At 34.9% G+C, this 144,179-nt stretch overlaps 12 protein-coding genes and 5 pseudogenes across 17 annotated transcripts in view; 12 read left to right on the top strand and 5 right to left on the bottom strand.

The window, feature by feature from the left end:
* Window positions 1-2,920, bottom strand: part of CIP7 (COP1-interacting protein 7) — an 8,913-nt gene extending 5,993 nt beyond the window's left edge. Inside the window, exons 1-6 of one of the 2 annotated variants that reach the window (XM_059585327.2) lie at window positions 2,335-2,920; window positions 2,050-2,226; window positions 1,624-1,736; window positions 987-1,027; window positions 846-898; window positions 600-752 (exon numbers count right to left, since the gene is read on the bottom strand). In XM_059585327.2, the coding sequence (XP_059441310.2) occupies window positions 600-752; window positions 846-898; window positions 987-1,027; window positions 1,624-1,736; window positions 2,050-2,226; window positions 2,335-2,393 (596 nt within the window). In that variant the 5' untranslated portion in view covers window positions 2,394-2,920. Of the gene's footprint in view, window positions 1-599; window positions 770-845; window positions 899-986; window positions 1,028-1,623; window positions 1,737-2,049; window positions 2,227-2,334 lie in introns of those variants that run through there. The other variant, XM_059585328.2, reaches the window with a different exon arrangement.
* Window positions 2,921-12,238: 9,318 nt separating this feature from the next.
* LOC132174483 (putative 2' cyclic ADP-D-ribose synthase BdTIR) lies at window positions 12,239-12,992 on the top strand. Its single transcript, XM_059586133.2, has 2 exons — window positions 12,239-12,735; window positions 12,884-12,992. The coding sequence occupies exons 1-2, from the start codon at window positions 12,239-12,241 to the stop codon at window positions 12,990-12,992; spliced, it is 606 nt and encodes a 201-aa protein (XP_059442116.2).
* A 5,542-nt stretch (window positions 12,993-18,534) lies between these two features.
* On the bottom strand, window positions 18,535-31,808 carry LOC132174484 (beta-glucosidase 18-like; annotated as a pseudogene). Its single transcript, XR_015911705.1, has 13 exons — window positions 31,615-31,808; window positions 31,470-31,536; window positions 31,309-31,367; window positions 31,134-31,209; window positions 30,977-31,051; window positions 30,804-30,888; window positions 30,422-30,678; window positions 29,649-29,756; window positions 29,294-29,301; window positions 19,698-19,950; window positions 19,507-19,609; window positions 19,095-19,194; window positions 18,535-18,951 (listed from the first exon to the last, which is right to left on the bottom strand). The product of XR_015911705.1 is annotated as a beta-glucosidase 18-like (transcript).
* Window positions 31,809-35,174: 3,366 nt separating this feature from the next.
* On the top strand, window positions 35,175-38,625 carry LOC132174486 (ABC transporter G family member 9-like). Its single transcript, XM_059586135.2, has 4 exons — window positions 35,175-35,437; window positions 35,511-36,300; window positions 36,756-37,081; window positions 37,954-38,625. The coding sequence occupies exons 1-4, from the start codon at window positions 35,321-35,323 to the stop codon at window positions 38,623-38,625; spliced, it is 1,905 nt and encodes a 634-aa protein (XP_059442118.2). The 5' UTR covers window positions 35,175-35,320.
* Window positions 38,626-43,467: 4,842 nt separating this feature from the next.
* On the top strand, window positions 43,468-46,691 carry LOC132174487 (ABC transporter G family member 9-like). Its single transcript, XM_059586136.2, has 4 exons — window positions 43,468-43,572; window positions 43,671-44,460; window positions 45,097-45,419; window positions 46,014-46,691. Exons 1-4 carry the CDS (start codon window positions 43,468-43,470, stop codon window positions 46,689-46,691), a joined length of 1,896 nt encoding a protein of 631 aa, XP_059442119.2.
* A 7,218-nt stretch (window positions 46,692-53,909) lies between these two features.
* LOC132175791 (NAC domain-containing protein JA2L) lies at window positions 53,910-55,583 on the top strand. The gene is made up of 3 exons (XM_059587844.2): window positions 53,910-54,182; window positions 54,284-54,552; window positions 54,675-55,583. The coding sequence occupies exons 1-3, from the start codon at window positions 54,002-54,004 to the stop codon at window positions 55,245-55,247; spliced, it is 1,023 nt and encodes a 340-aa protein (XP_059443827.1). The 5' UTR covers window positions 53,910-54,001; the 3' UTR covers window positions 55,248-55,583.
* Window positions 55,584-76,248: 20,665 nt separating this feature from the next.
* On the top strand, window positions 76,249-77,898 carry LOC132176636 (NAC domain containing protein 2). The gene is made up of 3 exons (XM_059588900.2): window positions 76,249-76,551; window positions 76,651-76,961; window positions 77,039-77,898. Exons 1-3 carry the CDS (start codon window positions 76,368-76,370, stop codon window positions 77,585-77,587), a joined length of 1,044 nt encoding a protein of 347 aa, XP_059444883.1. The 5' UTR covers window positions 76,249-76,367; the 3' UTR covers window positions 77,588-77,898.
* Window positions 77,899-83,564: 5,666 nt separating this feature from the next.
* Window positions 83,565-84,211, top strand: LOC148586706 (uncharacterized). Its single transcript, XM_088514967.1, has one exon. The coding sequence runs from the start codon at window positions 83,752-83,754 to the stop codon at window positions 84,100-84,102; it is 351 nt and encodes a 116-aa protein (XP_088371093.1). The 5' UTR covers window positions 83,565-83,751; the 3' UTR covers window positions 84,103-84,211.
* Window positions 84,212-85,535: 1,324 nt separating this feature from the next.
* Window positions 85,536-93,653, top strand: LOC132175983 (uncharacterized; annotated as a pseudogene). Its single transcript, XR_015911743.1, has 3 exons — window positions 85,536-85,676; window positions 91,371-92,259; window positions 93,342-93,653. The product of XR_015911743.1 is annotated as an uncharacterized LOC132175983 (transcript).
* On the top strand, window positions 86,746-87,927 carry LOC132174488 (uncharacterized). Its single transcript, XM_059586137.1, has 3 exons — window positions 86,746-87,113; window positions 87,160-87,408; window positions 87,513-87,927. The coding sequence occupies exons 1-3, from the start codon at window positions 86,746-86,748 to the stop codon at window positions 87,925-87,927; spliced, it is 1,032 nt and encodes a 343-aa protein (XP_059442120.1).
* Window positions 93,654-94,485: 832 nt separating the features above from the next.
* Window positions 94,486-97,232, bottom strand: LOC132174489 (putative disease resistance RPP13-like protein 3). The gene has a single exon (XM_059586138.2). It carries the CDS (start codon window positions 97,123-97,125, stop codon window positions 94,486-94,488), a length of 2,640 nt encoding a protein of 879 aa, XP_059442121.2. The 5' UTR covers window positions 97,126-97,232.
* A 2,236-nt stretch (window positions 97,233-99,468) lies between these two features.
* On the top strand, window positions 99,469-100,793 carry LOC132175849 (uncharacterized; annotated as a pseudogene).
* A 203-nt stretch (window positions 100,794-100,996) lies between these two features.
* On the bottom strand, window positions 100,997-105,064 carry LOC132175848 (putative disease resistance RPP13-like protein 3; annotated as a pseudogene). The gene is made up of 4 exons (XR_015911792.1): window positions 104,857-105,064; window positions 104,544-104,637; window positions 101,469-104,202; window positions 100,997-101,349 (listed from the first exon to the last, which is right to left on the bottom strand). The product of XR_015911792.1 is annotated as a putative disease resistance RPP13-like protein 3 (transcript).
* A 12,807-nt stretch (window positions 105,065-117,871) lies between these two features.
* LOC132174494 (F-box/kelch-repeat protein At2g43270-like) lies at window positions 117,872-119,010 on the top strand. Its single transcript, XM_059586143.1, has 2 exons — window positions 117,872-118,190; window positions 118,298-119,010. Exons 1-2 carry the CDS (start codon window positions 117,872-117,874, stop codon window positions 119,008-119,010), a joined length of 1,032 nt encoding a protein of 343 aa, XP_059442126.1.
* A 3,519-nt stretch (window positions 119,011-122,529) lies between these two features.
* LOC132175723 (putative disease resistance RPP13-like protein 3) lies at window positions 122,530-126,420 on the bottom strand (annotated as a pseudogene). Its single transcript, XR_015911733.1, has 4 exons — window positions 126,237-126,420; window positions 125,980-126,066; window positions 122,916-125,606; window positions 122,530-122,800 (listed from the first exon to the last, which is right to left on the bottom strand). The product of XR_015911733.1 is annotated as a putative disease resistance RPP13-like protein 3 (transcript).
* Window positions 126,421-130,780: 4,360 nt separating this feature from the next.
* Window positions 130,781-131,932, top strand: LOC132174490 (F-box/kelch-repeat protein At3g06240-like). The gene has a single exon (XM_059586139.2). It carries the CDS (start codon window positions 130,781-130,783, stop codon window positions 131,930-131,932), a length of 1,152 nt encoding a protein of 383 aa, XP_059442122.2.
* A 3,260-nt stretch (window positions 131,933-135,192) lies between these two features.
* LOC132174491 (F-box/kelch-repeat protein At3g23880-like) lies at window positions 135,193-136,347 on the top strand. Its single transcript, XM_059586140.2, has one exon. It carries the CDS (start codon window positions 135,193-135,195, stop codon window positions 136,345-136,347), a length of 1,155 nt encoding a protein of 384 aa, XP_059442123.2.
* The last annotated feature ends 7,832 nt before the right edge of the window (window positions 136,348-144,179 follow it).

Raw genomic sequence — 144,179 nt, 5'->3', positions numbered from 1 at the left:
GACACCAAAGGTTGTAGTACCAAAGTGAAAATTCAATCTAGTGCTTAAACTGTATAGGAGCATTAAGTTAGTGGTTCTCTTCAATTTCCTCTTGCTTTCCATTATGTATTTGAAATAATTTACTTATCAAAAAAAATATATTTGAAATAATTTATACTTTCGTGTCATGATTCTGTTCCTACCAATAAAACCAATAAAGCTATATTGGTGAAGCAGGGATCTCTAAAATGTAAAACCAAGAATGCAACAAAAGCCTATATCTTATATGGTAAAACAGTATCACCAAAATTCTTCTGTTTCCAAAAGGAAATGTATAAGGTTTTTTTTTTAAATAACCTTGAATGCAAAGGCCCTTTTACAGGTGTCAGTGGCACACAGAGAATTTTATCAACAATAATAAAGAAAAACTTGAAAGTTAATTCAATATCTAATGTAAAAATCATTCTAACAAAACAAAATAGGCATCTAGTTGGAAGATTTTCCATTCAAAGAAGGTTAATTACTAAGACGTCTTTTTATATATGTTAATGAAGCAAAGTTTCTTCTGCTTAATCTCTGGATGTTTACTTGATTCAGTCACCTATTGGCATCCTTCATACCTTAAACGTGAAGCTCCAAAAGCATCAGCAAAAGAAATAAGATCATCTATATAGTCCAGCTCAAATCCAGCAACAAGAGCACGGGCATAAGCCATTGCTTGCTCTTTATGGAGCACTGCCTTCCGAGTTTCCAGAACACGCTGAAGACGAATCCTGTTCATTACCAGCAGCTGAACAATGAATGCATGAGAATATAGATGTGCTGTATGTAATTACATGTAATCAATAGAAAACCAGATAAATTACTTGGAGTTTTCTTCTGGTATAGCATCGCCTGTTCCATTTGATTCACCTTTTGACTAAGATGCACCATCAAAATAAAAGGTCAATACTTTGTAAGCATTACTAAACATTTTAATTCACACGAATTTACAAATGATGACATACATCCAAGGAGGCACTTGACCTTTTCGAATTCCCATCAGCACCTGAAACATTTCCTGTCAGTTCCAGGTACTAGGTAAAATCATTTAACAAAGTGCATCAATCTACAGGACAAAAGGAGCATATTCCAAGTTCCATATTTTGTTTGCAGGTTTTGTATTTACTGTTAGATTAAAGTGCATCCCTCCAACATTATGAATTCTCTACATTCTGTCACCTAAAAACAAAAGCATGCCTAAAGAAGAAGAAAACTGAGATGTCCATAATGGTTATCAGTAAGATTTTCCAAATTAACATGCCAAATGGAAGTTAAATCTCAATTTTTTTTAATGAAAATATCTAAGTTATAAGAGACCCAAGTTTAATCACATATTGTTATAGAGCTTCTCAGAAAATATCCCAAGCATCAAATGTACTTCCTAATGATTGTTGGATAAAAAAAAAAAAGAAAATTTTAATTTTAAAATTTTAAAATTTTTTTTAAAAAAAACACAGAGCCAGACTCAATTGAAGTTCGACATTTGCCTTCGACATAAAAAAGGCTGAACAAATTGGGAATGCAATTGATTTGTTGGATGTATAGACATCCAAAGAATTATTTTTACAAGAGATCTATACATATGAATATCTCTAACCATACCATCTGCCTCTAATGATTCACTTGATTGAATTGAATTCTCAATCTGCACGATCTCTCTCTCTATAGTCACAAATCTCTCAAGAACCTCCGGTGTGCTAACAAATCTCACAAACCTGTTTCAAACAAAAAAATAAAAGTTAAAAGAATCAATGAAATAAAGAGGCAATAACTATACAAATTATCAATGATAAGCAACTATTTGGCATAACGGATACCACAGCACCAAATCTTCACAGCCAACCAACTAACAAGAACAAATCATGGGATTTACTCATAGGAACTATCAAAAGCGAAAATTTGTCCAAATTTCGAAACTTCCATCCGAATTCAAACAGTCCGCATCCATATCAATCAACCTATCACCAGTATTTTCAGCGTGAAGACACAAACTAAGTAGCCAAAATGCTTAAACTTTTGAATTTATACCTTTGCAGAGTTGCTTTGGTGAACCAGGAGGCAACTGAGCCCGCCGGACGCAGAGTGATCGAGTACCCACCTCTTGAAATCTGATCTTTGGCGCTTTTCAGGTGCAATAGGAACGGTTCCAGAAGCCCCGACGCCAACTTCTCGGTCAAACCACCGGCGAAAATCACCAAATCGCATCTTCATTTCAACAAATGAAACCCAAGAACAAACATTTAGAAAGTTCAATTCAATCACAACGTTAATCGACATAAATGAATGGAAGAAGAAGAAGAAGAAGAGGAGCACCTGGTTCTGGTTGGAGTGAGTTGGAAAAGAACATGATCAAGATGAGTTCTTGGGTCCATTGAGAGAGAACGAGAGAGAGAGAGAGATGGGTTCAGAGGGTGATGATCTTAGTTCATACCAGACATTTTTGGAGCACCGAGTTTGTGTTTACAAAGTTTGTCTCAGGGAGAGCGCCAGAGAGAGCCAGCCAGAAGGTGAAGAAGCAGAGCACATGGCAGTGAGTGCGCAGAGTGAGGAACGAGGAACAAAGAAAGAGATTTTTTTATTAGTTCTTGTCAGATGGGGGTCCCAATCGAACATGCCGACAGACACCTCTCTCTCTGATCTCCATCTCTTGCACACACTGACTGAGACAGACACGCTTTTTTTGGGAGTTTTTTTTTTCTTCTTTCTAGAACTGAAATGAAAATGTAAGAAGAAAAAGAATATGATGATGCGGAAGATGGGGTGTGGTTGAGAGGTCGTCTTGTTGCTCCTTTTCTCTCTGCCACTGCAAGCTTGTTATCCAAGAGAACAGAAAGCAACCCCCCTCTCCCTTTGCCTTTCCCATCGCTGTCACATTGGAAGAGTGAAGGAACGGGCAAAGAATAATTAACTGTCTCTCTCACCCAACCACAAAAGCCACTCCACTGTTTGATTCCTCCAAGCTGTAACCACTGTTTCCAGCTTCAATACTCACAAATGCATACTTTTTACACTATAAAGCAAAATCACAATTAAATTTTGAAGATTTTGAATCTAATAATAATTTTTAAACTTAAATACTCTTTTGCCCTTTAGGTTTCATTGCTTTATTTTTTTTCCTGATTAAGATAGTACCTCCGTTAAAATTTCATCTAAAACTTAACGGAACGTCACGTCAGCATCAATCAAATGTCGCCACGTATCATAAAATCACCTTCTCATCCCACTTGTCGATGTATAAGTGTTTATTAGTCTTTAGATCAGTTATTAGTAAAAAATAATCCAATGACTAATGAATACTGCTACATTAGCTCGGTATAATGATGTAGTATACAACATTTTTTTAGAAAAAAATGAGTTAAAAGACATTAAGATATGTGTCACATACACACATGTGATTACAAGTGACACGATTTTGTAGTAGATGATGTAGCCACGCGTACACATGGCAAAAGGTTGTCAATATTTTTTACAGTGCACTGATAGAGATATAAAAAGAAAAATTTGTAAAGAGAAATGCTATATACTACACATTCATCTTATTTGGTTGATACAATAGTACTAATCAACACGTGCTTAAAAAAAATTTTAAAAAAAAATCAAGAGCGGATGGGCATTACTGCGTTAGTCCAATGAGATGTGAGAGTGATGAAGGTTAACATAAATGATACTTTTAAAAATTCGAGTAGCTATTTAATAAGAATAATGCTAGAAACTACATTTTTATTTCACAATTATCCTATAGTATTGATGTGTCAGTCTCAACGGATAAAGATTTTCTCCAAATTGGGTTAGAGAAAGTTTCTCTAACACAGTCTATAAAAATGTCATGTGTCCTTTTATATGTGAAATGCACATCGTTAAAAAAAATAATAATAATACAAAAAAAAAAGGTTAAGACTACCAAATCAACTTGCTTATAAGATAAAATTATAATTTACTCTTGATTCATTTGAAAAACCTACAAAACACCCATCAAAAACGATATTTAACCCTTACAACAAATTTGAATGATTTGATTTAGAAGGAGATCTTAGAATTTTCAAACTTTGTTAATAATCTGTTACTCAAATTAGATGGAGAGAAAGGTTGTGAGTCAATTGAAAAAAAAGGAAAAAAGGAAATTGATAAATTGACTCGATAGATATCATAATAGTCATATACATGAATAATTTATCTAATACAAAAAGAGTAGATCCGTGTGATTTTCTAATTTTGCAACGTAAAATGGTAGTTGCAATCATAGCTTGATCCTTTCCTAATAAGCTTTGACACATCCACTTAAACTGTCGGTTCATACATATTATATAGTTATCCATTGGGAAATCGAACCATTATTAGAGGGCTCCACCCACATTATGAACATCCTTAATTATTGTTCTTAATTTTGTTAGCAGAACCACACCCACACACACACACGCTCCAATCTCACCCAAATATGAGGCAATTAATCATTAGGAATTTCCTCCTGTTTTCTTTTCTTTTTCTTTTTTCTTTTTCAATGATTCGATTATTATTATTAGTAATATGTATTTGTCACAACCCTCTCTAAATTTATGATAATTATTTTTTATATTTGTTAAATGATTTGAATATTGACTAACAAAATAATAAGAAATATCAAATATGTATACCTTACCAATTGAGACGACCCATTAATTTGCTTAACGAAAAAATTAATTTTCTTTGAATGAAGGTCCCACAAAGTCTGGAAAGTTGAGTGTGACAGAGAGCATGCACATTAACAGGAACAGGTGTAATACAGCTAACAATTATCTCAAATTATTATGCTACTTTTTTTATTTTTTATTTTTATTTTTTGTTCTTATTCGACAACAATAATTACACAATAATTCGTGTTTGTTTGTTTTTAGTCACCATGTTATAAATACTATAAAACAGGGCACTATGTGTTTAATTATATTCCATCATATAGAAACAAAATTAATGATAAATTGATGTATCACATTATATTAAACACATTAGGATCTCAAAAGCTAGGATTAGCAATTTGTGATCAAGTATTAAATTTAAGTAATGTCGAGATATGAGTTTAAAATTGTATAGATTAATCTTAAGCCGATTCATTTAATTAAACTGGTCATACCTCTTGACTCTAATCCACTAATTTTGTGTTGAGTTTGCAAGTCGTGTCAAAAATTGTTAAGTTTTATATTGCGTGTAGGGACATAAGTATAAGATTATATTAATTAATTAAAATCAAATCAATTTAATTGAACAAGTCAGACCCATTAATCACAATTCGCTAATTTTATATTAAATTGGTGACAGATTCATGAATCATTAAAAAAAAAAAAATGGCAACCCTATCAAAAGCTACTCCTACATGAGTAAGTGAGTGCTACACTAGGCATGGGTTTCAGGAAGCAATAGCTTCACAAAAACAAGTAAAGAAAACCTCCCATTTTTTCTTAGTAAATTAAGGCAAATAAGTCATGTGGGTCGATATATATATATATTAAACATCATATTATTAAACAAGAAGCTACCTTTACCATACCTTACCTTACCTTACCTTAGCTGGATATATTATGACATTTTGTCTTTGATGATAATGACCAAACACCCATCCCACTATATAGACTTTACTGGGTCCACGTGTCTATTTTATCTTTATATACAACAATTAAACATTGATATGAAAGTTTAACCACCACCCACCCCAGGACAAACAAATCCTCCATCTTAGATCCAGATATTCTTTATAATCTATAGGTCATGTCATTGCACCCATCAACCAATCATTCTGTAGTAACAGGAACACCTCAATTCCGTATTGAGATGATGGTTAGCTCATATAGATTGAATGGATTATAAAAGAACTTATTGAATGGATTATAAAAAAGTTTATAAGTACTAAATTTTATATTGGTTTCTTATTAGATGAAACTAAGCCTTATAAGCAAAGCCACATAAGAGAGGTCTAGACAGTGGGAACTGCAAACGCTTTTTCAAGTCTAATTGAGTCATAGCCTAACCCAACACTATTAAGGCATCAATAGGAACCAAGTAAGGTTATTATTCATAAGATTAACTTTTAGAATTACTCATAGGAACCAATGTGGTTTATATTAATCAGGCATGAAGATTCTCATTGTAGAATTCGAACTCATGCTTTAGTGTTTATCTAACCACTTCGGAAATTTTTTTGGGCAATTGAACCGCCGCCCTTAATGGTACTCCAATTAGAGCTTGACTAGTCTTTTGAAGTGAAAGTGATCAATTTACGCATTAATTTGTAAAGTTGAACTAGTTGTTTTTGTAGAGAGTAATGTTATATACTATATTTTTATCATACAATTATTTTACAATGTTGTTGTGACAATTCCAACTAATCTTTAATTTTTTTTTTTTAATAAAACATTGTCTAAAGATTACCTTAACATTATAAAATAATTATATAATAAAAATATAATTTATATTCTTTTGTAGAGCATGGCTGCACGAAGATAACAGATCATAATTATTTTGAATGATTCAACCCTCGTTGACTTATAAATAGCACGAAGAAATATTACAATTGGCCATGTGCTGCATGCAACCACCTTTAAATAATCAATTTGCATTTATTTATTTATTTGACTTTCTTAAACGACATTTCATGTGTTTTGCTTTCTTTGTTTAGCATGGCGGCAAATCTGGGAATGGGAAGTAGCTTGCCATTGGAGTAAATTGAAAGCAGCTGTTCATAAAGACAAAAGAATGAAAGGTTTCACGTCTTAGGATTTGCATGGTGTAGTAATATATATATATATAGAGTAGTGAAAAAGAGAGAAAGCAAAGAAAGAGAAATAGAAAAGAGCATAATTATGACCAAAGATATATATATATATATATATATATATATATATATATGAAGTAGTGAAAGAGAGCGAAAACATGGAAAGAAAAATAAAGGGAAAACTTTACTTTGGCCCCTTGAAATTCCACTCGATTTTACAAACTCTTTTTGAACTTTCAAATCTCTCATTTTAAACTTCTGAACTTTCAATTACTATCAATGTGGATCCATCTGTTAGATTTTAAACACTACATGATGTTTATACCCCTTACTTTTGTATAAAATTTCAACTTTCAAAACATTTTTTTATTTAAAAAAATGAAAATCAAGAACATTTTGGTCTTTTTTTATATTTTTAACTGCTAAAATTTACGGAAGGGTTCTAATTGAGAGTAATTGAAAGTTCAGGGGTCCAAAATAAGAGATTTGAAAGTTCAGAGAGGGGTTTGTAAAATCTGGTGGAAGTTCAGAGAGTCAAAGTAAAGTTTTCCAAAAAAAAAAGAAAAAAAAAATCATAATTAGAACTACATATTTAGTATTGAAGCCTTAAATTGTATTACATTGTACTAGGGGTGACAATTCGTGTTTGCGAGCCGGGGTTTAGGTTGTGTTAAGATATGAATATAAGATTATATAAGTTAACCATAACTCAATCCATTTAATTAAGCGAGTCAAACCCCTCAACCCTAACCTTTTAATTTTGTATTAGGTTTATGTCGAGTTTGCGAGTCATGTCAAAATTGCTAGTAATTTTGACATATAGGTCAACCTTAATATGACTTATTTAATTAAACGAGTCAGACTCTTTAATTCTAACCCTATAATTTTATGTTGGATTCGTATTTGGTTCACGGGTCATATCCAAAATTGTTAGCCCTACATTGTATTATAGTTATAGAGGAATTAGGGAGTGGTAAACAAGGTAAGGTGACCAAATAAGATAAGGAAATTGAATAAAGGCCTAACATAAAAGATAATTCTAAAATATTCTGATGGGCCAAAACTGAAAGTGTTTGATTTTTTATTTTATTTTATTTTTTTGTGTATTATGGAATTAGCAAGAGCATTATATTATAATAGTAGAATATTCTTCAACATTAATTGGCATGCACCGAAAGTGTTTGGTAGGAAAAGAAAATACATACTATATTATGATGGGCTCATTGGGCTTCAGCCCATTTGGGTTATCCGTGGTAGCTTTCATAAGATAAATGAAGGGTTTATTGGACTTGCCCAAAGTCCAACCTGAAACGTTTGCCCCAAGCTACCCAACTACTTTTTTTTTTTTTGGTCAAGTAGTCTTGGGCAACATCTTGACGAGGACCAAACTCTTGCACTCCACACAATACATTGAAGTCCAGTCGAGCTGTAACTTTTCAGAGATTTTCTTGTCTCGCTCTTTCTTTGTATTTTTAGCTCTGCCCCTAAGTACAATAAAGATACATGCATTTACAAAAGAATCAAGGGTTTTTATATAATTCAATATGTCAATTATAACACTTTCTTTTATATGCAAAATTTCCCTTAAATTTTTTTTATTATTATTATTACTTATTGAAAATAGAATAACTTATCACTTGATTTAAGAGCATGAGATAATAAGAATTTTTTTTTTTTTTTTTTTTTTTTGACATGTCTACACAAGGGGAAGGAAATGGGAGAGATGAATTCAAACTAGTGACCTATACTCCAAGAACGTGATCCCCAACCGATTGAGTTACCCATTGGGAACTGAGATAATAAGACTTAAAAGAAAAAAGTGTTGAGAAAAATAGAAAACTACAAAGTAATTTAGTGGAATATGATATGAAAAAAAATTGAACGTTGAAAAGTTACTGATGTCGTAATTCTATTTGTTATGCACAATGCAAACAATTGGAGTTTTATGCACTTCGAAAAATTTTCACATTCTTCTAATTCAAATGGACGTCGGAGAAAAATTATGCATGTTGGAGAAAATTATGCACATTGGACTTTCAAAAAAATTAAAAATGAAAGACTTTCCAAAAATTTATGAATGTTGAGAATTTCTATGAATATGAATTCAGTAATTACTATTACAGAATTAGGGGCCTTAATTAGATATTATTTATTAACTTTTTACCATATTAGATCCTTAAAATATTTTTTAAAAAAAGAATCTCTATCGTACAATTATTAATTGGGGCCTTAATTAGAGCGGTGGTGATTAGGGCTGTAATTGAGCCGAGCCAAGCATAGTACTAAATTTTCAAGTTCAGTTCATTTAATTTTGTTTTGAACACGAGTTGAGCTTAATTGATCTAAATAATCTATTCAAGCTATGTTCATTTATATTTTAAATGTGGTCAAGCTCATTTACAAGCCACATATCTAGTGTTGTTGTGCAGATCTAAGTAAGTTGGTTCATTAGTTTGAGGCTTTGAATTAATGGGAGAATCTGCATGTGCCATAAAAGATAGTTTTTCGAGCTGAGTTTCACGGAAACTACTTAATTGATGAGATTATCGAAGTTGAAGGCAGAGAGAGTGAGGGATGTTGATGATCCAACCATTTGTTTATGTGTATCGATAGCTTTAGGCCTTGATACATAACAATAAGGTTTAGGAAGAGAGAAAGAACTTTCTCAAAAACATGAGAAGCTACCAACATTGTGAATCTTCTATAAATCGAAAGGAAATACAAATGGTAAGTTGCACTACAAGGTAAGAGTGTTTTGTAAAAGGAAAAATACAATATATATATTGATAACGATGCTTCTTCTCTATTCATTTCATAAAAGTATAAAATATTGTTCTAACAAAACAATATCATAGATACAATAAGAAATTTATTCTATCTAAATTTGATCTATGATTTGTTTAATTCTTTAAATGTTACAGTCCCAATCAGTTTTCAGATCTGCAGCATATTCTTGCGAATCACGTTTTTGGCCGCTGCCCAGTCCATTGCAACTTTCTCAACTAGAAAGTGATTTCCTAGCTTTTCCATCTCAGCTACAAGTGCATTCCCAACGCAATTTCCTTCGCTGCCTCTATATCATTAGTGACAATTCTTCCATATGCCTAATAATTCCTTAGTTATCGGTCAATTATTTGCTCCCGAAAAATAACCAGAGAGAAAACAAAAGACATATCGAAGATCCAAGAACGTTACTTTTAAAGTTTCGTATAAACAAATCCTTAGAAAATGACTAAAGGAAATCAAAGCCCAAAAAATAAGAAGAAACTTTACTTCGTAAATCGTTGCTAAAGGCAAATATAGAGATAAGGCAAACATGAACTACAGCAGAGACTGAGCATCAATAGACTTACCACTATATTATTCCGAAAAATGAAGAGATAGGGAGGAGGGGAAAAAAAATACATAACATATTCCTAAAGCATTCACAATTTTTTAAAACAAGCCAATTTTTCTAAATCAATCTTCTCCCATGAATTGCGGTTAACAAGGGCGGAACCATGATTTTGTGGTTGGGGTCTGAACCTACATAAATAAATAAATAAATACATAGATACATATGGTCACTGATCTATGTGTGTGTTACAGTGTGTACACACACATTTATGTAAAATAAAAGTAGTCAAGTCTTAAACTTAATTTAATACTAAGTCATAACTCATAACAATATACAAAAGTTTCATATCTATGAAGTTATCTTTAAAAATAAATTTCCTTTCAAATATGAAAGTTTTATAGTTTGTTATAGAAATATGCCAATAATAATAATTATTATAATTACAAAAGAACTTGGCATCTCTTTCGAATTATGCTTGATGACGATCTTTCATGGAATAAAAATCATCCATTATCATCTCTGTAATGAAATCTTAGCAATTACTTTCCCAATCTTTAGCAATTTCTTTCGAAAGCTACATTTAGGGATGTGATAAAGTCATTGTCAGAGCCATAATATAGAAAATCATATTTTTGTAAGTACTTAAAATTTTTTGGGTTTGCCAAGGACCCCTCCCCCCACCCACAAAGATTAAGGTAGGTTTGCCCCTAGCGGTCATGAAGCTCTCACTTGGGCTGCTTTGCTCTATCATTAGCGACAACTAAAAAAATGCCGTTTTGCATGTAGTATTAGCAACCATTTTTGTCGTTGTTAAACTCTGTTTTTCTTGCAGGAAAAAAATGTAGTTTCAGAAAAGAAAAAAGGATGAGTTGATTGATGATGGTTTTCTTTTTCTTCAAGTTAGTCTAAATTGAATTTGAGCCATTAAATTAATTATTAGCAATGTGAACACATTCTGCACCATGCATTGGAGCAAACGAGATGAAATTCAAATGTGGTATTAAGCTGTAGAAAAAGGGGTATTCAACATTTTGATATGCAACAAAATACCAAGTAGAAACTATTCGTTATTTTGTGGTGAGAATCAAGAAAAAAGGTAATGCAGTCCAAGGAAATTACTTTGAATTTACGCTTGAAATTCAAAAGGAGATCATCGATAGCATTGAGTTGAGGTGGCCGGCAAAATGCATGTTCTGCTCATGATCATGTCTTCCACAACGTTTAATAGTCTACTATACATCTCTCTTAATTAATGTCTTGGCGGTAGTCATAGCACACCAGAGACATAATAAGAAAACATTAGAGTTGAAGAAGTTAATGAAGATCGACGAACTTGTGTTTCTATCAATGATGTTACTGGAGGCATTTCTCACCTGCTGCCAGGAAACTATTTTGTTTTTGTGAAAATAGAATATTATTGGTATCTAAACAGTCAAAGAAACCCTTTTAGGTGGTATTAAGCTACAGAAAAAGAGGTATATTGAACATTGATATCCTTGTAAATTCGGTATTCTTTGTTTTGTATTAAAAAAAAGGGAAAAAGAAAGAAAAAAAAAAATCAGGTAAGCAGACTAAGGAAATTACTTTGAATTTATGCTTCTATTCAAAAAGGGCATGTGCTTTTTATATATTTCTTCCACAATATTGTTAAATATATTTTCGACCCTCGACAAGAAGTTTGAAAAAGGTGGAATTTTTGTCGCTTGATTAATGTAGTCCATGCACATATGTAGCAATAGAGGCGGGAAAGGACAGTGATATAGAGAGAGAGAGAGAGAGAGATAGAAGAGAAAGAGTCAGATTGACGTGTTTGAAGGTACACTTGCTTAGAGGTGGTCAAAACGATTGTTTAGTTTTTCCATCGTGCCCTAACAAACAAAAAACACGGTGATATGTTGATTTCTAACCACCCATAAATATTCTTCTTGAAAATCAACTCAAAAAGGTCGAAAGTTCAATTGAAATTGAAGATTCCCAAGACCAATATATAAAATTCTTTAAAAAAAGAGAAAATTACAGGAAATTAATAAGGGTAAATTTCCAGATATTTAAAGGCAACGCAAACCCTCCATATTCCCATAACAATTCTCATTCTCATTATTTCTCATAAAAACACAACACCACCCAAGAGAATTATAACCATGAATCGCTTATCATCATCAGCAGCCATGAACTTCCACCGCCAATTACTCGCCCATCACAGCCGAACCCAGCTGATCAAACGAGCGATCAAGCCCTGTGAAGTGTTCATAAACCATAGAGGGATTGACACGAAGAAAACAATAGCCACCTTGCTGTACGATTATCTTCACCGTTTCAACCTACGTCCTTTTCTAGACAACAAGACAATGAAGCCGGGAGACAAACTTTTCGAAAAGATCGATGGTGCAATACAAGGATGCAAAATCGGCGTTGCCGTTTTTTCTCCCAATTATTGTAAATCATATTTTTGTCTGCACGAGCTGGCTCTTTTCATGGAGTCAAAGAAGAAGGTCATCCCTATTTTTTGCGACATTAAGCCTTCCCAGCTTTCTGTTCCGAGTAATGGCGTTTTCTCAGAGAATGAGCTCCGGCGGTTTCGCTGGGCTCTTGAGGAGGCTAAGCACACCGTTGGGCTCACGTTCGACTCCTTCAAGGGGTAAGATATATATATATATATATATATCAATCTCACTCAATTAATTGCATTTCTTACAACATGTTAAAACATCTTGGATCGACATTTCACATGATGTTTTTGTTGCTTATAAATATTGATTTTGTGCTGTGTTTATATATATTTATAGGAACATGGCAGATGTTGTGACAAGTGCTTCAGAAATTGTGATCGAGAGCTTGATAGAGCTTGAGAATGAAGAACATATGAAGCGTAGGAAATCTCCTCTCTCACAGTAAAACAACATTTATATACGGATAACGAAGGAGAATCCAGAATGATCCTAATTCCCTCTTCATTAACTTAATTTCTTACTTCTGCAGGATTTCCATATTTGTTCATTACTTTAATTATTCCGGTAAATTGTTGTTCAAGTTTCTCATTTTATTTTTTTATTTTTGTTTTCAAGCGTAAGTAGTTGTTAATATTACAGTTGTTGCATTACTCAATACAAGTATATTAAACAGTAATTAACAAGCTGCTATTCATTTCCTGAATTTTCTTTTCCTTGTAATATTCTGGAATCGGCAAAAGGGTGATGCTATATATTAAGTGAATTAATTAAAATAATTATGTTTCTTGACTACTGGACGAGAAAACATTAAACATATCAGTTCAGAGTAATGCTATTTAGTAGACTCTCATACTACTGTTATACAACTATAATAATATGGCAATGAAAATCAATATTTGGATTAACAAAAGCTTTTAAAAATAAAAATCAATGCCTGATATTCAGTGTTACATCATTGATCATAGTTGTATGGCAATAGATCGAATAAGAGTCTATTAAATATAATTGCTCATCAATTCAACAAGGAAACTACTATTTTTCCTTCTCCTGTGCTTCGCTGGTCCAATTCCATCCATATTTATTTTTCAAATTTATCATTAAATCTAGCTAGGACAAGAAATAGATCGACCAAAGTCGGAGGAAAAGCAAGTGTTATTCAACAAATAATTAAATTGCCACATTTAATTGTAGGGAAAAATGTAACATTAGTCTTTGTAGTTTACCTGATTAATAATTAGTTCTCTGTAGTATCAAAATGAACTTAATGATCACTGAGGTACGCCAACAAAATAATTCAGTCCCTACAGTTAAATTTCTTCCACTAATTTAACAGATTTCGTTAATATGACACTGACTTAAATTGGACAACTATCATAATTTTATTAACTTTAATGTTTTACGCTATCAGAATCTATTAAGTTAGTGAACGAAATTTGACTGTAAGGACAAAAATTTTTTTTTTTTTTTTTTGGCATATCTCAAAGACTTTTGAGTTTATTTTAATATCACGGAGAATTAATTGCAAATCAGATAAACTACATGAACTGATTTTGTATTTTTCCCTTAATTGTACCCACAAGGTTTGAATATTCACTTTAGAAAGAAGTAAATAATAATGGACTACTTTAAACTTATGGGTCAGCAACTCATTAATTAAAAACCGTACACCTATCAATTCTACCAAAGAAATGCTATTTTTTCTTCCATGGTCCATCTCCCGTCTAACTCCACTCAATATTTTTTTATTTATTTTTTAATCTACTAGTGAATCTATAAGATCTACAGGTAAGTCTTACAAAATTAGTAATAGATTTGAAAAGGAGTTGGACAGGAAATAGACAAGATGGAGTTGAAGGAATAGCAGGTCTTATTCAATAAATAATTAAATCGCCGCATTTAATTGTTTTTTTTTTTTTTTTTAACAAATTTGAATATTATTCAAGCACTGTTAAAATATTCACTTTGAAAAAACCAAGAGTTCATTGATTAAAAAACCATAAAGGCTATACAATGGCCTACTTCCCTTTCCAAAACCCCCAAATCCCCAATCCATAGCCTTTTCTCTATGCTGAAACGACACTTTTTTTTTTTTTTTCTTTTTCTTTTTTTCTAATTAAAAAGGTGGGAAGGGGCGACTAGTGTAGTTTTTCCCTTTGGGCGTTACCATCGGGGTTTTCACCCGCTGCTTAGTACTTCCCTATTGAAAAACTTCGAAGTTTTTACTTTGATTTTTTCTTTTAGCTTAGATGCCATAAAAAAAAAAAAAAAAAAAAAAAAAAAAACCTGTATTGTAGATTTTTATAGGTCAAAATTTAATTTTACATTTCTCTTTCTCATGAAAAATATGAAATTAAATCTAAAGTCCCAAAAGAACGTCTACTCAACTACATCATATGCATGTAATTAAGCCAAATCTTTTTTTTTTTTTTTTCTTTCATGAAATTCACACTAAGTACAAATTTTAAACGCTCAAAATATCCGTAACTACATTAATTTTTGAAATTAAAATTCAGATTTGAGTTGAGTCGACTTCCTAACAAAGTTGGATACCTTCACACATCAGGTTTAAGGTTTAAATATCCTTGAATTCAAATAATTGCTTGGGGCCACCTTCACGGGGAAGTCAAAATCTTACCTGATTCATACGTGTGAAGAGAAACTTTGTATGAACCCAAAACTTAGCTAATAAAAGTAGGTAAACGAAGTGACCTACCTTAAAAAGATTTCTCAACATAAAAATAAGTACATAATTTAAAACCTACCGAAAAGAATGCATACATCGATGTTAGGCCAATTATAAGGTAAGCGTAGTACAGCGCTTGAAATAGTAATCGACTAAAATACAAGAGGAGTAATGATGAGCTTAATTGGGAATTAACCCTAAAATATCGTATTTTAATTATATATAAAAATAGGTTTGGACCCTCATATATATGCCACATTAATTATAAAATTTAGGCTAAATATAACTTTCGTTTCTTGAAATATTATTTAAAGTTAAGTTTACTTGTCCTAATTTAATCACTTTAATTAGTAGTCTTCTAAGACTGCAACATTAATTATTAGACAACAATAAAAAAATAAAATTAGGCTAGCTAGCACTAGTACTTGCTTTCCCCACTTGAGATTTATCCCCCCAGATGGGCCCAAATCATGGACATAAAACCACTATTTAAATCAAAAGTACTTCTTTATTCAATTAACACGAAGCAATAACCCAAAAAACAATTATCTCATATCATGTACGTACGTACCCAGAACAAAAAAACAAAAAAGGGAAAGAAAATTATCCCAGAGAATAATTTATATTAATCGAGGTAGCTGATGAGAATATCTAGATAGCTTTAGCTTGTTGGCTCCTCATCTTGTACGTCATGAACTCCAGCGCCACCGGCGAGCAGACAGCCACCTGGCACCGGTCGGCGGCGGTTGTGTAATTGTAATTGGTGTTGTATATACATGTGTATTTTTTATATATATAGATAGAGGTTAATTAATTAATAGCGCCAGTAAAGAAAAGAAGAGGAGTAGGGGAGATAAGTAGAGAAAGCGAAAGAAGGCCTGCCTCTCATAATCCGGTGAATGGCGTAGCCCATCACTTCCGCCATCTCTCCGGCGTATCTCATCACCATTGGCCGCAAATAAAGCGCCCACAGCCCCACGACTGCCATCAATATCTCTGCTCCCAAGCTCATTATTTATGCTTCTTTATTTTCCTCTCTTCTCTTACATTTCATGCCGTATATATTCGTCTGATCTAGTACTCAAAAAACTCGATCTCTTGGTGGATTACATTTTGGTTGATTATTGGGTGATTGAGGTAGCTAGGGATGGTGGTTTCTTGATCGTAGGAGATGGGAAGGTTGATCCTGGGGAAGGTGGTGGTGTTATCTCCCTTCTTAAAGGTTGTCCACACCATTTCTTCAACTACCATTCCCACCTAACAGTCTTGTACGGAGGCTAGCATGCACAGTTACTCTAATTTGTTCACTTCCTACGATTAATATCTTGTTTTTTCATTTTCATTATTGGCTCGCTGTCTGATTTATATATATATGTTCTCTCCGCAAACTATTACTACTATACATTGTTAAAGTTTCATTGAAATTACCAATTGTGTCAATATATCACTTAAACAACTGCTAAAAAAAATTGTCTCTATCTATCGATCCCCTGATATGATGATAAAAATACCGTTCGTGAAATTATAAAAATTCTTAAAAAAATTTTATAAGAATAATTTTCTCAAAAATTTGTACATTTATGCATTTTTAACTGGCTTTGAAAGGATATATATTGACATTATTTTAATAATATAAGAAAAATATGGACACAATTAATAGTATTTTGAGGGATATTAACAATATGGTCGTTTGAGGAGATATTTATAGGTTTCCTCTTGGTTTTTTTTTCTCTCTCTTTACTTAGGGAAAAAAGGAACACCAAATTGTACTATCACTTAAAAAAGTATGTCGGAAATTTATGCAAAAGAAAGAAAGTGTCGCATAAATACTATGAGTCATTATTATGCGACACTATTACCAATCATTTCTCTGAGTGCTATTACCAAAAAAAAAAAAAAAACAAGGAAGAATTAGGAGAAACTTCAGAAAACTTTCTTGAATTTCCAGCCAATTTGAAAAACCCCTCATGAATTTTCAAAACTCTCATTTAGGCCATCTGAACTTTGGTTTTCTTTCACTTTGAACCCTTTTAACATTAAACTACGTCGTTTTGGATGTTTTATACCCATTTTACCATTTTCCAAAACTACGTCGTTTTGTGTCATAAAATTACAACACTTACCCAGCCCAAAACGACGTCGTTTTAGGCATTAATTTTTATTTAAAAAAAAAAAAGAAAAAAACCGGGGTGGCCGGACCACCCCCTTGGCCATGGGGGTGGTCCGACAACCCCCAAAAGGCCAAAAAAAAAAAAGGGGGGGGGGGGGGGGGATGGGGTGCATTTGAGGTGGCCAGACCACCCTCAAGGGGCTGTGGTGGTTTCGGCCACCCCATACCGGCCCAAATGCACCCCATCCCTTTTTTTTTTTTTTGGCCAAAGGGGTGGCCGGACCACCCCCTTGGCCATGGGGGTGGTTCGACCACCCCCAGATTCGCCAGGGGGTGGCTGGGCCAAAAATGGGGTGGTCCGGCCACCCCATTTTGGCCAAGGGATTCCCCTCTCCCCCCCCCCCCCCCCCCCTTTTTTTTATTATTATTTTTTAATTTTTTAATTTTGCTTTTTTTTTTTTAAAAAAAAAAAATTAATGCCTAAAACGACGTCGTTTTGGGCTTGGTAGGTGTTACAATTTTAGGACACAAAACGTCGTAGTTTTAGGGAAGGGCAAAATGGGTATAAAATGTCAAATTGTTTGACTTTAACTTTAAAAGGGTCCAAAGTGAGAGAAAACCAAAATTCAGGGGGCCTAAATGAGAGTTTTGGAAATTCATGAGGATTTTTCAAAACGGCTGAAAGTTCAGGGGGGGTTTCTGAAGTTTCCCCGAAGAATTATTTATATTATCCATAAATGATGAAGGGGCAAAGTTTGTACATGTGGCTTTGCCTAACGCTTTTAGGTTGGGCTTAACGTTCCTAATCGTTTGCCTTGTCATTTCAAAAACTTACTGAAAAAGATGGATGGTGAAAGGCCTCAACTCTTAACTCGTGGGTCCATTAATTTTCAACTAGTTTTGACGGTCCAAATTAATTCCGGAATAATAATAGGATCGGAATCAGAAATTTTAGTGCGAAAGAAGATAACTTTTTACAAAGATTTTAGAAGAGAGAAAATTAATTTTTTAGAATTTACCTCATAATCACTGAAATCTGTCTCGCATAATAATTCAGAAACCAAAATCGTCTTCGAGACCAAATCAGAAATATCTAATTGTGAAAGAAAAATCAAGAAAGAGAGACAAAAGAACTAATAATTAATATGTCCGCTAGTTTTGGGAAACGTTAATAAAACAAATGTTTTTTGGGGTATCATAGAAATTCTGATTTTTGATTATCAGCTTCAGGGACGGATTTAAGGGGGACCGATAGTGGCCTTGGTCCCCCTCTCAAATTACAAGGAAAAAAAAAATTAAGGCAAAAAAAAGAAGAAAAATTTAGGTATTTTTTGCCAATTAATCCCTCCCCAAATTTTTTTTGGCCCTAGCTTGGTCCCCCCCAAACTCAAAGCTGGCTCCGTCCCTGAGATTTAGCTTCCCGACCAGATCTTCTTTGTTGGGGAGGAAATCTGTAAACCATGCAGCAGAAAGCTTGGGTGTGCGCTTCATCGTTTGGCGATCGGCGTAGTATAGCCCGAACGTTACAGTACTGTAAGTCTGTAACCACTTGCCCATTCAAAGTTGTCCATCAAAGACCATATGAAATATCCCCGAACATCGGCTCCATTCCTGTCGATATATATATATAATTCTTTCATGTTGTTTTCTTGTAACCCTTTTTCAATTTGCTTTAAAAATAATAATAATAATAACAATAATTTTTTTTTAAAAAAAAAAAAAAAAAAAAAAAAAACTGGAAATATGGCCCTCACCTTATTGCTCTGGCCAAACCCGAAAGGTAGTCCTTGTGAAGCTTGATTCTGTTTGTATCTTCAAGAACTTGTTCACTTCGTTGCGGTGGTGGACAAAATCCTGAACACACAGTTGAAGAGTTAACTTATATATAACTGGTCTCACTACAAAACCCAAACACATCTAATTCACATTGCATAATGTTTTGTTGGTTTGAAGTCCGTAACAAGATAAATTTGGCCGGGTAGGTTCTTAGAGGGAACACATAAAAGAGACTTACATCTAACGATAAGACTTTTACGGTGTAATATAATAGGTGCTTCAAAAAAGTACATTTTGAATAAAATCTTATATTTTGGGAAGAAAAACGCTATATGCAATTCTAAGTGCTTATTCTGTCGGTGAAAATCATCATTGAATTTTAGTACTCACTGTTTTCGGTGACAAACATGGGCTTATTATTGTATCTTTTCTTAATGTAGTCGATGATTTTCTCCATGCCTCTTGGAACCACAAAGAATAGGGGCATTGCAGTCTGTCAAGAAACAATTAAGCAATCTTAAAAAAAGGAAAAATTTAGACAACTAGGGCAAAACAATGTTAGCATTTATGATTTAGCATACCGGTTCTCCTACAGGAACGCCGTCGCGATATGGAGTTGAGCTTAAAAAGCCTAGGATTGGTCGATCTCCGCCTAAGGGGCAAGCAGAATGGGTGCAATCCTTCACATATTCAGTTGAATAGTGATTGATGCCAATAAAGTCCACACTGCCTTCTACAAGTTCTCTTTCTCTTAGGGAGAATCTTGGCAATTCACTTCCAAGAATTTGGCGCATTTCCGGAGGGTAATCACCAAATATCAAGGGATCTAACGTCCTGCTTGTAAGAGAAAACACCAGTTGTCTACTAAATAGAATAGTTTAAATTTTATTTCTTTGCTCTACCCCTCTCAATCACGTAAAATGATGTAGTTTCTGTTGTATTTATTCCTTTTAGGTGGACTAACATAGTCATTTGCTTTGTTTTGGGCTTATAATGGGATGGGCCAATTTTGTGGACATATGAGGAAGCTATTTACTTTCACCCTATATATAGGTAAAGTTTGCCTATTATGCTTCACTAGGTGATCATTATGTGAAAATTAGAGTTGAGAGTAATAGTCCCCCGCCACACACAAAACACGGTTTTCTTTTACATGTTTGGGTATCTACATGAGATTCATGAAAGACATTGTTAGATTTATTTATACATGCTATGGAGAAAGAATAGATTTATTATTGATTTATTTTAACAATTGATATTAGAGCCTCTGTTTATTTTCTTCATGGTTATAATAAATCTCGTTTTAGACTGATTTTTTTTTATTTGAAAAATATTGTGAATAAATGAGATTTGATTTCGAGTGGAGGCAGTAGTGGATCTGAATTTCTTGCTGCCACCACTGCTATGGGTAATCTAAGCGTACCGTCCCCATCTCGCATTGTCGCCGTGCAATGCCATTAACAGTGTTTTCTGGTTTGTGATTCTATTTTTCTTTCATTGTTATGTGGCTTTTAACGCGTAAAAGACGGTTGTCAATTTGTTTAGCGTGTTATTGCAGCCTATTTTAAAATAATATGTATATCATATTTTTGAAAATTGCATGGTTTAGACACCTCAATTTTTCTTAATAGTGTCTCAGATGCTATAGGATTTGGGGTCTATTTTTTTTAATGTTCTACACGGTTTTTTGCTTCTACACTATGAGTCTCATTTTTAATCCTTTTTTTGGGGGGTTAATTTGCTTTGTGTATTGAATTAAAAAGGATTTTTCTTTTTCGTTAACGAAGCAAAGGTGAAGACATATATTTTGTCCTTCATATATGTTTGCTTCATATATACGAAGCACAAGGACTTAAATTTTTATTAAAAAATAAAAAAATGGTTAAAGCTGGATATGTGATAGAGCTATATATGTGTGAACTTCAAAAGTGTGTGCATATGTGATGGAGTGATGAGACTTTTGCATTGACATTAATTTACATATTTATCAAACAAAGCGGTTAAAGATTAAATCTGTGTGAATTTATCATAGATTCATATCATTTTATGTCTAACTATGAGTTGTTTATATTTTTTTATAAACTTGGATTTATTGGATACGAGGATTTGGGCGGAAAAGAGATTGGTCTCAATTGCGGTATTTATTTTGCGATTGATAAGTTTTTTATGCAATATTTATTTTAACAATGTGTTTTATTTTATTTTATTTTTTGACATATCCGCACAAGAGGGGGGAGGGAGATTCGAACTAGTGACCTCCACTTCATTAAGTGTAGTCCTAGCCGATTGAGCTACCTCTTGGAGACACAATGTGTTTTATTTTTGTGAATATATATACTATTTTGTTTTATGTATACATATGATTTTAAGTATGCATATTGTTTTTTATCCCTAAAATGAGGGCTTTGACAACTCCATTGATATTTATTTCAATCATATGTGATGTTTATTTTGATTGAAATATTTTTTGTGGAGCATAAATTGTTAATATGTTAAACAGTATATTTATGTTCAACATAAAGATGTAAGCTTTATGATTCACAAATTGATAATTTCCTGCATGCGTGTTAAATGTGGAACATAGAATCCAAAATTTTTTATTTCCTTTGTCATAGACAACAAGTGTTTTTGACCCAAGAGATTTTAAGTATTATTTCTTTGAGATATGTCATTTTATGGGAGTAGTACACTACAAAAAACAGGGTATTTTTTGACTTAGCAAACAGTAACACACTTTTTGCCACGTCAATAAAAACTTTATTGACGTGGTGCATGTCCGCACGTCAATAATTATTGACGTGTCAAAATGGCACGTCAATAAATAGTGACGAGTCATTTTGACATGTCAATAATTATTGACGTGCCATTATTTCACACGTCAAAAATTAATTAATTAATAATATTAATTATTTGTACCTATATTAAGTAACAAAATTTAATTAATTGGTTAACAAAATTAGATAACAATATTAATTGGTACCTATATTAAGTAACAAAATTTAATTGGTATATGTTGTCATATATTAAGAGATATATTCAAACCCATTAAAATTTTATAAAACTAGTTAATGCTCTCGTCTCTTATATGCAATGCTTTCACTATATATGGTTATTATATGTGCTTTGCATTCTTTAATTTATGGTTATTAATTAATACTAGGTAACAAAATATATATGGCTATTAATTAATAATAAAAATTATGCAATGCTTTCACTATATATGGTTATTATATATATGTGCTTTATATTCTTTAATTTAGGGCTATTGATTAATAGTAGGTAACAAAATATATATGGTTATTAATTAAAATGATATAGTATTAATACATATCACGTTTTCAATATTGTAGGAATATTAATACATATATGTATTATCTTAGTTTTAAGTATATAGTATTTTTTTTAAAATAAGTGATCATATAATTTTTTTTCTCTTATTATTTTCAATATACTTTCTTGACATGTCACATTTTGACACGTCAATAATTATTGACGTGGCATTTTAACTGGTATATGGTTATTAATTAATATAGTATATGGTTATTAATTAATATTAGGTAACAAAATATATATGGCTACTAATTAATAATAAAAATTATGCAATGCTTTCACTCTATATGGTTATTATATATATGTGCTTTATATTCTTTAATTTATGGTTATTAATTAATAATAAAAATTATACAATGCTTTCACTATATATGGTTATTATATATGTACTTAATTTATATTCTTTAATTTATTTGGAAATAATTAATATTAGGTAACAATATATATATATGGTTATTAATTAGTAATAAAAATTATGCAATGTTTTCATTATATGATGAATTTCTTGACGTGCCACATGTGACACGTTAATAATTTATTGACGTGTCTACTGTAGACATGTCAAGAAACCTCATCGAGAAGGCACGAGCTAGCCTAGTTGGACCCCTTTTTCTTTTTCTTTTTTTTTTCTATCCTTTTCCCTCCTCTTTTTCTTTTTCTTTTTTCTATCCTTTTCCCTCCTCTTTTTCTTTTTCCTTCCGCGTGTGCCCATATCCTTCCTTTTCAAATAAGTTTGATGGGGTTTGTTTTGTCTTCTTTTTTTTTTTTCTTTCTTTTTCTTTTCCTCTTCTAGAAGAGATCTTTTCCTTATTTTCTTTCCTTTCTCCTTCTCCTTTCAACTAATTTTTTCTCCCAAATTCCTTCTTTATGCTTGTCTTTCGGTTCTCACTTATATATATTCTTTTTTCTTCTTCTTCTTCTTCTCACACCCACCTCCCTTGTTTGTAGCTTAAACAAAAGAAAAGAAAAGAAAAGAAGGAACCTGCGAGAGAAGAGGAGAAAAGGTGAAGAAGAAAGAGAAATGGAGGGAGAAGGGAAGGGGTTTGAATATTTGGTGATTTTAAGGTATAAATGCTTGAATTTTAGTTATTCTAGATCTATTAGTCTCTTATATAGAAGTTTTTTTTTTTTTTTTTTTTTTTGGTTAAATTTGCTAACCCACTTTTAGATTTGTTCTTCCACATTATTTGGGGGTTTGAAGTATTTTAGGAATTTCTACTGAATGTTTAGAGATCGGAGTACTTGTGTAGTGAATTCATGATGAGATTTTGAGAATTTTCCTTCAATAGTTAGATATATATGGGTGTTCAACACTTGTAGGGATTTATATAGGTTTTAAGTTGCAACTGGATTTTTGATGAAAAATTAAACATGAAGTAAATTTAAATTAAAAAAACTTCCAGAAGTTATTATTTAAATTTTAGTGACGTGCCACTTTTTGACACAACAATAAATTATTGACGTGGTAAAACTGCCACGTCAAAAAAATAATTTTGATGTGCCAATTTTTGACACGTGTGTCAAAATTGGCACGTCAAAAAATTGAAATTTTTGACACCCGCCTTATTAACCTTTGACACACGTCAGAAACTATTGGTCAACAAAAACCTTTTTTTTTTTGTAGTGGTAAGTTATATATTTTCTGATAAAACTTTGGTTCTAGCCCGTCAGTTTGATAAAATGCTATTGGTATATCTCTTGTATACTTGACACTCGATGATTTGTAAAATGACTCACATATAAGAGAGACAAAATGACTCACATATAAGAGAGAGTTGAGTCAATGTAAAAGAAACTCACACGTGAAGGAGAGATTTGTTGTAAATGCATGTGTGAGTGTTATGTCTCATATATATTGAGAAATGAAATGAAAGGGGTAAGTATTATATTGAAGAAAACAAATATTAATATCAGCTTATTTTGTATACATGTATTGTTTTGTATACATTGTTCATCATATTTGTGATTCTCAAATATTTGGTTATGAACAAATATTGATTTTAAGGCATGTGCTATAGTAAATAAATAAATGGTGCATGTATTGTTGTTTGTGAAATTTTATGCATTCATTTCGAGATTTATATGTAAATTTATATACATTCCTATTGAGATTAAGGAATTTTGTGCAATATGAATAATTTTGTTGTGTATAAAATCAATGATTTTGACCAGTTATGTTCCCACCTATCGTGGGACAAACTGTGATAAATTATTGGATTTTATCGTAAATTCAATAAATGGTTTTTTGTGAACGAATAATTATGTTACGAATAAAATTGATGATTTTGACCAGTTATGCTCTCACCTATCGTGGGACTAACTGCAATAAATTGTTGGATTTTATCGTAAATTCAATAAATGGTTTTTTGTGAACGAATAATTATGTTACGAATAAAATTGATGATTTTGACCAGTTATGCTCTCACGTATCGTGGGACTAACTGCAATAAATTGTTGGATTTTATCGTTACTTCAATAAAGGGTTTTGCGAACTTTGAGAGCATCGGCATGTTTAATACATGATGCATCATTACCCTTATTGTAATTCAATGATGCCGTGCATGTGGTGTAATTTGGTGGTTGCTACGGTTTTGTGTTATTTTGATTGAATATTATTTTGTGTCAATTAGTTAAATCTTTAGCTTGTTTGAAAGATATCTTGGTGTCAATCTAAAGATTATTTGCGAATATAAAATTTTTATTTAAATGAAAAAAATTAATTTTTGTCAAGAATATTTTATAATGATGATCAAGTAATTATTTAATATGTTGTGTTTTGATCATTGTAAAGGTGCACTTGGTAATCATTTTAAATGAGTTATATAAAAATGTTTGTGGACTAAGTAAGACAAATAAATGGAATTCATTTTCACCTTTACCTAAGATAAGGGGTTTTTTTTTTTTTTTAAAAAAAAAAAAAATTAAATGAGATATACAATTTATGATTAATGTTCATTTTTATTATGATTTGAAGTAATATTTATAGTTTTTTGCTATCTTCCAATTGAAGTTGAGCTATGTGCATTTATTATGATATCTATTTTGAGATAAATGAACCTTCAGGGGGAAACTTCAGTAAGCCCTCCCTCCCCCCCCCCCCCCCCCCCCCTCCCCCGCGAACTTTTAGCCGATTTGACAAACACCCAATGTACTTCAAACTCTTTTACTTTACTCCCCTGAACTTTCAATTTCTATCATTTTTTCCCCATCTATTAGTTTTAACCGTTAAACCGACATTTTGTGCCCATTATACCCTTAACCAAAACTACGTTGTTTTGGGCTCCAAAACTACATCGTTTTGGGCTTCAAAACTACATCACTACCTAGCCAAAATGTGGTGGCCGGACCACCCCATTTTTGGCCAAGGGGGTGGTTGAAGCCACCCTCTGGCCGGTTTGGGGGTGGTCAAACCACCCCATGGCCAAGGGGGTGATCCGACCATCCCCAAAAGGCCAAAAAAAAAAAAAAAAAAAAAAAAAAAAAAAAAGGAGATGGGGTGTTTTGGGGGCGGCCGGACCACCCCCTTGGCCATGGGGGTGATCCCCAGACAGGCCAGGGGGTGGCCCCAGCCACTCCCTTGGCCAAAAATGGGGTGGTCCGGCCTCTCCATTTTGGCCAAGGGGGTGGCTCCAGATTTGGTCTTTTTTTTTTTTTTTTTAATATTATACTCAAAATGACGTCGTTTTGGGATAGGTGAGTGTTGTAGTTTTAGAGCACAAAACGGTGTAGTTTTGGGGTGAGGGTATAATGGGCATAAAAAGTCAAAATGTTTGACTTTAATGTTGAAATTTAACATAAGGGTTCAAAGTGAGAGCAAACCAAAGTTCAGGGGGCCTGAGTGAGAGTTTTGTTAGTTCAGAGGGTGTTTGTCAAATCGGCTGGAAGTTCGGAGGGGAGGGGGGGTCTTAGTGAAGTTTCCCCAACCTTCAGTTTAATGTAGATATTATTGTTGTAGACCAAACCAATGATTTTGAGTGTTTATGTACCTGCCTTTCATGGGACTAATCATGATAAATTATTGAGGTTTTTTGTTGTTGTTCAACATGGATGATGTTATACATCGAAATAAATGATTTTAAGTGGTTACGTGCTTACTTATCGTGAAACTGACCATGATAAATTATTGGGTTTTATTGGATATTATTCAAAATAAATAAATAAATATATGTTGGATTATTATTTTGTGAACTATTATACTAAGGTCCATACAGATAATTATTTTGCCATATCGGTAAATTATTATTTGGTATGATGCTTTGGACGGTGAAGAAAATGGTTAAATACTTTGCACTTGGTTTCCTAGTCCTATCTTTTCGATAGCAGGTCATTTTAAGTCTTTGTATTTAATTGTTTTGCTTTATCATGCGTAGTAGTCCATTTTGTATTGCAGACTCTAGCATAGAATTCTGACAAAAATAGTGTAAGAGTCCATTGTGTATTATGACTCTGGCATGGAGTCGAGATAAAAATAATGCGTAAGATTCAATTATGTGTTGCAAACTCTAGCATGAATATGAGATAAAAAATAGTGCGTAAGAGTTCATTATGTGTTAGAGACTCTAGCATAAATTTGAGATGAAAATAATGTGTAAGAGTGCAATGTGTGTTGCGAATTCTAGCATATGTGTAAGATAAAAATCTTACTATTTGGTGAATGAGGATATTTATGAGTGCATATTTCTGTTTCACATGCATCATAAATTTACTGTGACATCTTCAATCATTGGTGATCCTGACATGTCTCTCTTGCAAAGACACATATTGTGAAAATGTGATAACTTCTAAGTCTCAATACTCCCAAACAATCATATTTGCGTTAATTGTGTGTACTTGATGTGCACTTAAGTATGTATATAAAATCATATGATTATATTGTTGGTGTATTTGGTAAATATTTGAGTTACTTGAAAGCTGCAAAGAAGTACTAAGGTACTTGCGGGAGTGCTAGGGATTTTGTGCTAACTTAACGGTAATCCACATTCTTGATGTAGTTAGATATTGTAATGCCGATTATTTTGGTTATCCAGTTAGTGTATTTGTGATGGTGGGAAGAACTATCACGCGGAAATGTGTCATACAAACACTTATAGCTTCATCAACTATTGAGACATGCATAATGTGTAGTTTATTCTGAGGCTACGTGTCAGGATACATAACTACATAATTTTATCTTAGGACTGGGTAATTTAGATGTCATTGTGATGTCATTAGAGATATTTTGAGTTGTATCTGTAACAATTTTCTTTCTTTTCGAATACTAGGAGCTCATTGCGCTACAAGTATATTGACATAAAAGTATTTATTTTTAGAGAGAAGGTTAGTTGAATCTTACATTTGAGCTATGCATACTCCCATAGAACATATGTTGGCGAATCCATTGACCAAGAGTATTTGGCTTCTATAGTGTTTTAAGAGCATGCGACTCATATCGGGTTGTTAGAGTCTTTTGTTCTATTAAGTTAGTGGGAGTTATGTGCCTTGTGTATATCATGAGTATTTTTTGTGTTGCCATTTGTGTGCATTTGTGTTAACTATGGCACTGATGTGATACGAGACATTGTGTGTGAGTCTCGGTGAGACAATGTGTATTAGTCTCAGTAGGCTTCATTTGAAAATATAATGATTACCATTTGTGTTATTTGTGTCTTACACTTGCATTCTATTTTCCTTGGTCACGTGATTGTAAGTACTTGTTATATGTCATGCATCCTATCAGTGTATTCTAACTTGTTACTTGCAAATACATTTTGATCAGGTTGTGCGTTTAGAATGTTTATTTGTGTTTATCTTGTGGTTAAATGACTTATGCAGTCTAAGTGAGAGATTGTTTTATTTATTCCTTTTAGGTGGACTAACATAGTCATTTGTTTTGTTTTGAGCCTATAATGAGATGGGCCAATTTTGTGGACACATGAGAAAGTCATTTACTCTCACCCTATATATAAGTGAAGTTTGCTCATTAGGCTTCACTAGGTCATTATGTGAAAATTAGGGTTGAGAGTAATAGTCTTCCTCCACACACAAAACACAGTTTTCTTCTACATGTTTGGACATCTTCATGAGATTCATGAAGGTAGATATGGAAAGCTTGCCATGAGAATATTGAAGGTATGACATTGTTAGATTTATTTATACATGCTATGGGGAGATAACATATTTATTATTGATTTATTCTAACAGTTTCCTGACCGTTCTGGATCGATAAGGAGTAGATCTAATATTCTCAAGAGCAATCTGTGCTTTTATGGTTGTTTTCTGTTAGGGATGGGTATTTTCTGTTTTTTGTTGTCTGTATTTTTGTTTAAATAATTATTGTCCAAACATTTTGGAGAAAAATGAGCTACCTATGCATTGAGTTGAGTCTGTTTGGAACAGATCTAATGTTACAACTGAAAAGTAATAATACGTTAGCGGATATTGATGTCATAGATAGGTTTTGAATGTTTGATTTTTATGTAAGCATCTATGGTTTATAACCTCGTAATTTCGGCTATGATTTTTTAGATCTTTTTGCTTTGTGATGTAAGAGTATTATGCTCGTGATCCTTCTCCAATAAAACTGAAATTTTTTTTAAAAAAAAATTACGTAAAGTTGGGAACAAAATTTTACCACTATTTTTTTTTTTAACGTAATTACTTGATTAATCATGTTCTCATTTTAGTTTTTTTTTCTTCTTCTTCTTTTCTTGATAGTGGCAAAATAATTACTAGTATTTGTTCTATCATGGATATTAAGACCTTTATGAAATTATTGTAGAAAACGACATAGGAGGTCAAGTGAAGACGTCGTATCCCGGCCCGGCGAAGAAACAATCAAACAAATGAATCATTTTCGAAAGGAGCCCACCAACTGGTCTGTGCCATGTGCATCTTGTCGCCTTCACTCAGGACCTTTCAGAAATTATTGTCGCAATTATTACAATTATAGTCATTATTTGAATAATTTGATGATATTAATTGATATTAATTAAATCTAAGAGAAAATTCCCACATATTTTTTTCATTTTAATTAAATATTTCACATGTTAATATAAATTAAATTATTACATTTATAACTATTTTTTATTAGTTCAAGCCCTCCTTAGATTCAAAAATTCTGCATCTTTGTAATTTTTTTTTTTTTTTATCAATTTTGTTTTTGGTAGGATTTTTGTTTTCCAAATCTACAATTTGAGTGAAATAAGCAGTAGTTACCCGCCCACTTCGAATGCCAATGCCCTGTTAGCAGCTTCCCGATCCAATTCTTCATCGGTAAGCGGTTCATACATATATGCAGTTACAACAATCCCAATAGACCCACCTTGTTTTTGCTGCATCAGAATTCATCTTCCTAATTAAATTAAATTCATCTTCCTAATTTAATTTAATTTAATTCAATTCAATCAATCAATCAATCTGCCTTAACAATATTAGGGGTGTAAAAAAAACCGAAAAATCGGAAAACCGGTTGGGAAAAACCGGTAACCAAGATGCTTGGTTCCGGTTACCAGTTTTAGAATTTTTAAATACCCGGTTATAACCGGGTATATATTGTTTTGCTTTTTTTTTTTTTTTTTTTTTTTTTGTTGCTTAAATTAAACACAAAAAAAAAAAGGTTTACCCGGTCCGGATAACCGGGTACCAACTGGAACTGGTAGGTTAATTGGGTACCCGGTTCCAGTTTTCAAAAATAAAAATTAGGTACCCCAGTCCCAGTTTAGATTTTCAGTTTTGGCCAATAACTGGGACCGAGTTTTCACCCTTACTTAACATGCAACCATCCTCTTCATTTTAAGTGAAAGGGAGAGATACATTTTATAATAGTCTAGATTTTTTTATTTTTTTATTAATGCTATTAAAAAGTATATGAAAAACACATATTATTAAAAGAAAAAATCAAAATGTTCTTTTCATATGCTAAGAGATTTTAAATACCGAATAAAAAAAAATTTCTCAGACCCAGTTTAATTTTTTTTTTGAATCTCCTTTAGATTACCTGAAAATGGTTGCGGTATAAATCAACAGCCATGGCATGAGACAACAACATGTTGTGCATGACAACGATAGGCTCTATGTCGGAATTGCCGACAGAACAGTTTCCAAAAGGCTTTGAACACCGACCCGGTGGGTACTTTCCCCTTAAATAGCCCAAATCCCTGGATAGGTTCGGCTCATTCATGGTCGCCCGGCCAGTACTTAACTCGATCTCCGAAGCTCTTAAAACAAATTTCCCAAAAATATGTAAAATCTTTCCTACAGAAAAACGTTAAACAATTTAACCACGTAACTATAATTAATCTTTACAATTAATATTAGTGTCATAAAAATAATAAACAAGAAAACTTTTAAGATAATTAGTGATTCAATAATTAACTTACTGAATTAGAGGACTGAGCCATCCGCCCCGATCCTCGAGTTCCTGGGGCAGTTCATTGTGGTGTATTGTCACAAATGGCTCAATTCCTTGCATCAAAATCCATGGATTATGGTTTGATTTCTCGAGAGCAGAAGTATGCTTAATTAAAAGCAAACCAAACAATTACCTACGTACCTCTAGACAATAAGTTGTCTATAATTTTGTTATAAAATGTGATTCCTCTTGGATTAATTTCACCAAACCTTCCTCCTGTTAGAGTTGAAGAACTCAAATGAGTTGGTAATTAAACAGATTAAGGTGGGCTAAATGATTAGTGTTAATGCATATATACTGGGAAGGATTCTGGCCCAAGAAATCGAGAACCGATATGCATTAACCCCCAAAGATTGCAGTGTCTCAATGTCTTCCTGTGCAGCAAATAGAACAAATTATTAATGTTGTTTTTCTTCTTCTGATAATTTGAAGGTTGGTGAATTATATTGATGAAAAATGATTCAAATTTTTACCAAGTAGCGATGGTAATGATCAACAGCAACATCCCCATTTTCATTATTAATTATATTTCCTGAAAAATGTGATAAAACTCACACATATATATATATATAAGCCAACATTAATCAAGAAGAGTAATGATAAAATTCCTTCCCCATTATATACAAACTTTTACCTGGGATATGACTAAATATGTCCCAGTTGTTCATACCCTTACCATCTTCAAGATATGCACCTTCAACCTATAACATTGCACCAAAGAAATCTGATCAGACTGAACCAAAATAAGCAATAAAAGAAGAAAGAAGAAGAAGAAGTGCCTAATATGATGAAGTGCTTATTCCAAAGAGGAATCCATCTGGGAAGTGAGATTTTCTTATGTCTTCTTCTTCTTCTTCATATTTATCCGAACTTTGAGCTGAAAAATCAGCAGAAGAAGAAAGAACAACAATAGAAAGCAGAAAGAAAAAGAGCAGTGCTGCCCTGACTGTCATTTTTGAAGTACTTCTAAGGCTTTTTTTTTTTTTTGGTTTGAATTGGTGGGAAAAAGCAGCCCAAGCATATAGAAATGATTCACATGATTCATCTACGGGCAAGGCCAAAGAGTTGGTGGCCTTTGGGGCCACGCACAAGTTGTGGGGTTGTCACTTGTCAAGAATATTATTCAAGATCATCATCATGCATTGGTGTTAATGAATTTGGACAATTGCATTATTGCATATAAATGAGTTAAAAGAGGTAAATTTCTTTTATTATTGTTTTGAACTTCTTGGACAGTGCAGTGGAGAAATTGGGCTCCAGTGTATTTACTCGAATATAAGAAAAATACTTAACTAAAAAAAATTGTAATTATCTATTTTAGTTATTGGTTTTTCTATACACACTTTAATAAATTTTCTATTTTCTTTTTTCAAATATTATTATTTTTAATTATATTCTTTCCAACAACCTACTTCTATCTTCTTATATTTCAACAACTTGGATTAACAATTTTCGGGATGGGTGACGTAATGGCCCGAGAGTGATGAAATCTACAAAATAAGAAAATCAGATAAAAGCTTGATGGGTGTGCCGGCAGAAGATAACTCTAATGTCTAAGTCAGTCAATGTTTTCAGAGAGAGTAGGAAATTCTTTTAATAGTTATCAACCCAAATACTTGGTAGGAATTTCCCTTTTATAGGCGTTGATGGCGGTTTTCTATGGAGTACTACTCCTGAATTTTCAGCACCTGCATTCCCGAGGAGTTAAGTGCACATAATGCTAAGATCGTGGCTGTTGTGGGACCTGTGTGATAGTGGCGCTCTAAGCTCGGCCACGTTCACTCAGCACGTGGCCTTTATCCTTTGGATCACTGGACATCTACTATATCTTCATGCGCTTGTATAAAGGTTTTATATGGCCCTTATCTTCATGGGCCTGCACAAAAATTCCTGTATGGGGGCCCTTTATTGGTATTTGGCTGATCCATTACCCATCAAACACCTTCCACCACCTCCTTCCACTATTAGGAAAAAGAGAGCAATGTTGATTGATGTAATACAGATGTAAAAGGGGTTTTTTATTTTTTATTTTTAGAGAAAAATTAAAAAAAAAAAAAGAAGTTGTTTGTTAATGTGAAAAAAGGAGTTTAAATATTTTGGAAGAAAGAAAAAAAAAAAAAAAAAAAAAAGGTTAACAAATAGGCTCATCAACATTGGGCTCATATTAAGAAAAAGAAAAGAAAGTAAAGTCCACTTAACCTCCTCAAATTACCACCAAAATGATAATCTACCCCTAAAACTATCAATTGTGATAATTTACCTCTAAAACTATCAAAATAATGACAATGTACTCCAAATTTTAACAAAATGACAAAATTATCCTTACTAAAATAAAAACAAAATACTAAAATTTAATTTTTTTTCTTCAAATTTTTAAGGGCATTTTTGTCATATTGAAAATTATATAAGGGTAATTTTATTATTTTGCTAGCATTGGAGGGTATATTGTCATTGTTTTGGTAATTTGAGAGGGTAAATTGTCGTAATCAATAGCTTGGGGGTAAATTGTCATTAGAGTGGTAATTTAAGAGAGTTAAGTAGACTTAAAACAAAAAAAAAACAAAAAAAAAAACACACATTGGGCTCATTTTTTTGGACGGAAGCACTTTTTATTGGTCTGTTAAAATATTTTATCTTCCCTATTTATGAAAGAAATAAACGCAAAACCATATATAATAGAGAGATTTTTGTTTTTTTTAACCGATAAATATGGCAATTTGGATTTATGGGTCACGTTGTGTATTGGAAGAAATTTTTTAAGAAAATACTAGTTACTCTCCTGATGATTTTTTTTTTTGTATTTTTCTCATCTTAGGTATATATTATTTTATAAAAACAAAATGAAAGAAATAAGATCAACTTTTTCTTAAAACATATTTTAACTTAATAAGTTGGATTAATTTTTTTTTTTTTTTTAAATTTAATTTGAAAGAAAACTCTACGAAGGAGGAAAAGTGTGCCTCAACTTTTACAATTGTTGCTCTTTTGTTTTTGTTTTTATTTTTTAAGGATATAACCCCATGTAAAAAAGAAAACAGATTGAGAAAGACAAACTAACTACAATTGGATTTTGGATAGCGATCGACAAGAGATATGCAACCTTTTATCACGTGACTGTGCCCTGACATTTGATTTGGACAACAAATTAAGCTGTCGGCAACCTTTTCCAAAATTAAAGAAAGAATTCAATGAGCAATCCTAAACGTCTATCGCTTCGTGTCTAGCTTTTAAAATTAATTGTAGATTAAAATTAAATAGTAATTTATCATAAATCTAATAATAATTTTTAAAGTTATATCAATTTTGTGAAAAAAAAAAAAAAAAAACCCATTCGGTTGGATTTACTTATACGTATGTTTGAAAATTTCAAATTAGACATGTTATTGAGATTTTTAGCTTGAATTTGTTAGTGGGATCATTTGTTGAGTGTGTTATAACATAATGCAACATTCAATTCATGGTGTTGGGTTCTTCCCTATAACAAATTAATAGCAAGAATTTAGTCCCAGTGGGATTTGGGATTGACATCCCCTAAAATTTTCTTTAAATTTAAGATTTTATGTTTTATTGGGAATGAGATCATCTCCTGTCCATTTTGGACCGGAGGGGATCCAGTTCATGGTCAAGATGTCCTTAAAGAGATCCAACAACCACAAAGAGTATGCCACGTGTCTTACTTATTAATTAAATAATAATAAAAAATATATTATTTAATGTTTTTTTTTTAAATAAATAATAAAACAATATATATATATATATATATATATATATATATATATATATATATATTTAATATGGGCCTTGGGAGTAGCTGGTCACCCCCAAGGGCCATGAGGTTGGCTTCGGCTATCCCAAACCATTTGGCCACTCTCAGGCTAAATGGTGGCCCTTGCCCAAGGGCCATATAAAAAACATTATATATATATATATATATATATATATATATATATATGTATATATATTTTTTTAAAAAACATATTAAATGATATTTTATTATTTTTTAATAAATGAGACAAGTGGCATCTTTGTAGTCGTTGGATCTCTTCAAAGAGATTTTGACCATGAACTAGATTCCTAAATAGACTGGAGAGGATCACATTCTATTTTTTTGAGCGTAACTTCTTTATTAAATACTGAAATGTGACTTATTTTAGATATTTAGATGAAATAAACAATTAAAATTTAAAAATCTTAAATTTAACGCCAATTTTAAGAGATTCCAATCCCCTGAAAGGACTTTACATCTATTGGGAGACACAGCTTATGTTACCCATTCGTCTACAACATCTACATATGTGGAGTCGTACGAAAGAGATGGACAAAGCTGAGAAAGCGGAAATTCAAAAACCAGAAAATTAATTGAAGCCAACCCATCAAGGAGCCCCGAATTATTGGCTCAATATTCGTGATCATGACCAGACCCAAAACACCCATCTCCTTCATCTCTCTTGCATGAGTCCTAACCAGCTGGGAAGTTAAAATAACATGGAGCAAGAGATGGTGCCGGCGCCGGCGCCGGACATAGAGGCTCAAACTAATAACAAGACAGCCACGGAATCCCCCGGCATCTTTCTCAAAGCCAATCGGCCTGTTACGTTGAAGGTACATAATTAATATAGACCATTAATTATGTTGCAAGAACATCTGTTGACTGTTTGTTTGATTGATTGAACAGTTTGAGGAGGTAGTATACAAGATCAAGACTATAAAAAGGGGATTACTTGAGAGAAAAGGCAAGTCTGAGGAGAAAGTGATATTGAAGGGAATCACAGGGATGGTTCAACCGGGGGAAGTGCTGGCCATGCTAGGCCCATCCGGCAGCGGCAAAACGACATTGCTGACGGCGCTGGGAGGCAAACTTGGCGGGCGGCTTGGCGGAAGCATAACCTACAACGGCAGGCCGTTTTCGAACGCAATGAAGCAAAGCACGGGTTTTGTTAGCCAAGACGATCTGCTCCATCCCCACTTGACTGTGACTGAAACACTAATATTCACTTCTCTTCTCCGATTGCCAAATAGTTTCACGAAAGAAGAGAAAGTGCAGCATGCAGAAGCTGTGATAACTCAACTTGGTCTAACAAGCTGCAAGAATAGCATCATTGGAGGAAGCTTCGTGAGGGGGGTTTCTGGGGGGGAGAGAAAGAGGGTTAGTATAGGACAAGAAATGCTCATAAACCCTAGCCTGCTATTTTTGGACGAGCCCACTTCTGGTCTTGACTCGACAACTGCTCAGAGAATTGTATCTACTTTGTGGGAGTTATCAAATGGAGGAAGAACTGTTGTTATGACCATACACCAGCCTTCAAGCAGGCTATTTTACATGTTTCATAAGGTTTTGCTGTTATCTGAAGGAAACACTTTGTATTTTGGGAGAGGATCAGGAGCCATGGAGTATTTTTCGAGTGTCGGATACTCCCCGTTGGTTGCCATGAATCCTGCAGATTTTATCTTAGATCTTGCAAATGGTATGTACATGTGACATAATCAATTTACTGCATGATTCTATCCATTAATTCAGAACCACCTATAATGTGGTGTCCCCCATCACACCTTTCTTTATAACAACACGTTTTAAAGCCGTGATAACCATGAATCTATTAGATGAAGAGCGTAGTTAATAAGAAATGTTATTTAATGGACTGCTAGCTATATAACTGGGATGATGTGAAAGTGAAAATCAACCATTGATTTGTCCTTTTTACAAGTTCTTGTGGATCCAAAAATAGGCAGCTAGGCTTTCTTCTGCAGACTTTTGGCTATAAGTCTTGAATTGATAGAACTATGTAGTGACAGTTTCTTCTTCTGTTTGCATAAATTCCTGCAACCAAAAGAGAAGCATAAAAGAGAACCATGTAGAAAAAATCATGCGCACAACATGTTCCATATACCATGCCTCATTCTCGTACTTCTATGTTTGTAGGTGTGTCATCGGATGATATGCTTCATGAGGATCAAATCCTGGTTAAGGAGAGTTTAGTATCTGCCTATAAAAGCAATCTTGCTGATAAATTGAAAGCTGAGCTTCAAGAGATTAACGACAATCAATTTCAAGATGGATCTGATGCTAAGCAATTTGGGAGGTGGTCCACAACTTGGTGGCAGCAATTCTGTGTGTTGTTTAAAAGAGGGGTCAAAGAAAGAAGACAAGATTCATTCTCTGGCCTCCAGATCGGTGAGGTTGTGGTGGTAGCATGTCTTTCGGGACTACTGTGGTGGCAATCTGATGTTTCCCACCTACAAGATCAGGTAACAATTCTTATCTCTTTGTATTTTGCACAAATAGGAGATTAGAATTTATGGGAGATACTATGATTCTAAAAATCTTCATCTTTTCTTGCAAAATGATTTTGTTCATTATGATATAGATATTAAAATATTAATTAAATGATTAAATCAAGCAAAAGTTTATATACCGCCCTCATGCAATTGACTACCTCATTGTTAATATCCTCCCAAACTCCGTACAATTTGTGTCAATGTCCTCCATAAATTATCAAAAAATATCAATGTTTCCTGATTGACAAAAATACTAGATCTTAATTGTTTTTTTTTTTTTTTTTTTTTTTAAAAAATATAATAAAAAAAAGGTGGCTAAACTACTCCCAAGACCTCGGTGTTCATGACCGAACCACCCCAGGTGTCCAGGGGTGGATTGGCCACCCCTGAAACTAATGGGGGCGGTTTTTCGAACCACATCTTTTTTTTTTCTTCTTCTTCTCTTTGTTGGCCTTAGAGGATACATTGACAATTATTATTATTATTATTTTTTTGATAGTTTAGTGGAACATTTACTAGTAGCTTAACCTTTTAAGATAAATGTTGATTTAATATAGTATCAAAGCAAAAGTAATAAGATCAAATCTTATCTCCATCAATTTAGTTTTAATTTACATGTTGGGTTTCGCTTGTTAATGGAGATGGAAAGTTTAAACTCACATGTGAGGGATAATGTTAAATTATTTAATTAAATGGTTAAATCAATCATTTCATATTAACTTAAACATTTAAAAGTAAGAATTTGGCCTAGCATTTGGAAGATCCAAATTGCATGACATATACTCATATGTTGACTTTGAACATATGACACAAATTTGTGGTTCCTGTTTGATTTCATGCAGATTGGGCTGCTTTTCTTCGTAGCAGGATTTTGGGGCTTCTTCACTCTGTTTCGAGCTATTTTCACCTTCCCGGAGGAGCGTATGATGCTAAAAAAGGAACGCTCTTCAGGCATGTACAGGCTCTCATCATACTTCATCTCAAGGAGCGTTGTTGACCTCCCAATGGAGCTTGCCCTTCCCACCATTTTTGTCACCATTACCTATTGGATGGCAGGCCTCAAGCCCACGCCCGGACACTTTCTCCACACACTGTTTGTCCTGCTTTACAGCGTGCTGGTCTCACAAGGCTTAGGCCTTGCCATTGGTGCCATGGTAATGGACCAAAAGGCTGCAACCACGCTCGGCTCAGTCATCATGTTAACATTTCTTCTAGCCGGAGGATATTATGTTCAGAATGTTCCTCCCTTCATAGCGTGGATCAAATACATCTCCCTTAGCCAATACACTTACAAGCTTTTGATGTCTTCTCAATACAAGCCAGCCGACACATATCCTTGTGCTAGTGCCGGTGGGGGCGGCCATTGTTTGGTTGGGGAGTTTCCTCCTATAAAGAAAGTGGGGCTTGATGGGCAAGCCGTCGGAGTTGTTGCTTTGGCTATCATGCTCGTCGGTTACCGGCTCATCGCTTATATTGCTCTCATGAGGATTGGCGTGACAAATAAAGTATCATAGATTTTTTTTTTTTTTGGCTGTTTAATTAATCAAAATAGTTGGGTAATGTCTCCGAGGAGTAGCTCAATCGGTTGGGGATCACACATCATGAAAAGAATGTCATTAATTCGAATCTCACCTCACCCCTTGTGTGGACGGACATGTTAAAAAAAAAAAAAAAACTGTTGCGGTAATTGTAAAAAATAGTTGCGGCTTCAAGGCTGTAAAGTGTAAATTAAAACAACAGCTAGCATATCTGCCATTAAAACAATGGACGATCAAGATTAAATGGGTGAAATTTAAAACAGATCTCATGGGTGGTGGATACTTGAGAGATGTATCCGATGCAAGCCACTCAACCCTAGCTTTCACCCTTCACTTCCCTTGACCTTCCGGTCCTTCCCACTTACTACACACATCATTCATTACCTTAATGATAGAAACACCTAATATCATAAATATAAGGGTTAAATACTTTATTGTCTCCTGTGGTTTAACTTTTTATTTTTTGTCCCCTAAAATTTACTTTTTATCACATGAGGTACCTAGCTCTGGTTTGCCTAAAGACGGAGATAGTACCTTCATTAAAATGTGACTGAATCCTACGTCAACATCAATAAAGAACTAAGTAACTAACACATGTCCCTATAATTAATTTTTTAAAAAATAATTAACTAAATAAAAAGGAAGTTTGGGGGTGGCCGTAGCCACCCCCTTGGACATTTTGGGGGTGATTGGTCACCCCTTTTGGTCATGGGGTGGCCTGGCCACCTCCATTTCGCCACCCCCTTTGGTTCCATGGGGGTGGCCCCCAAATGGCCGGTTTGGGGGTGGCTCGGCCGGATGGGGATGGCCGAGCCGCCCCAAGGAGGCAAAGGGGGTGGCCGAAACCACCCCCAAAGTTTCGGCCACCCCTTTGGCTCCTTGGCCACCCTCATTCGACAATTTGGGTGTAGCTCTTGGCCATATGGGGGTGGCCAATGGGTTTGGGGGTGGTTTCGGCCACCCCCCAAATGGCTAAGGGTGTGGCTATGGCCACCCACAAACTTTTTTTTTTTAATAAAAAAAATTAATTAAATATAATTTTTAATTAAAAAAATATATTTAAAAAAAATTAATTATAGGGACACGTGTCATTTCCTTATTGGTGCTGACGTTGCGTTCCATCAAATTTTGGATGAAATTTTGGCGGAAGTATCATCTTCATCTTTAAGGCAAACCAAAGGTACCTCATGTGATAAAAAATAAATCCTAGGGGCAAAAAAAAAAGGAAGTTAAACCATATGGGGGCAATAAGGTATTTAACCCTAAATATAAAAGCGTAATAATAATAAATACATAGATAAAGGAAATAGAATAAATATAGAGAAACACATTCAAGCCTTGCTACATATTTCTTTGATTTATAATTTGAGTATACACCTTTATTTATAGAGCTTTACATGTGATATTGTGATTTGAAATATTTCAAATACAATCATCTTAAATTAAGGTTAACAAATATTATCTAAATCCCTTGATTTAGGGAATACAAATCAATATTTATCACCAATAATTTATATAGTTAAGAGCACTCACAATGGATGAACCAAAGGGTACTTTTATCTAAAATGGCTAATGAGATTTGTAAAAAAACCCCCACATTGGATTAGCCAAAAAAAAAAAAAAAAAAATGCAAAATGGATATTTTATTGTATTAGCCAAAAAAAAAAAATGTTACATGTAGCAGCACTTTTCTTGGGAGCCATTTTATTTTTTTTATTGTTTCTCACATGTTCTCTTTTGTCCAAAACTTTCTCCAACTATTTCTCTTCCACAACTCTGTTTTCCCAAAATGTTCTCTTACTATTTCTCTCTACACATCTTTTTTTTCTCAAAAGTTGAAAAATAGGATCTTTAGGAAAAATACAATCTTTATAAAAAATTTTAAAAAAATAATATTTAAATGATATAGATAAAAATATTGCTAATCGAATGTATGAGGCATTTAAAAATTCATTAGTTAAACTAGATAAAGTGAGTATTGAGAAGCCATTTTACATAAAAATTTGGCCAACTATTCCATTGTGAGTGATCTAACAATGATTTGGTTAAGATACATAAAAGGGAGAAACGAAGATTTAAATTTATGTTGAATGCTTTTGTTGGAAGAATTAATTTAACATCGGATTTGTGGACTTCTATAATAACTAATGACTATATGTGCATCATAAGACATTTTCTCATAAGGAATTGGATCTTACGTAAAGGTGTTGAAGTTTTATTTTATGTCGTCGCCCATTTAGTTAAACATGTTATATCATGGTTGAGTTCGACAAGATTAGTTAAATGGACCGTATTATTGTCGACCCATATAATCGAATACTTATGGGAGAACACAATATGACCCATGAACGAACCCAAATTATAGCCTTCCCCATTCCTGGTAAAAGTCCAGTACGTAGGATGAAGACAACATCTTTTCTAGATTTGTCGACAAACATTTTATATGTATGGTTTTGTGTTTGTAAGAATTCTATATATAATTAAATGATAATTGACAATAAAATTAGCAACGGAATGAATAATTATATAAATACCTCTAGCCATGCTTTGCTCAAGCCAATTGAAGAACAACTTGAGAGGTTCTTCTGACCTATGCCTAACAGTGAGTGCCAATTGATGGAATACACATGCCTTATTTATAGGTAGGTCAGGGACCCTCAATTAGAGCTGTTACCTTAATTATTCCTCCCATCAAGGAATAAAAAATAATCAATACAGCTAATTGATTCCACAAAATAAAATCAGTAATGAAATCAAATACTTGTTCCACAAAAATTAAATCAGCAATTTAATTCAGAATATTTGATTGAAATCAAATACTTGTTCCACAAGAATTAAATCAACAATTTAATTCAGAATATTTGATTTCACACAATAAGCTTTAATTGGAATAAATCACTGAACACCGTAATTATATATATTTTATAATTACAATAATATATGTGACATAAGAAACATACTTTAAATAGAATTTCTTACCGTGTTTAATTCTTTCATAAATAGGTACGTAAGATATATAAGATATTTTGCTGGACCAAATAAAACGAGCTGATGACATGTGCAGTTGCAACCTGATTCCTTGTAGGAAATGGCTACCTTGCAATAGGGAAGATGAAGGCACATATAAATCCTATCTTGTAGTGCCACAATATGGAATCTCACTTCATGATGTGAAAAAGGTTAATACAAGAGCATTGCTATTTAGTAGATTATTATATAATCGTCATACAATTTGATGATGTATGTGGCAATAAAAATGAGTCCTTATGTCAGTACTTTCAAAAACAAAATCAAGGGACATATCGTTCCAATTGTATAGCAGTCTATTAAATACTCTTACTAATGGAGTACAAGTTACCCAACATGATTAATGGGAGGTTATTGTTTGTTAGAAATTACATGCCCTAGATTAGGGAATTCTAGACGGAACTTGATGCCCTAAAGATGATTTTCGTATAGACAACTGGCTTGCTCCATTTGAATGCCCTCTTAATAGGGCAGTTTTTGTTTGCTTAAAGATAATCTAGTGATTAGGCTGCCTGATCATAACAATAATCTTTCTACTTACTTGGGTTTTTCTCCATTTCTATTTTGGTATATATATATATATATATATATATATATATCACTTAATTAACAGGTGGGTTTTCACATTATTTGCTTTCAAGGCAATGAAAAGCAAATTATTCACGTGACGAATTGAAGTGATCCAACTAGCTAGGCTGTGCTCTAAAAATAGGGGCTGCACGACAATTGGGATGATTGGAATGTTTAGTTATATATGTTAATTAGTGAGAGGCAAGGGATGACGCGACACATAAAGTGATTTAACTTCCTCTCACGCATTACGCAATCGGTTGGATCTTTTTAGCTTCAATTTGTTGGTGGGATCATTTGTTGAATGTGTCACATTATGTATGCAATATTCTTTGTCTTGAATTTGTTGGTCACACTCTCCGTAATGGAGAATCATTCACTCAAGTTGATTAGTATTAGTCACTTTAGATTCTATTGATATCATAGTGAAGCTAGAGCTTAGATTATGACTCAATTAGTCTTGAGAAAACGCTTGTAGTTTCTATTAAAGTGTTGATTAAATGAATAAATATTTACATCTTTCTATTAGTTTAAACTTTTACGATAACTGATAATTTAACATGGTATTATAGTCAAAGATTCTGAAATCTATCAGCTAATTAAGCTTATAGGACAAGTGGTGATTTAACCGTTTCTACCGTCTAGACTTTTTTTGAGTAGTTCTAGTAGACAAGTGGTATGGTCACGCTCAAGTAGCTATATATAGTTGGTCGCCCTCTCTAACCCGTCTAGAAAAAGGGCAAAAAAAAAAAAAAAATAGAGTACGAATTTCAGTCGTGGTGGGATTAATGTGAAGGACTTCCATGTCATTAAGATAAACTACAATTCTAGTGGGAGAGAAAGATTGAAGTTACCCATTCGTCTAGAATATATCTATATATATATGTGGAGTGGTATGTAACAGAAAGAGATTGAGAAAGCTGAGAAGGCGGAAATCCAAAAATCAGAAACTGAAGCCAACCCATCAAAGGAGCCGCGAATAATTATTGGCTCAATATTCGTGATCATGACCAGACCCAAAACTCTCATCTCCTTCATCTCTCTCGCATGAGTCCCAACATGGTTACCCCTCTCCTTCTGTTTCCAACTTTTTGAACCCTCAACTCTTACATTCATCTATATATATTTATATATATAAGCACCCAGTTGATTGGTTCAAGAAAGAGTGAGTGAGGGAGAGAATTAAAAAAGGTCGGTTGGATGATGGGAAGTGAAAATCACATGGAGCAAGAGATGGCGCCGGACATAGAGGCTCAAACTAATAAGAAGACAGACACGGAATCCCCCGGCATCTTTGTCAAACCCAATCGCCCTGTTACGTTGAAGGTACATAAACAATATCATTATTTTCTATGTTATATATATATATAAACAATATCATAAACAATATCATAAACAATATCTTTGTTTGATTGAATGAACAGTTTGAGAACGTTGTTTACAAGATCAAGACTGAGAAAGGGGGATTACTTCATAGAAGAGGCAAGTCTGAGGAGAAAGTGATATTGAAGGGAGTGACAGGCATGGTTCAACCGGGGGAAGTGCTGGCCATGCTAGGCCCATCAGGCAGCGGCAAAACCACATTGCTGACAGCGCTGGGAGGCCGCCTTGACGGGCGGCTCGACGGAAGCATAACCTACAACGGCACGCCGTTTACGAACGCAATGAAGCGAAACATGGGTTTTGTTACGCAAGATGATCTGCTCCATCCCCACTTGACTGTGACTGAAACACTAGTATTCACTTCTCTTCTCCGACTGCCAAACACTTTCACGAAAGATGAGAAAGTGCAGCATGCTGAAGCTGTGATAACTCAACTTGGTCTAACAAAGTGCAAGGATAGCATCATTGGAGGATGCTTCGTGAGGGGGGTTTCTGGGGGGGAGAGAAAGAGGGTTAGTATAGGACAAGAGATGCTCATAAACCCTAGCCTCCTATTTTTGGACGAGCCCACTTCTGGTCTTGACTCGACTACTGCTCAGAGAATTGTATCTACTTTGTGGGAGTTATCAAATGGAGGAAGAACTGTTGTTATGACCATACACCAGCCTTCCAGCAGGCTATTCTACATGTTTCATAAGGTTTTGCTGTTATCTGAAGGAAGCACTTTGTATTTTGGGAGAGGATCAGGAGCCATGGAGTATTTTTCGAGTGTCGGATATTCCCCATTGGTTGTCATGAATCCTGCAGATTTTCTCTTAGATCTTGCAAATGGTATGTGTGTCACATAATTTACTTATTCCATTCATTTCTAGTGTCTTCCTCCCAGTTTATTTCAGTAAGTTAGTTATATGCGAGGGGACAAAAATTACCTTCAATAGTTTCTGAAGAGGATCTTAATTTTGTCCTCATGATCCTTGGTGAATATTATTTTCTAAAAACTAAGTGAAAGAAATAAGGGTCATTTTCTTTTTAGCCTTTTTAAAAATTAATATTCACGTTAAATCAGAAAGATACTAAAAGAGCACTTAGCATTCTACAACCTCGATTGTTTAATTACAAGGAGACTGCTTGTTAGTGGTCCATATCTTTGAAGTTTGAAGAATGCTTGCATTAAGTCAATTTGATTGGGAGCGTAGTAAGTAGTGTGAAGCTAATTAAATTCTAAAAGCATGTTCCCAAAGCAGGGTTGAAATATTTTGGGAAATTGTAAGGATCTGAAAAGGCCTTGGAAATTAATTAACCTTAATAGCTTTTGGAATTGTTGTTATAAACTTGGGAAACGCTTCAATACTCATCATAAATGCAGTCTTATCTTCCCATTACTTTATTATCTTTGCTTTTTAGTTTGAGCTAGGCAACTACATTAGTTTGATACTGTGCCTCATTCTGGAACTTTAATGTTTGTAGGTGTGTTGTCGGATGATACGCGTGAGAATCAAATCCAGATTAAGGAGCGTTTAGTATCTGCCTATAAAAGCAATCTTGCTGACAAGTTGAAGGCTGAGCTTCAAGAGATTAACAGCAACAAATATGAAGATGAATCTGATGATAAACAATTTGGGAGGTGGTCCACAACTTGGTGGCAGCAATTCTGTGTGTTGTTTAAAAGAGGGGTCATAGAAAGAAGACACGATTCATTCTCTCCCCTCAAGATCGGTCAGGTTGTGGTGGTAGCATTTCTTGCTGGCCTACTATGGTGGCACTCTGATGTTTCCCACCTACAAGATCAGGTAACAAACCGAATCATGATATGACTATTATAGTGTGTTCAGCTTTTCTTGCTTAGAAAAAAAAACAAAAACAAAAACTCAAGTTCAGCTTTTCTTGAAAAATGATTGCATTCATTATCATATAGGAGCCATTTTGTAACCAGAGATAAGACCCTTTTGACTGGATTGACATACTCTAGAATTCTATTTAAATTTGAGATTTTAAACTCATAAATCTAAGTCGTCTATCTCAAGTAAGCATCAATCTCTAAAAAATTTGGACAATTTGCCCTTCTAAATGCACTGACGGGAGGAAATTGAGGGAATTTGAAATAAAAAATGGCCCTTCTAAATGCATTAACCGGAGGAAATTAAGAAAAATGGAGATGATCATTTTTCACAATTTTAGACTTGAGATTGATAGCTGAGATTTATGAATTTGAAATTTCCAAATTTAAAAAGAATTTTAGAGGTCTTTTGACTTGGCCTAGCATTGGAAAATCCAAATTTCAGAACTCATTGAAAACAGGAAGTCGAAATTCTGGAAGCATTGCATGACATATGCTTCCTTTAATGACTTTGAACATATGATCATACAAATTATCTTTCATGCAGATTGGGCTGCTGTTCTTCCTAGCAGGATTCTGGGGCTTCTTTGCTCTGTTTCAAGCAATTTTCACCTTCCCCGAGGAACTTATGATGCTAAAAAAGGAACGCACTTCAGGCATGTACAGGCTCTCATCATACTTCATCTCAAGGAGCGTTGCTGACCTCCCAATGGAGCTTGCCCTTCCCACCATTTTTGTCACCATTACCTATTGGATGGCAGGCCTGAAGCCCACCGCCGGACACTTTCTGCACACCCTGTTTGTCCTGCTTTACAGCGTTCTGGTCTCGCAAGGCTTAGGCCTTGCCATTGGTGCCATGGTAATGGACCAAAAGGCTGCAACCACGCTGGGATCAGTCATCATGTTGACATTTCTTCTAGCCGGAGGATATTATGTTCAGAATGTTCCTCCCTTCATAGCATGGATCAAATACATCTCCCTTAGCCAATACACTTACAAGCTTTTGATGTCTTCTCAATACAAGCCAGCCGACACATACCCTTGTGTTGCTGGCGGTGGCGGCAGCGGCCATTGTTTGGTTGGGGAGTTTCCTCCTATAAAGAAAGTGGGGCTTGATGGGCAAGCCGTCGGAGTTGTTGCTTTGGCTATCATGCTCGTCGGTTACCGGCTCATCGCTTATATTGCTCTCATGAGGATTGGCGTGACAAAGAAATTAGTATCCTAGGCTTTTTTCTTTTTTTTTTTTTCTTAGAGATAGAGGAAATTCACATATAGTGTTTTCATCGGTTTGTATAATTAGGGAGGAGGAAATTTGCAACTTTGTTTTTGCTATTAAAAAAGCATGTGCATCTCACATGTTTAAAAGACACATGTCATTTTTATAAATTAGGTTTGAAGAAGATCCTCCAACCGAGTTTGGAGGAAAACTCTATCCAACTTTCATATTATCCCCCAATATTTTTTCTCCTTATTTTCAGTCTGATATATATATATATATATTAAGAAATTAACTTCGTCTATTCTATTCTTGGTGATTGTGACAATACCGCTAGTTAGGGTGCATCAAGGAGTAATGCTAGAAGTACGATTTTTGTCTTATTTTATCTTTTCAAACGTGATGTAAGTTTTTAAATTATAATTTGATCAAAATTTAGTAGTAATTTTAAAAATCACGTCACTTTTGGGGATGAAAGGAGGGGGAAAACAAAAATCACATCACATTTGGGGTGTGTTTGCCAAAGGACTCAAAAAAAGCCTTATACTATTCATCTCAAATTCAATTCCCAACATTCTTACTTTTTACATCATATCAATCACATTTTACTATTATTCAAATTAAAAAAATCACTACAAAACAAAATTTTTTCACATTTTCATATCAAACATTTTTACTTTTTTCTTATATCAATCAAATCTTACTACAACAGTTTCGGGACACTTTCTTTATTTTTTCAGCCATTGGCAAACAGATCCCATTTGATTCTAGGCCCAAAGGGCTTGTTTGGGAACATCATTTTTACCATTAAGATCTTGAGGAATAACGGGCCGAAATCCCAACCAATATAGGCCTCAGAACATGGTCGCTGAGGTTTCGGGTTAAAGACAGGGTTCATTAATTGTGAAGTCCAATGGGCTATTACAATGATCAATTAAATTTGGAAAAATCATTGTTAGTTATTGAATTTTTTATTTTGAAAATTTGGTTATTAAATTTTACCTCTTTTGAAAAAAAATAAAAAATAAAAATCAGTAACTAAAAATGTTTAATCCCTGCAGGACCCACTGATGGACAATTACTAATTCACAGATCGCCTAAATGAAGTTTTATCCAATTGCATTGCAATAGGACACTATTTGTTTATGTTAAATTATCAATTATCCAAAATATTTGAGTTTACAGGAAAATGTAAATATAATAACTTTTATTATTATTATTATTATTTTGACATGTCCACACAAGGGAAGGGGGAGGGAGGATTCGAACGAGTGACCTCCGCTTCATGAGGCGTGAGCTTAAATATAATCTCTTAATCATTACTTTAATGCTCCCCCTCACGTATAAGCTTAAACGTGGAATATTTTATTTAAATGGGGGTGAATTGAAGGAGTTAAGGTTCGGTTCCAAAACATTTGGTTCCGATATCATGTTAGATTATCAATAATTCCAAAAGTTTAAACTTATACAAAGAGGAAAATTTAATTACTTAATAATTACTTTAACAGTTTCTAGGGTTGTCAATCTGATTCGGGTTAAACTATTTTAGCATTCATAAACTATTTTATAATCCACCCGCTCTATATAAACTAATGAATTTTTTTTTTTTTTTTTTTTCTAATAATTTGGGTATACATATCAAGTCATTATCATATGTGCCTTACAAGTGGATCGCATTTAAATACCCACCGAAAAGAAAATAAACGAGGGGAGTTGTTGAACAAAGGACCACCATCGTTTTCTTTTCTTTTTTAGAGACTGTTCAGTGTGGCCCTCAACAAATTAAAGCTCTTCCACAAAACGTACACACTTTAATTAATAACAAAGCCATGCCAAAATAGTAATTAATAAAAAATAATAAAAAACTTAATTCCCTCATTTTCCATGCCACAAATTGGCAATGGATCTGGTTCTTCGCACATGGCTATGGAAGCCTGTTTTCTTCTTCATGTGATGTCTTTCTTGTTCCTTGTATTTGATTTGACCATGTTTTTGGCATCCGATCCCCAATGGTTCAACATTTCAATTTGTTTTTTACAAGTCAAATTCCTCAATCAGTTTTCCAACTTATTCCGACATTATTTCTAACAAATTGACAACGACAAATTAATCTCACCTAGAATTTATGGTAACACAAAGAACTAATTTGAAATCATTGTAAACAATGAACATAGACGGATTAGGAATATATAAGGTCAATCTTATTAGCACAAAAGAAGCAACAATTTGATCGATTAGTGCTCCACCAATTATGCTTATGGGTCCCTGCCTAACCCCCTCCATGTCTTAATTCACACATGCAAAGCTCAAAATCAGGCTTTTTCAACCTTAAAGGCTACGATTAATTAAATAATGATATAATTATTAATTAAGGTCCTCTCTTATAGTCAAGCTCAAGCTGAAAATTACTTGGGGCTGTTCACACTCACACTATTATAGTATTATATATATGTTCTTGAATCATAATGCGAAGTTGAATAGATTAAAAAAAGAAAAGAAACTAAGAATTTTTATAAAAATCTTGGAATTTTTATTTTAAAAATTAAGGTCAATATGTCGAAAGGTTTACAATTCTGATTTTGAAATGAATGTGTGTAATGTTTTGGACCAAGGAATTAATTGGCGAGTAGTTGAAGAAGCCGCCAGCTGCTTTTGCAATAGCGATCGAGTCAAAATACGCAGCATAGCGCCATGGACGAAGGTTTTCAGAGCGCCGCACAAATACAAAGGAAAAGATAAAAGAGATGCTTTAAAACTTAGTATTGCGGCTTTAGCCACGTTTTAATTTCCTAGCCATGGGTTTTTTATATGGATATATACTGCGGCTTAGCCAGGTTGTTTATGAGTTTATGCGTATCTAGCCGCAATTCTGAGCAATATTTGACTTTCTTTATGACCAAGAAAAGTAAAAAAAAAAGACTATAAGCAAGATTATAGGACGAGCCTTGTTTGGCAATCGACTCTAGTTTTGTGGATTTTTTTATTTGAAAATGGTTGATGCGAGAAAAAAGTGAAAAAAATAAATAAATAATTGTTTTGTAGTTGGGTTTTTGTTTAAATAGTAATAAAAAATAATTAATGTGATATAGAACATAAAACGTTGAAAAATTGAATTTCTTTTTTAAAAAAATTAAGACTTGTGTAAGTCTATTGCCAAACAAGTTATATTCAAAAAAGCCAAAATTATACCATTTTTTTATTTTTTATTTTTTAAGATGAAGATTATATCATTGAGTCATTGACAATAACTTAAACATATCACATGCAACTACATATTAGTTTATTGACATTGAAAAAAAATATATATAAGTATGAACTACATATTAGGCTCCGTTTACTTCGACGTAAAATGGTTTTCAGAAAATGATTTTCCCATTTTACAGTGTTTACTTCGACGTAAAATAGTGGTCAACGCAAAATATTTTCCTTTTGACTGAAAATTCTTCTTTAATTTTTGAAAAATGGTTTACAGTTTCGAAAACCGTAAACCATTTTTTGACTGTGAGCATTTTATTCTTAAATCGATGGACCTTGCTAAGACTCACCCAAAACCTCGCCGAGACTTGACCGGGACTCGCCCAGAGCCCGATCGAGACCGCACTAGGATCTGCTTGGGACCTGACCGGACTTGAACAGGACCCACCTAGACCTGCCCAAACGGGACTTGCCCAGACCTGCCACAGACTCACTCGAGACCCGCCTGGACTTGCTCGGGACCCGCGGGGGACCTGCCAAGCACCCGCCCGAGACCCCCGTCGGGACATGCACAGGACTTGACCGGGACCCCGCTGGGACTTGCCAGGGACTTGACCAGGACCAGCCTGGGACCTAACTTGGACTTGCCCGGGACCCGCTCGGGACTTGATCGAGATCGGACCGGGACCCGCTCTGGACTCGCCTAGGACTTGCCCGGGACCTAACCGGGACTTGACTGGGACTCGCCTAGGACTTGATCGGGAACTGCCCAGGACTTGCCCAGGACCCGCTCGAGACTTGTTCTGAACTTGACCGGGACCTGCTCAAGACCTGCCCGGGACCCGCCTATGACCGGAACTTGCCCGGGATGCCGCCAAGACCTACCCAGGACTTGACCGAGACCCGCCCTGGACTTGCCTTGGACCCGTTCGGAACCTGCATGGGACCCAGACGGGACTTGCTCGGGACTTGACCGGGACCCGCCCGGGACATAATTGGACCTGCCTGAAACTTGCTTGGTCGGGTCCTGGGCAGGTCCCGTCAGGGTCCCGAGCAAGTCCCAGTCAAGTCCCAGCGAGGTCTTGGTCAAGTCCAGGGCGAGTCCTAGTCAAGTCCCGGTGGGGTCCAGGGTAGGTCCCGGGCAAATCCCAGTTAGGTCCCGATCAAGTCCTAGGCGGGTCCCGATCAAGTCCCGGCAAGGTCCCAAACTAGTCTCGGTCAAGTCTCGGCGGGGTCTCGGGCAGGTTCCAGCGGGGTCCAAACAAGTACAGATGGGGACCTTATTGGAAAAAAAAATATTTTCCTTGTGCGCGGTAAACGCAGTAAAATGTTTTCGGCAAAAAATATTTTCAGGGAAAATGGCTTCCCTGAAAATATTTTCCGACGGAAACCATTTTAGGTCGTAGTAAACGGAGCCTAATTTATTGGTTTTGAAAAGAAAAAAAAAAAAAAACATAAGCTTGCATGTTGATCTCGTGTTTCTTCTCCTACTCTTCTTCTTCTTCTTCTTCTTCACGAGTTTATTAATGCTTTTGACATGCCTGAGTATGGATTCTATTTTATTCTTAATGCTAGAGCATCCATTCTTATCATTTTCCGTACTTAAAAAAAAAATTAAAAAAAAAAAAATTCAACCATTAAGTAGATGCGCTAATATTTCTCTTTATACTTTGCCCACTTATTAAGTTGAGTATTTTATAACTTAAATTATTAATTGAGATATCTTGATATTAGGCTATTTAAATTTCACAGTTTAAGAGAGCTTTTCTTTTTTAGGCTATTCAAATTTCTATGAATTTCAAACAACCTAATATAACTAATAATTCTATCTTTTTTAACTAAGAGTCCACGCCGCATCAGCCCTCTTTGAACACCGGTAGGCCAAAAAGAATTACTCTTAATATAGTAATAGTTTTTTTTTTAAAGTATATACAACCTAAGATTCTATTCATAATAGTTCAACATGTTGTAAGGTTAGAAAATTTTATGACATGGTAGAACCAATAAGATACGAAGAAAGAGTAGTTTATTAATGACGATCGGTAGTCGTTAAAAGTAATTAGCGATGACTTTTGGACTTTTAACGACGACTTTTCGTTGTTGCTAATTAAAGACCAAAAATGGTGAGATCAAAAGATACACTAGTCAAAACCACAATCAATGAATTAGTTAAGATTGAAACTAACTTAATTTGGGGTCAACATAATTTATTTAAAGCAACTAAAGCAAATCAAAGATTCCAAAACACTATTTAAAAAAGGTTTTTGCATATATTTAGTCTAACAACACAATTAATCTTTTAAAATTGCGATGGTGTCTTTTACCCATTGATAAGGAATTCATATTTGGAGTTAAAAATTATGCTATTTTATATATTATATTGTTTTGACATAAGATTTTTGAAAATCGGATAATGTTTACAACTAATTCTTACATTAAAAGTTTATAAAATGAATATTTTCGATTATGTGAGCTGTTTTTGAAGTTGACCCCTCAATGTGAGCAAAAGGTTTAGTCAGATGGCGTGGTTTTCAATCAACCTATCTTTGTTCAAAATTCAAGCTCATGACTCATGCAGCATAACAAAAGTAGGTGACCGTATCTTTGTTTTCCATGACACGTGTGTTAGTTATTCTTCTAAGCTATACTCTAAACTTCGATGGAGAACCAATCGGGTGATGACATCTAGCAATAAAATATCTGCACGTGGCGAATATCCAATCTTTAACTTTCAAAGCTAAATTAATTCTCTTACAATTTTCCGATTCTTTGACAAAACAACATCGGCTCTTACTACTCGTCAAAACACCGCCCCCACGAAACCACATGTCACGGTCTACGTAATCCCAATCCCTACAACTCCCATTTTATCCATAAAAGAAATGCTATTTATTTTTTTTATATTCTCTTTAGATATTTTTTTAAAAAAAAAAAATTATGAGAGATAAATGAAATTAAAAAAAAAAAAAAAAACCGAAACAGTCATCTATTTTCAAAAAAAAAAATGCTAGATGTTCCTCTAGTGTTTTTTTAGTGTCCTCTCAACTGTGATGTGCCTTTTAAAATTACCGTTCAGTTTAAAATTATTATTATTGACTTTTAATTTATTAGTAATTTTAAAAGTCACATAACAATTGAGAGAACGTAAAAAAAATACTAAAAGAACACTTAACATTTTTCTTTTCAAAATCCACTTTCTTTTCCATTTTCAAAGACCCACAACATGGTCTAAAATGCCAGCCAAAACATAGCCCTCTCTTTCTGAGTAACCTCGGAATCTCCACGTCCACAAAAGTCTAAAAACCACCTCAATCAACACAAGAACAATCTAGTCCATGAGACCCCTCAAAAACTTTGACCTTAACCAAATCATCACCAATCTTTTTGCTGAAAGCCACCACATGGTCCAAACCGAAGTGTTTATTTTACACTTGTAAGGTTGCCGAGAGAGGTTGATGAGTGAAAGAAACCCCCAACACCCACTCAAAAAGACAAAAAGCGAGAAAAAAACATAGTTTTTGCTAACGTGGCACCAAACCAATGCCTTTGCCACCGTTTGAGCACCTTTTTTTTTTTTTTTTTTTTTTTTTTAGTGCTTTGCTTTTCCTTTCGCGCCTCTTTCCTTTGACGATCCTGCAGCCTAATTCCCTCGCGAGTCGCGACGCTCACACCAGCCCCCAAGTCATATTCCTTGCCGACGTGGTTTTTCACGCGCGTGAAAAACGTCTTTGGAGCTCAAGCTTCTAGAAGATAATGGTGCTTTTATGGACACGTGTCGGTTTTGTGGGGATGACTCAATACAGTTTTTTCGTGACGGTTCATGCACCTAAGCGATGATCGTACTCGAACTAGATAAGGTCGGCTTCACGATAGCGTCAATTACAGCGGACACGTGGTGGATTTTTAAAGGTGATTAACTGAAGTGGGTCCCTTTGTTCTACAGTAGACAGGGACGACCGTACTTATCTCTCTGTCCAGTCTTCTCCATTCATCTATAAATATCACCCATTTACCATCCATTTAGAAAAAGAAAAAAAGAAAGAAATCAAATTCGAAAAAACATTTTAGCTTCTTTCTCTCTCTCTTTGTAATTCTTCAGCTTTGTGAAAAAACTGTTGCCAGAAATGGGTGTGCCGGAGACAGACCTACTTTCTCAGCTCAGCTTGCCGCCGGGATTTCGGTTCTATCCGACGGATGAGGAGCTTTTGGTGCAATATCTGTGTAGAAAAGTAGCTGGGCACCATTTCAATTTGCAAATTATTGCTGAGATTGATCTGTACAAGTTTGATCCATGGGTTTTACCAAGTAAGATTTCATTCCACCCCAAAATTGAAGCTTTAAGTGCACCAATCTTTAACTATAATTCAATCTGGTACTAAAGTTTTTTTATGCTCTGTTTCTTGCAGGCAAAGCAATATTTGGTGAAAAAGAATGGTACTTTTTCAGTCCTAGGGACAGAAAGTATCCAAACGGTTCAAGGCCAAACAGAGTTGCAGGCTCTGGGTATTGGAAGGCCACTGGAACCGACAAGGTGATCACAACGGAAGGTCGTAAGGTTGGGATCAAAAAAGCTCTGGTTTTCTATGTCGGAAAAGCCCCCAAAGGAACCAAAACTAATTGGATCATGCACGAGTACCGCCTCTTAGAACACTCGCGAAAGAACGGAAGCTCTAAGGTAGCAATTTTTGTAAAATATAGTTTAAGATTCATAATCTGAGATTCTCTGAGTCTGGGTTTGTATTTGTGTACGTTAGGTGTTTGTGATTTGTTTTCTGATAAAGAGTTTTTATGTTGCAGTTGGATGATTGGGTTTTGTGTCGGATTTATAAGAAGCACTCGAGCTCTCAGAAGCCCACAACAAGCGTTTCGAGCATAGAACACAGTAATGATTCGTCGTCTTCGTCCCACTTAGACGATGTGTTGGAGTCGCTGCCGGAGATTGAAGACCGATTCTTCACTTTGCCACGCACGAATTCTCTTAGACCCCAGCAACAGGACGACAAGCTCAACTTTCAGAATCTGGGTTCCGGGAGTTTCGACTGGGCGAGTCTTGTAAGCCTCAACTCGGTGCCTGAACTCGGTGATCTGGAAAATCAACCTCAGGCTCAGACTCAGGGACTTGTGAACTATGCCAGTAATGACATGTATGTCCCTTCTATTCCGCCGCTTTGCCACGTGGAATCGCCGCCGGAGAAGTTCCGGAATTTGATGGATGAGGAGGTTCAGAGTGGTCCCAAAACTCAGCGGATCGATAACGCGGGGTTCTTCCGACAGAACTCGAACCTGTTGACGCAGAGTTTTTCTAACTCGCTTGACCCGTACGGGTTTAGGTACCCGAATCAGCCGGGTGGGTTCGGGTTTAGGCAGTGAAAAAGTTCGAAGAAAAAAAGAAACCCAAAAAAAAAAAAAAAAAAATGGTAAGAAAAAAAGAGAAAGGGAGTAGTAGTGCATTGCTTTGAAAACAGTTGGATTGCAGCCAATTTCTGTATATATTTCTGGGATTCTTTGGGCTAACATTTTGGCTTTAGATTCCAAAAGTGCGAGTTTGGAACCTTTACTGTTTTGGTTGTAACGCCAATGGGGCAATGAAAATTTGCCACATTTTTGCTGGGGTAGGAGCATAGAGGGTCAGATCCAAATGTACAAAAGGGAAACAGGAATCTTTGTACAATTTAATCCAGATTAATTAGAATATGATTTCCATCAGAGGTTTGCAGAATCTGCCACGTCATGTTTGGACATCAATAATTGTCTTGCAATTAAATTCGGCTTCTGACTCCAATTATGTGAATTGGATGTGACCCATCAATTTGTTCATAACAAACAATGAATAGCAAGAAGGATGGCGATGGGAGAATGTGGTAGGACATGTTAATGACAATGTTTTAGTATAACAGAAAGATCTTGGAACAAGGGTTCTGGCATGGATATTATGGGGATAATATCATGAGTTATAGGAGTTTTATTTAAAAGTTTTTAAGATATTTTTTTTTTCTAGCTTTGGTGAGAATGTTGTGGACCGAGGATAGATTTGGAAAAATTATTTCAGTTAAATATCTTTGTTTACTAGTGTATGTGGACCACTACTTCTTTGGTTCAATAGAATATGTACTCTTTTTTTCATCATGCAAAAATTCAAGCTTTGGTTACTTACTTATAATGTCACGAATAAAGACCGAAAAATCTTTAATCCATATTTGCTCCTCCATTGATGGCAATTGATTGCCTGTCTTCACTAGACAACGTGCAGCCATATTTGCATTTCTTTAAGTGTGCCGCACATATCATGATTAGAGAATTTAGAGTATTGTCTTTCCATCTTCAACCAGATGTTCATATTGATTCCAAGATTATAACGCATGCATGAACTATATCCAGTGCATTACTCTTTAATACGATAATCTAAATACCCAAACTCCACAATTTTTTCATATCGCATATGATTCTGATACTATTGATAGGTCAATTATATAAAGTTTTAGAGAGACATTTATTCAAGATTGAAAAGAAAGTGCCCCACTACTCAAAATTTGGCTTATTGATGCCTATTGAGTCACTTTACCGCTTAATGCTAAGTATGACACATAGCTAAAGTATAACTTTAAGCATGCTTATTTATGTTCTTGAATACTTTTTTTATTGCAAGTCAATTTTTAAGGGTATGTTTTATCCAAAATTTGTATCACATCATCGTTTTCTTTATTTACTTTTTTCAATTCAAAAAGGTAATCTATCTAATCTGTCCATGATATGACGAGTGATTGTGAGGAATCAAGCCTCCCAATGCTCCATTTATCTAACTCAATCGGTGATGTAAGACGATATGTGTCTATATTTTGGGTAAAAATAAAAATAATGAGAATATCACAAATAATATTGGAGCAGCACAACTTGATCAGAATTTTACCCGTTCTCGCACAATGAAAGTATAAAAGGAAAAATTGTCACAATTCCCACCGATTTTCAATATTAGGATTTTATTTTATTGTATTAGGACTGTATTTTCAATGCTTAATATGGTTAGATATGCTTTAATTATTTTCATTTCCTAATTAGGATTAGATTTGCTTTAATAATTTTATTTTCCTTATTAGGATTATGTTTACTATTACTACAAAGATTATGTTTACTTTCTCTCCAAGTATTTCTCTTTTATAAATAGGCTAGCTTATTACTTTATGGACAAAAATTTCCTCCAAACCAATCTGACGAAAATATTCAACACATTTAAAATAGTGTCAAGTGTCTATAAACATTTAAAAGGCACATTAATTTTTTTTTAATAGGGGAAATCAAATAATTTCATTAATAAATAGTTACGGTTTTAGCCATTACAATATCCCTAATGCAAAGGGGAGTCGTAGTTAGTCATAGCTGACTTGTATTAAGAGCAATTGCCAGTTTTGCAACCTTATGCGCAACTTCATTTGCCGTTCGCCACACATGTTGAATTTTTCATGAATGACAACCTTGAAGCATCTCCTTCGTTTCCTCCAACAAGTTTCCAAATTTTGCCTAGCTCCTCTCCTCCCTTTGTACCACTTGCACTACCTCTAGGGAGTCCCCTTCAAGGATGATGTCCGTGAGTCCCAATTGTCTCATAAGCACCATTAAATTCTTAACATTATTAATAGCAGTTTAGTAACTTAGACTAAATTTAATGTGTCTTTTAAATGTTTAATGATATTTTGTATTATTTTAAATGGATTAGAAGATATTTCCTTAAGACTAGTTTGGACGAAATTTATGTCCTTACTTTATTATGTAAAACTAATTCATTGAATTATTTTAAAATCAAAATTTTTTTTCTCAAATACTCTGCAAAATTTTTTTTTTTTTTTAGCCTACAGGCTTATTTTTTCTTTTGGTTATATGATAAAACCGTTTCTCCTTACGCAATCAAATTCATTATTTTTTGATTAATTACTTTAGTCTTTCTGCTACGTCACTTGGAGATAGAAACCAAAAAATATCCTGGAAAGGAGAGGCTAATGACAATCAATCAACATAAACAAAAAAACTGAAATGAGATATTTTTCTTTTTCTGTTTTCCACAGAGAAAGTTAAAGGATTCTTTATCCTGACAAACAGTACGTAGAACATTTACGGCCACATGGCAAAAAGCTAGAAGATAAGTCCTAGGTTTTTAACGTTACTTGCACGGGTTGGAGACTGTAAAATTTGAAGCTTTTTGTCCGTCAGATCGATACCTCGGAATCATTCTCGTCTGTCAGACGGATAATTCTCAGATGCCATCCATCCATCCAATTAATCATGGTTGGATAGAAAACTTTTCACACTTTCGGATAGATATGCTTTGACCGTTGATTCCAGTGATTCTTTACTTGCACGTGTGGTCAACGTGACAGCTATTTCCACCATTTGACAATTACCTCTCATATTTCTTCCATAATCAAACCCATAAACAATTTGAATCGTATAAGTTATTACATTTACGACGACCACCCTATGCAGCTATGCTTGCGTGTATACAAAGATTTGATCTTTTTTAGCTATAAAAAGGCATGATTATTGAACCAAATGATTGACTAAGCTTTGGAAAGTTTAGCTTATTGGAATACAATTAATTATTCTCTTTGACTTAAAACAAATAGACGCAACACATTTTTAAATAATCATCACAATATATTTCTAAACTATATATATCTTTGGATTAATTTGATTTTTTCAAAAAGGTGTTCACATTTATAGAAAATTAATTGAATAAATACTTTCGTTTCTACTTTCTAAAAGCTGCCATATATTATTATTTTATTTTAAGATAGTAAAAAAAAAAAATACCCTTCTATTTTAGGACAAAGAGACTATATATTATGATTATGTTAATGAAAAGAAAACAATTTTCCAAATGTGAGTAGGGTTTGCGAGTTTAAAGATTGTGTGCTTGACGAATTCAACTTCAAATGTACAACTTAACATGCTGAGAAATTGGCATTGACATAACCATTTTGGGAGAAATTTTTTGTTTGTTTGTAAAATAATATTATTATTAATTAGTAAACGGTTAATTTCTACTATCATGCCATAGATTACATTACTCCTGTATAAATTATAAGGCTAACGCCACATCATTTGATTGTTTTAAATTAAATGATTAAATTTACATTTTCATACCCGCTTAACCTTTTAAGATAAGTGATAGTTTAATATGATATTAGAGCAAATGTCCTAATTCGAACCAGCCGACATGTACTCCCAAAACAAAAACATCCATCACAAATTAATATCTTCTAATCTAATGATAAGACACAAAAAGCACTAGAAAATCGAGACAAGTAGGTTTCAAAGTATTGTATAATAATATAAGTATACTCCAAAAATGGTAGAGCATGATTTTTTTTGCCACTAACCATACCCACCTTCCCAACAAGTAGTGACAAACTATGATGTGTTATTTCTCCCTTGTCCCGAAAAGTGGGCACTAGGGAGCATGTCCTAAAACATTGTTGCTATAATAATAATTTGACTAATTGAATTGAATAGAATATAGGCATTGTTGCTATAATAATAATTTGACTAATTGAATTGAATTGAATAGAATATAGCCCAACACTCCCACTTGCATATGATATTTTGCTCCGTGCCTTCACTCTATTGCTTCTCTTTATGGGAAATCGATCGGGGACAAGAACAATAAAATAAGTGTCTATGGTGGTCGGATTTGAGTTTTCATGTATGCCCTTCAATTATACCGACAGGCTAGTGAGGTGGAGTAATATATATGCTTGTGTTTTCAGCTAGAATTAATCAGTTTAATATTAGTTGAGGCCAGAAAATTAATTTAATTAAAGGGGAGCTCCCATTTGTTCTATATATATGTGTGCGCGCGCGTGTGTGGGGTGTGTGTGTGTGTTGTGTGTGTGGTTTTGAGAGGACAACGATAGGGGTGCAAAGGCGGTTACGGTTAGCGGTTAGTGGCAATAACCGCTAACCGTAACCGCCCTAGCGGTTAGTAAATTTCACTAACCGCAACCGCTAACCGCCTAGCGGTTAGCGGTTAGCGGTTAGTGGCCGGTTAGCGGTTAGTGAAATAAATAACCGCCCGCTAACCGCTTTTTAAAAATTGGGCTTTTTTTTTGGGCTTTTTGGGCTTTTTTTTACCCTCATTTTTTTTCTTGTATTTTTAATATCTTCTTGGGCCCAATTGCTATAAATATTTGAATTGTCATTGGATCATATGATTAAGTGTTAATCTTATAAACTTACAAACAAACAAAAATACTTCAATTGTAGTTATAAGTAACACATTGTTTAATCCAATGTCAATTACTTAATTTGATATTATATGAATCACATTGTCATTGTCATTGTACATGAATAATTTATTAAGTATTGGAATTGTAATTGGATCATATAGTTAAATATTTATCTTATACATTTATATTATTCAATATGCATATAATATAACTATAAGCAATTATATATATATATATATATATATATATATATATATATATATATAATTCAAAATTGTTCAAAATTGTTAATTTTTTTTTTTTTTTCTTTCAAAAAATGGTTAAATTTCTTTTTCTAAAAAATGTTCAAAAAATACATTAATACTTCAATTGTGATTATAAGTAACACATTGTTGAATCTAGTGTCAATTACTTAATTTGATATTATATAATCATATAGTCTCATTAAATTATATCATATGATTCATATGATTAATTATTTAAATTCTTATCATATTTACTTATAATCTTTTTTCTTTGAATTGAACTTAATATCTAATGGTAAATGGTAATGTTCAAACTCCTAAATCCTAAATTCCTAAAGTATCTAATAATGCTTTAATTAAATTGTAGACTTGTAGTTATAAGTAACATATTGTTTAATTCAATTGAATCAATTGTGATTATCATTGTACATGAATCATATGATTAACTTGTAGACTTATGACTTATGAGTTATGTCATATTATATATGTATTATTTATTATTATATAATCATATGATTTAATGATCAAGTCATCATGTGATATAATCATATCAATTATAGTGATAATATATAAATTACTAAAATTATAATGATAATACATTAATACTTAAATTATGTTTATAAGTAACACATTGGTCATTGTTTAATCCAATGTCAATTACTTAATTTGATATTATACGAATCATATCATCATTGTACATTAATAATATGATTCACTTGAAGTCTTGAATAAAGTATTTGAATTGTCATTGAATCATATGATTAACTATTGATATTATACATTTATATTATTCATATACATATGTAGACTTATATAAACTTATAGGTTTATAACATACATTGGAAATAAGTCTCTAGATATTTAATTGTTGTATTAGTATGAATTAGTATATTTATGAGTTATGTCATATTATATATGTATAATTTGTTATTATATAATCAAATGATTTAATAATCAATCTCATGTGATATAATCATATAAATTATAGTGATAATATATTAATACTCAAATTGTGATTTAATTATTTTTTAAAAAAAATTGTGATTTAATGATTAAGTGATTATATGATATAATTATATAAATTATAGTGATAATATATTAATACTCAAATTGTGATTTAATTATTTTTTAAAAAAATTGTGATTTAATGATCAAGTGATTATGTTATATGTATAAATATTTTTATAATTATAATTATAAAAATATATTATATAAAAAGGCGGTTAGCGGTTAGCGGTTACGGTTAGTAGACCCAATAACCGCTAACCGCTAACCGCTAGGCGGTTATGGCGGTTAGGCGGTTAGCGGTTAATGCGGTTAGACGGTTAGGCGGTTAGGCGGTTGGCGGTTATAGCGGTTAGCGGTTAGCGGGCGGTTAAAAACCGCCCGCCTTTGCACCCCTAGACAACGACATGCAATGAGAAGAACATGCAGCAGTCTTCAAGAGATTTTTAGGTAATAATTACTGGGGTTGTCTTTGAGAAAGCAACCCATTCTAGCTATCATGTTCATTACATGGATATATATATAACAGTCGTCTTGCTTGGATTCATGGTGTTTCATAAAATATTTAGCTTATTTTTAGTTTAAAAAATTACTTTTAATCTATTTTAGTTGCCCATTTTTTTAAAACAGTTATACTCGACTCAATATTTTAACCATCTAGTTTTACTATTCCATTTAAATATTTTTTTCTCCAACAACCATTGATTTGATCAGTGTTAGATTGTAATTTGAAATTCCATATATAATCATCAAGTTTATATAATATATATGCATTATTTATATTAAGTTAGTCCTTGTCAAATCATTTTCTACTTTTTGGTGTTACATTACTGTTATTCAAGATTGATACAATTCACACCTACCCTTAATCAAAAAAGAAAAAGAAAGAAGTTCAAGCATAATATTTTGCAATGTTCAATTTAACCCGGTTAAGAGAAATCTTATCGAACTACAGTATTCAGCAAATTTGATAAACATTCAATTCGCTAATCAAAATGCTTGAGATAAGTTTTTTTTTTTTTGCTAATTTTTATTGAAGGGATAATTAAAATAACATTTTAGTTATTATGAATAACCCAATGGCAATGTGAATGCTACTTATTCAAAGTTCAAAATATATATCTCTACTTTTATACTCTTCTCTAGCTAGTCTCTTGAATCTTGACCACAACTGGGGTTACTTTTATAACTTTCCAAAAAGTTATTCCTTTTTCAGGGAAAAACGTGGGTAGCACGACTACTTGTGCATTTTAGCAAAAGTTACGGCTACTTCTCACGCATGCACTTACGTCATACAAAGTACAAACCGTGTTTTGTGTCGATTACCCTTAATTAATTTCATCAACAAAAAACCTTTGCGTTAAGAAATTTGTTTTCCATGTTCATAATATTATATAATAGTGAAAAATAATTTTAAATATTTTGTTATATGACGTGTTTGTTAATATTTTATTTTTTTATTTTATCAAACCAATTAATCCTACGTTGTCATTTACGACGTTACTTCGCGCCCATTAATTTTCCCCAGTTAGAACCTTGTTTTCCGTGATAAAAAGCACGTGACTCATGCACGTTTAATTACATTAATTGAATATAGAATAGTACACATGCAGGAAGTAAAAAAACATTTTCTCTTGGTTTCGAAAATTCAAATCTGTGTGGGAATATAATTACTTTGACATTTTCAATGGATTCATATCAATGGTTTCGAATTTTGATCAGAATTCTTATGTTTTCACACCGTTTCCTCAATTCAACGGTTTGAAAATTGCTATTAATGTAGTTGTTAAATCAACGTGTTGACTAAAATTCACTTTTAATAGGCAATGCTAATACATAAAATATTTAATTTAAATTATAAGTTGTTAAATATATTGGATAATATATTAGAAGCGGAAGAAAGAGTGAGAAGAGAGAGAGAGCGAAAGCACACAATGGACTACATTGTATTGACTCTTATTTTAATAATAATGAATACAGAGATCTCTATTTATAGAGAGGCAAGTAACCTAATAGATTAAGGAAATGTAAACCTAGTAGAATAAGGAAAGGTAAACCTAGTAGAATAAGAAAAAGTAAACCTAGTAGACTAATAATACCTAAAGAAGTAAATAATAAGTAATATTCTTAACATCCCCCCTCAAACTCAATGTGTAAACTTAAGTTTGGATAAACGAAAAGGAAAAGAAAAAGGAATTCGCCGAAAAAGCTGCTTGTGCCGAAATAATTGCCGAAGTAACGCCATAAAAGTTGTTAGAGACCCGTGAATTCTGCCTGGTCAGCTGAGAAAAGTAGGTTCAGTTAAAAGGGGCTTGTTTGGCCCGTAACCCTTGGACTCTCTCGCCTGATCGGCTGAGCTAAAGTCTGACCCAAAAATTCTAGCTAGTAGACCGTCTCGCCTGGTCGGCTGAGATAAGTAGGGCCGGTTTGAAGAGGCTAATCATGTCTGAAACCCTTGGACCGTCTCGCCTAGTCGGCTGAGATAAGTAGGCCCGATTGAAGAGGCTAATCATGTTTGAAACCCTTGGACCGTCTCGCCTTGTCGGCTGAACTAAAGTCTGACTAGTAGACCGTCTCGCCTGGTCGGCTGAGATAAGCAGGGCCGGTTGAAGAGGCTAATCATGCCTGAAACCCTTGGACCGTCTCGCCTTGTCGGCTGAACTAAAGTCTGGCCCATCTAACTAGTAGACCGTCTCGCCTATCCGGCTGAGCTAAGTAAGGAGAAAAATGGGCGGTTGAAATGGGCTTCTTTGGCCCGAAAACCCATGGACCTGAGGAAAGATTGGTCTGACCTGAAAGTGCCTACCGCAAGAAGAATGAACTGGATTGAACTGCGCCAAAGAAAAGACTATGGAACCGAATTGAACAAGCATGAACCAACTTGAACCGCATAAAACAAACGCCTAAATTTGAAGAAGAGTCTTGTTTTCTGCCATATAGAGATGCCAAAAGTAAAAATAGACCACAAATTTGAAATCAGGACGAAAAATTGAGTAGGAAACACCTGGTCAACTTTTTCAGTGGTCAAAGTCAAAGTCAACGGTCAACGATTGAAAAGTCAATGCTGACGTGGCACTAATGACGTGGTAAGGTCTGACTTGATACTGATGACGTGGCACACAGGCTGACGTGGCACTGATGATGTGGCACTGATGGCTGTCGTGGCTATGATGACGTGGCAATTAGGGCTGACGTGGCTCTCTGAAATGATGACACGTGGCTGCAGAAAATAGAAGAAATTCACGGGCGCGTGTGATACACGCGCTTCACTGGCGGCGGAGTTATGGCGCGTGAATCCCACGCGCAAAAGCTTCTACTGGCGCGTGGAGTCGCGTCCAACGTGGTATGGCGGCGTTCTTAGTGGCGATGTGACCGTCGTCGACGGATCTATGGAGCGGTGGGCGAAACCAAGCTGATCCACCTCACCTGGCGGCGCGTGGAGGCACTGCAGCGGCGCGTGGACTGAGAGCAGCACCTTATGGAAGCGCGTGTCGGCGCGTCAGGGTGTCTTTGACAGATATCTCGACAGATATGGACTCGTCTGGTCTTTATCTGGTGATTGACGGTACCGTTGTTGTGATCGGAGCTTTGTAGAGGTCCGTGGCGGAACGGCTGTGGTGGAGCAACCAAAACTTGAGGCGGCCTGTGGAGGCGCGATGGGACTGAGTGAGGCGGCTCTGTGACGGTTGGCTTTCGGGCTTTCAAGCGGTATAGTGATCTGCTGAAAACTTCGAGGAGAAGATAGAGAACCGTGAGGGACAGAGGGATGGATGCGCCGGATAACATTGGCGGCGCCGGAAAACGTCAAGGACGTTTATTGGAGGCCACAGAAAGGTGGCTCTGATACCATGTTAAATATATTGGATAATATATTAGAAGCGGAAGAAAGAGAGAGAAGAGAGAGAGAGCAAAAGCACACAATGGACTACATTGTATTGACTCTTATTTTAATAATAATGAATACAGAGATCTCTATTTATAGAGAGGCAAGTAACCTAATAGATTAAGGAAATGTAAACCTAGTAGAATAAGGAAAAGTAAACCTAGTACAATAAGAAAAGGTAAACCTAGTAGACTAATAATACCTAAAGAAGTAAATAATAAGTAATATTCTTAACATAAGTGATTTGATGAAGTTAAAGTTCAATCACAGTACCTTTAACTATAATATCATGTTGAAAAAAACTATAATACAAAGTGTGAACTATGATATATACCATGGTAATAAAATATACCATGTGAACTATTATAGTTTTTCAAAAAAACTATAATACCATGTTAATAAAATATTGAATAAAGAAATAAAAAAAGAGTTGTTGTTGCCCGATGGCCAAGTTCTTCGGATTGAGATGAGCACAAAGTGTGAACGTACGTGGCGAGTGTGAAAGCCAGCAAATCATCATGTGCTGATATTATCGTTGGTGCACCACCCCCCACATGTCACGGAGTGATGACATGTTTTAATGAGTCGTTTGTTTGACTCGATCAGTGCATGCTGGCAATTGCTGGCAGAACAGAAAACGATCGATCTATTTGTCTCCATCTTCAATTTTCTGTCTTTTATCGCAATCACACCTAATTTCACAATGCCATCTCACTAACTAATTCCAAATCTATCTTATGTCGCTGTTCCATTACCAAATCTTTCATCTTATATTATTGGTTTTCTTTTTTTTAAAAGTTCAAATACAAATATTTCTATAAGTAAATATAGAAGAAGAGAGCACCTTTAACATATAAACAAGGACAGAGCCAGAAAATTTTATGGGAGCGGGCAGCCAAAATTTTTTATTTTAGTTCTTTAGAATTTTTTTATTAAAAAAATTATTTTAGTTGTTTTTTATAAAATAAAGACTATCATAAGGGCCAAAAAAAAAAAAATTTTGAAAGTAAGGGCAAAAAAATGGACATTTGAAAGTAGAGACCAAAAATAAAAAAATAAAAAAATTAATGGATATGGCGCAAAAAAATTAAGAATAGGGCCAAAAGTTTTTATTGAATATGGCCAAAAAATCTAAAAATATGGCCAAATTGTTTTTTTGGAGGTGTCCAAATGACTAAACTTAAAACTTTTTTTTTTTTTCCTTATTTTGGGGGGGGACCATGGCCTATCCCGGTCCCCCCTCCCTCCGTCTACATACAAACCACTTATTTCCTGCTCTTAATGCCTACTAGAGTGATAAATATTAAGGATAGAGCATTCATACTCGATTTTGGTTAGTTGTGTACTAAAAAATTTTCAAAAATAAAATAAAATTATACATCTGGCTTAACAAAATAGTTAAAGATTTGCGAGCTTCGTAACTCAATTTTTTTTTTAACTGTATTAATAGTAATAATAATAATAAATGCAATCTTGTTCTCTATTTTCCTTGAGAATAAGGGAATTATATATATATATATATATATATATATATATATATATATATATATATAATGGAAAAGTGAAAGTGGATAACTAAAATGTTGAGCAACTTTTACTACAAAACGCTTTACAAACTGATGACATGAAATTCTATAAATGGTGAAATCATTAAGCAAAAAAAATGCCTAGAAGTCAATCATAAACTCTTAATTATTTTATTAATTATAAACTGTCACATCAATTTCAAAATAAATTTATTGTAAAAATTACAATAAATTATAATTTATTAATTATAAACTGCCCTAACTATTTTTCTTATAAAAATTACATTTCTTTTCAAATACAGTTAATATATTGCTAAAATTGACTCTAAAACTCACGTCATAAAAGAGCTAAAATGTTAAGCTAGGGTTTGACCCAAGTTGCCAAGGGAAAGATAAGAATGACAGTTAAACCAAGGACTTCTATGTTATAATGAGGTAATATATCATTATCCTAATTATAGTATGTTCTCATGCATGCGGTGTTTAGTCCACGTTCTCCAAAAGAAAAGGAATTAACAAACAAATAAATATTCGGTAAAAAATATTGTAGAGGTCATTGGGATTTATTAATCTTTTTATCAAAGTGTTTTATTAAGTTTAAAACCTATCAAATTACTCTTTGAGGCGGTGGTATGTTATCAAATCACTCCCTTCGAAGTCCTTCTATTACGTTTTTATGAACGATAGACAATAAAATATAGGCTGATGGCCACGTCACGCCAATTAATTTTGCGACACCATTCAAAAAATGCCACAATAAAAAATGAAAATGAAAGAAAAAAAAGAAAATAGACTTGGTTGGGGGGGTGGTTCAGCCACCCTCTTTGACCATTTAGGATTTTTTGACCACCTTTTTTTAGCCACTAGCTAGGGTTGGTTCTACTAATCAACCAACTGATTTTTTTTTTTTTTTTTTTTTTTTTTAAGGTGACATTTTTGAAATTAGGACGCGAAGTTAATTGGTGTTGACTCAATGATATGTTTACGATTCAATTTTTTTTTTTTTTTTTTTTTTTTGGATATAATGTATCGTTCAACCGAAATGTATCGTTCAACCGAAAACCTAACGAAAAGAATATGGAGGAAGTGATTTGATAACTGAATATATTTCAACAAGTAATTTGGTAAGTTTTAAACCCTAAGTAACGATTGGATAAAAATGTTAAACTTCAGAGACAATATTTTTTCCTAAATATATATTATCAAGTTCGGGAGTAAGTTTTAAACTCTAATTTTATGCACTTCATACAATATTGGTTGACTCCTCATAGCTACAAAATTACTTTTAAATTTGCATATATTTGGGGTTTGGCCCAAGGGGGTGGTTCGACCACCCAGCTCTCCTATTTTTTATTATTATTATTATTTTTGGTGTTTTTTTTTTTTTTTTTCTAATTTTTTTGTTTTAAATATGACGTGGCATCCAAAAACTTAGGTATCATGCCACGTGGCGCCTTGAAACCATAGGTACCACGTCACGTGTAAGGGGTGATGTAGCATTCGGTTAAAAAACCTAACATAATCCTGACGGAGGTACCAAGTGAGTTAATTTGCTTACTACATGTACCATTTGTGATATTTTTGAAAACTCAGGTGACTATTTGATTTGGTGCAAACTACAGGTTGGAAAGGTATTTAACCATTATTATTATTATTAGTTTTGTCTCTGAGTATAATATTTTTTTTTATCATAAATAAAATTTTCTTTAACTAGTAATTTTGAACTGCACTAAACACTATATATATAGATATATATATTCAACAATACATCAAAACAAACGAAGAGCATGTGTATAGGCCTTCCCATCGAGGCAGGCTTAGTAGTAGTGATTGGGCCAGTAGTTTTAGGCTCAGTCTCATATATGTTTCCAATCGACCCAACTATTTTGTTACCTTGAAAGTTGAAACCAAGGCCGGTTTGTTAGATTTTGAGCCCAAAAGACGATATTATTATTGTAATTTCCATATAGGTGCATAATTTTAGTAGATATTCATAATTAAAAACATTTACAGATAAAAGAAATAGTATCTATAATATAAGTTCCCAAGAGGTAGCTCAATCGACTGGGACTACGCCTAATGAAGTGAAGGTCACTAGTTCGAATTCTCCTACCTCATCTTGTGTGAATATGTCAGAAAGAAAAAAAAAAAAAAATCTATAATATAAAACTATATCATGACTGGAAGCAAATTAATTTTAAGAAATAAGATAATAGAACTTGATTTATCAAAGGCACTATTTCAACTTTCAACCTGCATAAGCAAATAAAAAGTTCTCTAACATATGATCAATTAGCCAACAATAAATACGTAAATAAAAAAGGATAAATATACGTTGGTTGGCCCCTTGAACTAATAGTCATTTCTTATTTAGTTTCATGAATTGATATGTGTGTCACTTAGATACATCAAACTACCATTTTGTTGCATTTAAACCCCTCCGTTAGAGTCAGCTATTTGCATGTTTGATTGGAAAAGTGGTAGCTGCTTTGCACACTACCACTTTTATGTTAGCCTTCATATAATAGTACCCCTCCTTTATTTACAAGCAAAATAATAAAGTAATAATAAAAAAAAAAACAAAAAAAAAAGAAGAAGAAGAAGGAGAATGGGTGGTTCAACCACCCAAAATCAATGGGTTTTTAATGTTAAAATGTTGATTAAATGATTAAGAGGCATGTTACATATCATTCTTTCAACCATCGTTTTTTGCAAATCCATTAATGGATCCACCATTGAATTTGTGAACTCATGTGGGTCTCACACAAATTCAATGGTGGATTCACCCATTCACTACAAGGAGATTGATGAAAGATGGGATGGATATTGATTAAATATACCATTTCATATATATCAGATTAAACTTTTGTGATAAGTGATGATTTAACATGGTATTAGTGTCAAAAGTCTTGAGTTTGAACTTGTCTTTATCAATTCACCTAATTTAAATTAAATATTTCACATGTTGAGCATCACATATTAAAAGAGAGTTTGAGTCCACGCATGAAAGGGAGTGTTAAAGTATTGATTAAATAAGTAAATGTACCATTCGCAGCTACTCGATCTAGGGGAGAGCCACCACCCATTTTCACTTCTTTTTTTTTTTTAATTAAATTTAGCATTTTTTTATTAATAATTATAAAAGGTAAATTTAGTTTAATTTTCAATGATCAAAACAGTGATAGTTTCAAAATTTTTGGTCAGATATGATTTTTCCATGGATTCTAACCAACCATCAATGCTAATAGAGAGGGCTTAATTGCAATAAAATGGCTTTTAAAGGTGAGTTATACTCAAGTTTTATATAAAATATCAATCACATTGAAACAAAACCCAGCAGTTAAATTGTAATGAAACTCAGTAGTTGAAATGAATAGTAATCCTCATGGAGAAAATCACGTAATTAGTTCGCAACAAATAAGAAAAACATGCCTCCTACTGATCATCACTACAAAAAAACAATTTTTTTCTCACTGGAGTTTTCTGACGTGGCATTTCTGACGCGCGTCGATTGTCAGAAGCATAGGTGACACGAAAAAAATTTTCCTGACGTGCCAGTGACGTTAAATTCTGACGTTCTACTGTCTCACACGTCAGAAAATTTTCTGATGTGGTGGTTCTGATGCGCGTCAGAAAATTAAAACATTAAATAAAAAATTAATTTTTTTTTAAAAAATTTTTCTGGAATTTTTTTTTGAATTAAAAATTTATTTATTTAAATTATTATTATTTTTTTTGGAATTCCTCTGCACGGCAGCTCCCTCATGCTGCCGTGTAGATCTGTGTTTCTCAACATAGCTGCACCATGGTGCAGAGATGGTGCACGTCCATGCTCTTCTTCTTCCTCGATCTTCTTCTTCTTCTCTTATTTTTTTTTTTATTTTTTTTTTCTTATGCTTCTCTTCTCCCTTTCTTTTTCTTCTGGAGCTTCTCTTCTTCTTCTCTTCTCCCTTTCTTTTTCTTCTTCTCTTCTCCTTTTCTTTTTGTTCTCCTTCTTTTGCCTAATTTCTTCGATCTGCCGTGGAGAGAAGGGAGAGGAGAGGGAGAGAGTGTGGAAAAAATAAATGAGGAGAGAAGAATAAAAAGAGAAAAAAAGTGGAGGGAAAATAAGAAGAGGGAAAAATTTCAAAATTTCGGCCTCTTTTTTTTTTTCCTCTTGACACGCAATATTTAGCATATCAGAAAATTTTTGACGCGCCAAACCGGTGTGTCAGAAAATTCTGATGCGCCAAACCGGTGCGTCAGAAAAAATCGGCACGTCAGAAAATTCTGACGCACCAGACTGGTGTGTCAGAAATTTCTGACGCGCCGGTTTGGCGCGTCAGAATTTTCTGACTTGGCAAAAATTATGTACTGTTTGCCACGTCAGAAAATAGCAATTTTTTTGTAGTGCATGTGCTATAATTTTTTATTTTATACATATAGCTTGACACACAGTGGTAGATTCAGGAATTTATCTTAGTAGGGGCAAAAATAAAGTAATAAAATATAATGAAGTTGCTGCTTACGGAAGATGACTCACCGCTCAGACAGGAGAACTTTCGTCACAGGCTTTACAAAACAAAATTATGGCGTAGTAGCAGCCAACAGCAATAAACAAGTGCGCAAAAAAAAAAAAAAAAAAATAAAATAAAATTGTGGTAGCCTAGCAACTAGGTAAAAAGTAATGTAAAACACTCTTTGCTTCAGTTTACTTTGATTTTTGGGTTTGGCTGAGTTTTATAGGAGCTAAAAGTGTCAAAGATATAAAATTTGGATTATTTTATAGGAGCTAGTAGAAACTTCGGGCATAAATTTTTGTAAAAAAAAAACAATTTACCAGGGGTGGCGCCCCTGTGTGTATCCACCGCTGTTAACACAATTTGAACTCGACACGCAAACACAAATTGTCACTCCTATAATTAATGATTAGGTGGTCCTTAACATTTTGGGTTATATATATATATATACTGATCTGGCGTGTAAGAGCCTGAGTTTGCGGCTCCATGCCTGAAAAAGCCTCATATATTCTTTATGCTTTATTGAGTAGGCCATGAAGATTGAAGAATTCTCAAAGATAGTTTTGGTATTACTTCCATGAAACGTATCTTTGACCTTCGGACACTTCCAATGCAATCGCAGGCATTGCATGTGTGTGACAAGTGCAAGAAACCAATAAAGACAAAGACAAGATCCAAATCACGTACACTTGATTATCCTAGGAAACCTACCTAACCGCCACGTACAAAAGAACCGCAGATCAACGGCCCCAATCCATGTCAGCACCGATCGGATTATTTATATATATATATATATGGTACGTTGGTTACAAGTCATTTAGCATTTAGGCCACCAAAATGTGGTGCAGATGATCAAGAATCGTTACGTTTAGGACGAAAGTTGTCATGTTAGAAACGCAACATATATGTGATTGCGACGGTTATTATAAAAGCAAATGGGAATTAAGGGAATTCATTCTAAAGCCTCTTAAAGACGTGGTTGGGAAAATTTGGTTTGGATAAGGATCGATGCCTGTCGACTCACACACGCCCAAATTTGTTAATAACAACATTTGTTTGTGGCATGATGCCCGGATTTGTCTCTCAAACTCCTTCTGCATGTCGTCAAGAACAAGAACCCCTAGCTAGCCGGCAGCCGCTGGAAAAGAAGAAAAGGCAGAAGGCCGGTTTTATGGCAGAAGAAATATATATCTGAACATAAATGGGAAGAAAGGTCATAATTAAAGCATAATATTTATTTAATTACTTGCTCAATGAATAATTGTGAAGATCTTGTAAGATTAATACACAGAGGTTCTATTATTGTCTAAGCATTTTAGAGGAATCATTAAAGAAAAGCGAATAGATATGTAAAGGCATAGAAGAACATGGGTCTACATGTACAAAATATGGCTTATATATATATATAATATATATAGTGCGCGTGCAAATTCAATCTTTATAAAGAGGAAGTTAGGTTTACTAGGAGAGATAGATATATATGGACTGAAACCCTAAAGTCCATAAAATATTATGGCTACCAATTGTGTCAAGGCTTATGCAACCCACATGCTCAGTAAGTCGGTATATTATATATATATACAAAGAATAATAACCACCCACGTTTTGAAAAGCTACTTTTTCCTACATTTATCAATGGAAGTATGGAAGATTTTGATGCTCTATAACAAGCACGTGGAGTACTCCTAAAGGTTAATTAATATATATATATATACATTAATTTCTGCATTCTTGTGGTAAGACAAGTCATAAATTTGGGGGCCATTTTGCATAACTAGAATGTTAATGTGGGTTTCCCAACTAACCCTCGGATATATTAGCCATTTAAAAAAGAAAAAAGAAAAAAATCTAGTGGCTGGTTGAAACTGTTATACATTGTAGGATAGTTTTGTGATAAAAATATGGAATATAACACTTCTTTATCGGATAGACTACTATAACGTACGTAGATAGAGATCGATTCCACCATGTATGGAAAATGCTTGATTTGGATTAAATTTTTGTTCGTATGAGCATTGTACAAGTGTTGATGAGATGCACTAAATCACTAGTTGCATACTTCATCACAATTTTTTCTAAGAACCAAGAATTATCTCTTGATTCTTACATTCAACGCCTCACAAGACATTGATGCCCTGGTGATGCTGAGCTAGGTGCTACTATGGTTATACTCAGCCTACCCTTTTTGACTAGAGAAAAAAAAAGAAAAAAGAAAAAAGAAACGCCTCACAAGATAGATCAAGAAAACGTTATTAGCTACTTCGAGGGAGCCAGGCCCTCCTAATACAAGAGGCTGTAATTTTGGAAAAAAATACTCAAATCATACTTCTTTAACGTTCCTCTTGCACTCGATCATTTATACACGTTTGGAAATAACAGTCCCATAATTAACAATTGTAATTACGACTCCTACTCTTACTTGATATTAAGATAAACCACTACTAACCAAATACTAGATAAATTAAAATTACTAATTAATAACTAATTTCCCATTACTAGATAAACTATTAGACTCCCTCTTGGACGTCGACGGTAATTTAGGATTACATACTTCAACTGAAAAAAATAATTAAATAATAAATAATGAGCGCGTATTGACTCCTCCCCCCTTAATCACCCTTGCATATATTCTTAAGGTGAAAACTGCTACAAGATGTATGTTTTTTGCCCTCCTCATCCCCCATGACCACGTACATCTCCATTATCATTATCTCCCAAACACGCCTCTATCATAAAGAGATGTTTGCAGCAATGGCCCATACTATATTTACTGTTACATTTAAAACAGAGCCATTTTTCATGCCCTTTAAAAATCGAAACCGCGTGAATAGCTTCAACATTAATTAGCACCTTTAAAAATCGTAAGGGATGCGTCGACGATTATGCAACCTTTTGTGGAGAATGTCGTTAAATTGAATAGATGATTCCTTAATCAACAGTAATTGATCGAAATAAGATTTTCACTTATAATTTTTGGGAGGAGCCTTTTCATTTGACCTTCCTCATATAATCAACACATTGGTCGTGTTGCTTATATATCATCTTAATCTCCCGCCAATTTCCAAGATACATCCAATTTTCCACGTACGCTCGTCTCATGTATGTCTGAAGAAGAAATTATAGAAGCAATTTTTCCCTCACTAGCAGTTGCCCGACATTACGTGTCTCATTACCATTTTTTCGAGTAATTCTAAAAGTCTTTTTTGTGTTCCTCTTGAGTCTTCTCAAGAATAATATAGCTATTAAAATTACTATTTGATTAAAATTCAATAATGATTAATCATAAGTCTAATGGTGATTTTAATAGCCACATCATTCTTGAAGGGACTTAAGAAGACACAAGAAAGACTTTTAGTATTACTCTATTTTTTACGACTTTCAAGAAATAAGGACGGGAATTAACTCTTCAATTATCTCCTGATTTGTCAAATATACATTTATTTTTATTTCTATTACCATTTTTGAATTTTTCATGTTGGCTTGGCTGTGATTTGTCTCTATTATTTAAAAATAATAAAAATAAATAAATAAAAGGGTACAAGACGTAAGACAATTTATCAAAAAGAATTACGAGTGCTTTGAGCAATATTTTGATTCCCTCGAACATATCACCCCTCTTTCTCTTTCATTTTTATTCTTTTTATTGTTATTTTCTCTGATTTTCATCGACAGAACCCTTGGGTCCTATCACATATATAGTCGTGTACCTCAAGGCCCCCACCACATCAAAATCTAATCAGGTTGCTACATTAAATATAAACTTTTTATTTTTTTTTTATTTTTTTATGGGATACAAAGGGAAGGGGGGGACATCAAATAGAAACTTGAAAGGTGGATATTATCCCTAAAAAACAATTAAAGGCAGGGTCGTTAAGCTATACCTATATCACTATTATTCGCTAGCTCTCAAAATTTGTATCATCAGATTCTATGTGCCACTGTGTTTGTTGGGTGTAAGAATTTGAAAAGGTAAGATTTGATTGGATGATGCATGCCCAAAAACAAAAACAGATTTGATTGGATGAAGTTGAAGGTTGCTACTTGCTACTCCAGGTGATAAGAAATGGACTTCAAGAAGTGACACCTACTGGGTCCCTCTGGTCGATCACGAACCAGCATTTTGGACCCCATGCACACTAGTTGAACCCATCAAACTTTTTGGCCTTGCCCAAAGGTTGAGGCCACCACTAGCAAATCCAGAAAGTAGTAGAGATTCTTTCTTTCTTTCTCTATTCGGCTGAGCCGTTTAATTACGCATGCCATGACATAATTTGAACTCAATACACAAATATAAATTGTTAGGTTTAGAGTTACTGATGTTTTGATGAGACTTTATCAAACTATGAATTAGTTAGACTTAAGAGAACGTCCTGCTGTTCTTATCGTCTAAGTTTTTTCTCTTTGGCTCTCGGCGGCGGAGTGTTACTGGAGAGAGAATATTAAGAAAATAATGACAGAACCCCACCGAGGCAAAAGCCATGAGCTATAGTGAAATGATCTAATCGAGGGTCCAAAATGGCGTGGTAGAGGGTGGCAAATGGGTCTGAAGAGAGATTAATTGGTGGCATTTGCGCAACAAAAGCATGACATCTGAAGCGTAAAGCTTGTTCCCACCCCACACTTATCCGTCCATTATATCTTTTCCTTGTCTTGTGTGGGATGTGGCCCCCACAACATCTCTCAACCAACGCGTCAAACCCTCCCACAACTTCCCACTTACACGTGTCGACTTTTCAACGGTCCAAATTCAGTTGTCGTCATCATCAGGTACCCATCACCTCCATATCACTCACACTCATTTCCCAACCACCGCACGTCTTTTTCCACCCCTAGAATAAATTCAGCCAAACAACCATTTTAGTCCAGTGCGTACAGACTAATCTACCCCTAGACCACCATTACGTGGCGCATAACCATTGGCTTCCTTTTAACCTGCATGTGTACTTAATCCGTCCCTAACACACAACTTAATAGCTCTTATTTCTCCATGCCCATCTCACATGGAATTTCTCTGAAACCTCTCTCTCTCTGTCTCTCTCTCTCTCTCTCTTCATCTCTCTGTTAAACCCTTGGAGCTCAGTACAACACTACTGCTAGGGTTTGTATAAGCCATATATGGAGAGCACTGACTTACCCACCGGCTTGAACCGGCCGAACCTCCCACCGGGGTTCCGGTTCCACCCGACAGACGAGGAGCTGGTGATTCACTACCTCAAGAAAAAGGCAACCTCGGCTCCTCTTCCTGTCGCAATAATCGCTGATGTTGATCTTTACAAATTTGATCCATGGGAACTCCCAGGTACAACATATTTTATTTCAGACATATTAAAGAACAAAAAAGAAAAAAAAAATTGTATAATTTTTTTTTTAGTTTTCATGGGTTTATATGGTTTCGCAGCCAAGGCTACGTTTGGCGAGCAAGAGTGGTACTTTTTCAGTCCAAGGGACCGGAAGTACCCGAACGGAGCTAGACCAAACAGGGCGGCAACTTCAGGGTATTGGAAGGCTACTGGAACCGATAAGCCGGTACTGAGCTCCGGCAGTAATCAAAAGGTCGGTGTAAAAAAGGCGCTGGTGTTTTATGGAGGGAAGCCCCCAAAGGGAATCAAGACCAATTGGATCATGCACGAGTACCGGCTGCTGTCGGATAACAGGGCTAGCAATATGCCTCCCGGGTGTGACTTCGGCAACAAGAAAAACTCTTTGAGGGTAATTTAATTTAATTAATTTCCAGTTTCTTATGAAAATTAACCCAATGATTAATTTGATTGTTTGTATGTATTTAGCTGGATGATTGGGTGCTATGCCGAATCTACAAAAAGAACAACGCTCATAGGCTGATAAACAACGAAAGGGAGGACTCCATGGATGACGTGGCCGGATCTATGCCACCTTCATTCGCCGTGGGGCAGCAAAATGTGATGAAACTGCAACTTCCAAAGGCGGTAGCCACCAGCTACGCGGGCGCATTGCTCGAAAATTACCAGAATTTGTATGAAGGGATAGTCAGCAACAGCGATGGTATCAACTCTCCGGCCTTGGCTGCAGCCTCGAACAACCTCCCGCTAAAGCGGACGCTGCCGTCGTTGTACTGGAATGATGATGTAGCCACAGCTGCCGCTGGCGGACATTCGTCGAGGGAGAGATTATTGCAGTTGGATGATAGTAATGAAAGTATAGCAAGGAAGGATGGGAATGCTTCTACTTCCATTGCTACTCTGCTTAGTCAGTTCCCGCAGACACCTTCATTGCACCAACAGTTAATACTGGGGTCTACCGGAGACGGCATTTTCCGGGCACCTTGTCACCTTCCCGGGTTGAACTGGTATTCTTAATATTTAAGGCACATGTTATGAAAAATGGCCTCGAATTCTTCTTCAGGGTGTAAAACTTGCTGCCGATTTCAGGTGAGGCGATTGATGATGGAAACCGATTAGTTCTAGCCATGCATAAATATATATATAATTTGGTTGTTTTTATATTTAGAGGTGCAAAGAAAAAGAGTAGATGCTAGCTTTTGATCGATGTAGAAAAATAAAACAGATGAATTAGTATATTTTCCTCTGTAACACAAACGCTAGAGATCTCTTATATTGTAGAACTTTACCAAGAGATAATTAATGGTTATGGATTTTCTATGTATTAATTATTTCTGTTTATATATATAATTGATCATTCACAAGGATTGTTGCATGTGGCCAAGGTTTTGCTTTATTCTTGTAGCTGAAAATAGTACGCGAGTGCTTGGTTTTTGGCTTGATCTTTTCCTGTTAGTGCTCATAAACCCTTGAAGGTAAGAGATCTTTCTTCTTTCGATTATAATTATTATCCTTCTTTCCAGCCAGGTCTGTGGGGAATTTCATCATATGGAGAACATGCAATCTAACAAGAACTTTTGTGTGCCCCCTTGATTTCCTTTATGAAAATTGGAAAAAGTTGATCGTTATTTTTCTGACAGGTCTACGTTATATATATTCTGATGATAGAGCTTGAAGGCATAATTATATTTAATAATTTTTTTCTTTAAATTTCAAGAATAATCACTTCAGAAAAAAGAATAATTTAATTAGTTAACATTCGAATAATTGATGAGAAATACTGAAGTATATCATTAACATATATAATTAGCATTGAACTCTCAATGATTTGGTAGAAAGAATATAGCTAGCTAGCACATGTACGTTCAATAATATAAAGGATGAACAATCTGGAGCTGTAGCTACTGATGGCATGCTTTATCTAATATATATGCATACAATGATACAAACGTACATAATATATGATATTATTATATTAGTATATAAATTAAATATTATCATAATCATTAAGGATATAATTGGGGGCAAAAGAAAGCCACGCGATTGGCTTGAGTTCTAATATTGTATAAAAAGATATATTATACGCGGTAAATATCTGTATAATTAATTGCTTTCAGGAAAAATACATTATACATACATGTCACTTTTTCGTTTTGGGATTAAGCTATGTAGTATGTCATTACTAATTAATCCTTATATTCTTCTTTTGGCCTATCACTTAATCCTTCTTCCCGGGCTATGTGTGTACTTGAGCATTCATGCATGTATAAAACCAAAGGGAAGAAGACATTGAAATACAAAAATGCAAATTTATCTGCTGAATGTACAGTTAATTTGATCCCTTTTAAGCTAATAAAATTGGCAAATGGGTTTTTTTAGCATGTTAAAATTACCACTTATTTCAAAAGATTAAGTTAATTAGAAGTTATGTATGTACTTGAACTATCTTTCGATCAGAGCGAGGTTTGAACGTTTTACACTTATAATTAGAGAGAGAAAGGAAGGATGATCTCTCATGAGTATAATGAATCAAAAAGATTTTCAAGAAAAAATGAAGTTCAAAAGAACAAACATGAAACAATATGTGGCTTAGGCCTTACGCTTGAAATTAAGGCAATTAAAGATCAGAAACCTGAAATAATTCTGTTCAAAAATTCTTTTCAAAGCAACAACCAATGGCCAAAGAGCTTGTATATATGGTGTACATGAACTGTCTCTTTTGAAAGATACCCAAGTATAATGAAGTATTAATCAATCCCTTCTCAGAATCTCTTTTTTGTCGTCAGTTTGTGTGCTATGTTATAGGAGAAAGCACTCGATCGATCATGGGCTACGAAGTCGTAAAAAAGTTGATTTTACTTTTTAACTTTTTCCACACATTAATTAACCGCGATAATAATAATAATAATAGTTTCATCGACCCAAGATATTTGAGTGTAGGTGTCATTTTCCTTCATCGGACTGATAAGACGTGGCCAAGTCTATTGCATGATCTTGGGGGGTCAGAGAAATTGATAGCAAGAGGCTACCTCACAAATAGCTTTCTTTTCTTGCTGACTTTTTATGGGACCATTCTCATCTATCATCTAAAGGAATCATTATCTTAAAACCTCACGAATTAAATGGCCTTTAATCACAATTCCTTTCCTGGGAAAAAGTACAAACAACTTTATCAATTTTCTCAAATCACAAGTGCTTCATTTTGGAATAGATATTGAAGCCATCAAATGCGCTATTATCTCAATCTACTTTTAGAATTATGCTTTTACACATGCTTTCAAAGCTCTACAAATCTGCTTAATATCTAATACATTTTAAAGATCATATCTATCAGCAATTCCATCTGCTTGTCCACTTGGATAATACAAATTAAGCATATATACGTGTAGAAATACGTAAATGTACTATATTCTCATTGGATAATACAAAGCATACCTGTCAAAATACATAAATGTACATTATACTATACCAAAATAAAGAAAAATTCGAAAAATAATACAAATACTGGAATTAATAGTTGAAACCCACAATAATTGCATTTAATTAATAATCAATTATAGTTCTCCATTATGGTACTAATTAAAGGAATGGCACAGGCAACAGCTAGAGGGCAGTGAGTTGGGATTAGGAATAGAAATGTGAGCATGTTTAATTAGGAACCGTCCTTAAGGGATAACTCAATCGGTAGTGGACTATGCCTCATGAAGTGAAAATCACTAGTTCGAATTTCTCCTCCCTCTTCCCTTGTGTGGATATGTCAAAAAAAAAAAAAAAAAAAAAGAATTAGGAACCAAATAAATCATTCTTTTGCCTTTCTTTTTTCCTTTTTTAATTTGATATTGCATGGACAATATAATTATTTTATAACTATAATTTATAGAGTAATGCTACACATACTCTCATTCTTAGATTTTTTTTTATTTTACACTCGGACGTAGTTTTTATAATTATAATTTGATTAAAATTCAATTAATGATGATTTTTAAAGCCATATCAGGAAGTTTGTAGCATTTTTCTAATTTATATATGATTATATCCCAAACTGCTGATGATGAGCTGAATCTAGTTGAGTTGAATATTGATAGATAAAGTGGGTACTTGTATGCTTTTTTTCTTTTTTTTTTTCAATATATATATAACAAGATTTTGGCTAAAATAATAATAGCCTCACTAGATCGAGGGCCTAATTGTCGATGGGTTCTTGGAAGTTCACCTACTGAAGTTGCCTGGAGAGCCGATGGCTCACATGAAGGGCCTAAGGGGCAGGACCCTTGACAGTTGATTCCTTATTCCGCCAACTCAGACGACAACCTACTCACGCCATGCGCTCGGCTAACAAACTTAGAAAAGGAATCTTCACGCCAGTAACATATTATTGACAGAATTAATCCTTAAAACCCTAGCTAGAAAGAAAGGTGATCGAGGAACGATGGCCTATAAAGGGAGTAGGAAGGTATCTATTTAGGTATTGCTAATCAACCCTATTATTACTCTGCCAAATTTTCCTCCTACTTCATTAGACTAACTTGAGCGTCATAGTGGTCTTGCCAAATCCAACCCCGGCAAACCCTCTAACCTCATTCTCTTGCAATATATAGTCACTGCATGACTAGCACTCACCATTTTGTTTTTCTTTTATTTTTAGATGAAAAGAGTAACACACAAGCAAATCCACACCGTAGAATAGAAGGTGAACAAGGATTAGAAGTAAAGGAAAAGTTAAGACAACAGATAAATTGAAGAGAAAGTGAAGAGAGATCGAGAAAGAATAACCAAAGGGTTATAACTTTAATTTCTACCCATATTTTTCACTCTTTTTTTTTTTTTCGTATATGAGAATAATGTACGTATATAAGATACGAATATCACATACACAAAAGGTTACTTTAATTGATAAAAGAAATCATAGAATCAGTCTCATTGACTTCTTCATTTTATCAATGTATACATCAATATTTAAGCTTTAAATTAAGCTCTCTATTCGATCGGTATTTGACAATTAATATATAATATATAGCATGCATATATATATATATATATATATATATATATATGATTTTTTTTTGTTTTTATTCAAAATATGTTCTTCTAGGATGACAGATTGACAATTACAGAACAAGTTGTGTTTCTAGACACTTGCTGATCAAGAACCACAGAATGATTAAAAAAGGAATAGTGATATATATATATATATATATATATATACTAGCAGCGTTGCTAGGAAAAAAAATTTCGTGCTTCTGTCGTATTGCGTACGTGAAAGATATATGTTTTAATCATTTTTTTTTTGGGACAGTTGAAATTGTTGACCGAGCTTTAAAAAAAAAAAAAAAAATTAGGAAAACTACATAAAACTTTTCTCAACTTTAACAAGTTTTAAAATATCTCCCAAATATCAAAAACTCTCAATTAGGAGTATCGAGCTTTCAATTTTTTTCAATTATTCCCATTTCATTAGAATTTTTGTTAATTTTTGTCAAAATGCCCAAAATACCCCGTTTTTAATAAAAATTAAAAAATTACAAATATGTTGCAAAAATATTGCAAATATGTTTTTTTATAAAAAATAAATAAATAAACGCCTAAATCTTTATACTTTTCTATTTTTTTTTTATAAAAAAAAGGGTATTTTGAAAATTTTGATAAGACTTAACTGAAAATTCTAACAAAATTGGATAATTGAAAAAAAAAAAAATTGAAAGACTTTTAAAACTAGGAGATATTTTTAAAACTCATAGAAGTTTAGAAATATTGGGTGATATTTTTAAAACTCGTAGAAGTTCAGAAAAATTTTATAAAGTCCACCAAAAAATTGTTAGCATAGTAAGGCGAGTTAGAGTGGAGGCCTGGGAAAAACTTCGGATACTTAAATCACTTCTTATATATTACTGTTTAAACATAAAAATTCACACGAAAATCTCTTTCTTTTCACTGGTCAATTCAATTAGTTGTGAACTTATCGATCGCACCCTTGTACATCAATCACATGCATCTTATGTAATCGGACGTTTTATATAGCATCCAAATACATATCATGTCACATGTACCACCCAAACCATGCCAATGTCTTCATCAGTGGGTTTGGACATATTGATTTCGTTGACTTTTTTACCTACGTTCTCACAACCTGTGCGGCTCGTTTGCAAAGGATTTGAAAGGTTCGTACGAAATGTACATTCTTTTTTTTTTTTAATATTAATTAGTCTCCAATTATTATTATTTTTTAATATAAACACATAATACACGCCTATATATCTGGTGACCCGGTCAGCAATTGCGGCTTCCTATTCAAGGAACACGGACTTTTTCTTCATTTTTTTTCCTAACAAAAAGTCCATGTTCCCACAACCTATATTATAGCAGCACTTTACTCAAAAACAAATAAAATAAAATAAAATAAATTTTAGTTTAAACTCTTTAATTACTATACGTTTGGAGAAGATTTCAAATTTTAAAAATTCTTAATATAACTTTCTTAACTTTTAATTTGATTTAATTGACTCATTCGTCAGATTCAGTCGTTAACCCAATGAAAATGACTAAAATAACCAAATTATCTTTCAATTTTCGTTTTTTCTTTTAATTAATTTATTTTTACTTTAAAAACTAAGTGTAAATTTGAAATTTTATAAACAAGTTAAGGGTATAAAGGTCATTTTATTAATTTTAATATTTAAAATATGATTGAAAATTCAGGAAGTAAATTTGAAAAATTTTGAAATTTGAAGAGATCTTTTTAAAATGCGTAGTAGTTCATAGGTTAAGTGAAATTTTCCAAAAAAAAAAATTTCTTGAAAGTTGTTCAAAAAAGATATATTAAGAACCACATCTGATTTTTTTAAGTCCGATCGAATTATAGCTTTGACGTAACCTGATTAAAGTATTAGTATGAGCTAAAATAATTAATACTAATAAAATTGAGAATTTTAATTTAAAAAGTGGAAGTTCCACCCTAATACCCCTAGATTACTTTAGATATTTGTTTGAGAAGAACATGGACTCTAGTAGTATCTTTCAAAGTCTTGAATTGGTCAAGCACTCCAAACCCAACGTTTCTACGAAGTAGTCTTCCACTAAAGAATCAAATTCATCAATCATTAGTCGAGCGAGGAGAAATTTAAGCCTATTAAACGAAAGAACTCGAGCAATTCATCTTCGAAGCTCTTCTTTAGTTCGACAAAATGCAAAGGATTCCTCGAAAACAAGCTGTACAGCAGCAACAAGAACCTGCGAGATCATCCTCACTCGCAGGAGAATCCATAGAGGGAAATCGTGGGCAAAAGAATAGGTATGTCTCATCATCACCTCCTAGTCCTAGGCCTCGGCCAGCTTGCACGTGTTCCAATCGTCCTGGGTCTGTCAGCTGTATCAGTCACGGCTATGCGGTGCCGGCCGGGGAAAAGCTGAGGCGGAATAATAACGCAAAGGAGGTCCTGAGGAGGGCGTTGGCGCCACCAATTCGAAGATTGAGCCTCCGGTGGCTCAACTTCCGGCCAAAACCAAGTCGGCTCTCTAACATGTCGGTGGCTTAGCTTGCTTGCAGCTCCGATTTATATGTCAGTCTGGAAGCCATCCATGAGATTGCAATTTTCTTATATTTACTACGATTTTTTTTTTTTGTAGAAATTCTCCACACTACGTGTACAGACATTAAACTACTTGTTCCTTTTATTTAATTTGTACTGGAATTATTATTAGAACAATTGTTTTTATTTTCTTTCTTTTTTCTAAGCAAATAAGAAAATGATTATATGGATTAAAACAATAAATCAAAAACAAAAATTATAGTACAAAACTTAAAGTATGTTTAGGATTGTGTTTAAAAAATAGAATTTTTTTTTAAGTTAAAAAAATGTTTTTTTGACAAAACTTTATTAAAAGTGTATTTTGGTCATTTTTGGACCTTTAAAGCTGTCGTTTAATTTTTTATTTTATTTTTACTAAATGGATATTTTTTTTTTTCAAATGAATTTTGTGAGTGTTAACCATATATTTAGGCCCGTAGTTAAAAAAAGAAAAAAAATACTCAATCATTTTTGAAAGGGCATCATAAAGCAATTCTTGAAGCAAAAATGACACAAGAATGGACAACCATTTCCGGACCCGCTAAAGCACTTCAACAAGACAACAACCACCGAATGGAGGTTGATTAGAACAACTGATTGGCTCAATCGATTTGTATTTAATTTTCTTATTCAACCATTCTAAAGGTTATCTCAATGTAGAACACCTACTGCAATTAAATTGAATATTAATGGATGGAGGGATCATATTGGGAGAAACTTCGTGTAAACCGTGCAAATTAATTAGTGGAAGATAGAGCTAGCTAGCTAGCTGTATTAGAGATTCGAGCCTATTAAAGTCATTAGTTCGAACACCTCTCTTCCTCTTGTGTGAATATGTAAAAAAAAAATAGTGAAAGATAAAGCTAGCTAACTGTATAAGAGATTCGAGCCTAATGAAATATGTGGGTTAAGCAAACTTTCTGACCACATCAACGTGACATTTTTGCCTAAAGCAATTATCATAATTTGAATCCATCTTAGCATTAATATTTGAGGATTTGCCATCTCTTGTTATTTTTTCTTTCAAAAATAGAATTTGCCTTTAAAGTTTTAGTTCTCAAGAATCAAGATTCTCCCATCTTTAGAATTTTTATTACCTTTTAAGACGTTAGCTTACTGTTATAACTTACTTATAGGGATGAATTTAGAAAATCTTTTTAAAATTTTTTAAGAATAATAAAAATTTCGAATTTTCATCTTTTTTACAAACTATTTTCATAATTTGTTAAGAGTTTTATCAAAATCCCGGGACGGAACTAGAAATTCGATTTTAAGGGGATTGGACTGTATAAATAAATAAATATAATTCAAGGGCCAAATTTTCTAACAAATTTTAATTTGGGGTTATTTGGAGTAAACAACTAAACCCTCATTCTTTTGTAATCGCTCTACTGTTTAAACCCATCTCAATTTCTTAAAGAGAACTCAGAGAGAGAGAGAGAGAGAGAGAGTTTGAGGAAGCAGGCAAGAGAGAAAGCTAAAGGGAGGGAAGGAAACAGCGGGTGACTGAGGAGGCATCAACTGCACGACCCACGCGCTAGGTATAAGAAACTTCTCTCTCTCTCTCTCTCTCTCTCTCTGTGTTTCATGCGTGAACGGTAACTATGGTGCTGTTCAAGGGTGTTTTCAAAATTTCCTAAGACTTTCATACTTGTAGAGAGTAAGTCGGATTGATGGAAGTATTGGAATGATATGCATGTTGGTCTATGGTTAATTTTCGTAAACTTCTTAGGCATGAAAAGTAATGAAGGTTCGGTGGTGCCTTTTGTGTTGATTTCCCAACTCCTCCCAAAGGATATCTCATGTCATTTGCTGTGTTGTTGATGGTCTGGAGAATTTTCTTAGAAATCCACTTGTTGACATTGATAGTTGCTTGCATATCAAATTGTGAGAAATGTTTAAGGGTCTGTTGAGCTTCGGATGAATTGCCTTTTCTGTTTGCTTTAGTTTTCCTTGTTACTATTAGTCTCTCTTGTTTCAAATGCCGGAAACAGAATAATTGTCAGTAGATTAATTGCATGCAAAAATATTTTTCGTTCAGGCAGTGCTTTTTAGTGAGTTTTCTCAATTTTCCCCTTGCCTGTTGTTGAGATAGCATGACTGTGATTTTTTTTTTAATCATGATTGTGATGTTTTCAAATTATAAGTAGGCACCCTTTTACTTCACCCAATTTTCAGAGTGATATTGTTGGTGGGTGTTGGTTATTGTGAGCAATTAATTGTGGTTTTTCTTTGAGAAATAAGTATTATGTTGGGTGTTGAATATTCACCTAAATGAAATTGTGTGATACAATTGGTGTTCATTAACAGAATGGAATATGTTGATGGATGCTTTTGGTTGCCTGAGAGAAATTGAAGTGGACTATATATATATATATATATATAGATAAAAGATTTTTTCCTTGACCAATTAACGTATTAAAATTCTTTACTATTAGAAAACATGTCCCACTGTTATTCATTTTGCAGTGGGTTTTATGAGACTCTAGGAAAAGTTTTCAAGAGAGAAATGTGTCAGAGTGGTTAACCTGTGTTTAGAAAGCCTGGAGTAGTTAACCTGTGTTTGGATCAAAGAATGCATGACCTCTCCACGGTTCTAAATAGCTTTGAATGGATCGTTGGAAGGCTACTTTGATGGGTGAAAGGGGTTGGGGCAAGGGTCCTTTCTCTCCTTACTTTTTTGGTCTTGCAATGGAAGTCTTTTCTAGATTGATAGATGATTATGCTTCCCAGAACAGGGGATTCAGATTTCACTACCGTTGCTTGATATTGATATTTTTGCATTTATGCTTCACGGATGATTTTCTGATTTTTCTCAGAGGCAAATGTGAATTCTATAAATGTAGTGAAGCAGGTTTGGAAGAGTTTGAATCTCTTTCAGGTCTCAAAGTAAATCCTGACAAGAGCACGATGTTGTGCTCTGGAACTTCTGATATGGTTGAAAGACCTGTTGAAGGCCAGCTTACAAATGAGAGAAGGTAAGCTTCCAGGCCGGTATTTAGGAGTGCCCTCGGTCTCCACCAGACTGAGTTCTGCAGATTGTGCAGCTTTGGTAGAGAAGATAATTGGAAGGAGTGACTCATGGATTGCAAAGAAGCTTTCCTTTGCTGATCGTATCCATTTATTAACTTCCATTTTATACAACATCCAGGTGTATTGGACAGGGATCTTCATCCTGCCCAAGAAGATAAAACCATTGAACAGAAATTCAATTGGTTTCTTTGGAATGGCAAAGAAGATGGAGCTGCCTAAGCCAAAGTTGCATGGGATACTGTATGTTTTCCGAAGAAGTAGGGAGGGCTGGGTATTAAAAAACTGGTCAAATGGAATCAAGCTTTGATCCTTAGACATCTCTGGAATATCTTTGCTTGATCTAGTCCTAAGTGGGTTGCTTGGATCAAAGAAAACTTGGTAAAAGGGAAGAGCTTTTGGACAGTTGGGATATCCCAAAATAGCTTTTGGAGTTGGCGTAAGATATTGAAAATCCATGATATGGCTAGACGTTTTATAAAATTTGAGGTAGACAATGGGAAGGATATTCACTTGTGGATGGATTGGTGGCATCCCTCGGGCATACTTTTTGAAAAATATGATAACCGTGTGATCTATGATGCTCATAGTCGAATTGATGCTAAGGTCTTGAGTGTGCTGAGCAATGGAGTTTGGCTCTGGGGTCCTGCCAGATCTGATGAGCTGGTGGAAATCCAGATGAGGTTACCTGAGGTACCTATAGGTGCAATTGACAAACCAGTTTCGATGATTTCCAAAAAAGGGGAGATACATGAGTCATGAAACTTGGGATGAAATAAGGCTGAAGAATCCAACTGTTGATTGGTGGAAAGTAATCTGGTTTCCTCTAGCTATCCCCAAGCATTCTCTTATCATGTGGTTGGCAACAAAAAATTGTTTGACAACTGGTGATCGTTTAATCAAATGGGGTTATAAGGGAGCTGTCGTGTGTTTTTTTGTAGGAGTGTAATGGGGACTAGAGAGCATACCTTTTTTAAATGTTGCTTCAGCACCCGAATCTGGAGAGAAAGGTATGGCAAGATGCAGAATTTCTCAACCTCTGACAGATTAGGAAGATGTTGTTCATAATGCTGTGCAGGAATGGAGGAAAAAGTCCTTGAAAGCTAATCTTGTAGATTAGTGATTTGTGCCACAGCTTACAATGTTTGGCGCAATTGAAATGAGATAAAATATGGTAGCCAATCAAAAACGGAAGACAGAATATGTAGAAAATATTTTGAGAAGTTAGAACCAAAGTTTTGGGCAAAGGGAGATTTAACAGGAACCCTGAGAATGTAGAACTATGTCAGAATTTGAGCATTAAAGAGGTGATCTTGATGTAGAGAAGTGTTGCATTTTGTTCTGCAGTATACTATTTTAGAGAGTATGGCAGCTGGTTTCTGCTCTTTACAGAGTAGAAGCAGTTTGTAGTCTCTGAGTAGGTATGAATTGTAAAAATGTAATTTGGTTTGGGTGGCTAGTATTCTGACTAGTTTGTTTGTAGGTGTGTTTTGTGTGTTCCTGCATGATAGTGGCTTGTTGTATCTTTGTGTTTCTACTGATCTGCTGAAGAGTTGTAATTGTGTCGTTTTGCTAATGAAGAACTTATTCATTGAAAAAAATAAAAGAAAGCCTGGTGTACGCCGAATAGCTAAGGGATATAAATGGGGATGAATAGAGGCTAGTTCAATGAGTGTAGTAGAGGCCACATTCATATATACACTGCATGTAGGATCGTATTTTTTGGTAGCTAATTTTACTACTCATAAATAGTACTTGAGCACTACCTACTTGTGAAAAAGTCTGAGTGAAGGACTTTTTAGATAAAAGATTTTTGCCTTGACCAATTAACGTATTAAAATTCCTTCCTATGAGAAAGTATGTCTCATGGTGGTTCACATTTCAGTGGGTTGTATGAGACTCTAGGAAAAGTTTTCAAGAGAGAAATGGTCAGAGTAGTTAAACCTGTGTTTAGAAAGCCTGGAGTAGGCTGAAATCTGAATTGCTAAGGGATATAAATGGGGATGAGTAGTGGCTAGTTCAGTGAGTGTAGTAGAGGCCACAGTCATAAAGCTTATTAAAGATGTGGAGATTGATTACTGCTAAGCACCGTGGATATTGGAAATTAAAGACCTAAACTTCAACATCATGGTGGAGAGGGTTAGAAATGCAAATAAAAAGGTCAAAATCTGAGGTCCTGAAAAGATGTAGCATCTTTTTTTTTTTCCTCAAAAGAAAATTCTTAGGAAACACACGAAAATCATTAGGTCATAATAGGAATGTATATATCAGTGGCTTGCTGGAAACTTAAGAGTCTTTACCTGATTCGGGATGTATGATGATTAGATTCTTGATGAATATTTTTATCCTGGGCCTGACTCAATACAGGAGCTCTCATTGCTTAGTTTTTTGGTTTAATTGTTACTTGTTCAAAAGAAAGGACTAAGACTCTGTTAATTGTTGCTTGTGTTAAACATGGTTTTGCTAGTTAATTTGAGACCAATTATGGTTTTAGTGGGCCACTAGTGAATGATCCCTTCTCGGTTCGCCTTTTACTAGAAACATTGTCTTTTGAATTTTATATAAAAAGGTACTGAAAATACTCATTCAAACTTGGGGAATGGCTTGCTTTGCAGTAATGGCAAGAAAGTGACGTTATGTGGATGCATGCATGGTGCAGAAGATGATACTATTGGATATTGATCATATTGTAACATTAAAGACATATTTTGAAGTTGAAGTTGGATTGAAGTTTTCCTTTTTTTGGCAAGTCGGCATTGAGGCAGATTTAGGTCTTAAGTTGATGTTTATATGATTAATTGGTGTGTAAAGCATAATCCAATCATAACCTTAGGCTACGTTTGGTACATTGGAATATTGATTCCTTGGGAATAGGATGAATATTACTAGGATACAAGAAGCTAGAATGAAATAACCATTCCTTTTATTTCATATGGTGACAACACAGGAATGACCATATTTTCTCACTAGAATTGAATCGAATTTCCAATATTCTAGCTCTAAAAATTATTTCCCAAAAAACCCTTTTTTTACACCAAAAAAGAAAAAAAAAAAAAAAAAAAAAAAAAAGCACTTCATCCCATGGATGGCCAGCCACCCTAACATATAGAAGGTACTCATTTTATATTTTACAGCTAAAAAATCTTCTAATTTATGCAAAAATGATGGAAGAAGAAGTGAATCGATTCTAGATTCAGGAGTGGTACCCAAAATTTAAATTTGTTTCCATTAGAATCCAAAATTTTAAACATATAGAACGTGAATGGCCTCATCATTTCCACTTCTTTCCATGAAGGTTAAGTTAAACAAAATGGTTATTTTTGGAGTTGCTTATGTTGCTAGTACATTTATGTTTGCATGAACGTGCTGTATGAAGTTTTCCTATTAACTTGTCTTAATTACTAACTGTTCTTTTCTTAATCTTGAATATTATGACATGATTAGTTAAGTGTTGGAGTCATTATCACCATTTAGTCGGTTCAGTTTCATTCTGACCAATTTTACTATCTTGCACTCAAAGGCCTTTCTTTTGTCGTATTCATATATTTTAATGGTGGCTTTGAGCAGCCCCTACTAAGAGTAAACATCTGTATGTCTAGATGGCTTTACAAGAAAAAATTAGATAAATTCAAAAAAATTAATCATGAGAATCATAATTTATGAATAACTAACAGTATACCCATAATCTCTGAACTTATATCTGAAGATCTTTGGTACAATTTAGGGATTTTACTCATTCCTGTAATTTGAAATGATTTGTGCTTATTTTCATATTTTTGAGACATATAGGGCTGTTTCATGCTATCTGTGCAGAACTAGTACACTCAAGGCGCAATCCCAGGCTAGTATTTGTTACTACATTTTATAAACCATGTTAATTTTGAGAGTATAAGCCTGGAGTAGGATGAATTGCTAAGGGATATAAATCATTAAGTGCTTATTTAGGGTAATGCTTTACCCTATGAAATGATTTTTCATAGGGTAAAGGCTGCTTTTTTATTTTGAATGACTTTACTTCTCTTTAGTAGATCAAATACAACTGCTATGAGAAACTCAACAATTTCTTGCAAAAGTTTACAATGGTTCGAAAAAGTTTATTTGAGTATGTGATATCTAGTTACTTTACCATTTGTATTTGGTTTTCTTGTAACAGATAGAAGGAACTCATTTTTTATATTACCGATAAAATCTTCTATTTTATTCAGAAATGAAGGAAGGAGAAGTGAATCGATGCCAGATTCAGGAGTGGTACCCAAAATTTAAATCTGTCTCCATTAGAACCCAAATTCATGAACTTCCTGAATCGTTTATTCAATACATTCTTGACGATTTTGGTCCCTTCCTTTTACCTGTTTCTATCTATAATGATGACGCCCTACCCAATAGAATCCATAACCCTCAAGAGGAGGAAGACTATCAGGTATCAGAAGGATCTGGAGACGAGTCAGAATAACCCTCGCCACCCCCATCTTTCCCTCAACTTGAATTGAAAATTAAGGAATCAATTGAATCCCTTGGTGGTGCTGTCTTCCCTAAGTTGAATTGGAGTGCACCAAAAGACTCTGCTTGGATTAGCACAACTGTGAGCCATTTAGCGAGATTGCACTCTTGCTACGGTCATCTGAATCGTTGATCCATGATTTATGTCATGCATATGATTCATGCAGTGACAAGTCCTCATCAAGGCCACAGAATTTCTTCCTTGCATTCCGCAAGTGGTACCCCTCTCTTAGGCTAGAGATGGAATTTCGTTGTTTTGTACGGGGTCAAAACCTAGTTGGAATTTCCCAACATGAGGTGACTACTTTTTATCCTATTCTTCTTAAGAAGAAAATTGATCTTCAGCGGTTGATTCAGCAATTTTACAAGGATGAGGTGAGGCTGAAATTTGAATCGGAAAATTACACATTTGATGTTTATGTTACAAAGGATGAGCAGATTAAGGTTTTGGATTTCAACCCTTGGGGTGCATTTACATTGCCGCTGTTGTTTGATTGGGAGGAGTTAGAGCAGAACACTAGGGAAGAATGCAATAATGTAGACTTCAGAATTGTGGAGTGCCAGTGTGCTGTTAGGCCTGGTTTGAAGACAACAGTTAGGGTTGGCAATTTTGACACGACCCGCGAACTCGACACGAAAAAATAGGTATTGGGTTTGGACTTATCGGGTTCGGGTCGTAATCGAGTTTACCCGATTAAAACCCGGTAATTTCGTATCTGGCGGGTCGACCTGCCAGACACGGTTACTGTGCGGGTCCGGGGAGTCGACCCGCCAGACCTGCATAGTATCCGGGTTTGGCGGGTCGACCCGCTAGACCCGGTTTTTTGTTTGTTTGTTTTTGTTTTGTTTTGTTTTTTTTTTTCTTCTCCTTCTTTCTTCTTCGTTCTTCCAAAATCAGGATAAGGCACTAAGGCAGAGCAGATCTCTGGCTTTCTCACTCGTCACTCGATCTCTCTGCTCGCGCTCTCTCTCTCTCTCTCAAGTGACAGTCTCGGTCTCTCAGACTCTCACTCTCCCTCCGTCTCGGCGTCTCGGCTCTCTCGGATCTCCCTCCTCACCGTCGCTGTCCTCACCGATTTTTCCTGCCAAACAAACAAAGCTTTAGAGATTACTAGTATGGAGATTTTCTACTAGTTTATAAGCATAGTAAGGATGAGCATTGAACTAAATTTTTTCGCTCTGCCCCCAAAACAAAACAAAAAAAAAAAAAAAGAAAAAAAAAACAAAGAGGAAAAAGGAAGGAAAGAGACCTTCTTTCTCTGCAACTGCAATGGCGTTTCACAGAGTCACAGACCCACAAAGTCCAAACCAAAACCAAAGTCCCTAATCCTCTTGCTCTTACCGTCTTATGAGCCATAGCAGCAATTGCCCTCTTGTTCCTTTCTCTTCCTTCATTTCCATAAATGGGTTCTCTTCATATATTACAATTTTTATTTTATTTTTTTAATTTTTTCTTAATTTTATAGTTTAGGGTTTTAAGTTTTGACGGGTCGGGTCGTGTCGACCCGATTAGACCCGGTTATTTTAAACGGGTAAAACAGATCATGTCGGGTTATCCGGTTATTTTCGTGTCATAATCGTGTCAGACCTAATTACCCGTTTAGCTAAACGGGTCGTGTCTGGATATTGGGTAATCGTGTAACGGGTATCTGCAGGTTGTAATCGAGTCGTGTCAGGTACTCATTTTGCCACCCCTAACAGCAGTGCCGTATGATTACTTGGACACTAGCACTGGAAGTGGCTGGGATCAATTTCTGAGGAACGCTGATGAGGAGTTGCAGCGGCAGACCAGGTCTTCTGAAGCAGGTGCTTGAGGTTTTGAGTGGTCTTGATTCATGAGACTATTGTTGTAGTTTCACAGGTGATTTCATAACTACTCACTTTCATGGGCAGACTATGCTTGTAATCAGGATTCTTTGTTTTGCGTGTAGTTGCTCAAAATACAGGATGCTACATCTGCAATCATAATAACATAACGATGAATCTGATTTTGGTGCAACTTCCATTCTTGTTTTTTCTTGTAGAAAATGATCCACACGAAATAGCATTTTTGTTGCACATTCCCAGTGTAGTATTGGTCAGTTTTTAGACATTGACATGTAAACACCTGGCTAGAGCACGAATACTTTCATAGGACATATGTGAGACACGTGGCTTTAAATCAAGGATTTGTATCAAAAGGCTTAGTTATTTTTGTCTTTTATTAACTTATTACAATAGAAATATGCCTATATCAACATGGTTCCAGTTCTGGTCCATTTAGGAAATTTTTATTTAGTATTTTGATAATTTGATTTGTTTATGGTTTCTTTTAAGGGTTTCTTAGTTATTTTCGCACTCTAATGAGTAATGCTAAAAATCCTTATAGTGTCCCCTTCCAAAAATGATGTGACTTTTAAGATGATTTGAAATGTACATTCTAATTAAAAATCAAGATGCTTACAATCATTAGAGAAGCTAATTTTAATCCAAAAAGAAAGAGAAATCTCCTTGGGAGCAAACGCGGAATTACATGTACAAATTACTACAAAATAGTAGTCTAAAAGCAAAATTAGTTTATTTTGGATGAATACAAATTATTTAATCCAAGATAACAAAACGCAACACCAACTGACAAGGGGACAATGACCATCCACCCCCTTGAAATTGTGTATAGCTAGCTACTCCATGCCTGAATCTCATAATTAACACAATTTCTGTGTCAATCAAATTTCCCTGTCAACACATAATTAACAATTGGTAAGTTTATCATGAGAACTTTGACTATGTATATATATATAAAAGGGGATGTATTCGGATAGAATAGAAAGAAAAGATAAATCATAAATACCTAAGACCAATGTGTAGCTTAAAACCAAGCTCCATCTGCAATCTCTTAAACATGTTTGTCAAATCAGAGTCGCAATCTAAGACCTCCACCTCTCGCAAGGCAGTTGATTTCCGTAAGTTAGAAGAGTGGATGGTAATTATATGGCAGTTCTTGAAAACCAAATGCCTTAGGCTTGCCATTGCACCTTCATCCTGTATCCAGTTTCCCAAGTCCTCGCCATACAACTTTAGGAATAGGAGTTGAGGAAACGAATGTGCATGGAAGTGAAGATCTCTAGAAGGAAGGCAACCACATAGTTTTAGTATTAAAAGTTTAGGAAGTTTTCCCAACACTTCCATGCTATTGTTATCCAACGACACCCACTTTAAGCTTATCTTGGTGATTGTCTCTGGAATTGAATTAGGAAGCCTAACCTTGTATTGAATACCTGAAATGCTCAATGTTTGGAGATGACTTAAGTGGTGGACGCTTGGGAAAGTAGCTTTAAAATCAATTCTTTCTATCCACTCATCTTCCAAACCATATACTAGCCCTAATTTCCTTAAATTAGGAAGCTTGCCCTCGACAATGAAATGCACAATTTGTGAGTTCATTTTAATATTGGAAAGGACTTGGAGGCTTGACCAAGCTGTGATCAAGGTGAAATTATCAGGTAAAACCAAATGCCCCTTCAAGTTCCTGGGGAAATGATCAGGTAAAACCAAATGCCCCTGCAAGTTCCTTAAACGCGTCAGCTTTATTATCGAGTCCGGCAAATATACTCCACCCATTTCACCTGTGCATATGGCAAGTGTTTCTAGGTTCTTCAGGTTGCCAATAGAATCTGGAATAGACACACATAATATATTCAAGTACCTCAAATGGATCAATGTTCCAATCTCTTCTGGAACGCAATGGGTACATAGGTCCAAATGAAGCACACGAAGCATTTTCAAGTTATTGTGGACCCACTTCCAATGGATTTCCTCAAACTTCCACCTCAATTCAAATCCAAAGGACAAAAAAGAATGAACATATGAAGTGCCAGAATTGTTTGAAGAAATGAATTGATGAAGAATTCTACTCTGGATGGAATGTCTGCGAGAGGTGTTCCAGGATGAGTTATCATCTCTATGTACATAAAGAAACTTTTCTTCCGCGCTCTTGATTATGCATAGGTCTCGCAAAAGATCATGAATACGACATGTCTTCACTCCTTCATCTGACCTCCTAGTAGCCACTTGGATCAAATTTCGATCAATAAGCTCCTCTAAGTAGTCATCAGCAACATCTTCAATGTTTCGTCTGCCAGTGTGCTGTATGAATCCCTCAGCTATCCATAGTTTGATCAGTTCATTTACAGTGATTTCAAAATCTTCTGGGAATGCACCAATATACAAGAAGCATGGTTTCAAGCGCCGTGGTAGGTAGGTGTAGCTTAAGGCTAGAATGTCTCTGCATTCAGTAAGATACCAATTTACATCGGCAATCACTTTTGACCATGTTCGATGTGTCTTCTCTTTGTTTGCTAAAAGACCCCCCAATACCACAATTGAAAGTGGCAACCCACGGCAACCTTCTGCAATTTGATTTCCCAGATTTTCTAGCTCAGGAGGACATTCTCCTCCTCGAAATACTTTTTTACAAAAGAGTTCCCAGCTTTCATCTTTGTTAAGAAATTGGAGAAAGTAAGGAGGAGTAAGACTTGCATGTAAGGCCACTTCTGTTATGCGGCTAGTGATTAATATTCGGCTTCCATTGGAGTTTTCAGGAAAAGCATCTTTTACCTCATTCCAGACTTGGGGTTTCCAGATGTCGTCCATGACTACTAGGTACCTCTTCCCTTGCAAGCATTTGAGCAACTCTTCTACTAGGAACTCTTTTGCCTCTTCGTCACTCATCCCTTTGACTTTTGATGTCAACTCATCTAGATCTGATATTGGCATCTGAAATTTTAAAATTTCAATCAATAACTCTTTGATTTTGAAATCTTCAGATACATACACCCATACAAGGCAATGAAAGTGGCTCTTGACGCGATCATTATTGTAGATTTTTTTGGCAAGAGTAGTTTTTCCCAACCCACCCATGCCAATGATTGAAATGACATCAAGCTTTGAATTCTGGGTTTCATCAGTAAGCTGATTCACCAATGTATCAGAGCCATGAACAAAGCCAACCACGTCATCTTCCTCGACGCATGTCCTACGTTTGTGCAGTGCCTTCTCTGCTTCTGCGTCTACCCTTGCTTCAGTTCTTTCAATGCCGTACTTTTCTATATCATCGTAGATTTTGTTGATCTCTTTGTTGAGGCATTCTATCTTCTTTGCAACATTGTGAAGCATTATTGCGTGCGCAATGCTATTGATTATCTTTCCCGCGAAATTCCTCTTCCTTTGTTCTTCGATTTTGAGGATGAATGTGTCGATAATATCCTCAGCCTCGTAAGCAACTTCCGTGATATGCCTAATTAATGCCTTAACATTTTCATGCTCGTTGCCTTTCCCTTTGGAGTTCTCGAGGAAGATATTTATCCTCTCGAGCTCCCTTTGAAATGACTTGACTTCATTTTCCACTCCAGATGGGAAAGTTGCTCCTTCTATTAGTAGCGGTAATTGCTGTAAGAGAACATTAACGACAACGTCGGCCATTGTTGCTGGTCTTCCCTCCTATTTATATTTGCTGCGTCTTTTTTTTTAGCTTTTCTCTTTATAGGGGTTGTACTGGTTAGGAAATGATACCCATAGGTTCAAAATTGAAAAACATTGCTTCACATTTCGAACGTGGAGACTGGAGAGCAACTGCTAAGAATCTGAGAGAGAGGGAGAGAGAAGGGGAAAGCAATTTTCAACGCCAGAATAAAAAAATGCAATTTTAAACTTTTTATTTGAAAACACGAAAAATCTGCGTTTTCATTGTAGGTATGTAGATACTTTTTTAAAATGCACAATTTTAAAGGTTAAACTACAATTTTAAAAGTTAAACTACGATTTTAACATACGTTAACTACATTTTAAAATTGCACACTTTAAAATCATTTTTTTTAAAAAAAAAAAATCGCACATTTTAAAATTACAAATCCAAAGAGACCTTAAAATATAAGAAATATAAAGAACAGTGGCGCTGTTTCCACTTTGCTTCCCCAAAATAAGAAGGATTTATCATTTATGTTAAGTTCTAGAAATACCTCCATTCAATAAAAGCAGCTCTGATAACTTCTTCACGGTATGCAAAGTCAACAGCAAGTCAACATGTATTGAGAAAGCCTTAGATCATTCGCCCTAGCCTAGGCAATAATTACTTTATCAAAATCGAATCATTAACAAACAATGTCAAATACCTATTATTACTCTATCAAATAATAGGTATACAAATCCCATAAAACAGAGAACACTAAAAAAGATAGCATACAAATCGGCCAAAAGCACCAAATAAAAAAAAAAACAAAATGAAAGAAAACCCGCAAAAATTTGTGATCCATACCTTGGGTGAGAAGCCCCGGCCATTAGTGGTGGTGGTGGTGAGAATGGCCGTGCGGAGGCAATTAGGAGCTACAATGTGATGTATGGAGATTGGAGGTAAATTTTTGGTAATAGGAGGTCTTAGAGGTTGGTGGCATGGTGCTTTTAATTTGGGTAAAGAGCTCTGCTTGGGGATCTACTTCAATGAAAATGCTCTTAAAAGCATCTTTGAATAAGCAGGAGCGTTCACATGGTTGTCTCTTTTTAAACTCTATTATGTTAACACTTTTATTTTTTTATATAATAACCACATGGGAATATACTCATATGCCAGTTAGTTGTGCCTTTTATTGTTGACCCCAAACCCTTTTTCTTTATTTTATTTTGTTGTAATCGTCCACCCCCCTTCCCATGTGGTCATTATATATAAAAAAAAAAAAAAAAAAAATTATATATATATATATATATATATATATATATATATATATATGATGTGATGCTTCGGTATGTATTTAATAAACTGCCATTCAAATTTTAATGTTACTCAAAATTACTAATTGTGTTAATGTCCCTTCAACAAGAGATAAAAATAACTTAAATTTTTTTTCAATAAGATAAAAATACCTAGGGCCTTTTTTTCATGAGTAGACATTAATACAATTAATAGTTTAAAGTAACATCGACAATGAGATGGTAATTTAAGAGAGCGTACTTTGAAAAGACATTGGTAATTAATAGTTTATGAAGTGTACTTTTTCCTATCATATGATCACTATATGAGGAAAAATCAATATGAGAAAAGTCCACATAGTCTTTCAAAATATCACTCAATTGACAATGTACTCCAAAATTTTTAATTGAGACAATGTACCTTCCAAACTACTAAACAATTTGAGACCAATTATGGTTTTAGTGGGCTACTAGTGAATGATCCCTTCTCGGTTCACCTTTTACTAGAAACATTGTCTTTTGAATTTTATATAAAAAGGGTCTAAAAATACTCATTCAAACTTGGAGAACGGCTTGCTTTGCAGTAGTTATGGCAAGAAAGCGACGTTATATGGATGCATGTATGGTGCAGAAGATGATACTATTGGATGCTGATCATATTGTAACATTAAATACATATGTTGAAGTTTAAGTTGGATTTAAGTTTCCCTTTTTTTTGGCAAGTCGGCATTGAGGCAGATTTAGGTCTAAAGTTGATGTTTATATGATTAATTGGAGTGTAAAGCATAATCCAATCATTAACTTAGGCTACGTTTGGTACATTGGAAAATGGTGATTCCTTGGGAATAGGATGACTATTACTAGAAATACAAGAAGTTAGAATGAAATATCCATTAATCCTATTATTTCATATGGTGACAACATAGGAAGGAACTAATTTTCACGCTAGAATTGAATCGAATTTCCAATACTCTAGCTCTAAAAATTATTTCCCCAAAAACCTTTTCTTTTACACCAAAAAAACTTCATAGAAGGTACTCATTTTATATTTTGCAGCTAAAAAATCTTCTAATTTATGCAAAAATGAAGGAAGAAGTGAATTGATGCCATATTCAGGAGTGGTACCCAAAATTTAAATCTGTCTCCATTAGAACCCAAATTCGTGAACTTCCTGAATCGTTTATTCAATATCTTCTTGACAATTCTGGTCCCTTCCTTTTACATGTTTCTATCTATAATGATGACGCCCTACCCAATAGAATCCATAACCCTGAAGAGGAGGAAGACTATCAGGTATCAGAAGGATCTGGAGATGAGTTAGAACAACCCTCGCCACCCCCATCTTTCCCTACACTTGAATTGAAAATTAAGGAATCAATTGAATCCATTGGTGGTGCAGTTTTCCCTAAGTTGAATTGGAGTGCACCGAAAGACTCTGCTTGGATTAGCACAACTGGGAGCCTCCGATGCGCTACATTTAGCGAGATTGCACTCTTGCTACGGTCATCTGAATCGTTGATCCATGATTTATGTCATGCATATGATTCGTGCAGTGACAAGTCCTCATCAAAACCACAGAATTTCTTCCTTGCGCTCCGCAAGTGGTACCCATCTCTTAGGCTAGAGATGAAATTTCGTTGTTTTGTACAGGGTCAAAACCTAGTTGGAATTTCCCAACGTGAGGTGACTACTTTTTATCCTATTCTTCTTGAGAAGAAAATTGATCTTGAGCGGTTGATTCCGCAATTTTTCGAGGATGATGTGAGGCTGAAATTTGAATCAGAAAATTACACATTTGATGTCTATGTTACAAAGGATGAGCGGATTAAGGTTTTGGATTTCAACCCTTGGGGTGCATTTACATTGCCGCTGTTGTTTGATTGGGAGGAGTTAGAGCAGAACACTAGGGAAGAATGCAATAACGTAGACTTCAGAATTGTGGAGAGCCAGTGTGCTGTTAGGCCTGGTTTGAAGACAGCAGTGCCGTATGATTACTTGGACACTAGCACTGGAAGTGGCTGGGATCAATTTCTGAGGAATGCTGATGAGGAGTTGCAGCGGCAGACCAGGTCTTTCGAAGCAGGTGCTTGAGGCTTTGATTGTCTTGATTCATGAGACTATTGTTGTAGTTTCACAGGTGATTTCATAACTACTCACTTTCATGGGCAGACTATACTTGTAATCAGGATTCTTTGTTGTAGTTTCACAGGATGCTGCATCTGCAATCATAATAACATAATGATGAATCTGATTTTGGTGCAACTTCCATTCTTGTTTTTTCTTGTAGAAAATGATCCACTAAATAGCATTTTATGTGGCACATTCCCAATGTAGTATTGGTAAGTTTTTAGACATTGACATGTAACACTTGGCTAGAGCACGAATACTTTCATAGGACATATGTGAGACACGTGGTTTTAAATCAAGGGTTAGTATCAAACGGCTTAGTTATTTTTGTCTTTTATTATCTTATTATGCCTATATCAACATGGTTCCAGTTCTGGTCCATTTAGGAAATTTTTATTTAGTATTTTGATAATTTGATTTGTTTATGGTTTCCTTTTAAGGGTTTTGTAGTTATTTTCACACTAATGAGTAATGCTAAAAGTCCTTATAGTGTCCCTTCTAAAAATGATGCAGCTTTTAAGATGATTTGAAATGTACATTCCAATTAAAAATCAAGATGCTTACAACTATTAGAGAAGCTAATTTTAATCCAAAAAAGAAAGAGAAATCTCCTTGGGAACAAAAGTCGAATTACATGAACAAATTACTACAAAATGTTAGTCTAAAAGCAAAAGTAGTTTATTTTGGATGAATACAAACCATTTAATCCAAGATAACAAAATGCAACGCCAACTGACAAGGGGACAATGACCATCTACCCCCTCAAAATTGTGTGTAGCTAGTTACTCCATGTCTGAATCTCATAATTAACACAATTTTTGTGTCAATCAAATTTCCCTGTCAACACATAATTAACAATTGGTAAGTTTATCATGAGAACTTTGACTATATATATATATATATATAAAAGGGGATGTATTCAGATAGAATAGAAAGAAAAGATAAATTATAAATACCTAAAAACCAATATGTAGCTTAAAACCAAGCTTCTTCTGCAATCTCTTAAACGTGTTTGTCAAATCAGAGACGCAATCTAAGAGCTCCACCTCTCGCAAGGCAGTTGATTTCCATAAGTCAGAAGAGTGGATGGTAATTCTATAGCATCTCTTGAAAACCAAATGCCTTAGGCTTGCCATTGCACCTTCATCCTGTATCCAGTTTCCAAAGTTCTCTTTCACCAATTTTAGGAATTGGAGTTGAGGAAACGAACGTGCATGGAAGTGAAGACCTCCATTAGGAAGGCAACTATGTACTTTTAGTATTAAAAGTTTGGGAAGTTTTCCCAACACTTCCATGCTACTGTTATCTAACAACACCAACTTTAAGCTTATCTTGGTGATTGTCTCTGGAATTGAATCAGGAAGCTTTACCCTGTTCCCAATACCTGAAATGCTCAATGTTTGGAGATGACTTAAGTGGTGGACGCTTGGGAAAGTAGCTTTAAAATCAATTCTTTCTATGCACTCGCCTTTCCATTTACATACTAGCCCTAATTTCCTTAAATTAGGAAGCTTGCCCTCGACAATAAAATGCACAATTTGTGAGTTCATTGTAATATTGGAAAGGACTTGGAGGCTCGACCAAGCTGTGACCAAGGGGAAATTATCACGTAAACCCAACTGCCCCTGCAAGTTCCTTAAACGCGTCAGCTTTATTATCGAGTACGGCAAGAGTACCCCATCCTGTCCATGTTGTGTGTTTATGGCAAGTGTTTCTAAATTCTTCAGGTTGCCAATAGAATCTGGAATAGACTCACATAATATCTTCAAGTACCTCAAATGGATCAATGTTCCAATCTCTTCTGGAACGCAATAGGTAAATAGCTCCAAATGAAGCACACGAAGCATTTTCAACTTGTTGTGGACCCACTTCCAGTGGATTTCCTCAAACTTCAACCTAAAGTCACTTCCAAAGGAAAAAAAAGAACGAGCATATGAAGTGCCAGAATTGTTTGAACAAATGAATTGATGAAGAATTCTATCTGGATGGAAAGTCTGCGAGAGGTGTCCCAAGATGAGTTATCATCTCTTTGTACATAAAGAAGTTTTTCTTCCGCGCTCTTGGTTATGCATAGGTCTCGCAGAAGATCATGAATACGACATGTCTTCGCTCCTTCATCTGACCTCCTAGTAGCCACTTGGATCAAATTTCGATCAATAAGCTCCTCTAAGTAGTCATCAGCAACATCTTCAACGTTTCGTCTACCAGTGTGCTGTATAAATCCCTCAGCTATCCATAGTTTGATCAGTTCCTTTACAGGGATTTCAAAATCTTCTGGGAATGCACCAATATACAAGAAGCATGGTTTCAAGCGCCGTGGTAGGTACGTGTAGCTTAAGGCCAGAATGTCTCTACATTCAGTAAGATACCAATTTACATCAGCAATCACTTTCCACCATGCTCGATGTGTCTTCTCTTTGTTTGCTAAAAGACCCCCCAATACCACAATTGAAAGTGGCAACCCACGGCAACCTTCTACAATTTGATTCCCCAGAGTATCGAGCTCAGGAGGACATTCTCCTCCTCGAAATACTTTTTTACAAAAGAGTTCCCAGCTTTCATATTTGTTAAGAAATTGGAGAAAGTAAGGAGTAAGACTTGCATGTAAGGCCACTTCTGTTATGCGGCTAGTGATTAATATTCGGCTTCCATTGGAGTTATCAGGAAAAGCATCTTTTACCTCATTCCAGACTTGGGGTTTCCAGATGTCGTCCATGACTGCTAGGTACCTCTTCCCTTGGAAGCATTTGAGCAATTGGTCTACTAGGAACTCTTTTGCCTCTTCGTCACTCATCCCTTTGAGTTTCAATGTCAACTTATCTGATATTGGCATCCGAGATTTTAAAATTTCAATCAATAACTCTCTGATTTTGAAATCTTCAGATACATACACCCATACATGGCAATGAAAGTGGCTCTTGATGCGATCATTATTGTAGATTTTTTTGGCAAGAGTAGTTTTTCCCAACCCACCCATGCCAATGATTGAAATGACATCACGCTTTGAATTTTGGGTTCCATAAGTAAGCTGATTCACGAATGTGTCAGAGTCATGAAGAAAGCCAACCAAGTCATCTTCCTCAACGCATCTCCTACGTTTGTGTCGTGCCTTCTCCACTTCTGTGTCTACCCTTGCTTCAGCTCTTTCAATGCCGTACTTTTCTATATTATCGTAGATTTTGTTGATCTCTTTGTTGAGGCATTCTATCTTCTTTGCAACATCGTGAAGCATTTTTGCGTGCGGAACGCTATAGATTATCTTTCCTGCAATATTCCTCTTCCTATGTTCTTCGACCTTGAGGATGAATTCATCGATAACATCCTCAGCCTCGTAAGCAACTTCCGTGATTTGCTTGACTAACACCTTAACATTTTCATGCTTCTTGTGTTTTCCATCCGAGTTCTCAAGGAAGGTATTTATCCTCTCGAGCTCCCTTTGAAATGACTTGACTTCATCTGCCACTCCAGAAGAGGAAGTTGCTCCTTGTATGAGTAGGGGTAATTGCTGTAGGAGAACATTAACGACAACGTCCGCCATTGTTGCTTGTCTTCCCTCCTATTTATATTTGCTGCTTCTTTTTTTGGCTTTTCTCTTGGTAGGGGTGGTGCTAGTTAGGAAAAGATACCCACAGGTTCAAAATTGAAAAACATTGCTTCGCATTTCGAACGTGGAGAGCAACTGCTGAGAATCTGAGAGAGGGAGAGAAGGGGAAGAATTTTCTAAGCCTTACTATAAAAATATATGCGATTTTAAACCAAATTAGATAAAATGAATTGTTTGGGATTGCATTTTTTAAACATTTTGATTTGAAAAAAATAAAAATAAAAAAAGGCACAATTTTAAAAGCTAAACTATAATTTTACCAAACGCTTAACTTCGTTTTAAAAAAGCACATTTTCAAATTGCAATTTTTAAATCGCACTTTATAAAATCACAAATCGAAACAAACCCTAAATTATAAGGAAAAGTGGTGCTATTTCCACGTTGCTTACTTAAAATAAGAAGGATGCATGTTAAGTTCTAAAAATACCTCGATTCAATAAAAGCGGCTCTGATAACTTCTTCCCGATTTTCAAAGTGAGCAGCAAGTCAAAATGTATTGAGAAGGCCTTAGATCATTCACCCTATCCTAGGCAAAAAAAAAAAGAAAACAAAAGAACTTTATCAAAATAGAATCATTAACAAAACAATCTCAAATGCCTATAATTACTCTATCAAATATATACAAATCGGCCAAAAGCACCAAATATGCAAAAAAATAATAATAATAAAATGGAGACTCTAAAATTTGCAATGGACTAGAAAATAAAAGAAAACCCCAAAAAATTGTGATCCATACATACCTTTGGTGAGAAGCCCGATAGTGGTGGTGGTGGTGAGAATGGCCTTGCGGAGGCAGGGAGCTGCAATCTAATGTATGGAGGAGATTTTGGGTAAACTTTTGGTAACAGGAGGTCGTAGATCGAGGTTGGTGCTTTTAATTTGGTAAAGAGCTTGGGGAGCTACTTCCATGAAAATGCTCTTAAAAGCATCTTTGAATGAAAGCAGCTTTGAAAATGGTCTTAAAAGCAGCGCTTTGAATAAGCTGTAGCATTCATTGCACATGGATAAGTTTCCTTCGCTTTCGGCGAGTCAAAAAGAAATGAGAAAGTAAAAATGGTTGTATCTTTTTATTTTATTTTATTTTTTTAGAAAACGTCCATCATAACATAAATCAAGCAAAATGCTCTTCTGCCAGCACAATCTCTTGAATACAGCTTGGACAATCTAACTGATGCAGACTGGGAATGTATTTCGATCTCATATGTTATTTTATTTTTTTGTTGTTTAAGTGTCTTGGCTGTTCGGACGGTCAGTTTGTTTTATTTTTTAGTCGATTTTATGTTATTATTTTATTATAGTTAGAATTTTGAAAGTCTTTATTTCGTTATGTTATTAGGTTTTGGGTTTTGAGGTATTTATGTCATATTTTATTAGGTTTAAGATTTCAAGCTATAAATATATGCTTATAACCTCTAGAGAAAAGCAGTTTTGATTAATGAAAATATTCAGAGTTGAATTTATTTATCTTTTTCTTTAAAAGATATTAGTTTGTTCAAGAAGAATTCTTAAATCTTTGATATAATTTAGATCTGGAGTTATTTATCTGTTACTTATTAATGTTTTTTGCTGCAATCCACTAAGTCACGCTGCATCACTAACCAAAGCTGATCCAAACTCAAAGATGAAGCAAATTTTGCTAAACAATGCGCAGCATTGTTAGCACTACGTTTAACATGACATACAATCCAGGATTGGAAGAAATTCAGTAGAAGCTTGGAAGAAATTCAATCATCTTCCAAGCAGTTAATGCCTCTGCTGTCTCTGGATCAGAAATATATTGTCTAGTAGCACAATGAGCTGCCACTACACATCCAAAATGATCACAAGCAGTAAACCCCATCCCCATCTTTTGTTCTCTTGTACCAATGGCAGCATCCCAAAACACAAAACATAGCCCATGAAATCCAAAGTTGTGCAAATCCCAGCTTTCTCATGATTGCCTCTAAATAATCCCACTCAATTCCTATCATAAGCCTTAGAGTTTAAGAGCCATGACACCATTAGCACCTCTCATCCTTCCTTCCATAGAATGAAGAGCTTCAAAAGCTACAAGAATATCGTCAGTGATAAGCCTCCTTGGAACAAATACACTTTGGTTTTGAGAAATAATGAAAGACAGAACATTCTTCGGCCTATTGGCTAAGACTTCTGCAATAAGCTTGTAAAGAACATTATATAGGCTTATAGAGCGATACTCTGTTACAAGAGTAATAAAAGTTGAATTTATAACAGGATCAAAAGTTCCCAAATTTAAGAAATTGAGCACTACTTGTTGATAATGGCTCAAATTGTCAACAAGTGTGAAGATAATTGCTGAAAAATATCAATATTCAAGTTGGTGGGCTTAAGTCATATTTATTTATAAGAGGATAAGGTTAGTTTTAAAAGGAGTCCAAGAACAACTGGAATTTGATTTTTGGAGAAAATGTGTGTGGATAAACATGTGGGTTGCAATGCTTATCTTCATCATGAAAAGACTTTGTATTAATGATGGTTTCGTTTTTCCATCAGCAATTGGATCAAAACTGTTCTCCTATTTTTCGTGATTAAGCCTCTATAAAAGGACATGTAGTCCTTGGTTAAGGGGGATCCGGAAAATTCAAATTGGTGAGAGCACTTCATGACATTTACAAAGTGTAGAGAGTTTTTCTTTACTGGGTATTTGAGAGGGACAGTTGAGTAGGGTGTACAAGGGGTTAAGGGCTTGGGTTTGGGATATTAAACTTGAGCGGTTCAGGCTTGTACTATTATACTCAATATTTCTCAATAGTAAAGAAGGAGACCGGATCACGCCCTGTGGACGTAGGCATATTGCCGAACCACGTAAACTTTGTGTACGTGTGTGATTGGTGTGTGTTCTCGTATGTTTTCTTTCCAAACTTGTCTTTCGCATAAAGGGCTGGTGGGAAATTGGTAACCAATTAATTATCAATTTTCCCAACAATTGGTATCAGAGCTTGGTTGCGGATTTCTACTGGATAAGAAGAAATGTAGTCCTTGAAGTTTGGGATTGAAAGGTTCGACGGAAGAATGAACTTTAGCTTGTGGCAAATACAAGTCAAGGACATCCAATCTGGGCTACACAAAACGTTGAGAGGAGCAGGCTCGGCAGATTGCTCCAAAAATGCTAATAGTGTTTCTCTCGCTGCAGTGAGAGATGATTATGATGATGTTCTTTGATAAGGGCATGTACATCCTCTAGCATGACCGCTAAAAATGTCAGGATAATGGATGTGTTCTATTAGCAGGTCCACATTTGCATATGAGACATTGGTTTGGTTTTTTTTATGTCGGGTATGTGGTGGAAAAGGGTGTCGATGGTTGATGAACTTCCGGGGGAACCAAACATGGAAGTTGCACCATATTTTTCAACAGAATTTTTTCGACATGTGCCAAAAACGAAAATTTTTGGAATGGTTTAATTCTAAGTGCATGTGCTCTTTATGGTGGAGCATGATAATTCTTGTAGAATTATTATTGTTGGGGTAAACAATGCTTTGTACGACATCCCAGGGCGTGGGGATGGGCATCGATCAAGATGCGGACCTGAGGTCTCAGGTGGAGGTTGCCAAATTTTCGCCAAAGTGGAGATTGTTGATAATGGCTCAAATTGTCAACAAGTGTGAAGATAATTGCTGAAAAATATCAATATTCAAGTTGGTGGGCTTAAGTCATATTTATCTATAAGAGGATAAGGTTAGTTTTAAAAGGAATCCAAGAACAACTGGAATTTGATTTTTGGAGAAAATGTGTGTGAATAAACATGTGGGTTGCAATGCTTATCTTCATCATGAAAAGACTTTGTATTCATGATGGTTTCGTTTTCCCATCAGCAATTGGATCAAAACTGTTATCTTATTTTTCGTGATTAAGCCTCTATAAAAGGACATGTAGTCCTTGGTTAAGGGGATCCGAAAAATTCAAATTGGTGAGAGCACTTTGTGACATTTACAAAATGTAGAGAGTTTTTTTTTACTGGGTATTTGAGAGGGACAGTTGAGTGGGGTGTACAAGGGGTTAAGGGCTTGGGTTTGAGATATTAAACTTGAGCGGTTCAGGCTTGTACTATTATACTCAATATTTCTCAATAGTAAAGAAGGAGACCGGATCACGCCCCGTGGACGTAGGCATATTGCCGAACCACGTAAACTTTGTGTACGTGTGTGATTGATGTGTGTTCTCGTATGTTTTCTTTCCAAACTTGTCTTTCGCATAAAGGGCAAGTGGAAAATTGGTAACCAATTAATTATCAATTTTCCCAGCACTACTTTGCATACCTCACTCTTTATGGTCTCCCAAGATTGTTGATAAAAACAAGCTGCATACCCATCACGTCCAGGAGATTTCAAAGGATGCATCTCAGACAAAGCTTCTTCAATTTCAGTTATAGTGCAGTCCTTAATGAGATGAATATTCATCTCCTCTGTTACCCTTTTCTCTACACCAAATAAACATTCCTCCAGATGAGTCACAGATTCTGATGTGAAAAGTTTTTGATAAAATTGGACAAAAGCATGACCAATATCTCTGGATTGTGACCACACTCTCCCTGAATCATCCATGACTCTTCTAATATGATTTTTCTTGCGCCTATGAGTAGCCCAAGAATGGAAGAAAGGGGTATTACGATCCCCATGCATATACCAATTCTGTTTAGACCTTTGCTTCCATTTTGGATCCTCTTGTTCCAAAATAAGATCAATTTCAGATTGTAGACATTTGATCTCCTCCCTGTTATTTTAACCTTCATTACATTGCTAGTCTTCTAACCTCCTTGATTTCTCCCTTATGGTATTCCCAAATTTGTTAAGACTCCACCATGAGAAAACAGACTGGCAGTGTAGCAGATTATGGTGAGCATCATGATTTCTAGCAATCCCTTCGTTCTAAGCTTCTTTAAGGACAGTACCATATTCCTCATCAAGCACCCAGCTTGAAAACTTGAAGCCCTTCTTAAAACAAGATCGTTCCTTCTCTCTTTCATAAAAAGAAACAACTAAAGGCTTATGATCAGAAGACCTTTTTAAACTTAATTTTTTAGTACTTAATTTTTATTTTATTTTTTATTTTTTTCTATTCAAGTTTTAAATTTTATTATAAATCGTACCTTACTTACAAGAAAAGACTAACTTACTACCTTCTTCACATCACATACAAATGCCCAGCAGTAGATTAGACAAAGGAAACACAAAGCAGGGGAGAGTAGTTTTTTCTGCAAAATGAGCTCTCGGCTCTTTCTATTTTTTTGCATGTATCTCTCTTACATTCTATTTTCCAGCAGCACTTTTTTTTTTTTTGATAAAAGGACTTATCTCATTTCATAAATGATAAACCAGAGTTTAAAAAAACTCTAAATAACAAGAGCATCATGCTCTAAAGAAACAATAGAAACAATACACTGGGGGCATTCCTCCGTCCATACCCTATCTTGTCATCTTGAGATATCAAAAGAGCATGTTTTGCTAAAAAATGGGCTGCCGAATTAGCTTCTCGTTCGACATGACTAACCATTTAGCTCCTCCTCGTATACAAAATGCCTCTTACATCCTCAATGATCTGCCCATAAGAACTGCAATTTGGGCTCATATTTCGCAATGCTTGGATCACTAGGAGTGAGTCCCCTTCCATAATGACATCCGGCAAACCCAAATCACGACTTAGCTCCGCAGCCAACAAAGCTCCCATGGCCTCAGCGTGCACCGGTGCTGGCAACCCTGTGGTTCTCTTACCTTGAGCAGCAATCACACAGCCACTATGGTCTCTCACAACAATACCAATACCCATTTGTTTTGACCTTGAATCTAAAGCCACGTCCCAGTTGAGCTTATATCGCCCAAACAGAGGAGGTCTCCATCTCGGTAATGAAATAGGTACTGCTTGATTTGCCACACCATTTGAATTTCCTCCTAAATCCACCGAAAACTGCAGGAGCATCTCCTTTGCCTCTTTTACAATCCAGTTTGGATGTTGGAAGTCACCCCCGTGAACAACAAAATTCCTCCGTGCCCAAATTTTCCAGCAGCACTTGCATACAAAACAAAAACAAGCTTTTGCAATACAATCTTCTAGAAGTCTACGTGGAATCACAACAAAGACAACTTTCACCTACCACTTTAACCAAGGTATAGTAAACACAACCAAAGGTAAAAGTTAACAAGTGAAAGCACATTAATTTATAACACAAGGATTAGTATCAAAAGGCTTAGTTTTTTTTGTATGTTATTACAAATGAAATATGCTTATATCAACATGGTTTTTAGGAAATTTTGATTTAGTATTTTGATAATTTGATTTGGTTATGGTTTCCTTTGAAGTGTTTCTTATAATCATAAGATTTTAAATAAAACCATGTATAACCACAATGTTTTAACTGTAAATAAAACTCCCTCATTGTATTTATATAATATGAATGGGTACGGTTGCTACAATTGTTGTTGGATACGATGATTAGATATTGAACACAATAGAAACTCTATTCCCCACCTATCTCTTGATCTGCAACAAACTACTTCTGAAGTTGGAACTCTTTCTCTGCTATTCTTCTTTCTTGCTCCCTCAATTTTCTGCAATATTTGCTTGGTTGAGTAAAACGAGGCTCTCCTCATGATAGGAATCAACAAAACAATAGCGTCCCTGACTTTTAACGCCAAGAGACATAAATTTTTTGCTCTTAGGAATTAGGATCATTCGAAACTACCTCTCCACTGTCTGCTTTCCATACTAGCTCGCCTCTTTTAGTAAAACCAAAACCAGAAAATGGCACTGGTATATTTAGTGCCTAAGTTAAAGGTTTGGTCCATGACTCTACTGCACCATATTCCTTCATCACCCACAAGGAAAAAGATGCAACTCTACCCACACGCACCGCAAGAGAATTTTCATATACTGTGATAGAAAAGACTATTGGCCATGGGAATAGAAATTCTGTTTCTTTTGGTAGAATTATCTCACGAAATGTCTCGTTACTTACATCAAACGACAAGACCGTATTGTGAAAAACATCAGGGCCAGTCTGGGTTATAGTAAGCCAATGGATAGCCCCATTGATGAAAGGTCTCGGTTCATAACGACGATGAAAATGACACAGAGGAGCACCAACTCTGATGCTGCTTTTCCAAGAGCCAGCAGTAAGTGAGAAAACCTGAACGTGAGGATTAACTTTCATACAGGAAATTTTCACTACTTTGTAGTCGTTTGTCCGAGAATAAAAGCCAAATCCCCACCGAATAGAATCCAGCATATAGTCTTCACACTCTGTATTCTGGAGTTTAGGAGGACGCGCAAATTTTCTAATCGATGGGTTCCATAGAATAAGTACGTTGGTGTGATGCTTTAATGATACCAACCCGTTGCAGGAACCGACCACCTCAACCTGGATCCCGCCTTTGGATTCGAGGTTAATCTGGTCTTGTTCTTCTGTTACTTGTTTGCCAAGGCAAGCGGCGGTGACAATGGTGCATTATGGTGGTAATGTGGGAAGTGTTTCCGTCGGGGTCTTCTGAAAGAAAGCAAAGAAAATTGCTTTTGGCGGAATGAAGTCTCAGCTTCGTTCTCATTGTATATATAGGCAAAGAGTTACAATTGTAATCAAGTTTGACAAACCCAAACTTGATACAAACTAGGAGACCTAATTCAATACAAATAAGTAAAACAAATACAACTAGAACACTAAAGAGAAGAGATAAGAACAACTATAAGGATAATACTAAAAGATAAGAACAACTATAAAACAGACTCTATTGGTTCCTTAACAGCCCCCCTCAAACGAATGGGAGGGGGAGTAACCATGAGTTTGTCTCTGAGGAAAAGAAATCGAGAGGAGGTAAGGCCCTTTGTAAAGATATCAGCACATTGATCTTGAGTTGGGATGTAGCTAGCACAAAGATCTTTGTGAAGAATTTTCTCACGGATGAAGTGGTAGTCAACTTCTATATGCTTGGTACGAGCATGGTAGATGGGATTAGAAGCTAAAGCAATAGCTCCTATGTTATCACACCAGAGTACAGGAGGATCATGGAGAGAAACTTGCAATTCTTTGAGTAGCATTCGAAGCCATGAGAGTTCAGCAGCTGTAATGGCCATTGCACGATATTCAGCCTCGGTGCTAGATCTCGAGACAACAGGCTGCTTCTTGGCATGCCAAGATACTAAGTTGGAGCCGAAGAAAACACAATACCCCGTAGTGGATCTGCGATCAAGAGGATCCCCTACCCAGTCAGAGTCACAGTATGCCTGAAGTTGAAGAGGACCTGAAGTGAAGTGAAGGCCATGATCTGGTGTGCCTTTGAGATACCTTAGAACTCTTTTAGCAGCCTTCATATGTTCTGTAGTTGGACAATGGAGAAATTGACACAATTGATTGACAGTGTAGGCTATGTCAGGTCTTGTGAGTGTGCAGTATTGTAGAGCTCCAATGATATGACGATAGGTTGTGGGATCTGGTAGAGTATCACCATCAAGCTTGGTGAGCTTCTTGCCTGAAGTGCAGGGTGCGGCATAGGGCTTTGCTCCAAGCATTTGCACACGATCAAGTAAATCAATAATGTATTTACCTTGATTTAGATGCAAGCCAGTTTTGTCACGAAGGACATGGATGCCTAGGAAGTATGAAAGGCAACCAAGATCTTTCAACTTAAATTCCATTTGAAGGCCGTGGATGAGAGTCTCCATGATAGATGAATCTATACCTGTTACTATGATATCATCAACATATATCAGTATGTAAATATGAACAGAGCCTTGATGAAGCATAAAAAGAGAGGTATCTACTAAGGATCCAACAAAACCAAGATGGAGAAGAGCTTGTGACAATCTATGAAACCAAGCTCGTGGGGCTTGCTTTAGACCATAGAGGGCCTTTTTGAGCTTACAAACATGATCTGGAAAAGCTGCATCAACAAAACCAGTAGGCTGCTCCATGAGGACTTCTTCATTCAAGTAACCATGAAGGAAGGCATTAGAGACATCCAATTGCTTGAAGGGCCAATTGTAGTGGATTGCTAAGGATAGTAGGATCCGTATAGTGGCTGGTTTTATAACTGGACTGAAGGTTTCAGTGTAGTCAATACCATCTCTTTGTTGGAAACCCTTAGCCACTAGTCTTGCCTTGTATCTTTCAATAGTGCCATCTGATTTTTCCTTTAGCCGAAAAACCCACTTATTCTTGATGATGTTTCGATGTGAAGGTCTAGGGCAGAGAGACCAAGTACCATTGTCAACTAAAGCTTGAAGTTCACTTTCCATTGCAGCAAACCATTTAGGGTTAGAAACAGCCTGAGCAAATGTGGTAGGGATAGAAGGCAAGTGTGTAGCATGAAAGGATTTTAGTGGATGCTTGGTTGATTTTAAGGATAGGAATAGCTGATAGTTGGGAAAAGACTTAGGTTTGGAGTTTCCAGTCATAGATCTTGTGACAATATGAGGAGAGGCTGGTTCAGTAGGTGCAGGCAAAAGCTGAAGTAAGGATTGATCTAGGTGGGGGATAGGATCAGGGGTAGGTGGTAGTAATTCGGCAGTAGGGGTAGTCAAGGGAGTGTTTAGAATAGGTACTTGTGCTGGGGAAGGCAAGGTGATTGGGGGTGAGGTCTGAACAGTATTAGAGTCAGAATTATTCATAGAGTAAAAATGAGAATGATCAAGAACAATACCTGTAGGGGAAGGATCTGATCCGTTAGGGGATGAAGATGCTGCTCTATTCTGTGCAGGGAACACCAATTCATCAAAAATAACATGTCTAGAGACATATACACGATTGGAGATGGGATCAAGGCACTTGTAACCCTTTTGGTGGGTACAATATCCAAGGAAGATGCATTGTTTGCTTCTGAATTCCAATTTGTGTTTGGCATAGGGTCTTAAGAGAGGATAACAAGCACAACCAAAAGTTTTTAAAAAGGTGTAGTCTGGCTCCTTATTGTAGAGTTTGGTGAAAGGACTTGAATTTTGGAGAGTAGGGGTAGGCAATCTATTGATGAGATACACGGCAGTACTGACAGCTTCAACCCAGTATTTAGAAGAAAGGTGGGATTGAGCTAGGAGACTAAGACCAGATTCAATGATATGCCTATGTTTTCTTTCTGAAACTCCATTTTGTTGAGATGTATGTGGACATGTGACTCGATGAAGAACACCATGTGTTGACAGAAATTTAGTAAAGTTATGAGAGGTGTATTCACCACCCCCATCTGTTTGAAGTTGTTTAATTTTAAGAGAAAATAAATTTTCTATCAAGCACTTGAATTTAACAAAGGTTTCAAAAACATCTGATTTGAGTTTTAGAGGAAATAACCAGGTGTATCTAGAGAAATCATCAATAAAGATAACATAACATTTGCTACCATTGATTGAAGATAAAGGAGAAATCCATACATCACTATGAATAAGCTCCAATGGAGCAGTGGTAATACGACTTGACTCAATAAAGGGTAATTTTTTGCTCTTTCCTAATTGACATGAAACACAAATAGATTGACTCGACTTAACTGAAGACACAGGAAGGTAGTAGTTGTGAAGCAGATGCTGCAAGATTTGATGACTTGGATGCCCTAAGCGGTTGTGCCAAACTGAAGAAGACACCCTGATCCCAATTTGCGCAGTAAATGCTCTGACTTTATTTTTGGTGAAGTGTTGTAGCCTTAATGGGTAGAGACCATCTTCACTTGCCCCTTGTAGGAGGATCTTCCCTGTGAGGTTGTCCTTAATCAAGAAATAGGTATCAGTTAGTTTAAAATGGCAATTATTGTCACGACAAAATTTATTTATTGAAAGTAAATTTGTTGTAGCATCAGGACAATGTAAGATATTTTTAAGATGTAGGAGTTGATTTGAGCGAAGAAAAGAGGAAGAGCCAGTGTGGGAGATACCAAGTCCATTACCATTACCTACTGCTACTGTCTCATTACCCTGATATGGTTGCTGCAGAGTTAGATTTTCCAAGTCATTAGTGATGTGAGTATTGGCTCCACTGTCAGCAAGCCATTCATCTTCATCTTGTAGATCGTTGGATTGGGAAACCATTGCAGCAAGTTCAGATGGTGGATGTCGTCCTTGGAATGAATAATCCATGCGATGAAAGCAGTCCAATGCTTGATGATTGGAGCGGCCACATATCTGACAAAGAGGTTTGTTGGATGAGAGGATGCCAGGTTGAGAATTTCTCCTTGTAGTGTAGTTATTTCTCCTTGGAGTGTAGTTGTTGGGAGAATTGCTTCTTGGAGTGTAGTTGCTAGTGCTTCCAGTAATAGTTTTTCCTTGGGAGAAAGCAGGGGTTGGGAGTATACCAGGAGATCCGTTGAAAGTCTTCTTTGAGGGATAGGAATTTCTGTAATTGGAGAAATGTTTCCTTTGGTTGTTGAATCTCTGTTTGTAACCTGGCTTCTGAGCAGTCATGGCAAAGGATTGTGGTTCATCAATGGCAGCCTGATGTTCAATGAGTTGCTCGTGTCCAAGTAATTCAGACTGAAATTCTTCAAGAGACATAGTGGTATTCTTTGTTATCATGGAGTAGGTCATGACAAAAGAATTGTAGGTGGAGCTTAATCCACCAATGATGTAGGATACAAGGTCATCATCGGTGATGGGGCTGCCGGCGATAGCTAGCTGGTCAGCCAAAGATTTTGCACTTCGAATAAAGGTAACACATGGATTATTACCTTGTCTGAGAGTCTGAAGTTGGCGTCTCAATTGAGTGACGTGAGACCTTGATGGAGAAGCATAACGAGTGGCAAGGGTTTTCCATACTTGATTGGAGGTTTTACACCCATAAATAGTAGGCACAAGTGGAGCAGTTAAGGTTGCAATGAACCAACTGAGAATACATTGGTCTTTCTTTTCCCAGAGAATATATTCTGGATTTGGGACATCAGGAGTAGTTTTGTCCGGAGAAGATGGAATAAGCTTTGGTGGGCATGGCTCAGAGCCATCAACAATGCCCATCAAGCCGTTAGTTTTGAGGATGGGCTTAAATTGAAATACCCATCCGAGATAGTTGCTGTCATCGAGCTTGGATTGACAGAGATGCGCAATGTTTGGCATTGTGAAGGATAGAGCAGCGTCGCTGGATTGCGTCATGAGTGCTGTATCAAGGACACGGCAAGGAGATGCGGCTATGGTCTAGTGCGGCAAGGAGAAGAACAGCAATGAGGCTGTAATTTGGTGCAGCAAGAAGAAAGAAAGTAGGTGCGGCAATCTGGTGCAGTGCGGCAATGTTGGTGCAGTACAGCAGGTGCGGCAAGAGAAAAGGTGATCTGAGGGCAGCAAGAAGAGCTGCGAATTTGCCTGGAGAAGAAGCTGATTCCGTTGAAGAAGGCCCAAAAATTTGAGAGGGTCAAGGATCTTATTGAGAGGGGTATGAACCGTAAGGCTCTGATACCATGAAAGAAAGCAAAGAAAATTGCTTTTGGCGGAATGAAGTCTCAGCTTCGTTCTCATTGTATATATAGGCAAAGAGTTACAATTGTAATCAAGTTTGACAAACCCAAACTTGATACAAACTAGGAGACCTAATTCAATACAAATAAGTAAAACAAATACAACTAGAACACTAAAGAGAAGAGATAAGAACAACTATAAGGATAATACTAAAAGATAAGAACAACTATAAAACAGACTCTATTGGTTCCTTAACATCTTCTTTACGGCAAATGCTTAAAAGGAGAAGGCGATCACTGTTGTTATAATCGTCAGAAGCGTTTGTGTGGGCGAGGTGAGCGGAAGCAAAGCTAGGGCATTTGATGATGGAGCACCAGGATTTGTTTGCGCAAATAAATCTCACGAGGGATTTGACTGGCAGTGTCAAGAGAATTTCGCGTATGATTTCATCTGGAAAATGGTGCGCCATGTCTTTGATCTCTGACTGGTTCTGACTTCTGAGAGGAAGATAATCAAACCGAGCCTGATAAATACTCATTAGAGAAGATAAACATAAGGGAAATGAAAAAGAAATCTCTAAAATATCGGGCTAAATGATGAGGATAACACCAAACTATATAGGGTAAAGCTTAGATCATAACAGTATATATATATATGAATAGCAAACAACTTCAAACACCAAATTAAATTACAATTTTTATTTTTTATTTTTTAATTTACTCAAATGTTCAGAATATCATTTTGAACCATATTATTCCTTAATTTACTGGTCAATAGAACCAAAAAACAAAATGAACAACAACAATTAAATTTACGAAAGAAAAAAAAAAAAAAAAAAAAAAGGGAATTGAGAGGCGACATTAATATATATATGATGACCGGAGTCTTGTGGAAACAGTGGCTTGCTTTGAATCTCGTGACCTAATTGGTCAGGATTAATAGAGTTTGCAAAAATACTAGCGGCTTAATCTTTGATTTTTTATTTTATTTTTTTAAAAGAAAATACAGGGGTATTTTGAGAATTTAGATATGATTTAATGAAAATCCTAACGAAACGGTGAAATTAAAGAAAAAAAAATGATATATTAAATTGAGATTTTTTCAAATTTAAAGAAGTAATTGTAAAAATTAAAGACAATTAGGAGAGGGTAAGTGAAATTTTTCCAAAAATATATTTACTCCTAAAATAAAGGAAATAAGATTAAAAAAAATGTGTAGTCAGATATTTAAAAAATTGGACAAATAATAAATTTGTGCTTGGATGTACAAGTCAAATAGAAATACGAATCCAAATCCGTTTGGGAAAAGAGCCTAAATTGCTATATATGCATGCGATCGCTATTACTTTCGTTAATCCTATTCCTTATACAACTCTTTCTCTCTGCCATGGCGCAATATTTTCTAGAGGAAATCGTTCGCGAAATTCTCTTGAAACTACCCGTGAAATCCCTCTTGAGATTCAACAGCGTCAACAAAGAATGGCGCTCCATCATCGAAAGCCCTACCTTTGCTTCCGATCACCTCGCCCACATAAACCGTTCCGATAACAACAGCACCGGCCGCCTTCTCGCTTTAAAGGTTTCCGACGAGACTTATTGCCCTTCCAAAAACACCACAGCCATCATCACCGCCTGCCTTGCCAAACAAGAAACAGAACAAGCATGCCAGTATAACGTCAAATCATTCGATGAATACACTGACTTGAGTTTCTCACACAAAAGCTCGATTTCTTTTTCTTTTGAGGTTGTCGGTTCCTGCAATGGGTTAATTTTGTTAAGGTGTTTCTGTGGAACCCATTGCTTGAAAAATTAGTGACCCTTCCTCAACCCTGCGCCTACGAGACAGGGTACGTTCACCCGCATTCTACTTCCTGGGGATTTGGGTTTGATTCACGGACAAACGACTGCAAAGTAGTAAAAATTGATTCTCAGGTTCAGATTTTCTCACTCGCTACGGGCTCTTGGAAAAGCAGTAGAGTCGGCGCTCCTCCTGCGTGTAGTTCAAGTAACCGTGGTCCACAACCTTTCATCAATGGGGCTATTCATTGGCTTGCTTCAATCAGGATTGGCAACGATGCTAATCAAGTGATCAAGTATCAACGACAGTCGATCTTGTCGTTTGATATAAGTAATGAGATATTTCGTGAGATAATGCTACCGAAAACGCTGTCTATTCATAGCCCAAAATTCTGTTCTATCACAGAATACGGAAAATCACTTGCGCTGTGTGTTGGAGGAATTTGGTTTAATTCTTTGTGGGTGATGAAAGAATATGGTGCAGCAGAGACATGGACCCAAGTTTTAAATCATAACACACTAGTAGGCTTACCAAAACCATTGGGTTTTAGTTCGAGCGGCGCGGCACTGTTGAAAACTTCTTATGTTCCTAAGTGCACAAAAATTAAAACAGAGAATGCACGTAAGGGAGCCTATTGCTTTGCTGGTTCTTATGTGGAGAGCCTCGTTTTGCTCAACCAACCAAAGTTTTCAAGAAAACGACCAAGAAGAGGAGAATGGATGGGTTAATTGATCATCAGCCATGAGTTTCTCGGTTACAGACTTCATTAATAGGTAAACATGTGTAAGAGTTTGCTATTTGCTACAATTGGTGATGTATATATATATATATGGTGAATGGTGATGTATCATTTTACATATACATAGAAAGGAAATGCATGTGTACAATTTCTTCATTGAAGACTGTTTTAGTTAGCGTCTTCTATATTTTTACTGTCTCTTTCATATGTTTTCTTTATATTATTACTGAAAAAAAAAATCACTCTATCTATCAATCACTTCTCTATGCTATGTCCCAAAAATTGCCTTACAGTTGTGATTCTAATTTCTCACTAAAACTTGTTTTTCAATGTTCTGTTTTAAAACTTATTTGTACAACAGCTTGTCTATGTGAAGTCTGAAAGCTGTAACCTCAACCCATTGTGCAAATGAGACATGGGCTGGCCCTTAAGAACTAGTAGCGAAAAACTAATAGCTAAAATGAAATGAAAAAAATTATATTTTGAGTAGTTAAAATGAAAACTCTCACCAAAGATGACTAAAGAGTAACTCTGTAAGTCATAATAAAAAATGACGTGCCTTTTGTATGATAGGAAATTTTCTCATCGCAAAAATTTGCTAATAAAGTAATATGCATCCCTTAATATGTAAGAAACACATGTTTTTTTTTAATAATATGTGCTTCTCACAATTTTTATTTTTTATTTTTATGAGAAATGATTGGTGTCAATACAATATTAGCAACCTCACCATTTTTTTTGTTTTTTTGATTGATTAGAAAAAAAAAAAAAAAAAAAAAAGTATACTTTTTTATAGCATCTCCAAAAGCCTTACTATTTTAACAATCTACTTTTACTATTTTATTTAAATATTATTTTTTAAAAATTTGTTTATTATTTCTTTAACTAATAAAGGAGGTGAGAGAAACAGAAAAGAAAAAAGGGGAAAGAGTGGAGAGCCTTGTTTTACTCGATCCACGAAAACGAGGGAGCAAGAAGGGGAATAGAAGAGCAACGAAGCAAAAGAAAGACGTGATTGACTGCTTGGAAACTACCATAAAAAGAGAGTGAGCAAGAAGATCAGTAAAAAGCAGAATATGGACTCTGCTTAAGCATTAAATATTAGTTTCTGTGTGTACAGTTTCTTTATTTCAGATTGTATTGATTCACTTTTTCTTATGAATGCTTGCTATTTGCTACATTTTTATCAATATTGTTGTGGTTGATCAGTGCTTGGTATATATGTTGTGTGATATATCATTGCTGTATTTGTTGCGAGTATAGTGTATGCTTGGTATATATGTTGTGTGATATATCATTACTGTATTTGTTGGGAGTATAGTGTCTTACATTGGCAAAGTAAGTGGTTAACATACTTAAATGGACCCAAAACTATTAGCTTAAATTTTGTGCTAAAATTATGTCATAATACGTATATTAACTTACTCTTATGTATCATAGTTAGCCACCAACAAATTTTCTTTTCAAGAAAACTAGGATTCATAGTTAGCTTCCGACAAGATTTTTTTTTTTTTTTTTTTGTCAGTACTGTTCGTCTATTTCAGGTGTTAGGAGAGATTAGGTCAAACGAAGGGTAGACGAAGAAGAGAGGAGGACAACTCTAAACGCGCCGTTTAAGTAAAGTGAAAACGCTCTGTTTCAATATTGTTGAAAAGCACCCTTATTCATTTAAGCCTTTGCCAGTTGGCGTTAAAGAGCCGCAACTAATCGTTGCCCATTCCAGGGAAGGCTTCACTAACACAATGAAATGCCCAATAAAATTCTTAGGAAACACATGGAAATTATTAGGTCATAATAGGAATGCATATATCAGTGGCTTGCTTGAAACTTAAGAGTCTTTACTTGATTCGGGATGTATGATGATTGGATTCTGGATGAATATTTTCATCCTTGGCTTGACTCAATACAGGAGCTCTCATTGCTTAGTTTGTGGATTAATTGTTACTTGTTCAAAAGAAAAGACTAAGACTGTTTTAATTGTTGTTTGTGTTAATATGGTTTTGCTAGTTAATTTGAGACCAATTATGGTTTTAGTGGGCCACTAGTGGGCCCTTCTCGGTTCGCCTTTTACTAGAAACATTGTCTTTTGAATTTTATATAAAAAGGTACTGAAAATACTCATTCAAACTTGGAGAATGGCTTGCTTTGCAGTAATGGCAAGAAAGTGACGTTATGTGGATGCATGCATGGTGCAGAAGATGATACTATTGGATATTGATCATATTGTAACATTTAAAGACATATTTTGAAGTTTAAGTTGGATTTAAGTTTCCCTTTTTTTGGCAAGTCGGCATTGAGGCAGATTTAGGTCTTAAGTTGATCTTTATCTGATTAATTGGTGTGTAAAGCATAATCCAATCATAACCTTAGGCTACTTTTGGTACATTGGAATATTGATTCCTTGAGAATAGGATGACTATTACTAGGAATACAAGAAGCTAGAATGAAATAACCATTCCTATTATTTCATATGGTGACAACATAGGAATGACCAAATTTTCTCACTAGAATTGAATCGAATTTCCAATACTCTAGCTCTAAAAATTATTTCCCATAAAACCTATTTTTTACACCAAAAAAAAAAAAAAAAATACTACTAAAAAAAAAAAAAAAAAAAAACACTTCATCCCATGGGTGGCCAGCCACCCTAACATATAGAACATATAGAAGGTACTCATTTTATATTTTACAACTAAACAATCTTCTAATTTATGCAAAAATGAAGGAAGAAGAAGTGAATCGATTCCAGATTCAGGAGTGGTACCCAAAATTTAAATCTGTCTCCATTAGAATCCAAAATTTTAAACAAATAGAACGTGAATTGCCTCTTCATTTCCACTTCTTTCCATGAAGGTTATGTTGCTAGAAAATTTATGTTTGCATGAATGTGCGGTATGAAGTTTTCCTATTAACTTGTCTTAATTACTAACTGTTTTTTTCTTAATCTTGAATATTATGACATGATTAGTAAGTGTTGGAGTCATTATTGCCATTTAGTCGGTTCAGTTTCATTCTGACCAATTTTACTATCTTGCACTCAAAGGCCTTTCTTTTGTCGTATTCATATATTTTAATGGTGGCTTTGAGCAGCTCCTACCAAGGGTAAACATATGTATGTCTAGATGGCTTTACAAGAAAAAATAAGATAAATTCAACAAAATTAATCGTGAGAATCATAATTTATGAATAACTAACAGTATACCCATAATCTCTGAAGATCTTTGGTACAATTTAGAGATTTTACTCATTCCTGTATTTGAAATGATTTGTGCTTATTTTCATATTTTTGAGACATATAGGGCTGTTTCATGCTATCTGTTCAGAACTAGTACACTCAAGGCGCAATCCCAGCCTGGTATTTGTCACTACATTTTATAAATCATGTTAATTTTGAGAGTATAAGCCTAGAGTAGGATGAATTGCTAAGGGATATAAATCATTAAGTCCTTATTTAAGGTAAAGGCTTTACCCTATGTACATTCCAATTAAAAATCAAGATGCTTACAACTATTAGAGAAGCTAATTTTAATCCAAAAAAAGAAAGAGAAATCTCCTTGGGAGCAAACGTCGAATTACATGTACAAATTACTACAAAATGTTAGTCTAAAAGCAAAAGTAGTTTATTTTGGATGAATACAAATCATTTCATCCAAGATAACAAAACGCAACACCAACTGACAAGGGGACAATGACCATCCACCCCCTCGAAATTGTGTGTAGCTAGCTACTCCATGCCTGAATCTCATAATTAACACAATTTTTGTGTCAATCAAAATTCCCTGTCAACACATAATTAACAATTGGTAAGTTTATCATGAGAACTTTGACTATATATATATATATATAAGGGGATGTATTCGGATAGAATAGAAAGAAAAGACAAATTATAAATACCTAAAAACCAAGGCACGCTCAGTATGTAGCTTAAAACCAATCTCCATCTGCAATCTCTTAAACATATTTGTCATAGAAGAGCTGCAATGTAAGACCTCCACCTCTCGCAAGGCAGTTGATTTCCGTAAGTCAGAAGAGTGGATGGTAAATTGAGGGCAGCTCTTGATAACCAAATGCCTTAGGTTTGCCATTGCACCTTCATCCTGTATCCAGTTTCCAAAGTCCTCTTCCTCCAATTTTAGGGATTGGAGTTGAGGAAACGAACGTGCATGGAAGTGAAGATCTCTAGGAAGACAGCAACAATATAGTTTTAGTATTAAAAGTTTAGGAAATTTTCCCAACACTTCCATGCTACTGTTATGTAAGTCCACCCGCTTTAAGCTTATCTTGGTGATTGTCTCTGGAATTGAATCAGGAAGCTTAACCACCCCCGTTACAAAACTTGAAATGTTCAATGTTTGGAGATGACTTAAGTGGTGGACGCTTGGGAAAGTAGCTTTAAAATCAATTCTATCTAAGCACCAGGCTCCCGAATTATATAGCCCTAATTTCCTTAAATTAGGAAGCTTGCCCTCGACAATGAAATGCACAATTTGTGAGTTCATTGTAATATTGGAAAGGACTTGGAGGCTCGACCAAGCTGTGACCAAGGGGAAATTATCAGGTAAACCCACATGCCCCTGCAAGTTCCTTAAACGCGTCAGCCTTATTATCGAGTGCGGCAAAAATACACTAGCCGCTCCACCTTGTGTGTTTATGGCAAGTGTTTCTAGATTCTTCAGGTTGCCAATAGAATCTGGAATAGATATACAAAATATCTTCAAGTACCTCAAATGGATCAATGTTCCAATCTCTTCTGGAACAAAAATGGTAACTAGCTCCAAATGAAGTACACGAAGCATTTTCAAGTTGTTGTGGACCCACTTCCAGTGGATTTCCTCAAACTTCAACCTAAAGTCACTTCCAAAGGACAAAAAAGAACGAGCATATGAAGTGCTAGAATTGTTTGAAGAAATGAATTGATGAAGAATTCTACTTTGGATGGAATGTCTGCGAGAGGTGTTCCAGGATGAGTTATCATCTCTATGTACATAAAGAAGTTTTTCTTCCGCGCTCTTGGTTATGCATAGATCTCGCAGAAGATCATGAATACGACATGTCTTCGCTCCTTCATCTGACCTCCTAGTAGCCACTTGGATCAAATTTCGATCAATAAGCTCCTCTACGTAGTCATCAGCAACATCTTCAACGTTTCGTCTGCCAGTGTGCTGTATGAATCCCTCAGCTATCCATAGTTTGATCAATTCCTTTACAGGAATCTCAAAATCTTCTGGGAATGCACCAATATACAAGAAACATGGTTTCAAGCGCCGTGGTAGGTAGGTGTAACTTAAGGCCAGAATGTCTCTGCATTCAGTAAGATACCAATTTACATCGGCAATCACTTTCGACCATGTTCGATGTGTCTTCTCTTTGTTTGCTAAAAGACCCCCCAGTACCACAATTGAAAGTGGCAACCCACGGCAACCTTCTGCAATTTGATTCCCTAGAGCTTCTAGCTCAGGAGGACATTCTCCTCCTCGAAATACTTTTTTACAAAAGAGTTCCCAGCTTTCATCTTTGTTAAGAAATTGGAGAAAGTAAGGAGGAGTAAGACTTGCATGTAAGGCCACTTCTGTTATGCGGCTGGTGATTAATATTCGGCTTCCATTGGAGTTATCAGGAAAAGCATCTTTTACCTCATTCCAGACTTGGGGTTTCCAGATGTCGTCCATGACTACTAGGTACCTCTTCCCTTGCAAGCATTTGAGCAACTGTTCTATTAGGAACTCTTTTGCCTCTTCGTCACTCGTCCCTTTGAGTTTTGATGTCAACTCATCTGATATTGGCATCTGAGATTTTAAAATTTCAATCAATAACGCGATCATTATTGTAGATTTTTTTGGCAAGAGTAGTTTTTCCCAACCCACCCATGCCAATGATTGAAATGACATCAAGCTTTGAATTCTGGGTTCCATAAGTAAGCTGATTCACCAATGTATCAGAGCCATGAACAAAGCCAACCACGTCATCTTCCTCGACGCATGTCCTACGTTTGTGCAGTGCCTTCTCCGCTTCTGCGTCTACCCTTGCTTCAGTTCTTTCAATGCCGTACTTTTCTATATCATCGTAGATTTTGTTGATCTCTTTGTTGAGGCATTCTATCTTCTTTGCAACATTGTGAAGCATTATTGCGTGCGCAATGCTATTGATTATCTTTCCCGCGAAATTCCTCTTCCTTCGTTCTTCGACTTTGAGGATGAATGTGTCGATAACATCCTCAGCCTCGTACGCAACTTCCGTGATATGCCTAATTAATGCCTTAACATTTTCATGCTCGTTGCCTTTCCCTTTGGAGTTCTCGAGGAAGATCTTTATCCTCTCGAGCTCCCTTTGAAATGACTTGACTTCATTTTCCACTCCAGATGGGAAAGTTGCTCCTTCTATTAGTAGCGGTAATTGCTGTAAGAGAACATTAACGACAACGTCGGCCATTGTTGCTGGTCTTCCCTCCAATTTATATTTTCTGCGTCTTTTGCTTTTAAGCTTTTCTCTTTATAGGGGTTGTACTGGTTAGGAAAAGATACCCACAGGTTCAAAATTGAAAAACATCGCTTCACATTTCGAACGTGGAGAGCAGCTACTGAGAACCTGAGACAGAGAGAGGGAGAATGGGGAAAGCAATTTTCAAAACCTTACTAAAAAAATGCACTTTTAAATTAAATCATAAAAAATAATTGTTCGGGATTGTGTTTTCAATAGGTAAAAAGGAGATTGTTTTTATAAAAAAATACACACAATTTTAAAAGTTAAACTATAATTTTACAAAATGCTTAATCTTGTTTTAAAAAATCACATTTTCAAATTGCACGTTCTCAAATCGCATTTTTTAAATCACACTTTATAAAATCACAAATCGAAACAAACCTTAAACTGTAAGGAAGATAAATAACAGTGGTGCTATTTAGTATTTCCACGTTGCTTACACTAAATAAGAAGGATGCATGTCAAGTTCTAAAAATACCTCAATTCAATAAAATAACTTCTTCCCGATTTTCAAAGTGAGCGGCAAGTCCAAATGTATCGAGAAGGCCTTATTAGATCATTCACCCTAGACTAGGCAAAAAAACAAAAGAACTTTATCAAAATAGAATCATTAACAAAACAATCTCAAATACCTATTATTACTCTATCAGATATATACAAATCGGCCAAAAGCACCAAATTTGCAATGGACTAGAAAATAAAAGAAAACCCCAAAAAATTGTGATCCATACATACCTTTGGTGAGAAGCCCGATAGTGGTGGTGGTGGTGAGAATGGCCATGCGGAGGCAGGGAGCTGCAATCTGATGTATGGAGGAGATTTTGGGTAAACTTTCGGTAACAGAAGGTCGTAGAGGTTGGTGCTTTTAATTTGGTAAAGAGCTTGGGGATCTACTTCCACGAAAATGCTCTTAAAAGCATCTTTGAATGAAAGTACCTTTGAAAATGTCAGCGCTTTGAATAAGCTGCACCACTCATTGCACATGGATAATTTTTCTTCGCTTTCGGCGAGTCAAAAAGTAGTGGGAAAGTAAAAATGGTTGTATCTTTTCTTTTTCTTTTTTTTTTTTGAGAAAACATCCATCATAACATAAATCAAGCAAAATGCTGTTCTGCCAGTACAATCTCTTGAACACAGCGTGGACAATCTAACCAAAGCTGATCCAAACTTCAAGATAAAGCAAATTTTGCCAAACAATTTAACATGACATACAATCCAGGATTGGAAGAAATTCAGTAGAAGCTTGGAAGAAATTCAATCATCTTTCAAGCAGCTAATGCCTCTGCTGCCTCTGGATCAGAAATATATTGTTTAGTAGCCCAATGAGCTGCCACTACACATCCAGAATGATCACGAGCAATAAATCCCATCCCCATCTTTTGTTCTCTTGTACCAATGGCAGCATCCCAAAACACAAAACATAGCCCATGAAGTCCAAAGTTGTGCAAATCCCAGCTTTCTCATGATTGCCTCTAAATAATCCCACTCAATTCCTATCATAAGCCTTAGAGTTTAAGAGCCATGAAACCATTAGCACCTCTCATCCTTCCTTCCATAGAATGAAGAGCTTCAAAAGCTACAAGAATATTGTCAGTGATAAGCCTCCCTGGAACAAATGCACTTTGGCTTTGAGAAATAATGAAAGACAGAACCTTCTTCAGCTTATTGGCTAAGACTTTTGCAATAAGCTTGTAAAGAACATTACATAGGCTTATAGAGCGATTCTCTGTTACAAGAGTAATAAAAGTTGAATTTATAACGTAATCAAAAGTTCCCAAATTTAAGAAATTGAGCACTACTTTGCATATCTCACTCTTTACAGTCTCCCAAGATTGTTGATAAAAACAAGCTGCATACCCATCAGGTCCAGGAGATTTCAAAGGATGCATCTCACAAGATTGTTGATAAAAACAAGCTGCATACCCATTAGGTCCAGGAGATTTCAAAGGATGCATCTCAGACAAAGCTTCTTCAATTTCAGTTATAGTGCAGTCCTTAATAAGCTGAATATTCATTTCCTCTGTTACCCTTTTCTCCACACCAAATAAACATTCCTCCAGATGAGTCACAGATTCTGACGTGAAAAGTTTTTGATAAAGTTGGACAAAAGCATGACCAATATCTCTGGATTGTGATCAAACTCTCCCTGAATCATCCATGACTCTTCTAATATGATTTTTCTTGCGCCTATGAGTAGCCCAAGAATGGTAGAAAGGGGTATTACGATCCCCATGTAGATACCAATTCTGTTTAGATCTTTGCTTCCATTTTAGATCATCTTGTTCCAAAATAAGATCAATTTCAGATTGTAGACATTTGATCTCCTCCCTGTTATTTTGACCTTCATTACATTGCAAGTCTTCTAACCTCCTTGATTTCTCCCTTATGGTATTCCCTAATTTGTTAAGACTCCACCATGAGAAAACAGACTGGCAGTGTAGCAGATTATGGTGAGCATCATGATTTCTAGCAATCCCTTCATTCCAAGCTTCTTTAAGGACAGTACCATATTCCTCATCAAGCAACCAGCTTGCCTCAAACTTGAAGCCCTTCTTAAAACAAGATCGTTCCTCCTCTCTTTCATAAAAAGAAACAACTAAAGGCTTATGATCAGAAGACCTTTTTAAACTTAATTTTTTAGTACTTAAAATTTTTATTTTATTTTTTATTTTTTTCTATTCAAGTTTTAAATTTTATTATAGATGGTACCTTACTTATAAGAAAAGACTAACTTACTACCTCCTTCACATTCCGTTACACTTTGTCCCACGGGTTATCACAGACAAATGCCCTTGCAATAAGCAGTTGATTAGACAAAGGAAACACAAAGAAGGGGAGAGGAGTTTTTTCTGCAAAATGAGCCCTCGGCTCTTTCTATTTTTCTGCATATATCTCTCTTACATTCTATTTTCCAGCAGCACTTCCACACAAAACAAAAACAAGTTTTGCAATACAATCTTCTAGAAGTCTACGTGGAATCACAACAAAGACACACTTTCACCTACCACTTTAACTAAGGTATAGTAAAACACATTAATTTGTAACACAAGGATTAGTATCAAAAGGCTTAGTTATTTTTGTATGTTATTACAAATGAAATATGCTTATATCAACATGGTTTTTAAGAATTTTGATTTAGTATTTTGATAATTTGATTTGGTTATGGTTTCCTTTGAAGTGTTTCTTATAATCATAAGATTGTAAATAAAACCATGTATAACCACAATGTTTTAAAAGTAAATAAAACTCCCTCATTGTATTTATACAATATGAATGGGTACAGTTGCTACAATTGTTGTTGGATACGATGATTAGATATTGAACACAATAGAAACTCTATTCCCTACCTATCTCTTGATCTGCAACAAACTCCTTCTGAAGTTGGAACTCTTTCTCTGCTATTCTTCTTGCTTGCTCCCTCAATTTTCTGCAATATTTGCTTGGTTGAGAAAAACGACGCTTTCCTCATGATAGGAATCAACAAAACAATAGCGTCCCTGACTTTTAACGCCAAGAGACATAAATTTTTTGCTCTTAGGATCATACGAAACTACCTCTCCACTGTCTGCTTTCCATACTAGCTCGCCTCTTCTAGTAAAACCAAAACCAGAAAATGGCACTGGTATATTTAGTGCCTAAGTTAAAGGTTTGGTCCATGACTCTACTGCACCATATTCCTTCATCACCCACAAGGAAAAAGATGCAACTCTACCCACACGCACCGCAAGAGAGTTTTCATATACTGTGATAGAAAAGACTAATGGCCATGGGAATAGAAATTCTATTTCTTTTGGTAGAATTATCTCACGAAATGTCTCGTTACTTACATCAAACGACAAGACCGTATTGTGAAAAACATCAGGGCCAGTCTGGGTTATAGTAAGCCAATGGATAGCCCCATTGATGAAAGGTCTCGGTTCATAACGACGTTGAAAACGACACAGAGGAGCACCAACTCTGATGCTGCTTTTCCAAGAGCCAGCAGTGAGTGAGAAAACCTGAACGTGAGGATTAACTTTCATACTGGAAATTTTCACTACTTTGTAGTCGTTTGTCCGAGAATCAAAGCCAACCCCCACCCAATAGAATCCAGCATATAGTCTTCACACTCTGTATTCTGGGGTTTAGGAAGACGCACAAATTTTCTAATCTATGAGTTCCATAGAATAAGTATGTTGATGTGATGCTTTAATAATACCAACCCGTTGAAGGAACCAACCACCTCAACCTGCATCCCGAGGTTAATCTAGTCTTGTTCTTCTGTTACTTGTTTGCCAAGGCAAGCGGGGGTGACAATGGTGCATTATGGTGGTAATGTGGGAAGTGTTTCCGTCGGGTCTTCTTTACGGAGAAGGCGATCACTGTGAAGCGTAAATCTCACGAGGGATTTGACGGGCAGTGTCAAGAGAATTTTGTGTATGATTTCCTCTGGAAAATGGTGCGCCATGTCTTTGATCTCTGACTGGTTCTGACTTCTGAGAAGAAGATAATCAAACCGAGCCTGATAAGTACTCATTGGAGAAGATAAACATAAGGGAAATGAAAAAGAAATCTCTAAAATATCGGGCTAAATGATGAGGATAACACCAAACTATATAGGGTAAAGCTTAGATCATAACAGTATATATATGAATAGCAAACAACTTCAAACACCAAATTTAATTACAATTTTTTATTTTTTATTTTTTAATTTACTCAAATGTTCAGAATATCATTTTGAACCATATTATTCCTTAATTTACTGGTCAATAGAACCCAAAAACAAAATGAACAACAACAACTAAATTTACAAAAGAAAAAAAAAAAAAAAAAAAAGGAAATAGAGAGGCCACATCAATATATATATATATATGATGACCGGAGTCTTGTGGAAACAGGGGCTTGCTTTGAATCTCATGACCTAATTGGTCAGGATTAATAGAGTTTGCAAAAATACTGCAAAAATACTACGGTGAAATTGAAAAAACAAAAAAGATGATATATTAAATTGAGATTTTTTCAAATTTAAAGAATAATTGTAAAAATTAAAGACAATTAGGAGAGGTTAAGTGAAATTTTCCCAAAAAAATATTTACTCCTAAAATAAAGGAAATAAGATTAAAAAAAAAATGTAGTCAGATATTTAAAAACTTGGACAAATAATAAATTTGTGCTTGGATGTACAAGTCAAATACAAATACCAATCCAAATCCGTTTGGGAAAAGCTTTCCAGTGTCGGCCTAAATTGCTATATATGCATGCGATCGCTACTATTCCTTATGCAACTCTTTCTCTCTGCCATGGCACAATATTTTCCAGAGGAAATCATTCGCGAAATTCTCTTGAAACTACCCGTGAAATCCCTCTCGAGATTCAACTGCGTCAACAAAGAATGGTGCTCCATCATCGAAAACCCTACCTTTGCTTCCGATCACCTCGCCCACATAAACCGTTCCGATAACAACAGCACCGGCCGTCTTCTCGCTTTAAAGGTTTCCGACGAGACTTATTGCCCTTCCAAAAACACCACAACCATCATCACTGCCTGCCTTGCCAAACAAGAAACAGAACAAGCATGCCAGTATAACGTCAAATCATTCGATGAATACACCGACTTGAGTTTCTCACACAAAAGCTCGATTTCTTTTTCTTTTGAGGTTGTCGGTTCCTGCAATGGGTTGGTTTTGTTAAGGTGTTTGTCCGACACCCTTATTCTGTGGAACCCATTGCTTGAAAAATCTGTGACCCTTCCTCAACCCTGCGCCTACGAGACAGGTTACGTCGATGTTCACCCGCATTCTACTTCCTGGGGATTTGGGTTTGATTCATGGACAAACGACTGCAAAGTAGTAAAAATTGATTCTCAGGTTCAGATTTTCTCACTCGCTACGGGCTCTTGGAAAAGCAGTAGAGTCGGCGCTCCTCCTGCGTGTAGTTTAAGTAACCGTGGTCCGCAACCTTTTATCAATGGGGCTATTCATTGGCTTGCTTCAATCAGGATTGGCAATGATGCTAATCAAATGATCAAGTATCAACGACTTTCGATCTTGTCGTTTGATGTCAGTAATGAGATATTTCGTGAGATAATGCTACCGAAAACGCTGTCTATTCATAGCCCAAAATTCTGTTCTATCACAGAATACGGAAAATCACTTGCGTTGTGTGTTGGAGAAATTTGGTTTAATTCTTTGTGGGTGATGAAAGAATATGGTGCAGCAGAGTCATGGACCCAAGTTTTAAATCATAACACACTAGTAGGCTTACCAAAACCATTGGGTTTTAGTTCGAGCGGCGCGGCACTGTTGAAAACTTCATATGATCCTAAGTGCACAAAAATTAAAACAGAGAATGCACGTAAGGGAGCCTATTGCTTTGCTGGTTCTTATGTGGAGAGCCTCGTTTTGCTCAACCAACCAAAGTTTTCAAGAAAACGACCAAGAAGAGGAGAATAGATGGGTTAATTGATCATCAGCCATGAGTTTCTCGGTTACAGACTTCATTAATAGGTAAACATGTGTTAGAGTTTGCTACTTGCTACAATTGGTGATACATATATATATATATATGGTGAATGGTGATGTATCATTTTACATATATACAAAGGAAATGCATGTGTACAATTTCTTCATTGAAGACTGTTTTAGTTAGCGTCTTCTATATTTTTACTGTCTCTTTCATATGTTTTCTTTATATTGTTACTGAAAAAAAAAATCACTCTATCTATCAATCACTTCCCTATGCTATGTCCCAAAAATTGCCTTACAGTTGTGATTCTAATTTCTCACTAAAACTTGTTTTTCAAATGTTCTGTTTTAAAACTTATTTGTACAACGGCTTGTCTATTGTGAAGTCTGAAAGCTGTAACCTCAACCCATTGTGCAAATGAGACATGGGCTGGCCCTTAAGAACTAGTAGCGAAAAACTAATAGCTAAAATGAAATGAAAAAAGTTATATTTTGAGTAGTTAAAATGAAAACTCTCACCAAAGATGACTGAAGAGTAACTCTGTAAGCCATAATAAAAAATGATGTGCCTTACGTATGATAGTGGACATGTGACATTTTATTAGGTTAGATGGTAGGAAATTTCCTCCTTGCAAAAATTTGCTAATAAAGTAACATGCATCCCTTAACATGTTAAAAACACATGTTTTTTTTAATAATATGTGCTTCTCACACACACACACACACACACACACATATATATATATATATATATATATATATATATATTATGAGAAATGATTAGTGTCAATACAATATTAGCAACCTCACCAAATTTTTTTTTTTTTTTTGATTGATTAGAAAACAAAAAAAAAAATTCACTTTTTTATAACATCTCCAAAAGCCTTCCTATTTTAACAATCTACTTTTACTATTTTATTTAAATATTATTTTTCAAATATTTGTTATTATTTCTTTAACTATTAAAGGAGGTGAGAGAAACAGAAAAGAAAAAAGGGGAAAGAGAAATCATTTTTTTTTATTATTATTATTCATTTGGTGAGTAAATAGTACCCACTATTAATAGTGTGGACTGTTCACTAACTATTTTTTGGGTCAAATTGGTGAGGCTGAAAATGAAGGTTTTTAGGATTTTTCACCAAATTGGCTCACCAAAATAACCAAAAAATGGTAGTGCTCTAATTTGCTCATATTTTACCTATATTCTTCTACAAATTCAATATATCAACTATTAAATTTGTAGGGTCGTCTACCATTATCTTATGTGGGTTCCGCATAAATCCACAAATCTAATGATTGATTTATAAAATGAGATGAACAAAATATTGACATCAATCATTTTTCTTAAAAACTATATGACATCTATTATTTTATTAGATGAGTTTGTATTTTTGTCCATTTCTTCCAATCCAGTTAAAAAAAATTTATGTCCATTCTAAAATCCAAAATGAAATCTCCATAACAAAGGATAGAAATTTTCTCCAAACTGGACTGAAGGAAATTCCTCCAACCTATTCTATAAAAATGACAACATGTGAGAAGCACATGTTTTTTTTTTTTTTTTTTAATTACATGGACAAAGTTGGAAAAAAAATTTATTCAAAAAGCATGTGATTTCTCACCTGTTATTTCAAAAGAGAAATGTTAGAATCTAATAAAACTCTTATATTTTGCCCATCAAAATTCTAGGTGGCAAAGTGTCATTTGCCAAGTTGAAGTAAAAGGGCACATGGCCCAAGTTGATGACAAATGACACTTTGCCACCTAGGATTTTGATGAGCAAAATGTGAGAGTTTTATTAGATTCTAGTATATCTCATTTAAAAAACATGTGTTTATCACATAAAAAGTGACACATATCATTTTTATAGAATATGCTTTTTTTTTTTTTTTTTAATTAACATGTTCACACAAGGAAAGGGGGAGGAAGGATTCGACCTAGTGATGTCCACTTTATGAAGCGTGGTTCACAGTCGATTGAATTACCTCTTGGGGACGGAATATGCCCAATTTTGAGAAAAACTCCATCCCTTAATTAACAAATCTGGAACATCAACGTGACAAATAGAAGAAGGATCCTGATCTGCTATATTAATTAAGGGATCCTTTGCAGCAAATATAGAGGAGACATATATATATATATATATATATATATATATATATATATATATATGATCATGTCTTTTGTGGGTGGTTGGAGTCTTGCGGAAGCAGGGGCTTGATGATAGAAAGATAAATGATTTGTAAAATGAGATGGCAATCATTTTTCATATATATATTATTTTTAATAATAATCAACACATGTCACACTATCATTGATGCTAATATGACACATTACTGAGTAATTCTAAAAGACATACTTGTGTCCTATTTGTGTTCTACTAGAATGATGTCGTTATTAAAATCACGATTTGATCAAAATTCAATAATAATCAATCACAAGTCCAATGGTAATTTTAATAGCCACATCATTCTTAGTAGGATACAAGTAAGTATTCTAGAATTACTCTACGTACATTACTAGATTTTATCAACTTTTCTTTTTATTTTTGTGCTCAAAGATCATAATATATATATATATATATATAGGAGAAATTTCACTTTAACCCCTGAATTTCCATCATATTTCCAATTATCTCATAAAAAATAAAAAATAAAAAATAAATAAAACCTCTCAATTTAGTGTATTCAATGGAGAGGGATATCAAAATTCTCAAAATAGCTTCTTCTTTTTTTCAAGAAAAAAGTGAAGAAATAATTGCAAGGACTTAGGTGTTGGTAAGAATTTGACACAGTTTGCAAAAATACTCACACCTAAATCTTAGAAATTTTTTTATTTTAAAAAAAAATACATGGTTATTTTGAGAATTTTGACAAGATCGATTTAACGAAAAATTGTAATGGATTGATGAAATTGAATAAAATTGAAAGGTACATATATTAAATTAAGAGTTTTTATTTTTAAAATTAGAGAAGTAATTGTAAAAGAGACAATTCAGGGAGGTTAAATAAATTTTCCCAAAAAAAAATATTTACTCTACTTTAAAGGAAATAAGATTAAAAAATATATGTAGTTAAATATTTAAAAACTTGGACCAATGATAAATTTGTGCTTGGTCGTACAAGTCAAATAGGAATAGTACTAATCCAAATCCGTTTGGAAAAAGCTTTTCAGTGTCGGCCTTATTGCTATATATAAGTATCGCTCATTAATCCTATTACCTTATACGTACGCTCTTTCTCTCTGCGATGGCGCAATATTTTCCAGAGGAAATCGTTCGCGAAATTCTGTTGAAACTACCCGTGCAATCCCTCTCGAGATTCAACTGCGTCAACAAAGAATGGCGCTCCATCATCAAAAGCCCTACCTTTGCTTCCGATCACCTCGCCCACACAAACCGTTCCGAAAACAATAGCACCAGTCGGCGCCTTCTCGCTTTAAAGGTTTCCGACGAGACTTATTACCCCTACAAAAACACCACAACCATCATTACAGCTTGCCTTTCCAAACAAGAAACAGAACAAACGCTCGATAACGTCGTCAAATCATTCGATGAATACACCGACTTGAGTTTCTTACACAAAAGCTCGATTCCTTTTTCTTTTGAGGTTGTCGGTTCCTGCAATGGGTTAGTGTTATTAAGGTGTTTCAACACTCTTATTCTGTGGAACCCATTAGTTGAAAAATTTGTGACCATTTCTGAACCCCACACCGACTTGAGTTACTACGACGTTGGCTGGGGATTTGGGTTTGATTCACGAACAAACGACTGCAGAGTAGTGAAAATTGATTCTCAGGTTCAGGTTTTCTCACTCGCTACCGGCTCTTGGAAAAGCAGTAAAGTCGGCGCTCCTCCTGCGTGTAGTTTAAGTCACTGTGGTCCGCAACGTTTCATCAATGGGGCTATTCATTGGCTTGCTTCAACAAGGATTGTTGGCAACGATGATGATAAACGACATTCGATCTTGTCGTTTGATATAAGTAATGAGACATTTCGTGAGATAATGCTACCGAAAGGGCTGTCTATTCTTAACAATTGTTTTCGTAGCCCAATATTCTATTCTATCACAGAATATGGAAAATCTCTTGCGTTGTGTGTTGGAAAAACTAGGTTTATTTCTTTGTGGGTGATGAAAGAATATGGTGCAGCAGAGTCATGGACCCAAGTTTTAGCTCATACAACACTAGAAGATATCCCAAAACCTTTGGGTTTTAGTTCGAGCGGCGAGCTACTGTGGAAGACAGAGAGTGGAAAGCTAGCTTCATATGATCCTAAGAGCACAAAAATTGAAACAGAGAATGCAGCTAAGGGAGACTATTGCTTTGCTGGTTCTTATGTGGAGAGCCTCGTTTTGCTCAACCAACCAAATCTTTCAAGAAAACGACCAATAAGAGGAGAATAGATCATCAGACTTCATTTTTTGTTAGGAATAGGAATGCTTGTGGACTAAACATGTGTACGAGTTTGCTATTTGCTACAATTGGTGATGTATCATTTTACATATATAGACAATTTCTTTATATTGGTACTGAAAAAAATTACTCTTATCTCTTCTCTATATATACTATATATGTCCCAAAAATTGCCTGCAGTTGTGATTCTAATTTCCCACTCAAACTTGTTTTTCAATGTTCTGTTTTAGTGGAGCATCTTCTATGATCGATACTCTGTTTCTTTCAGATGTTGTCTTTGTACTGTTACCGAACATCGCTGTATCTCCATCTATCACTTCTCTATGCTATGTCCTGAAAATTGCCTTAGTGATTCTAATTCAAGAAATTAATATTGAAATAAATAAATAAATAGCGAAATAAATAAAATAAGAACAAGTTTGATAAGTTTACAACACAAAAGGTTTTACTTAATTGTAGAGCTTATAGATAAAATAAAATCTTAATCAAATTCCTTAATTATGGTGATTCAATCTCAATAAATCATCATCAAATTCCTAAAATTAGGCTAATCTATTCTTCATCAAAGATAATACAATCCTCATGGAATTCTTAGCTTTAGGGTCATTTAAATATACTCTAACACCAATTCAGTCATGGATAAGTGTTCGAGTATATTTGAATGACTCGAACAGTACTTATCACAACATGGTTGGGATATGCCATGGAGTCAAATATAATATCCACACATTTTGCATCACATATACCTAATACAAGCCATAAAATTTGAAATTCTTAGAAGTAATTAATATTAGAGAAAGATATATAAATGATAGAATTTGTGTTTTTTTTTTTTTCAATCATCTTCATAGTGAATAAGTGAATCCACTATTGAATTTGTGTAAGGTCCACATGAGTTCACAAATCTAATGGTTGATATATTGAATTTGAAAATAATAATAACAATAATAATGATTGAAAAATGGCTTAAAAATAATTGTGCACAAGAATTCAAAAATATAGGCTCACTTTAACAGTATTGTCACCCAAATAAGCTCTTCAGAAAAAATATATATATATATATATCTTCATCAATGGAGCCATCCATTGGCTTGCTTCAGCCAGGAGTGGCAAAGCTGTTGGTTACCGACATTTGGTATTGTCATTTGATATAAGTAATATTGAGCTATTTCGAAAGATAATGCTACCGGAAAAAATAGCTTATCTTTTCCCACCTCTCCTCCTGTCTATCGATCTTAGTATACGGAAAATCTCTTGCGGTGTGTTCTGTCTCATCAGATTCTTTTCAACATTCTTTGTGGGTGATGAGAGAATATGGTGAAGTAGAATCATGGAGCCAAGTTTTAATAGAACCAAAGATTCCAAAAACATTGGGTTTTACCACGGGTGGCGAGGTAGTATGGAAAACAGAAAGTGGGATTGCTTTATATGATCCAAAGAAGCCAAAAATTATGAATCATAGCGTTGAGAGAAGGTATTGTTTTGTTGGTTCTTATGTGGAGAGCCTTGTTTTACTCGATCCAAGAAAACGAGGGAGCAAGAAGGGGAATAGAAGAGCAACGAAGCAAAAGAAAGACGTGATATATTGACTGCTTGGAAACTACCATAAAAAGAGAGTGAGCAAGAAGATCAGTAAAAAGCAGAATATGGGCTCTGCTTAAGCATTAAATATTAGTTTCTGTGTGAACAATTTCTTTATTTCAGATTGTATTGATTCTCTTTTTCTTATGAATGCTTGCTATTTGCTACATATTTATCAATATTGTTGTGGTTGAGTGCTTGGTATATATGTTGTGTGATATATCATTGCTGTATTTGTTGTGAGTATAGTGTATGCTTGGTATATATGTTGTGTGATATATCATTACTGTATTTGTTGTGAGTATAGTGTCTTACATTGGCAGAGTAAGTGGTTAACATACTTAAATGGACCCAAAACTATTAGCTTAAATTTTTGGGCTAAAGTTATGTCATAATACGTATATTAACTTACTCTTATGTGTCATAGTTAGCCACTGACACGTTTTTTTTTTCAAGAGAACTAGGATTCATAGTTAGCCTAGCTCAGACAAGATTTTTTTTTTTCTATCACTGTTCGTCTATTTCACGTGTTAGGAGAGATTAGGTCAAACCAAGGTAGACGAAGAAGAGAGGAGGACGACTCTAAACGCGCCGTTTAAGTAAAGTGAAAATGCTCCGTTTCAATATTGTTGAAAAGCACCCTTATTCATTTAAGCCCTTGCTAGTTGGCGTTATAGAGCCGCAACTAATCATTGCCCATTCCAGAGAAGGCTTTACTACCACAATGAAATGCCCAATAAATAAACCTAGAGATGCGTTCTTTTAGGTACTTACCCTAATATAATTTAGGATTGTATGAATTTTTTTTTTTTTTTTTTTTTTTTTTGTGGGTGATTGCGTAAGAACAAAATCCAATATAACTAGCTGTATATTATCTAATTCAAATAAAATTGAGAGGATTCTAATTCGATTGCTATTAATTGCAATTGTGCACAGGTTAATTATATAATTTATATTGATTAGTACTTAAAAAAAAAAAAACCAAAAAAAAAAAAAAAACAAAACATAAAACAAAACAAAACAAAAACATTACATTGATTAGCTCTAGAATTCTAGAGTCCTTCCTGCTATGCTTTTTATAAATAAATATGCATTTCGCAATTTACAATATTTTTCACATTAGTTTTTCTTTTACATCCTACTAGATTCACATTAGTGTTATTGAAGATGCTTTCTAAAATTATCTGAAATAAAGAAATTTATATACATTTCTTTATATGTAATGACATTATATTTCTAGAGTTCTTCTAAATGTGATGTGGTTAATAGATCAAAATTCCATAATGATCATTTCAAATTCAATAATAATTTTAAATCAGTAAATTACCGCAACAGTACTAATTAATAAGATTAGAATGTAGCCTTTCAAATAATAAGTTTATATATATAATAATAATAATAATAATAAGGCATTATTACCAAGCATTTCTAAGAACAAATTAAATCGAAAATGAAAGCGTGTCGTCGTTTCTGGTTTTTCTCTTCTTGTTCACTCTCCCCTGCTGCAGGGTTTGCTCTGTTGCTTCGTTCAGTAAAACGAGGGTCTCCACATAGGAATTAGCAAAACAAAATCCCCACCGACCACCATTAACGTTATGGTTCACCATTTTTTGGCTCTTGGGATCATACGAAGTTAGCTCTCCACCATCCCTTTCCCACAGCAGCTCGCCAGCTTTTGTATAACCCAAAGGCTTCGGTATATTTATTGTATCAAAACTTAAAAGTTTGGTCCATGATTTGCATTCTGTCATCACCCACATACAACACATATAATGAACTGAAGCACTAACAACACACACCGCAACCATCTTTCCATACACTGAGATAGACAAGAATGATGGGAAAGCGTAAGCTATTTCAGTTGGTAGCCTTATCTCACGAAATATCTCATTGCTTACATCAAACGACACGACTATATTCTGAAAAACTTCTTTTTCAATCCGGGCTATAGTTAGCCAGTGGATAGCCCCATTGGTGAAAGCTTGCGTGCCACGGTGATCATTAAGGAAACGACACCCAGGAACACCAACAGCACCAATGGTTTTCCAAGAGCCAGAATTGAGTGAAAAAACCTGAACGTGAGAATCTACTTTCATATCACCATCGATTTCTACGTGATTGACAATTTTCACTACTTTGTAATCGTTTTCCAGAGAATCAAACCCAAATCCCCATCCGGTAGAAGCCCACTTGCAGCCTTCATATCCCGCATTGTCGGGTTTGGGAAGACTCACAAATTTTCTAATCGATGGATTCCATAGAATAAGGGTGTTGGTGTAACGCCTTAATAACACTAACCCGTTGCAGGAACCGACCACCTCAAAACTACGACTCAAGCTTTTGCATGGGAATCTCAACTCTGCGTATTCAACGAATGATTTGCTCTTGTGCTTGCCTTCTTCTGTTACTTGTTCGCCAAGGTAAGCGGTGACAATGGCGGTGGTGGAACCATCGTGGAGGCAATTGACCTCTGTACCGGAATGCTTTAGAAGGAGGAGGCGATCACTGTCGTTGTCGGAACCGTTTGTGCGGGCGAGGTGAGCGGAAACAAAGCTGGGGCTTTTGATGATGGACCGCCATGATTTGTTTACGCAAGTAAATCTCACGTGGGATTTCACGTGGGAAAGTCTCAAGAGAATTTCGCGTATGATTTCCTCTGGAAAATAATACTTTGCCATGGCTTTGATCTTCAAGTTTTCTCTGGTAATTAGTTCTGAGAGGGATCGAGATAATGAATACGTAATTAATAGTGGGATAGGGTCATAGGGATAGCAGTCTTATTGATTTAGAACACATTATGGATAAGATATAAGACTCCTAAAGTAATCTAATTACCATTTGGTCGTGGAAAAGTTTATTAGGATTAGGCGGCAAAGGCTTTTCTTTGGTCGTAGAGAAAGAAAAAGGATTTTTTTTTTTTTTTGGGTTTAACAATATTGTGTTGAGGAGTCTAACTAAAAAAATTAAGAAAAAAGTTCTGAAAAAACAATAAGCACAAATGTATTATACGGAGAAGTCTTTTAAGTATTTAACTACATTTTTCTTATATTATTATTTATTTTTAACTTGTACATCATAAAAAATTCACCTTAAATAGGGAAATCAACGCAAAATTATCCTTTGTGGAAGTAAGGTTCCGTTTAGAATTGTGAAAAAAAGTTCTTAACCAAGAAGCACAAATCTATTACACGAAGAAGTCTTTCAAGTATTTAACTATATTTTTCTTATATTATTTCCTTTATTATTATTATTATTTGATTTTTCAACTCGTACATCATAAAAATTCACCTTAAATAGGAAAATCAGCACAAAATTAAAACCTTCTGGAAGCAAGTGAAAGATTCTTTTTAGCCACAAAATTAGGGTTATAAGCTTTCCGTTTCACCAATCATTATTCTTTTTTTGCTGACTCATGATTACTGACGTGTCAGGTCGTCTGACACGTCAGTAAATCCTGCTGACGGGGCTTTCCTGACGTGTTTCGGTCGTGAATAATGTGGGTGTCAGGAAATGGGAATTCCTGACGTGTCATTTTTGGCACGTCAGGAATTACTAACGTGCTAAATCCAACACGTCAAGAATTTCCTGACGTGTTCAATTTAACACGTCAAAAATAATTCCTGACGTGTCAAAAATTGACACGTCAGTAATTTCCTGACGTGTCAAAAATTCACACGTGAGTAAATATTCTGACGTGTCAAAAATTCATAATCTCCTCCAAATGTGTTTTTTTTTTTTTTTTTTTTCTCTGGGCTGATTATAATTTGCAAGTGGGACAGTGTAAGATTCATAATTTCACGTACCAACCACACTGGTCTTGCATACAAGTACCAGGTCCTTGTGAAGTAATTATATTTAAAAAACAATTATATTTACAAAGAAAAACCTACCTAGCATAAGAAACATCATTTTGCATGCATCTATATTTTCAACGTACAATAAGTAATTAATTAATAGATATTCCTAAAAAAACAAAAATGTAACATCAATTACAAGCTCACAAATACTCAATCTCATACATTATTGAAACATCATGCGAATATATGACAAAATGAAACATACAATTCTGCAATATACAACATAATGTATATATTTTATATATTCTGCAATATATATATATATATTACCTAAAAACTATATCAAATAAAACAATATATGTAGAACAACACAATATATATATATATATATTCTGCAATAATAAAACAACACAATATAAAACAACATAAAACAACAATTTTATACTCTGCAATAATAAAACAACACAATATAAAACAACATAAAACAACAATTTTATACAACACAATATATGCATATATATATATTAATCTGCAATAATAAAAAACAATAGTATATATAAAATAAAACAAAATATATATATATATATATACCTGCAGGTGATCGAGATGGAGGAGCAGATTCGGCCGGAGAATCGCCGGAGACGGCAACGACGCTGTGGAGGCGGTGGCCGGCGACGGGGAGTGAGCTAGCTAGAGAGCGGTACGTACGGCGCTCCGGCAGAGAGATAGAGCTGATCACGGCCGGAGCAAATGAAGAGAAAGTAGAAGAAAATGAGGAAGAGTGAGAGAGGAGATATGCAGAAGATCGAACAAAAGCAGGGCTGGCGGGAGAGAAGAGAGACGAGCTGGGTGGGGGCATGTGCGTGCAAATGTGGTAGCACCAGGGGAGGGAAAATAAAAAAAATAAAAATAAAAAAAAAAAAAAAAATATCACTACTACAGGTGCGTGCGATGGGACGGCCAGCAGGCGCTGGCCTTCCCAACGCACTCTCCTGACGCGCCACATAGGCACGTCAGGAAATATATATATATATATATATATATATATATATATATATATATATATATATATATATATATATAATATATTTATACACGTTATTTTAAATAGCATATATATATATATACATGTTTATATGTTTATAATATAGTATTAATTATATTAATACTAATATAATTTATGTTTTCCTCTTTTGTATTTCATTTGAGTTCTCATGTATTTGGTTTTATTTGATGTACATGAATATATATATAGTGCAATTAATCTTACAAACAACAATTTTCATTTTAATGTGCATGGCTAAAACCTAATTGATATATAGCGTACATGATATATATATATATATATATATATATATATATATATATATATATATATATATATGTCTGTGTGTGTGTGTTTGTCAAAACGTTAATATCATCGATCACCAATATTGTTACTTTAATTATTTTAATTAATGAAATACCAAATTTGGTGTCTCACAATTAAATGAACGAGATCGAGAAAAATGCATATATATATATATCCTTTACTATAATTTGAACCATGCATGCACGTTAAATTCATGTTATATAAATATCATTTTGCATGGTTTTGCTATATATATGATATCTCGAGTAAAATATGGCTAACCGTTGGAATTTTTTTTAAGTTTTGAATGTTCAAATGGAATGGGTTACCGTACATGCGACGCATCAGAAAAGTATATATTAAAGTACTGGTCGGTGCTTGTTTTCTAAAAATTAATTTTATTGAATGTTAATTGGAATTCGATCATACTGTACAATATTAAATTACCCTAATAATGTTGGGATCATATATATATATATATATATATATATATATATATATATATATATATGTATGTATTTATTTATATTTACATAGTGTAATTATTGACGTGTCAAAATGACACGTCAACAATTACTGACGTGTCAAAATGACACGTCAATAATTGTTGACGTGTCAAAATGACACGTCAACAATTATTGACGTGTCAGTATGACACGTCAAGAATTGTTGACGTGTGATTTTGACACGTCAAGAATTGTTGACGTGTCAAAATGACACGTCAACAATTATTGACGTGTCAGTATGACACGTCAAGAATTGTTGACGTGTGATTTTGACATGTCAATAATTATTGACGTGTCATTTTGACACGTCAATAATTATTGACGTGTCATTTTGACACGTCAACAATTCTTGACGTGTTAGTACTTGACACGTCAGTAAATAATAAATCCATTATTTATTAATTTTTAAATAATGTTATATTAAATTTGGCTGAAATTTACTGACGTGTAGAAAACAACACGTCAGTAAATGCTGACGTGTTGAAATCAACACGTCAGTAATTATTGACGGGTAGATTTTAACACGTCAGTAAATAATTTGTTGACGTTCTACTTTTCACACGTCAGCAGTTACTGACGTGTCAAAA

This window comes from Corylus avellana, chromosome 3 (assembly GCF_965113065.1).
Source record: "Corylus avellana chromosome 3, dhCorAvel1.hap1.2, whole genome shotgun sequence".
Classification (NCBI taxonomy): Eukaryota; Viridiplantae; Streptophyta; class Magnoliopsida; order Fagales; family Betulaceae; genus Corylus; species Corylus avellana.
This window is presented reverse-complemented; position numbering and strand designations above follow the sequence as displayed.

Excerpts from the sequence above, each read along its gene's own strand:
- LOC132174483 (XM_059586133.2), top strand. The coding sequence starts at position 12,239 with ATGAATCGCTTATCATCATCAGCAGCCATGAACTTCCACCGCCAATTA. Across the intron at positions 12,736-12,883 it reads ACGTTCGACTCCTTCAAGGG|GAACATGGCAGATGTTGTGA; the intron begins GTAAGATATATA and ends ATATATTTATAG.
- LOC132174486 (XM_059586135.2), top strand. The coding sequence starts at position 35,321 with ATGGAGCAAGAGATGGTGCCGGCGCCGGCGCCGGACATAGAGGCTCAA. Across the intron at positions 35,438-35,510 it reads ATCGGCCTGTTACGTTGAAG|TTTGAGGAGGTAGTATACAA; the intron begins GTACATAATTAA and ends TTGATTGAACAG. Across the intron at positions 36,301-36,755 it reads TATCTTAGATCTTGCAAATG|GTGTGTCATCGGATGATATG; the intron begins GTATGTACATGT and ends CTATGTTTGTAG.
- LOC132174487 (XM_059586136.2), top strand. The coding sequence starts at position 43,468 with ATGGAGCAAGAGATGGCGCCGGACATAGAGGCTCAAACTAATAAGAAG. Across the intron at positions 43,573-43,670 it reads ATCGCCCTGTTACGTTGAAG|TTTGAGAACGTTGTTTACAA; the intron begins GTACATAAACAA and ends TTGAATGAACAG. Across the intron at positions 44,461-45,096 it reads TCTCTTAGATCTTGCAAATG|GTGTGTTGTCGGATGATACG; the intron begins GTATGTGTGTCA and ends TAATGTTTGTAG.
- LOC132175791 (XM_059587844.2), top strand. The coding sequence starts at position 54,002 with ATGGGTGTGCCGGAGACAGACCTACTTTCTCAGCTCAGCTTGCCGCCG. Across the intron at positions 54,183-54,283 it reads TGATCCATGGGTTTTACCAA|GCAAAGCAATATTTGGTGAA; the intron begins GTAAGATTTCAT and ends TGTTTCTTGCAG. Across the intron at positions 54,553-54,674 it reads GAAAGAACGGAAGCTCTAAG|TTGGATGATTGGGTTTTGTG; the intron begins GTAGCAATTTTT and ends TTTATGTTGCAG.
- LOC132176636 (XM_059588900.2), top strand. The coding sequence starts at position 76,368 with ATGGAGAGCACTGACTTACCCACCGGCTTGAACCGGCCGAACCTCCCA. Across the intron at positions 76,552-76,650 it reads TGATCCATGGGAACTCCCAG|CCAAGGCTACGTTTGGCGAG; the intron begins GTACAACATATT and ends ATGGTTTCGCAG. Across the intron at positions 76,962-77,038 it reads ACAAGAAAAACTCTTTGAGG|CTGGATGATTGGGTGCTATG; the intron begins GTAATTTAATTT and ends GTATGTATTTAG.
- LOC148586706 (XM_088514967.1), top strand. The coding sequence starts at position 83,752 with ATGCAAAGGATTCCTCGAAAACAAGCTGTACAGCAGCAACAAGAACCT.
- LOC132174488 (XM_059586137.1), top strand. The coding sequence starts at position 86,746 with ATGGATCGTTGGAAGGCTACTTTGATGGGTGAAAGGGGTTGGGGCAAG. Across the intron at positions 87,114-87,159 it reads CAGCTTACAAATGAGAGAAG|ACTGAGTTCTGCAGATTGTG; the intron begins GTAAGCTTCCAG and ends GGTCTCCACCAG. Across the intron at positions 87,409-87,512 it reads CCAAAGTTGCATGGGATACT|TCCTAAGTGGGTTGCTTGGA; the intron begins GTATGTTTTCCG and ends TGCTTGATCTAG.
- LOC132174489 (XM_059586138.2), bottom strand. The coding sequence starts at position 97,125 with ATGGCCGACGTTGTCGTTAATGTTCTCTTACAGCAATTACCGCTACTA.
- LOC132174494 (XM_059586143.1), top strand. The coding sequence starts at position 117,872 with ATGGCGCAATATTTTCTAGAGGAAATCGTTCGCGAAATTCTCTTGAAA. Across the intron at positions 118,191-118,297 it reads CGATGAATACACTGACTTGA|TGACCCTTCCTCAACCCTGC; the intron begins GTTTCTCACACA and ends TTGAAAAATTAG.
- LOC132174490 (XM_059586139.2), top strand. The coding sequence starts at position 130,781 with ATGGCACAATATTTTCCAGAGGAAATCATTCGCGAAATTCTCTTGAAA.
- LOC132174491 (XM_059586140.2), top strand. The coding sequence starts at position 135,193 with ATGGCGCAATATTTTCCAGAGGAAATCGTTCGCGAAATTCTGTTGAAA.